At 36.9% G+C, this 144179-nt stretch overlaps 12 protein-coding genes and 2 long non-coding RNA genes across 21 annotated transcripts; 9 read left to right on the forward strand and 5 right to left on the reverse strand.

Annotated features, from left to right (window-relative positions):
* Positions 1-9692: 9692 nt before the first annotated feature.
* On the forward strand, positions 9693-12263 carry LOC109178940 (uncharacterized mitochondrial protein AtMg00810-like). The gene is made up of 4 exons (XM_019328490.1): positions 9693-9701; positions 9875-9982; positions 11802-11853; positions 11905-12263. The coding sequence occupies exons 1-4, from the start codon at positions 9693-9695 to the stop codon at positions 12261-12263; spliced, it is 528 nt and encodes a 175-aa protein (XP_019184035.1).
* A 2937-nt stretch (positions 12264-15200) lies between these two features.
* LOC109178941 (UPF0481 protein At3g47200-like) lies at positions 15201-17732 on the forward strand. Its single transcript, XM_019328491.1, has 3 exons — positions 15201-15219; positions 15547-16812; positions 17677-17732. The coding sequence occupies exons 1-3, from the start codon at positions 15201-15203 to the stop codon at positions 17730-17732; spliced, it is 1341 nt and encodes a 446-aa protein (XP_019184036.1).
* Positions 17733-22929: 5197 nt separating this feature from the next.
* On the forward strand, positions 22930-25500 carry LOC109178964 (UPF0481 protein At3g47200-like). Of its 2 annotated transcripts, none has more exons than XM_019328512.1 (2): positions 22930-23024; positions 24233-25500. In XM_019328512.1, exons 1-2 carry the CDS (start codon positions 23017-23019, stop codon positions 25488-25490), a joined length of 1266 nt encoding a protein of 421 aa, XP_019184057.1. In that variant the 5' UTR covers positions 22930-23016; the 3' UTR covers positions 25491-25500. The 2 variants fall into 2 exon arrangements, with proteins under 2 accessions (XP_019184057.1, XP_019184058.1); XM_019328513.1 differs by having other exon boundaries at positions 22931-23028.
* A 4970-nt stretch (positions 25501-30470) lies between these two features.
* On the forward strand, positions 30471-32727 carry LOC109178916 (protein FAR1-RELATED SEQUENCE 5-like). The gene is made up of 2 exons (XM_019328467.1): positions 30471-30966; positions 31469-32727. The coding sequence occupies exons 1-2, from the start codon at positions 30542-30544 to the stop codon at positions 32574-32576; spliced, it is 1533 nt and encodes a 510-aa protein (XP_019184012.1). The 5' UTR covers positions 30471-30541; the 3' UTR covers positions 32577-32727.
* A 2269-nt stretch (positions 32728-34996) lies between these two features.
* Positions 34997-36982, reverse strand: LOC109178942. The gene is made up of 2 exons (XM_019328492.1): positions 36862-36982; positions 34997-35886 (listed from the first exon to the last, which is right to left on the reverse strand). The coding sequence occupies exon 2, from the start codon at positions 35882-35884 to the stop codon at positions 34997-34999; it is 888 nt and encodes a 295-aa protein (XP_019184037.1). The 5' UTR covers positions 35885-35886; positions 36862-36982.
* A 351-nt stretch (positions 36983-37333) lies between these two features.
* LOC109178917 lies at positions 37334-44518 on the forward strand. Its single transcript, XM_019328468.1, has 12 exons — positions 37334-37573; positions 37660-37765; positions 37920-37983; positions 38071-38172; positions 38279-38343; positions 39211-39300; positions 39523-39602; positions 39689-39905; positions 41124-41179; positions 42559-42687; positions 43419-43602; positions 44199-44518. The coding sequence occupies exons 1-12, from the start codon at positions 37512-37514 to the stop codon at positions 44313-44315; spliced, it is 1272 nt and encodes a 423-aa protein (XP_019184013.1). The 5' UTR covers positions 37334-37511; the 3' UTR covers positions 44316-44518.
* A 171-nt stretch (positions 44519-44689) lies between these two features.
* LOC109179015 lies at positions 44690-59875 on the reverse strand. The gene is made up of 3 exons (XR_002053807.1): positions 59865-59875; positions 57209-57213; positions 44690-44774 (listed from the first exon to the last, which is right to left on the reverse strand). It is a non-coding gene; the product is annotated as an uncharacterized LOC109179015 (long non-coding RNA).
* LOC109179014 (matrix metalloproteinase-2-like) lies at positions 45378-49090 on the reverse strand. 5 transcript variants are annotated; one of them, XM_019328582.1, is made up of 2 exons: positions 47307-49090; positions 45378-45395 (listed from the first exon to the last, which is right to left on the reverse strand). In XM_019328582.1, exon 1 carries the CDS (start codon positions 48627-48629, stop codon positions 47316-47318), a length of 1314 nt encoding a protein of 437 aa, XP_019184127.1. In that variant the 5' UTR covers positions 48630-49090; the 3' UTR covers positions 45378-45395; positions 47307-47315. The 5 variants fall into 5 exon arrangements, with proteins under 5 accessions (XP_019184127.1, XP_019184125.1, XP_019184126.1 ...); XM_019328580.1 differs by lacking the exon at positions 45378-45395 and adding an exon at positions 45439-45678; XM_019328581.1 differs by lacking the exon at positions 45378-45395 and adding an exon at positions 46747-46830.
* Positions 59876-64069: 4194 nt separating the features above from the next.
* Positions 64070-70974, forward strand: LOC109178982. Of its 3 annotated transcripts, none has more exons than XR_002053799.1 (6): positions 64070-64714; positions 66398-66838; positions 67206-67719; positions 68183-69937; positions 70327-70392; positions 70660-70974. XR_002053799.1 is itself a non-coding variant. In XM_019328536.1 (4 exons), exons 1-4 carry the CDS (start codon positions 64162-64164, stop codon positions 69492-69494), a joined length of 2820 nt encoding a protein of 939 aa, XP_019184081.1. In that variant the 5' UTR covers positions 64070-64161; the 3' UTR covers positions 69495-70023. The 3 variants fall into 3 exon arrangements, 1 of the variants encoding a protein (XP_019184081.1); XR_002053800.1 differs by having other exon boundaries at positions 70671-70974; XM_019328536.1 differs by lacking the exons at positions 70327-70392; positions 70660-70974 and having other exon boundaries at positions 68183-70023.
* A 5273-nt stretch (positions 70975-76247) lies between these two features.
* On the forward strand, positions 76248-82871 carry LOC109178972. The gene is made up of 3 exons (XR_002053798.1): positions 76248-76330; positions 82749-82753; positions 82861-82871. It is a non-coding gene; the product is annotated as an uncharacterized LOC109178972 (long non-coding RNA).
* Positions 82872-84555: 1684 nt separating this feature from the next.
* On the forward strand, positions 84556-85990 carry LOC109179013 (chaperone protein dnaJ 20, chloroplastic-like). The gene is made up of 2 exons (XM_019328579.1): positions 84556-85066; positions 85735-85990. Exons 1-2 carry the CDS (start codon positions 84671-84673, stop codon positions 85864-85866), a joined length of 528 nt encoding a protein of 175 aa, XP_019184124.1. The 5' UTR covers positions 84556-84670; the 3' UTR covers positions 85867-85990.
* Positions 85991-99017: 13027 nt separating this feature from the next.
* Positions 99018-100023, reverse strand: LOC109179012 (protein BRI1-5 ENHANCED 1-like). Its single transcript, XM_019328577.1, has 3 exons — positions 99846-100023; positions 99361-99734; positions 99018-99270 (listed from the first exon to the last, which is right to left on the reverse strand). Exons 1-3 carry the CDS (start codon positions 99957-99959, stop codon positions 99129-99131), a joined length of 630 nt encoding a protein of 209 aa, XP_019184122.1. The 5' UTR covers positions 99960-100023; the 3' UTR covers positions 99018-99128.
* A 13861-nt stretch (positions 100024-113884) lies between these two features.
* LOC109179011 (MND1-interacting protein 1-like) lies at positions 113885-119609 on the forward strand. The gene is made up of 3 exons (XM_019328576.1): positions 113885-113987; positions 115117-116187; positions 118684-119609. The coding sequence occupies exons 2-3, from the start codon at positions 115135-115137 to the stop codon at positions 119143-119145; spliced, it is 1515 nt and encodes a 504-aa protein (XP_019184121.1). The 5' UTR covers positions 113885-113987; positions 115117-115134; the 3' UTR covers positions 119146-119609.
* A 1846-nt stretch (positions 119610-121455) lies between these two features.
* On the reverse strand, positions 121456-124967 carry LOC109178913 (protein ECERIFERUM 26-like). The gene is made up of 2 exons (XM_019328465.1): positions 124429-124967; positions 121456-122595 (listed from the first exon to the last, which is right to left on the reverse strand). Exons 1-2 carry the CDS (start codon positions 124867-124869, stop codon positions 121723-121725), a joined length of 1314 nt encoding a protein of 437 aa, XP_019184010.1. The 5' UTR covers positions 124870-124967; the 3' UTR covers positions 121456-121722.
* Between the last annotated feature and the right edge of the window lie 19212 nt (positions 124968-144179).

The following is a 144179-nucleotide window of genomic DNA, read 5'->3' on the forward strand; positions in this document are numbered from 1 at the left end:
CATACGACGTTGCCGGTCATCAACAAGAGGCCATGTTTTAACAAAAAACAACATTAAGCGACGAATCTTCTTCACCTCAATTTTTAAATTCTCGTACACATTTAAAATGGACTTATGGACATAACATAAGACGTTGCCGGCACTCACGTACACATTTATCAATTATCATCATCATCACCATCATCTTAACTGTATATTTCATCATCTAGCTTAGAATTTCTCTCATTATATTCTGTTTAATATGGCTTCCTCTTCAGTAGGTGCGCTCTGATCCCTCTCTCCTTCTCTTGCTATGTTTTCTGTCTGCATACTATATATGTAGCGGTTTTAATTTCTCTTTATTCAATTTTATTTTGCAATTGTTCTAAGGTATATATATGCGTATAGTACGTCGTGATCTTTCGTACTAACAAATTAAAGTGCTAATAAGATGACCAAAAATGATATGATAAATTCGATTTATAAGATTTGATTTGAATAATAAAAATAGATTGTTAGAAGCACTGAAAAAAATTGCTAGCTGTTAGACACTTAAATGGATAACAATATTATGTTTATTACATGTTTCATATATTTGATGCTTACTCCGTAGTCCATATGAGAAGAGATATTCTGGAATTCAAAATTACATTAAGATGAATGTACGTACAAAGCTTATATAGGTAAGCTAACCACCACAATAGGTGGAGAAGATAAAGCTAGCTTAAGACTCTAACTACGTTAACAAACTTATTCAAAATAGCTGACTCAATACCCCCCTCAAGCTGACGGGGGACACGGGACCACGCCAAGCTTGCAACTTAGATCAGCGAAGCGAACACCAGTGAGCGGTTTAGTAAAGATGTCAGCTAACTGATCACGAGTGGAGACAAAATTGACTTTGAGAGCACCATATGCAACCTTGTCTCGGACGAAATGATAGTCCACTTCTATGTGCTTCGTCCTAGCATGGAAGACCGGGTTCGAACACAAGTACGTGGCACCAAGGTTGTCACACCACAACACCGGGGTAGTCGCAGGTAGTAAACCAAGCTCACGTAACAAAGACTGGATCCAAGTGACTTCAGCAGCTACATCAGCCAGCGCCTTGTATTCGGCTTCTGTGGAAGAACAAGCTACGGTGCGTTGCTTCTTGGAGGCCCAGGATAGAAGGTCGGGGCCTAAAAACACTGCAAACCCACCAGTGGACCGTCTATCAATAGAGCAACCAGCCCAGTCCGAGTCTGAAAAAGCATGGATGACCGGTGTGTTGGCTGGAGAAATGCGTAGGCCAACATCTAACGAACCTTTGACGTATCGGAGGACACGTTTCAATGACACCCAGTGAGCCTGTGTTGGAGCGTGCATGAACTGACATAGCCTGTTCACTGAAAAAGCCAGGTCAGGTCGTGTGATCAATAGGTACATTAATGACCCAACCATTCGTCGATAGGGCGTTGGATCGTCTAAAGTTTCTGAATCCCCGGATATAGCCGTGGACGTTAAAGACATCGGAGTTGCCAACGGCTTGCATGAGTCCATACCAGCCTTATGGAGCAGCTCAGTCATGTACCGCTTCTGAGAGAGAACTAAAGACGTGTCCACCTCAACGGCCTCAATACCCAGAAAGAACCGCGGTTTTCCGAGGTCTCGGATACGAAACACCGTAGATAGCCTAGTTAGGATGTCGTGGATGATAGTGGGGTTATTACCCATGAGCAGAATATCGTCCACATACACAAGTAAGTATATACGGACGGTCCCGGTATCATATATGAATAGGGAGACGTCCGTTTTGGAAGGACGGAACCCAACCTGAACCAGGAAATCATGGAGCCTCGTAAACAAGGCCCGAGGAGCCTGTTTGAGACCATACAAAGAGCGCTGCAACTTACACACATGATCGTGATAATTTGGGTTAGTATAACCCGGTGGCTGCCACATATAGATATCCTCACTGACATGTCCATTCAGGAATGCATTATGGACATCTAGTTGGCGCATTGTCCACTTCTGAGAGACAGCATAGGCTAGCAAGAGCCGAATTGTTGTGGGCTTGACTACCGGACTATAAGTGTCTAAATAGTCTTGCCCTGGGATCTGATTGAACCCCTTCGCAACTAAGCGGGCTTTGTAACATTCAACAGTTCCATCAGATTTCCTTTTGATACGAAAACCCACTTGCAGCCGATGATGTTCATCCCAGGTTGTGATGGCACAAGGCGCCAAGTCTGGTTGTGCAATAAGGCATTGAATTCAACATTCATGCGCCAGTGTGGGAGCCGAACTGCTTGTGAATGGCATGTGGGCTCGTCGTCGTCTACAGACGCAACCAGCGCAGTCGGGCGCTTGCGTTGAGCGTCTGTCGTGGTTCGGAGACGCATGACATGCGTGCGGACGGTTGGCCTCTGTCGACGCCGCCTCGTGGTGGTTGTGGTGGACGTCGAAGGTTGGTATGACGATGACGCTGCAGCCGACGTGGATGAGGACGTTGGCAACACTCCATTATGGGATTGACTGACGGTAGGCCGGCTAACACTGTTAGCGGATGCCGTAGTATTCTGCGTACTAATTTGAGCACTCGCCCATGGTTGCACATTCGCCGGAGCAACAGAGGTTACAGACGGCACGCGGCAGAACGGGAACACTTCCTCGTTAAAACGAACATGCCGGGATATGTAAATGCGTCCGGATTGGACATCAAGACACCGGTAGCCGTAAAACGAGTCTGGGTACCCAAGAAAAACACACGCCTTTGTGTGGCAGTCCATCTTGTGCATGTTGTATGGGCGTAGGTGAGGGTAACACTCACACCCAAACACACGCAATAAGGTATAATTAGGATTCTGGCCATAAAGTAAGAAATATGGACTTTTACCATTCGACACGGGAAACGGAAGACGATTGACCAGATGTACCGCCGCCTCAAAGGCATAGAACCAGTATTTGTGAGGAACCTGACCCCGAGCTAACAGAGCCAAACCTGTTTCGACGACATGGCGATTTCGACGCTCCACACGCCCATTCTGTTCGTGTGTATGTGGGCAAGACTTCTTGTGGAGTATTCCTGCGGCTGCAAAAACCGTACCTAACTTCACGTATTCAGCACCCATGTCAGACTGAACACTTTTAATTGGTCGAGAGAATTGTGTTTCCACTAATGCCCGAAACCTATTGAAGATAATGTAAATATCAGACTTTAGGCGCATGGGATAAATCCACATGAACTTGGAGTAGTCGTCGACGAACAAAACAAAATACTTATGACCATCAACTGTGGGTACAGAAGATGGTCCCCAAATGTCAGAAAACACTAAGTCTAAAATCGACTGACTCGACTTTTCAATACGTGACAGTGGGAAGCGTGCAGACTTGCCCATCTGACACGGTGTACATAGATTATTTAACGAACTACAAGACCCTACAACTGGACAAGTTGCCAAGACATGTTTTAATACTCGAGAATTGGGGTGACCGAGACGCTCATGCCATATCTTCGGAGACGCTTTAGCTGATAGGAACGCAACTGGACTGGAAACAGTTAACGTGTACATGCCGCCTGTACTTGGACCTTTAAGCAGAATCTGATGGGTGGTACGATCCTTCACAACAAAAAAACGAGGATGAAATTCAAAGTATACATCATTATCTTGTGTAAACTTTTGAACAGACAGTAGGGCGTAGTTCAGGTACATGTAACACGTGTTTTAGAAACAGTGACCGAGACGAAGAATTTAACATAAAAGAACCTGTATTTTGTATCACCAAACCTGTGCCATCTCCTACTTGCAGCGCTTCTCCGCCAGAATATTGCTCCACCCCAGTCAAGCATCAACATTTGGTGTGGCATGCGCGTTCGCCCCTGTATCTGGCAACCATACATTCGAAAAAGGGGCTGACGCGTGGTCGTTTTGAGGCTGCCTGTGCACCATATGCGCCTGAGGTGGAGGGGCAGCATGACGAGCACCGATGTTGTCGTCGAAGCGCCGGTAACATGTCAAGGCGGTGTGACCAGGGATGTCACAAATTTTACAACGTACACCACCTCTTCCACGCTGACCACGCCCCCTTTGACCTCTGTGATTCCGGCCACGGCCTCTTCCGCCATCGTTGGGGAACCTGTTGTTCGCGGGGGCCTGCTGAGCAACCAATGCCGCCGGAGGGAGACCAACTGGAGCGGAGTCTTCTGGAAACAGATAGCTATGTGTGCTGAGGAGATCCGCCACTTCAGAGATGGTAAGGGGAGCACTCTTGGTCGTAAGAGAGGCTACGAGCGGCCTGTACTCTGGCCTCAACCCCCGGAAGAGGTGCAGGTTCTGTTCATCCAAGTCTATCGGCCTGCCGGCCTGTGCAAGCTGCTCCACCAAAATCTTAGCACGGCCAAGGTACTCAGTTGTCGACGAGTTTCCTTGTTGAAGTCCCTGGAGTTGCGTCAATAGACTGAGAGTACGGGAACGTGATGTCGATCCTAAGGCTGTTTCGACCGAGACCCAGACGGATCTGGCTGTAGTGTGGCCGATTGCGAGGTAAAGCACCTCCTCGGCCATGGATGAGTATAACATACTTAAAATTGACTGGTCCTGCTGGACCCAATCTGTATGCAGCGGATTCACCGTCGGAGACACTGTTGATGACGACGGGGAGGGCAAAAATTTCGGCGGGCAAACACTCGTTCCGTCGACGAAGCCATAAAGGTTTTGACCTCTCAAGAACGGGACCAGCTGCGCTCTCCATAACAAATAGTTCGTGGCAGTCAGCTTTAACGACACGTAATGGTGCGCTTGTTGTAGCACAGTGGCCGGACGGCGGTCAGAATGCGCAACTGCTTGGGTCTGCCGATCAGATGAGTCGACGGGGGTGGGATTGGGTTCGACAGTGGGAGGATTGGCCATGGGATCGAAAATTAGGCTGATACCAAATGAGAAGAGATATTCTGGAATTCAAAATTACATTAAGATGAATGTACGTACAAAGCTTATATAGGTAAGCTAACCACCACAATAGGTGGAGAAGATAAAGCTAGCTTAAGACTCTAACTACGCTAACAAACTTATTCAAAATAGCTGACTCAATAGTCCATACTTTATTAATCCAAGTTTCTAATTTTATTGATTTATATATATAGTTGGTCGACATACTTTGGATCCCGATATCACAGACACAGAATTGGCTGGGTTGGTGGGACGAGGTAAGGGTATTATATATCACGAGTAAAATTTGTAATGACGTGATAATAATATTACACACAATGTATATATAGTAGTCACCACCTATTAAAACACTTTGTAAAAAACATCCCTAACCAATATAGGTAGGGTTTAGGGAATAATTTTATTTTTATTTTTTTAAATACAACTAAAAATAATTAATACAATAACAAAAAATAAGTATATTAACTGCAAGGAAGTAACTACCAGAAACGTTTAAATAATGAGAAGTAACAATTAAAAATAATAGAGTTAAAAGACTTTGATCAAAATTACTTATTGCGAGAACCAATGATGACATTGACAACTTTTCAACAATTAAATGTTGAAAATATTAGTAAAATTGACATTCTTAGTCGTCATTTTGTGATACAAATATTTGTGAGGTTTACTTCTAATTTAAATTGGGTCAAAGTAGATTAGGGCTCTCTTAAGTGTGATGAAGAAATTGATATATTGTATGCTCAAAATTGATAATGAGTAAATAAAAAATTGATTTTCAAAGTGAACTCATTTGAGTTGGAAAAATGGGGATGGAAATGCTTGTAAGAAACCTTTGCCTCAATTGTTATATCGTGAATCAGGGTCCATAGTGCACTGCGGACCCTGGTCTAATACAATAATTTGACTTCATAATGTATAGAATTCATATTCATAATTCACATAATTTATGTTCATAATACATATACGCATAAACATGATATAATGAACATGAATTATGCGCATTATGAAGTCAAATTATGTGTATTATGTTAAGTGTTTGTGTGTCTTCATTACATCGTGTTTATGTGTATGTGTATTATGAACATAAATTTTGTACATTATGAACATGAATTATGTACATTATGAAGTCAAGTTATGTGTATTGGATCGGGGTCCACAATATAAATTGCTCATTTGCCCACATTGGAAAATGGATGTGTATTTGCACTAGTATATATACATTTTCCTTTTTGGAGAAGTTAGAATTGTATAGCATAGAGGTTCTCTCGCACGTAAGAGCATCCACTCATCTCCGATGTGTCATTCATCAATATATCATATTCTCTCAATCGAATTGAATATCTCTTGCATATGTTTGCAAAGCCCTCCCCTTCCTTTTATCGTGTTCCAATTTCATTTTTTGATATTGTCGTTATTTGTTTTTATAACGATGCTTGGATAACATCATCATTGTTGGTGTAGTGTTCTTTAGCTTTTCGTTTCGCTATCTTTTTCCCCATTAGTCAAGGAAAAACTTTTTTGCTACTAACATCTCAACTACCCTCTACACTGGTGCTTGATATTTGATTGGTGGATGATTTACTCATAGACAGTTGACGAGCTACAAATGAGGGTGCCCAGCCTGGAAAGTCTTTGTAAATGGCCTATACATGTTTGTATCTAAATTTGTCTCGGCCATATTTTTGTTTGTACTCTTCCATAGCATGTACAATAATATTTTCATCGCTAGCTCTGTCATTCTCTTCCTTCAAAACTTCTGGTCATCCGTTCTTATAGGAACTCCAGTGTTCTACCCTTGTTCTATTTTGTCGGTGACAATTTAGTTTGGCTGAAGTGTCATCCCGCACCCTAAACCATAAGCGATTCTTCATGCCGCACCCTAACCTTTCATAAATGCTATTTCAATTCATAAACTAAAAAAAAAAATTATCATCTAGAACTTTTTGTAAGTTTCCCAGTAAAATTGATGACATGGAGCCGGTTGTATATGATGTGGCATTAATAATTTTAAATAAAAATGAGAGATGGAAGCCATGTAAGCAATTTTTATTTTTATTTTTTGAAAAAAAAAAAAAAAAAAACTGGGTCGCACTTGCTCAGGCTCAAAGAGCCACACCTCCTTCACCGAATATATTTGCATCTCCGGTCGCGTCTCCGCCGCAAGTGCCGACACCACGTTCTTCCCCAGCGTCCTCTCTGGATCAGAATCCATCTGCCGCCGCTCCTTCTAAGTCACCACTCTCTTATCCACTGGCTCCTCCCACTGGTTTTGCGTGGGATTGGGTTTCTCCTAAGGCCGACGGAGATGACGAGGGCGAAGAATTCTCCGATCAACATTCAGATCTCGGTGACGGAGATCGAGATCCGTCCGGTAGCAATTTCAATCGATTGCCGAACGGCTACGCGCGTTATGTTGAGAACGGAGTGTCGTGTTTGGATCTGAGTGATGAGGATGATGAAGAGGAAGAAGATCCGAACTGCTTCTGATTCAGCTATTCGGAGAGCGTTTAGAGACGATGGTAGCCGCAGCTGTTCTCCGTTAACGCGGAGAACGCGATGAGAGTCATGGAGGCCGTGCGCGGTGTCTTGTTCGGCGGCGTAGTTCCGGATTGGGCGGGTCGGGTCCAGGAGAGCCAATGGGTCCAACAGCTTCGAACAATAAGGCAATGCTCTGCCCATCTTCTTTTCGATGAATTGCATCTTCTTAAATCTTAATCCCCTTCTGTCAAACTTATATCAATATTGATTAAAGATTATCAAAAAAAAATAAAAAAATCTGACAACATACCTAACTCCCCCAAATTTGTCTGGAGATTTTCTGGAATTTCCAGAATCCGGCGACACTCTGGCTGCCGGAAAGCTGCCTACCGCCTACTACGGCGACACCGCCGCGGCACCACCTGATTCAGCCGCACCGGAATGTTCATGTTTAAATTCTTGTATGAATGTATGAATTTTGGACAATTGGGTATTTTAGGAAATTAAGGCTTTTGTTTATTCAAGTGAAATGATGAAATGGCTGCCACACGTATCACAGCTGGGCCCAAATATTCATTGTCAGCATATTATTACCTATAACTTTGAAGGGAACCTAAAAAAAGTTATAGATGACAAAAAAAATTAGTTCATGAATTGAAATAGCATTTATGAAAGGTTAGGGTGTGGCATGAAGAATCGCTTATAGTTTAGGGTGCGGGATGACACTTCAGCCATTTAGTTTGAATATTCAACTATTTGTCATAAATCTATTTTATTATGAAAAACTTAGGCTACAATGTATTACATTTTCCCTTGTAAGTAACAACACTTTATTCCTGATTAGTATTACTAATTTCAATATAATCTAAATATGGAGTATTACATTTCCATATCGACCCACCCGACCCGTATCACAAATAAGGGCATCCCTAAAAGGGATTATTCACAGTTTTTTAGGCAAATTTTGCTTAGTTGGAAGAGAGAAGGTGAGGAGAAAGAAGCCTCTATTAGGCAGTTAGAATTATAGGTTCAGTTAGCCTAGTCTTTAGCTAGTTTTCCTATCTTTGTGTTGTGTTATATGTATATAAACCCACTCTGTAAATGTTCTCAGATCATCAATACATAACTCAGAGATAATTTCCCCAATCTATACTAGTATCAGTTTAAAAGCCCTTCTGATCCAATGGCCTTTGATTCAAATGCCAACACCCGACCTGCCTCCGCTGACGGCAGCCACCACCCAGGCGATCACCGTCGTCCCCATCATGTACACACCCTCTTAAAATATGCTTCACCAAGACCACCACAATGTCTCCATTAAGCTGACCGCCACAAACTACCTGTTCTGGAGAGCGCAGCTTATGTCGTTTTTGCGTGGCCAAAAATTGTATGGTTTTGTTGACGGCACCACCGTTTGCCTACCGGAGTACGTCGTTGCGTCTTCCTCGGATGCGCCCCCGGTGACCAATTCTCTACGCGCTCAATGGATTCAACAGGACCAGTCCATTTTGAGCATGTTTATATCCTCTCTCTTGAAGAGGTTCTGTATCTCGCAATCAGCCATTCTACTTCACGTGCGGTGTGGGTGGCGTTAGAGACAGCGCTTGGCTCCTCCTCTCGTGCGAGATCACTCAGCTTACTGGCGCAGTTCCAGAATCTTCGTCAAGGAGAGTCGACCCCGTCGAAATACCTAGGACGAGCTCGGGATCTCGTCGAGCAACTCACTCAGGTCGGCCGACCGGTTAGTCTTGACGAACAGAACCTTCATGTGTTCAGGGGTCTACGTTCGGAGTACCGCGCTTTGGTTGCCTCCCTAACTTCAAAGAGTACTCCATTGACGCTTCCTGAGGTGGCTGATCTTCTCGCCACTCACCAATACTTGTTCGCGGATGAAGCCTAGCCTTCACTGCCCCAGTTTCCGGTGGCCTTCCTCACGCAGCAGCCGGTCACGTCAAGTCCTCCAAACGGCAACCGTGGCCGAGGGCACCAGGGCCGCATGCAGCGTGGTCGTGGCGGTATTAGATGTCAAATCTACGACATCGATCCCCGGCCACACGTCGTTGACGTGCTACCGGAGGTACAATGACGTCGCTGACGTTCGTCCTCCTCAACAGGCGTGGAATCGGCCTTCAACGCCCCGTGCCAATGTGGCTTATTAGCAGCCACCACATGATGACTTCAACTCAACTCCCTTTAATAACGTCTGGATTCCAAACACGGGGGTGAATGCACATGCCACGCCAAACTTAGGAGTTTTACACGACACCGAACCATACACGGGCAACGAAAATTTAAAAGTCGACGATGGCTCAGGTTTGTCAACATTGCGTACAGGTTTAGTCTCTATCCCTACCCCGTTTCGGTTACTGTCTCTACATAATATACTACACGTTCCGAAATTACGTGCTTCTTTATTATCTGTGCATCAATTCAAACAAGATAACAACATATATTTCAAATTTCATCCCTTTTATTTTCTTGTGAAGGACCGTGTTACCCACCGAACTCTTCTTAGAGGTCCCAGTGTAGGAGGTATGTACTCGCTCAGTGCACCATCTCCGGTTGCTCTATTGTCTGCTAAAACATCAGCTCAGGTCTGGCATCAACGTCTCGGTCACCCACATAATCAAGTTCTTCGTCAGGTTTTGTCTAGATGTCCTGTTAATAATTCATTAAGTTCTATGAACAGAGTCTATACTGCGTGTCAAATGGGAAAGTCTACTCGCTTTCCCTTGTCGCAAATTAAACATTCAACCACGTTTGTTATTGAGTTAGTCTACACGGATATTTGGGGACCTTCATCGATCACGTCGATTGAAGGGTTTAAATATTTTGTGTTGTTTGTAGATGACTATTCAAGATATATTTGGTACACCCAATGAAAAATAAAATAGACATTTATTCAATTTTTGCTCATTTCCGTGCTTTAGTTGAAAAATATTTCTCCACTCCAATTAAAAGTATCCAGTCAGACCTGGGAGGTGAATATCGCAAATTACACTCGGTGTTAGCGTCCGTGAGTAGTTTACATCGACATTCATGTCCCCACACACATGAACAAAATGGACTAGTTGAAGTAGGCATCGTCATGTTGTGGAGACTGGCTTGTCTTTACTAGCCCACAATCATGTTCCCCATAAATATTAGCATTTTGCCTTTGAATCGGCAATCTACCTAATTAATCGGATGCCAACCTTAGTCCTACACAATCAAAGTCCGTACTCAATTCTATTTCATAAGTCCCCAAACTATAGTCTTTTACGTGTCTTCGGTTGCAAATGCTTTCCTTGTTTGCGTCCCTATAATACATATAAAATGGAGTTTCGTTCTGTGTCATGTGTATTCTTGGGTTACCTCGATTCATTCAGTGGTTACAGGTGTCTAGTCAGAACAACGGGGCGGGTTTAAATTGCCCGACATGTTTGATTCAATGAGTATGTGTTCCTATTTCTTCTCAAGTGCCGAACCTACAGAGAGTCACACGACGAATTCCAGGCACTTACCATGGACGTCCGCACAGATCATACAATCAGCAGCCTCCCGTGATGCACCGCTGCCCCCAGTTGAGCCACGACCACCCATGATCTCTCCTACCGGAAGCACTTTTGCACCCATGCAGATATCACCGGCTGCAATGACAGACTCGTCATACTAGCCGCCTACTACCTCGACTGCACCGCCTCGCACCCGGAGAAAAAGGTCCCTGACTCAAACCCATGGTATGCAGCTCCGCACCAAGACAAACCAACAATGACGTCCTCCCCGAGCCTTGATCGCTTCGGTTGACGATGATGAGCCAACGTGTCACTCTCAATCTATTAAGTGCCCACACTGGCGTAGCGCAATGGATGCGGAGTTCAACGTACTTCTGCACAATCAGACGTGGAAATTAGTCCCTTTTCATAATGCAATTAATGTAATAGATAGCAAATGGGTATATCGCATTAAACGTAAATCTGATGGCTCTGTCGAGCGGTATAAAGCTCGCCTGGTTGCCAATGGGTTCAACTAAGTCCCAGGCGTCGACTATTTAGAAACGTATAGCCCAGTTGTCAAATCGGCTACTGTTAGGCTATTGTTAGCCTTTGCCGTCTCGAACAAGTGGGTCATGAAGCAACAAGACGTCCATAATGCGTTCTAAAATGGCCACATTACCGAAGATATCTTTATGCGGCAGTCACCTGGCTATGCTAATCCGAGCTTCCCCGACCATGTCTGCAAACTACAATGGTCATTATACGGCCTCAAGCATGCCCCTCGGGCTTGGTTTACTAGACTCCATGACTTCCTGGTTCATGTTGGTTTTCGACCCTCGAAGATGTGTCCCTCTTCATTTATGAGTCTGGTCGAATCCGCATTTACATCCTCGTGTATGTGGATAACATTCTCATGCTTGGTAATGATATCAAACAGGTGGAGTCTATCTTGGAGCAACTCTCCTCGACATTCAAAATCCAGGACCTAGGTTAGCCACGGTTTTTTCTCGGAATTGAATCTCTCTACACCACTGATGCAGTGTTGTTATCCCAACGGCAGTATATGACTGAACTCCTCCGCAAAGTAGGGATGGAATCTTGCAAACCGTTATCTACTCCGATGACCACGGCAACGACACATAGCGATGCTGACTCGTCACTGTTGGATGATCCCACACTCTATCGCCAACTTGTTGGCTCCCTGATGTATTTACTAATCACTATGCCGGATTTATCATTTGTTGTCAACCGATTGTGCCAGTTCATGCATAATCCTACGCAGGATAATTGGGCTGCCCTAAAGCGCGTTTTGCGGTACATCAAAGGCTCGCTTTCACTGGGGCTTCGCCTAGCGGCTTCGGTGTCTCTTGTGGTTCACGCTTTTTCAGACTCAGATTGAGCTGGCTGCTCACTGGATAGAAAGTATACTACCGGCTATGCAGTCTTTCTTGGACCCAGTTTAATTTCATGGTGCTCTAGGAAACAACAGACCATCGCCCGCTGCTCAACCGTGGCCGAATACAAAGCCGTTGCCGATGTCTCAGCTAAGGTAGTCTGGGTTCAGTCCCTTCTTCGGGATCTTGCCTTAGACTGTTCCACTACTCCGGTACTTTGTTGTGACAATCTAGGTGCAACCTATCTGTGTTCGAATCTAGTTTTTCACGCACGGACTAAACATGTTGTAACACCCCAGATTTTCAGGATATTTAAAACTTACAAAATAAAGGTGAAATCTCATTAAATCCCAAAACATAATACAAGAGTGCGGGGTGCTATGCCACACCTAAGCTAGAGAACTCAGGTGCACAGGCTAACTAACTAATATCCTCAATAATGTAAATGCATAAACATGGCACGCAGGCCGAAAGGGAAACTATCTACTTCTACGTTCCAAGTTCTAGCGCGCTCCAGTGACTTATTCTTCTGTGCCTGAAAGCCAAATATATCTGTTCAGCGAGAGATGCTGGTAACCCACTCCAACGCGTTGAAATACAATACATATAGATATATATATAGATATACGAAAACCATTTTGAGCATGAAGATATATCCTACGAACTCTAGCTTTTAAAACCGGGAATGACTCGACAGATAAGGCTAGACACAAGCAACAGTTATAACAAGCGTATACAATCCACAACAGGCAAGACAGATAACGCTGAGCACAATTAATAATCATAACCCAACATAAACAATCCCCAGCATAAATCCCATAGTCACATCCCCCAAGATACTCGTAGTCACAACTCATCCATATCTCAACACATAGCACACTTTGTTGGCGCCACAGGACCAATCGCATGCCCATACATGAGGGTCAGCGCATATAGCTCTGACATGGCCCCGCAGCACCCTGCCCCGTATCACAACACGGAGGGGTCGATCACAACCGACCGATGAACCGCAGCTCATCATAGTTTGATCGCAACCAAACAGTGGACCGCAGCCCAAGAGTATGTCATCTGACCGCAGCCAGGAAAGTATGAACCGCAGCTCATGTGGAAACGTTTGATCGCAACCAAACGGTGGACCGCAGCCCAAGAGTGTTAATCTGACCGCAGCCAGCTTCTGAACCGCAGCTCAGGAATAACCAATCCGATCGCAACCGAATTGGGGTATCATGCACACATAACACATAGCAAGCACAGGCAACCCACATTAACACATTGGGGAGGGGAGAAAACGTATAACAAAACCTATGCGTGATCCTTCACATACTAAGAATAATCCTAAGGGGTTCATGCTTCTTCCACCTAGGTCAACGGGATACCAATTCAACTAGCATGCAATATAAAAGACTCATACAACCTACGAACGGTACCCGAAATATCCAACTAGACATAGGCACGATAGACGGAGTCCGTTGGGACACCACGGGGATCGGGGAAAACATCAAACGGGGAGGCCGGGGTCCCGAATGGGAATTCCCAGCGGGTAGCCGGTGGGTGGGGGGGGGCCACCCGCCGGTAACACTGTTCCGGGCAGCGGGTCGCCGGCGGGCAGCTGCCCGCCCGCCGGCTGCCCGCTGCCGGGACTGCCCTCTTTGACCGCGGGTAGGTGGCGGGTCTCCTACCCCCCCCCCCCCCCCCACCTACCCCCCACTGACTCTTTATACACAAAACGCCCCAGGAACCGTTGTGGAACCCGAAACCATGCTTAGACACTTTACAACGCAATTAACGATCAACACGTAGACAATTAACGGATCAAATACGAGAAACGTACGGAACATAACCTATCATGCTTTTCTAAACATAATTGTCACCCAAACATGCGATTTCCCACCCGATACTCCAAGAATAATGTCATACGATACAACCTAGGGTTCTAATCACTTTTATACCAACAAGAATACGATTCGTCTTCTAATTACAAGATTCGGTAAGAATATCACATAAGCATCAAGAATGCCATACAATTATCAAGAACGACATATAAACGTCAAGAACTCCACATAATCATCAAGAACACCATAATTATCAAGGATCTCCCAATATCAAGATCACCCATGGAATTATCCCATCAATCATCAATAATAATATCACAAATCATCAATACACAATAATATGGGGAAATCCTACGGGGGAAGTCATAGCTATGAAAATAGGTTTTGTTGAGACATGGGTTACCTCTTAGCCTTAATTAATTCCTTGGCTATGAAGGGTCTCTCTTTAAGCTTTCCTGCTTTCTTGATTTCTTCTAAGGGGATTCTTGGAGCTCTTTTGGGGTGGTGGGCGTTAATCTTGAGGGGAGGGTTCTAGGTGCCTCTTAAGTCCCCTATTTATATATTTAGGTGTCCTAGTTAGGAACTAATATTATGGGCTTGCTAGTTCTATTTCTTTTGGGACTAAGGATTGAGTTTAGGGATAAGGGCTCGTGGACTATGGTGGGCCTTCCTAATTAATTATTGTGATTTAATTCTTTCTTTTGGGTAATTGATTAAATGATTTAATTGATCTTAGGGGTCGTAACACGGGGTGTTACACATGTGGAGGTGGAATACCACTTTGTCTGTGATCAAGTCGCGACTGGTGCTCTCAAGGTGAACTTTGTGTCCACTCATGATCAACTGGCGAATATCTTCACCAAATCTCTCTTTGTCTCTCGGTTTACTGACCTCCGTTTCAAGCTTGGCGTCGTCCCTTGTTAGCCTTCTACTTGAGGGGGGTGTATTAGGCAGTTAGAATTATAGGTTCAGTTAGCCTAGTCTTTAGCTAGTTCTCCTATCTTTGTGTTGTGTTATATGTATATAAACCCACTCTGTAAACGTTCTCAGATCATCAACACATAACTCTGAGATAATTTCCTCAATCGCCTCAAAGTTCTCCCTGCAAAAATGGGGTTCTTATCATATTGTGGGTCCCACTCAAATTAAAGAGCAGTCACGTGCTGCGCAATAGAACGCCAGTCGGGCGCGTGAACTGTACGCGCCAAGCTGGCACGTCAGAAGTTTGTTTTTATTTTTTTTTATTTTATGTTTTGCTGACTTTTCATTTTTTGTTTTTTTTTTAATCTACTCCCATATTTTCTCTTTCCTAATCACACCTACAAAAACTCCTCAAAAACCACACCAAAACCCTCACTATTGAAGATGGTCTAAGGATTTGTAAGACGGTCCCACACAATGTGACATTATTATATATTTAATTTACTTTAATTTCTTAAATTGTTGCCATTTTCAGATAATATCAGTGGCGATATTTTGATTAACATAGACGAAAGAGTGGCTGATTTTTGTAAGCAAAAGCTTAAACATCCTATCCTCAAAGTTCAAGGCCATCTCCAAGAAGTTAGTGAAAGGACTTACGAGCTCTCAGTTCAAATCCGAGGAAACCTTAATATTAACATAGAGCAAGGTCTTGATGACATTTGCAGCCGACAATTTGAGCGTCCTATTCATCGTATTCATGGGCTTCTTCGACAAGTCAATGAAAGGGCCTATGAGCCGGAGATTGTGGCAATCGGTCCTTATCATCGAGCTAAAGAGAGTACAAAGATGATGGAGGAACACAAACATCGCTACTTGAAAAACCTTATTAATTCAAAACCACTCCAAGAATATAGAGCTGCTATGTCGGAACTGGAAAATGAGGCTTGTGAATACTACGTTGAACCTATTGGTCTCAACGACGACAAAGGGAAGTTTGTAGACATGATGATCTTAGATGGGTGCTTCATAATAGAACTGTTGCGCAAGAATAACATGAGTGAATTGAGGGAGAAGGACGATATCATCTTCAAATTTGATTGGATGTTGAGTTCTTTGCAAAGGGATTTGCTTTTGTTAGAAAACCAAATGCCCTTCAAGGTTTTGTGTAAGTTGTTTGACTTGGTTGAAGCCCCAAACCAACATTCTAGGCTTGCTTATCTAGTATGTTGTTTCTTTAAAAACCTCTTTCCAGGAATGACAATAGATGAAGACAAAGTTGATGAAACCAAAGATGATGTTGGACATTTACTTGGGTTAATACATAGTCGATGGCATAATCTAGGGAGCCAACAAAATGATGCAAAAGTGAGAAAGATACAAAGAGATCGGAAGTTTCTTTGTGCATCAACACTTAAAGAGGCTGGTGTGGTGTTTAAGAAGGGTGAGAATCTAAGTTTATTTGCTATTGAGTTTCAAAAGGGGAAGTTAAGAATTCCACAGCTCACCTTCGAAGATAGGACAGAGACTATATTTAGAAATTTCTTAGCATACGAGCAATATTCAAAGAAACCCCAAGAACGTTTTGTGACGGATTACATTAATTTTTTGGGCAGACTTATTGGTTCTGAGGGAGACGTGGACTTACTTTGTGAATATAGCATCATTGATAATTGGATGGGTGACACAAAAGCAATTTCCGATATATTTAGAAAGATAAATGAATGCATTACAGTTGAGAGCCCAGAGTCCAGATATAGTATGGTTTTTGAAAAATTGAACACCCATTGCAACAAAAGAGGTAACAGATGGAAGGCAAAGATGTGGGCCAACTATTGTAATCCTTGGGGGATCACATCTATATGTGCGGCTTCTCTTATAATTTGTTTGTCAATGGCACAACTTGTTTTTAGCATTCTCAAGTACTACAAGAAAAACTATAAAAAAAAAAAAAAAAAAAAACAAAACAAAACAAAGCCGGCACGGGCTTAGCTCAATGGTTCAGTAGGTAGTATTTGGGAGAAGAGATCAATGTTCGAATCTCGGCGGTCGGCGGCGGCAGTGTGGGCAGATACCTTTCAACCTTTTGGAAGAAGAAAAACTAATAAAATAAAAATTGTATATGATTACACATATTTATTTTACCTAAGTTAATTTCACTTTTAGTCTTATAACTATTGGATTATTGTTAATTTTGTTGTAAAATCTAATTATGGACATTATTCTAGCATTAATGATATGATTTGTAACGGCTTGATACTTATGGTATGATTCTATATTAGTTGTTATATATATTGATGTAATACTGTACCGAGATAATGATGTAATGAGAATCCTTTTTCCTCTGTTCTTTCTTTATTATCTTCTTCTTGTTCTTATTGTTTTCGTTCTTCGCCTACAAACAAACTACAATACAACAAATTTCAGTTTCCTATAACTATTGGAGTATTGTTAATTTCAGTTCACGAATTTCAAAATTATCAATTCAATTCTGTAACTATGCAATTATGAACCGATGGTCTGATTTCTGTAAGTTTGTTTCTACAAAAAAGTTGAATGTGCCAATATATGGAAGAATGGCTACGCTTGAACTTTTTCGTCCGCACGTTGGTGCAAAATCAATACTGAACTGGTTTTGAAAATATTAAGATTGTTTTGTTTACAGGGGGCTGTGGATCCAAATTTGGTATCATAAATCACCAGTATACTACTGTTCCTTGAATAAATTGATGATTCCAGAAGAATTCAATTTAAGCTTACATGCATTTTTCAAGATATTAGAGAAAAGATGGGATTGTCTACAATGGATATTTTTTTTGGGATTGTCTATGCTTATCACGGTTGGAAGGTCAGTTTTACATGTTTACATGTTTTAATTTGAGTGTCATTCACTTTAAGTTAGATTATATTTATATCTAACCTGTGATATTAGAGCCATATGTACAATTATATTGTTAGCTATGTGCTTCATATTATTGCCTATAAAAATTATGTCAATGGATTATTATTATTAATGATAGGCAATATAATCGACATGTTGCATAATACTCGTCCATTGTCTCAAATTTGAGAACATTCATTTGCTCAAATTTGTTTTGTGACCATGATAACCATCATAAAAGAGAATTTGTTTAGTTGGCTCTTGATGGTAACAATTATTTGCTATAGGTCATAACTATTGATATTTATCACAGAACTTATAAGTGTAGAAATAGCATGAATATTGAATATAATTTTGCCTAGAATGCGACAAGTCATTGCCCTAATTAGAATATAACAGCACTATAGGACAATCTCCTAATGAAAATTGACTTGGTATTTATTTACAAGTCAATTGATTATTTGTCTAAGTTCAAGCTTATTTATGGTGCTACTCTTTATTTTAGAAATCTTTTACATGAGTCTCAAACATTGAAATAAATCTCAAATCTGAGTATCCAAACAAGATGACAGTGCCTAATTTCAATATAGTTTTGCCTAGAAGGTAAACACTAAGAGCACTAATTTTTATTTGTCACCTTTTGGTCTAAACCCTCGGTTATGATGGATATTTGATTGGAAAAGATTCATAGAGCCTAAGGTAATCCCTGAAGGATCGCTACGAGCCTACAATCAATAAATTATTGCAATCCATTAATGCATAGAATGCATGATCTGAGTAGTTAATTCTCGTGAGTCATCCAGAATTATTTGACAATTCAGAATTTACTTCTTGAGTTTACTTCTCTATGTTCACTTTTCTGGACGAGTTTTACTTCCCGAATGTTACCTTTCGGATGGTACATGAATCCGTTGTACTCCAGTAGAAATACATAAGTAAAATCATTTTAAAATTGTGTGGGTCTCATTGTCATATGTGATAGTCACCTTGTACTGCCGTAGTAGTACATGACCATATTACAATAAGTATTTTGAATGTCATTGATTTTTACGAGATATCAAAAATTTTTGGTTTGTAGGAATGTACTTTATGAGTTCTAAGCCTTTCCTACTTGGTAATTGCCTGGTCATCGAACCGTTTTTTTTTTTTTTTTTTAAGTCTAGAAGACCTCATATGGGATTGATTTTGGATATGGATAATGACTCATGAAAATGTCTTGAATTTCTATCATTAGTGTTTATGCTATTTAGTCCAAAATATTTTATGATCATGTCACAAAGTTATCATGATATAGTTATTTAAAATGCTATGTGTTTGAAAGCTGGAAATAAATTACGTCATGATAATTTGCTTAAAGCAAATTAGTTGTATAATAATATTTGATAATGATTACTCATAAGTTGAGTACGTGATTTTTAGAGATCTTGAATGGTCTCACTATTTACACTTCTTTTTGCTCTTCACCCCCCTAAGATGGTTGTGTAATCGTATAATTTCATTTAATTAATATGTATGCTTTCTCTATTTGGACATATATGATTGCATATACTTTTGTTGCGATTCTTTTAAAAATTTTAAAGATCCAATTTTTTTTTTTTATTATGGCATGAGCGATTGGGTCGCTTTGGGCAAACATAATGAGTTAGATATTAGAATTTCTTATCCACATGAGTATTTTATAGAGCATGTGTGAAGGAGTAATTATTGAATTATCTGTTTTGGGATATACTTTTGTTTTAAATCCAAATCTAACTCACTACATATCACAAATCAATCCCTCAAGGATTGTTATGATTGTTATACCTAGTACATGATTTAAAAATAAACATTTCTCTATCTGCATTAATATTTATAGTGCGCAGTCTATTTCAATATATCACCATGACAGCGTACCTCTAAAAAAGGTTACCAAAGAAGCCTCCGTCTCTTAATTAATTAATGCCAAGGGCACATGATAGGATACTAATATACATATCCTTTGGTACACTGACTGCATACTTAATTAATGAAGATTGTTTCTCGGCATTAGGGGGAGATAAGAGTTCAAATTTAATAGAATGCCAAGAAATTTAATAGAATAAAAATATCTTCATTATTTAATCCATGTACTAGTTAGACTGAACTGAAAGTTCAGAAGATGATATATTTGCAATATTAGCAAATAATCTGCCAAATACATCTATTGATCATACTGATCATAAAAGAGTGACTAGGTCCATATACCATCCCCAATTTGGACCAAATATATCTATCGATGCTCCTTGATGCCAGAAGTGTAGGAGATCTATCGGTGTAAGAGATAAGAATCATTATACTAGATCTAGTAAATAAACATTGTCACTCTTGATATACCTTGAATAATTATGTCTTGGAGACGTTCGTCCAGATGACGAAAAATCCTAGTCAATTTATAGGTGCACCAAACAAACATAATACTAGGGATGCGGGACAACCAGATGTGATCTGAATAAGTTCTGGGAAATGTCTAGAATCTGGTTAACTTAAATATTGCCATAAACAATTATAAATATGGGAGAGATTTATGAAAGTATTATAGTTGTCGACAACACAAAAGCCTGTACAAATTGTTCCATTATATGATAATCTGGATCCAGAGTTATGCATCGGAAGTGTCATGACTATTTAACGTATAAAGGAGCAATTAAGGCATAGCTCGACTCGCTAATTATTAATAATTCTCTTTATAACAATACACCGTTGAGAGTTAACCCTGAAGGTTACAAGTGGGTGTGTACACGAAAGAGAAATAAGAATAATGAGGTGATATGATATAAAGCGAGTTTGTAGTCTTATGGGTTCACGCAGATACCCTTGATTGATTTTAATCAAACATATTTTCCACGATAAAAGGCATTAAGTTCCGCTACATCATTGGCAGAATAATAAATTAGATATGCAACTAATATTAAATTCAAAAGTCCTCGAAGGATTTTAAGTTCTCAAAATGAGGAAAAGTGAAAATCGCACATTAAAATATTAAGGTCTTTATAGGACCTGAAATAGTTAATATTTATTTTGAGAAATCCCTTATGGATTTATAGTTCCCGAAATGAGAATTTAAGTGTCATTATATTTACTCTTTAAAGGGTTGCGAATGGAATTAATATCCGCATTGAAGGAATAATATGTACCATTGTGTGCTCGATAAAGGGTTGATAATAAACTTATTTATTATTTATTATCTAAGTCAATATTGATGGTGGAAAACATCAATGAAATATATAAAGGGTTTGATGATGTCAGCCTATATCTAAAGACGGAGTTTTTGAAACAAAAGCTTGGGAAAGCTAAGTATTATCTCGATTTGAAGATAGAGTTTTTCTTTGAAGAAATTTTATACACCAGTTAGCCAATATATGTTTTTGATTGGATACTTAGACAAACCAATATACAATGGGCTACTTGGGTACTGGCTATTATTTTTGTATCCCCATAATGCCAAAGCCCCAAAACTGATTGTACTATATTTACCCACATTGTCCCATAAAGGGTCAATAAAGATTGTGTTGCACAAATGATAAAAGGATATATAATGAAATCCTTTTGACTAGATATTATGATATCAATATTATATTATACCACTCCAGAAGAGTCACGAGATTATTATAGAGTATATTTATTCAATTGACAGTTGTATATATTTATTTACAAAATTCCTCTATACAGTTTGGAAATTTAATGTATGGGAATTAAAGATCGTTATCTTGAGGGGGAGTATCATTTTACATGAATCAATCCTGAAGATTGGGTCTTAGATGACTAACGGTTGTACTCTTTTCCTTAGTTAAATTTTCCCCACGGGGTTTCTTTAAATCTAAAGTTTTTTAATGAGGCAGTCAATCTAAAACAAGAATAAACATACATCATGCACTCTTTTCCTCAACTAATTTTTTCCCACTGGATTTTCTAGTGAGGTTTTTAACGAGACATGAGTATGATATAGTAACATAAATGGAAAAAAGTTGCTTAAGTAGACAAATCCCAAAATCCTGAAGATTACGCCGATTATGTCTTGAAGGCTTATGATTGTACTCTTTTTCCCTTAAGTAAGTTTTTCCCACAGGGTTTTTTAAGTTAAGATTTTTAATGATACAATCAGTACAATATATGTTCTTACAAATATTATGTACTCTTTTCTTCAACTAGGTTTTTCCCACGTAGTTTTCCTAATGAAATTTTTAACAAGGCATGATTATGGCAAAATAATGTCCAAGAGTGAGTGTTGTAAAATCTAATTATGGACATTATTCTAGCATTAATGATATGATTTATAACGGCTTGATACTTATAGTATGATTCTATATTAGCTGTTATATATATTGATGTAATACTGTACAGAGATAATGATGTAATGAGAATCCATTTTCCTCTGTTCTTTCTTTATTATCTTCTTCTTGTTCTTATTGTTTTCGTTCTTCGCCTACAAACAAACTACAATACAACAAATTTCAGTTTCCTATAACTATTGGAGTATTGTGTTCACGAATTTCAAAATTATCAATTCAATTCTGTAACTATGCAATTTTTCTTAATTTCAGTCACTCCGATCAAATTGTCAACGAAAAATTAACGAAAAATTTTAATTAGTAAAATAATAAAGGCATTTTAGTAATTTGCTTCTTCCCTTCCCTTTCTTATATATCCATAACCATTATTTTCACCTAATCACATTTAATATTTATCTTCTGGAAAACTCTGTTTTTCAACTTATTGAAGAGGCCAGGCGTTCAATTTTGAAATACAGAGTGTGAAACAATTAGCCGTAGGATCACGTAACCTTTGTGCTGAAATTTGTCGTGTAGGGCGACGATTGCCGAGTTTTCCGATTCTCATTCAATCGTCGTATTTAGAATTAAAGCACTATAAACAATAAACAAGTAACGGGGTAGCTTTCATGTACTATTCAAGAAGTTGACTAGGAAATTCGCACTGATTTATTAACTATTTATTATTAATTAATAGTTAATAGCCTAATTATTTTATTACTCCGTATTATATAGGTACTACTAGTTCGTAATGCAATTGTGGAGCTTGCAAGTTGCACCTTTCACCATTTCGCCTAGCTAGTTGCAGAGGGTGGCTGGAGATCCCACTGCACCTTTCATGATCTTGTGAGTTTTATTTCTCCTCTCATCTTCTTTTGTTCTTTGTCCATTTTCATACTTCAATTATATTAGAAAACATAATCAATTGGTGGGTTTATATTTTCATATATAATATAAACTTTATTTACTAAGAACATTGTGGTCTATTGGTGTCACGTTGCTACCTTATGTGGAAGGTGTTGGGTTCAAGCTTTTGGTGGAGGCGTAGCTTGAAAGAAGATGGTTTAAGTATAGATTACTAAACAAATTGGGATATGTATGAACTATAACTAGTGATTGAAAGAAGATGGTTTTAGTATAAATTACAAATTGGGAAATGTATGAACTATAACTTATAGTAAAGATGGAGCCCTTTAAGGGTTGTATTTTAGTCTCTGCTTCACCGCACCAACCAGTCTTAAATGTTATTGTTGGGATCGAATTTGTGACTTGTCTCTAATACCACTTGTTATAATCAAGTGCTTACCATTTACACCAAAAGCTATAACTAGTAGTAAAGGCGTAACTTTATTTCCTTATATGACTACACATTTTCGAGACATTAGGTAGGGTGTTGAACTTGGCCCCTTCAACCCTTTATCAGCCTCAAGCCAACAAGTACAACGAAGACAAGTGGATATGAATATATGATAGCTAGACAAAGAGGTTATCACCAAGTCACCAACTTCAGTCACTTGAATTTGGTTACCACTCGAATATGATAGTTGAAAGACAAATTAAGCGGTAATCACCAAGTACAAGGAGTTTGGTTACTATTTGAATTGTAAATAACTATAGTCAAGTTTTGTTAATCAAATTAGATACATAAAATGTGATAAGAGAAATAATAATATTAGCTATAGTTGTCTTTAAAAATTTAATTACTTTTTTACCCTTTATTAGCTAGCTCCAAATAAAAATATGAATTAGACTAGACCATGCCAAATAATAAAAATATAATTTTGACCCGACCCACAACAAACAAATTTTTTTTAAAATCAATTTATTTATATCAAAGTTAGTAGAGTTATCACTTTCAAATTAAATATGAATGGAACCGGTTGGAGCTAAACCACAAAAATCTTGACATAACATGACCCACGTTCCCAAAAAAAAAGTAAAATTTTGTTCTTTGATTTCTTTAATTCAGAATTAATATATTGATCAATTATGTATTTGTTTTTATTATAATAAGTTACAAAGCTAAAACTTATTTTTATTATTTACAAGCTAAGCAAAGAAGAAACGAACATGCAGTCCAACACAGAAACAGTTTGCAGATACATGAAAGAGAGGCTTAAAGATGTGGCTACAACCCAACATGACCGATGTTGTATATTCAAAGTTCACGACCAATTACGCAACGTAAACGAAAAGAGCTACCAACCAGAGATTATGGCCATTGGACCTTATCATCATGGACACCAAAGCCTGCAATGGATGGAGCCACACAAGCTGCGTTACATGAACTCACTTCTTCAATGGAAGAGGGTCTCCTTAGAAAAACTCGTAAACGCCATAATGGAGCAAGAGAGCCACCTGCGGGAGTACTATGCAGAAACCATAAACCTCGACCAAACAAAGTTTACTGAGATGGTCGTGCTGGATGGTTGCTTTATAATAGAATTGGTTCGCAAATTCAACATGGCCGAGCTGCGAGACAAAGACGACCCAATTTTCAAGATGGATTGGATATTGAGTAGTTTGCAACGTGACTTGATTCTGTTTGAGAATCAGCTCCCATTTCCGGTTTTGTGCAAATTGTTTGACTTGATTGAGGCCCCCAACCAACACCACAGGCTAATATACCTTTTATTTGGCTTTGTAAGTGATTTATTCCCCGGTTTTGGATATGGGCAGAAACCAAACCAAATCTCAGGTGAAAATGTTAAGCATTTACTTGAATTAATCCACAAATGGTGGATGCCAATCATGCCACCAGCCAAGCCAACATGGCCCCAGTCAAAGAAAGGGAGGTTCTATTCTTCTGCTTCACAGCTTACAGAGAATGGAGTGAAGCTCAGAAGAAGCGAAGAAGCAAAACAAATCATCAGCCAATTTAACATAGAATTCAGACGTGGGGTGTTGTGGATTCCAACGTTAACAATCGAGGACAGGACGGAGAGTGTGTTGAGGAATCTCATGGCGTACGAGCAATACTACTCCAGCAAGGATCTTCTTCCCCATCAGTACTTTGTCACAAACTACGTCAAGTTCTTTAGTAGCCTCATTGATTCTCCGAGAGACGTGGAGATTCTCCGGCGTTATGGTGTGATAGAGAATTGGTTGGGAGGCAGTGAAGAGGTGTACAACATGTTTAGAGAGATAAACAAGTCGACCACATATCCTAAGACAGCATGCTCCTCCTGTTACGATGTCGTGAGTGAAAGAGTGAATGCCCACTGCAATACAAGTCTCAAAGGACGGATTGCCCGATTGCGACGAAGTTGTCTTTTTACTACCATCATCACGGAAAGTGTTATATCCATTTGAGCGCTTTTTTCCTTTAAAAGTGACATTTTGTGGTTTATGATATTATGCAATTGTTATACGGTAGATAATGATTTAATCTTCTTTTAATTAAAAGAAACAGTAATTGTTACCGTGAACCAATGGGATATCACGTTATAGATACGTAAACTGTAAAATAAATCTTTACAGGGCTTTTGGGGAAAAAATAGTAATAAGTCAACATTTAAATTGAAATTCCCAGTAATTCTATTCTTGTAAATTCACTGGGAAAAAATAGTAATGAGTCAACATTTAAATTGAAATTCTCAGTAATTCTATCCTTGTAAATCTACTGAGACTCAAACTCACAACCATTAGACCACATAGTCTTGCTCTGTTAATGGATTTAAAATGATAATACTGATAACGTAAATTGCTTCACGCATGTCGTATTTATATCCATTTGAGCGCTTTAAAAAAAAATTAAAAAAATATAATAATATTGTAAATATATAATAAAAATGTAATATTTCCGTTGTAGCCAAGTCTTTCCGGGACCTTCTTCTGTACTAGTCGTGTTATACCATAAACAAGTATAAACCCCTATTCTACCAAACAAAGGACTTCCTAAGCTTATTTTTGCCAAGAATTAAACCAACAACAAATTATACCAATGCATAACGCTAACAGTAAAGGGTATAATCCAACTATCAATTTAGACTTTTAATTTAGATAGAACACATCATTCAATTTGATATTATGTTTGAATCTTAGAGACTACTCTCCACGTAGAAGGATATGTTTGTTGGTGATAATGAATCACAATCGATTTAATATCCGTAAAATAATATTTATATATATACACACGAAATATATATATATAATATTATTGGATATATATCCGAAATATATATATACACACAAATATATATATATATATATATATATATATATATATATATATATATATATATATATATATATATATAACGGATCCAACGGTTATATATACATATATATCTACGAAAAAGATATACCAATATATATCAACCAAAAAGAAAATATAATCCTTAGATTATACTTCCAAAACAAAAACAAAGAACGGATTTTTGCTTAGAGCATAATCCAAACAAGAAAGAAGGAGAAGGAAGAAGGAATCGTACGAGTTAGGCGAGTGCCTTTCTTTCCTTAAAACCTTATTTGCCACCTCCCAAAAGTGCTAGGAGCATTGTGGCCTAGGTTTCCCAGGATAAAACGTACAGCGGTTCGACGTTTGAGCACCCAAACGAACGAACCCGGCGAACTAGAGCACGTGCAAAACACAGTAGCAAGAAAATGAGTAGGAGCAGAGTTTTTGAGAAGAAAAAAGTACTTATCTTTGTGTGATGTGTCACTCTCGTTCTTCCCTCTCTTGTTGTCTCTCACTATACACTTCAAAGACCTCTACTCCCACTACACTCTTATATAAGAGGTTGGTACTTAATAGCATCATCATGACACATTAACCAACATAAATTCAATTTAAAATTGAATTATAACGTTTGAAACGGTCGTACTTATTATTGAAATAATATCAACGGTCACGAACTTAACATCCGATTAATTCGTACCGACCATAACGACCAGTTTCAAAAATATCTGAGTGACCGAGAAGTCTGTACAAACCCAAAAGTTTAACAAATTGAGACCGAAAATCACACCCAAGTAGTCCGCAAGCACCGAAACGGTGCAGCACGAATCAATGCAAATAGCATTATTGGCTCGTGCTAGAAGCACCAAAGTGGTGCTACACGAAAGAACTCACACGAAAGGAGTCCAAAAATCAAAGCATGAATTTGTGCTCAAAAGCACCAAACTTCACTTTGAATCCCAAATCATTATTTTAATCTTTTTCAAAGCTTAATCATGTTTTAAGCTTAAACCTTCGTGATACACATCACAGCTAATTCCTTAATTAGCTATCAAGCTTAAAACCTTGCACATTTCGGCTACAAACGAATCACAACAATTGCTAATTTAATTAGCAACTATCTTAAGATTTTGACTTCTCTCAAATAGGTTCACTTTGAGAATCAATTTCTCATTCACCTATTACTCATTTTGAGCGTACATTATATCAAATTCTCCGTCTCACTACGAAGAACTCGAATCCACCTTGACCCGACCCAAATCGGAGGTGGATCCCACATATATTTATACCACAAAATAATCATTCAAAATATCATTTTAATGCTATTTTTCCAACAATGTTTATTTTTGTTACTATTAGCTAAACACTAAAAAGATGAAAATGTTCTTTAAATATACTAAATTTGTTTAGAAATTATTTTTCATAAAATGTTTTTAAATTTTTCAAATAAAATGATATTTGTAAAATTTAAAAAAAAAATGACATTAATTCCGTTGAAATCTAGCACACAATCAAGGTGGACACGGTTATATGTTCATAACTATAAAATTATATGTTCATAATTTTTTTAACTTTATATTCACAATTATTGAACTCTATATTCACAATTACAGAACTTTATGTTCATAATTATTGAACTCTATGTTCATAATTATAAAACTCTAATTTCATAAATTTTGAACTTCATATTCACAATTATTGAGCTCTATATTCACAATTACAGAACTATATGTGCATAATTATAGAACTTTATGTTCATAATTTTTGAACTCTATATTCATAATTATAACAGTTTTGGAATCATATCCACCTTGCAAGAGCATAATTTGCCCACAATCCAATCGTTATGCTATATATGGACCATGCTGGACACGGTAACGGTGCCGTTAGTGGCACCGTTATCTTCCATTTTTTTTTTAATTATATTTTAGACCGCTTCGTTATAGGAGTATATGTTCATAATTGTAAGTTCATAATGTCAGAGCTCTGTGTTCATAATTCCATAACTGTACATTCATAATACTGTAACTATATATTCATAATTCAATAACTGTAAATTCATAATTTTCGAAGCTCTATGTTCATAATTTTATCACTAAATGTTCATATTGTAAGTTCATAATGTCAGAGCTCTGTGTTCATAATTCTATAACTGTACATTCATAATTCTATAACTGTACATTCATAATTCCCTAACTATACATTCATAATTCCATAACTGTACATTCATAATTTTCGAAGCTCTATGTTCATAATTTTATCACTATATGTTCATAATTGTAAGTTCATAATATCAGAGTTCTGTATTCATAATCCTATAACTTACATTTATAATTTCATAACTATACATTCATAATGTCACAAACGATCAACGCCGTTAATGCCATTAACGGAGAGATAAAATAATTTTTTTTAACTAAAATATCACGTTTTCCCTGAAAACGACATCATTTTGGACTCACACGAGTCCACAGCATAATTTGCCGCAAATTATGCCGTGCAACCGAATGCACCTAGCAAGGTGCATACGGTTGCAAAACGGCGCCGTTTTACTAAAAAAACGACACGGCGCGCACAAAATCAAAAAAAAAAAAAAATTGGATGGCCGTTAGCGGCGTTATTCATATCATATTTGGTAGTTTTGCGATTTTTTGGTAGTTTGGCGTTTTGATTGCAGTATACGTAAAATCGCAATCGCAATAGCGATCGCAGTCGTTTTCCTGATTTATTGTATGGATCTCATGATGGATGATGCAGTAGACCAGAGAGACGAGGCATTAGATCAGAGAGATGAAGCAGGCGATGAATTGCATACGGTTCCAGGTTATTTTGCAGTTTGATTTTTATGGATTTGTGGTCGTTTGCGATTTTTGCAGTGTGATATATTGTGTAGGTGTTTATATTTAGTGTGATGTTTATTGTGTATGTGATGTTTATGTGATTCTAGTCTGAGATCATTCGTAACTCTTGGTGTTTATGTGTTTATGGTTTTCTGAATGAACGAAATATATATCCATAATCTTTGAACTATAAAACCAGAAGTTGTGAGCTATATATCCAGAATTATAGTAGTATATATCAAGGATTTTGTGAATGGATACTCTGTTCTGGATTGTATATCCATAATTATTGAACTTTTATGTCCAGAAACTGTGAGCTTTATATCCAGAATTCTATCACTATACATCCAGAATTATAATACTATACATCCACAAATTTCTAAACTGATACTCTGTTCTGGCTTTTAACACTATGCAGTCAGTGAAGATGTTGTTGTTGATTCACCAAGTTCAGATCCAATAGAGTTAGACATTGATGGTTCTTCTTCTAATCCAGGTCTATATGTAGTTTTATATGATCATAATTCACAGTGTTCAGCATTGTTATATGTTCATTCTTTTTCCATGGAAAATGTTATTCCTTTTGTAGAGCATGGCTGGATTTATTCGGCATTCCCCGCACCCCCTCTACATAGGAATTATATTTTCAATGGAACGTGTATTATTTAGTATACTTGAGGTTATATATTGCATTTGCAGTTGATGAAGATTTGGTTGGTGTTGTTGTAAGTAACGGGGTTGAAGCGTATGAGTTGTATAACAATTATGCATATAGAGTTGGTTTTAGTGTGAGGAAGGGTAATCAACGGTGCAAGGTATATAGCAAAACAGTCCAAATGAAGATGTTTATGTGTTCTAAAGCTGGTTTTAAGGTTAAGGCAAATGCTGGTGTTAGGGCATATTCAAAAATTGACACAAGGTCAGGGTGTGGTGCATGTGTTCAGTTTGACGGTGAGGATGGGTTGTGGACGGTTACAAAACATGTAAAAGTGCACAATCACGAGTTATGTGCTGTAGACAAGAGTCATCTTCTGCGTTCACATAGAAATGTGGGTGATAATCAACTGTTATATTTAAAAGATTTGAAGAAGAGTGGTGTTGCAATGGCAGATGGTATTAGGTTCTTGAAACATCAAGCAGGGGGGTCTCCATTAGTTGGCTTCACTAATTGAGATGCTTATAATTCAATTGCTTCTGATACATCAAAGCGTTTGGATGGAACCGATTCGAACTCATTAATTGAAATATTTAGGAAGAGGCAGTCAACTGAGTCTGATTTTTTCTTTGATTTTGAAGTTGATTGTGATTCAAGACTATGCAGTTTTTTTTGGAGGGATGGTCGGATGAGACAAGACTATGAGTTGTTTGGGGATTTATTAGTGCACGATACAACTTATCGCACTAATAAATATGATATGATTTGTGGCCCTTTTGTAGGGATGAACCACCATTGCATGAATGTAATGTTTGGATGTGGTTTTCTGATGAATGAGAGGATAGAATCATTTGTGTGGCTGTTTAGAGCATTTTTAAGGTCTATGAATGGGAAATGTCCACAGACTATCATGACAGATCAATGTGCATCCATGGCTGCTGCTATTTGTCAGGTGTTTCCAACATCACGTCACCGTCTTTGCATATGGCATATTGGCGAGAATTCGAAGAAGCATATCAAGGCGTTAAGGAATAACAAGGATTTCTTAGATATGTTTAACTGTGTGTTGAAATACACAGAGACTGAAGCTGAGTTTGAATTTTATTGGACAAGGTATGTCCACTACTTTTTTTTTTTCCTTTTTCGATTCCAGTAATTGAATTATGGATGTTTAGTATTAGAATTATGGTCATATAGTATTAGAATTATGAATATATAGTATTAGAATTATGTGAACATGTTGTAGTATAGAATGGAACTTCTTGATTGTTCCTGAGTTACATGCATTTAATTTATGGATTTATAGTTTTGGAATTGTGAATATACAGTGTTAAAATTATGGACATATAGTATTAGTTGTATGAACATGTATTAGTGAAGCAGTGAGCTTCCTGTTTGTCTCTAAATTATATGCATGCAATTTATGGATTTATAGTATTGGAATTGTGGATATATAATATTACAATTATGGATATATAGTATTAGTTGTCTGAACGTGTAGTAGTGAAGCAGTGAGCTTTCTGTTTGTATTATATGCATTCAATTTGTGGTTTTATTATATTGGAACTGTGGATATATAGCATTAGAGTTCTGAACATATGTCTTATCATTTCAGGTTGGTGACTGACTACAAGTGCCACAAGAATAGTTGGATACAAAAGCTGTATGACTGTAGGGAGAAGTGGTGTCCAGCATTCAATAAGGACTATTTTTCAGGGGGCATTTTATCATCGCAAAGGAGTGAAACTACTAACCATTCGATTTCAAGAAGGCTGTCCAAGACTGCAGGTCTATGTGATTTTTATTCATCGTTTGTTAGTGTAACTTCTGAATGGAGGAGCAAAGAGAATGGTGAAGACTTTCGTTGTACTCAAGGGGTACCCAACATGATGATGGAGCACGTGAAACTTCTGTTACACGCTAGAGAGGTATATACGATTGAGATATATTTTTTGTTTGAGGAACAATTCATGAAAGGCAATGCCTGTCATCAAGAAATGGTGTTGAATGAAGGTTGTCAGTTCAAGTATCACGTATGGCGTCCAGATATAGATATTATAAGGCATGAAGTCAGTTTTAAGTTGTCAACCTTAGACATTTCGTGTAGTTGCAAGTTGATTTCGGAGTTAGGAATTTTATGCTGCCATTGTTTACGCATTCTTCATATACACTGTGTTTCAAGTATTCCTAACAAATATATCATGAAAAGGTGGACTAAAAAGGTTGCTGATGGTAGGGATGTGAATACTGGTTCAATGTTTTGTAGAGCTGGTGTCCCTCCTTCAATTTGGGTTGTGGAGATTTGCAGAAAGTTTCAAAGACTGATTTCATCTAGTCAAGATAACAGTGTAACTAGGCAGTTCTGTGATGAAGCAGTTGAGGAAGCAAAGAAAAAGGTTGAAGCTGAGATTGGCTATGTGCATATTGAAGAGTGCGGTGTTTCATCTTCAAGTGGTGTCATTCAAAATCCTTCAAACCGGAGATCAAAAGGTGAGCGTAACGTAAGGAGGAGTAGTGTTATTGAAAAGAAGTACAGTGCTGCAAGGGGGAGGAGGAGTGCTGCAAATAAAGTTGCTTCGAGTACAAAGGGTGCTGTTCAGTCGTTGGTTTTGGAAAGTCTATCTGAGATTGCCGGGGATGGGTACCTTGTACATCCAAGTTCTGGGAGTTCGGAGTTTTGTCAGTATAGTAATGATGTAGATGATAATGCAGTTGTAGATTGAGAGTGGGGTTAATACCAGTTGGTAGCTAGCTGTTTTGAGGATATCAATTTACAAGTTGTTTGATCTGTGTATTCAAAATTTTAGTACTTGTTGATTTGCAGGTTTGAAGCTATATATCCATAATATTAAAGCTACATATCCATAATACTAAAGCTATATATCCATAATATTAGAGCTATACATACATATTCTGAGAACTATATGACCACAAAATATTGGAATTGTGGATATAATGTTATATCATTATATCCACAATATTAAAGCTATATATCAATATGTAAACTGGTGAACTTGATGTTTACACTTATGTAAAATGTAAGTTCACAGTTGAACGAATATTCATAACTTTATATCAATATGTCCACAATCTTAAACCTATATGTCCATAATTCTGAGAACTATATGACCACAAAATATTGGAATTGTGTGTCAAATTAGTAAAAGTGTTCATAATGTTATATCATTATATCCACAATATTAAAGCTATATATCAATATGTAAACTGGTGAACTTGATGTTTACACTTATGTAAAATGTAAGTTCACAGTTGAACGAATATTCATAACTTTATATCAATATGTCCACAATCTTAAACCTATATGTCCATAATTCTTGAAATATGAATATATGAATATTTGAACAGTATGTTTATACTTATGTAAGATGTTCATAATTTTATATCCATACATCCACAATCTTAAACCTACATGTCCATAATATGAGAACTATATATTCAGTGAATTTCATAGATCGAATTTCAAAAATTGTGATAGAGTTGTTACAAAACGACCAAAGAACAGAAAATATTAAAATATTCATCCACAAAAACATTCATTGATCTTTCCAGTTTTACTTCTTCTTGTCTTCAATCTTTGCAGCTTTCATGACCTCGCCTTTGACGCTGTTCAGCTTTGACGTGATGATACAAGCAGCATACTTTGCCCTCAACTCAAAAATGAAGCTAGCCTGTAAAATAAGAAAAATAAATAACTAGTTCATTGTAATTTTTTCATCACTTTCTGATGTAGTTGGAATGTAATATATTTATGTTACTCTTACATTCGTGCGCATATGTTTCTTGAACCCAGGATTCCAGTTCTCGAAAGCTCCACCCATGTAAGTCTCCATATGCCGCATTACATATATGCCACAGTCGGTGACATTCTCTGCATTTTTCCAGTGCATGGCAAGGAACTCTACTGGCATGCTGTTCAGTTTGTGAGTCAAGGTGGATTGTCCTGCTGCCAGGTACGCCTTGAATGCTTCAATCTGGTAAAAAATTAGTTCAATGTTCATAATGTTTTAAATTCAATATATAGGTGACAATAAGGAGATTTTTTAATATAATATAAGCTACCAGTTTGTATGGACAGTCCCCATATTTATCAAGCTCTGAAACACCAGCAGGCAATTCCTTGTTGTCTATCACCTGAACCTTGGATTCCTTGACATTTATGCACACAACAAAGTAGTGTGCATGGCGATGCACTGGGAAAAATATCTAATTCCAAAACAAAAGGTTATTATTTGAAACAACTACATACCCAGGTACTGTTAACTGCATGGGTATACATTCATATTTGACAGAGTACTATATATACATAATTATAAAACTATATATCCACAATCTTAAAACTATATATCCACAAAATTCAGAAATTTATAAAGATCCTAATAAGCCGAGTATATTCCAAGCTTCAAGCATATAAATCCACAAATTAATAACTATACATCCAAAAACTACATTACCATATATCCAGAATTCTTAACAGTCTGTCCACAGAGTAATACATTCATATATTATCAGAGTACTACATATCCATAATCACATAACTATATATCCACAATTTTAAGACTATATATCCACAAATTCAGAACTTTATAAAGGATCTTATTAAACTGAGTGTATTCCAAGTGTCATGCATATATATCCATAAACCCATAACTATACATCCAAAAACACATTAGTATATATCCAGAATTATTAACAGTATGTCCACAGAGTAATACATTCATATATTCACAGAGTACTATATATCCATAATCACATAACTATATATCCACAATTTTAAAACTATATATCCACAAATTAAACTGCATAAAGGACCTCATTAAACTGAGTGTATTCCAAGTGTCATGCATATATATCCATAAACCCATAACTATACATCCAAAAACACATTAGTATATATCCAGAATTATTAACAGTATGTCCACAGAGTAATACATTCATATATTCACAGAGTACTATATATCCATAATCACATAACTATATATCCACAATTTTAAAACTATATATCCACAAATTAAACTACATAAAGGATCTTATTAAACTGAGTATATTCCAAGTTTCATGCATATATATCCATAATAAATTGTTAGTTATACACCTACAACTACATAAAATTCATGCAACTAGATTAAAGACAATAAGAACTGACCAATATCAATGTCATTGGCCCCCAAAAGCTTCTCTTTCTATCTTCGTTGTAACTATCTATCGAGTCAATGAGAGATTGGTATGTGTAGGCGCACCAATTGTACTCTTTAATCATATCAACATCAATCAATGAGTTTAAGATCCTGTACTTGGAGTAGCGTGTTGTGTTTCCTCGAAGCATGGAGGAAACGGCAAAGACTACGAAATCCCTCTTGAACTCATCACCATGATCAGCTCTCCTAACAATCTCATCTGGCATCTGTGTAGTTATTGGCGAGCCTGCTGTAATACCCCACCTCCTTCTCCATGAAGTCAGCAGCAGTTTGTATTCACGGGTTGAGGTGTCTTCCATCTTTGTCCCCTCATTGACCTTCAGAGGCCCTCGCGGGATTCCCAACGTGTATTCGACATCTTCCTCTTCAATGTGGAGACTATCATCCTCTAATACAAAATCACACCTGCAAACATTAAAGTTGTCCAGCAGGTATTGCACCAACTTTGATTCATTGGTGCAGAGTTGGAGATGAAGAAGTCCACCAAATCCAGTTTCTACGACAGCTTGTTTCTGTCGTGGTGAGAGCCTCTGGACAAGATCAAACATCAGCTTTGGCCCCATCCTCGTATTGAAGTAATCTCTCCTGTGTTCTCTAGTTCGTCGGCGCCGTCTCGTTGAAGTCTCTGCAACAGTTGTTTCCTTAGCAGGGCGTGAGCGCTGAGCTGCTTGTGAATTTAGGGCTGCTGCTGGTTGTTCACTAGTTGGATTAGAGCTCTGAGCTGCTTGTGAATCTAGAATTGCTGCTGTCCGGTACTCTCTTCTTCTTCTTTTTGTTTCTCTAAGATCCTCAGCCAGTGTAGGTTCACGAGCCATTTCTGTAAATAAGAATTATTAAACTATACATCCATAATATCACAACTATTTGTCCACAAACATTTCAGAAACACACTAATTGAAGACAGGAATGATATTTTCATACATGCATAAGTATTAAACTATAAAACCACAATTATAAAGATATATATCCACAATATCACAACTATTTGTCCACAAACATTTCAGAAAACACACTAATTGAAGACAGGAATGATATTTTCATACATGCATAAGTATTAAACTATAAAACCACAATTATAAAGCTATATATCCACAATATCACAACTATTTGTCCACAAACATTTCAGAAAACACACTAATTGAAGACAGGAATGATATTTTCATACATGCATAAGTATTAAACTATAAAACCACAATTATAAAGCTATATATCCACAATATCACAACTATTTGTCCACAAACATTTCAGAAAACACACTAATTGAAGACAGGAATGATATTTTCATACATGCATAAGTATTAAACTATAAAACCACAATTATAAAGTTATATATCCACAATATCACAATTATTTGTCCACAAACATTTCAGAAACACACTAATTGAAGACAGGAATGATATTTTCGAACATGCATAAGTATTAAACTATAAAACCACAAGTATAAAGCTATATATCCACAATATCACAACTATTTGTCCACAAACATTTCAGAAAACACACTAATTGAAGAGAGGAATGATATTTTCAGACATGCATAAGTATTAAACTATAAAACCACAAGTATAAAGCTATATATCCACAATATCACAACTATTTGTCCAAAAACATTTCAGAAAACACCAAAAAACAATCAAAGAAACAGAAAAAAAACAGAGTATTGATCTGTTTGAGAAAAATGCAAAATCGTGTTGCAAAACCCTAGTAAAAAATAACAAGAATATACAGCGAATATGAATGTTAACAGTCAAAAAACACAACGTTAACAGTAAAAAATCACAAAAATACATTATACCTGATGGAGAATGCGATGATAACGGGCGACAATGCTAGAATGAAAATGGCGAAAATGGCGACAATGGTGAACAAAACACGCTCCGGCGACAATGAGATGAAGACGGCGAAAATCGCGACTCCGAGTAGACAGAGAGAGAGATGAAGACTGCTACAGTGCGAAGGAAGTGTGTAGCTTGTTGGAGACGAAATGTTGGAAATGGCGGAAAAAGGAGTGTAGTGGCGTTTTATGGCAATAATAATAATATTTTTTTTTTTAAATATCGGGATAAGTGAAACGGTGCCACTAACGGCACCGTTACTTCCCTGGCACTTTACGGTGCCGTTTTCAACCGTGTGTACCAAGAACGGTACACACGGTTGCACGGCATAACAACTGATAATTTGCGCCCACAATCTGACCCAATCACTACACTTTTGGGCCGCACTGAATAAGCTTGGGCCGTACATCTTTCGGATCTGTCAGACTGTCACGCTGTCTTCTTCACTTTACCAATACGAAATATCAATGGCGGGAGTTCGAAAAACAAAAGCATGTACTGCGTACTCATATACAACACTACTGTAGTCGCCACCGGCAGAGAGGAATTAACAAAATTTTACAAGAAAATGGCGAGAATATAAGGGAAAAACTTGAGAAATCGAAGAACAATGGCCGACCAAACCCTTGTTACCACTTCTTCCCCACCTCTCGAACTCGATTCTCTTCGCAGGTTTGTCTCTCAACACATATATGAACTTATGCGAAAATCATTTTTAATTATTTCTTTGTTAACATTGAATCTTCAAACCATTACAGTCGAATCGGGGAGCTTAGAAATGTTCTAAAAAAGTCCGAGGATGCTCCTGAAATTTCCTCTACAGATTCGGAGAAATTACTAAATGATTGTGCTGTTCAGCTTGAGGTCTGTTATTCACTTATTCAGTATAGTATAAGTTCCACGCTCAAAACTCTTATATAGTATATTGTCTATATATGTGTACATTGGTAGATAAATATTTTTGTCTTCCCATTTTCAACTGTTTTTGTTTCTTTTCTTTCCTGAATTTATTTCACAGAGCAAAATAAATCAAATGTTATCCGATGCATCAGATTTAAACTTCTTAGCAGATCAAGATTTAGGTAAATGGTAGCCTTTTCAGCCTCTTATACAAGTCTGTCTGGGAAATTGTGCTTATTCATATTAATGTGGTGATTTGGTAATTCCAGATGAATTTGTCGGACATTTGAAAAAGGAGCTAAGCTCTGTGGAAGGTGAAAATGAAAAAATATCTGATGAAATAGAGGAACTTTCAAGAAGATATTTGGAAGGTGCTGCAGACAGTTTATGATTCAAACTTTATAATGCATATGTTATCATGAGTTCCTTACTCCAATAGCTTCTAATACTTCTGATATGATTTTATCATGCTTGCAGAATCTGGAATATTGGACAGTGAGATAGAAGGTTTATGTTGTTCACTAGACCTTTTGGAATCACAGGTTTTTTTTTGCTAATAAGCTAATTGTCTCTGTATATCTAAATATCTAACTGCCATTTTGGAAGTGAAGACATTTCATGTATCCAAAATAAATGGGTGTATGAGAAACTTCAATCTGTACAAATTTTACAGTGCATGGAGGTGACAAATTTAAAGGCAAAAGGAAGAAAGTCCAATGTTGTTTAATCCAATATGCTCTATAAGGAATTAGGAAAATTGCCATATAGGGGCATATACTCCCTTATTCACGCTATCACAAGTATGTCTCTTAGTCATGTAATGCAAACATTTAGGTACCTGAAGTATTTTCTTGTGGAACATAAATGTTTTATTGTTTTAAGGAAGAGCTTTTGCAATGCGTCAGATTAAGGAGGCTATTCCTAGCAGTTGATAGATGTAAGATCTGGATGCAATATTGGAGTGCCTTTCTCAGATATAGGGACTGCTAATCATTTGTTTGGGTAATTTGGGATTCCATTAGGGCCTCCGCAGCAGAAACCTTAGACAAGATGAAGTATTTCATGATTTTCATCAAAATCTAAAATCTATTTTGACAAGTGGTGGCATTTCTAACCATCATATTATTTTGAGTTAATTCTACTTTCTGTATTTTAACTATTGCATTTTTCTGCTTTTGGTTCTCAAGTTTAAAATCATCCAAATTTTATCCTTGAATATTGAAAATATGCCAAAAGTGGCACATTTTATTAGGTACAAAAATGTAATTGTCAAGGGACTGAAATTGGGATTAACTCTATTATTTTTTAATTATCCATCTGTTGCTTGTTTTATATTTATTATCTAATGATAGTTTCTGTCACATTGACACATTGAATGCTTATTTTCTTTTCTAAATTTCTTGTCTTAGAGTATGAAGCTTAGGAATGGCCAAGCATGTTGCTCCAGAGTTGAAGATCAAGAGAACTTAATAAGTGCACCTGAAGAATCTAATTTTAAGGTTCACTTGACATCCGAGTTTGTGTTGCACATTGTGCTTTTTTGTTACTATTAATATAGGTGAACAGGAATAAGTGTTATCCATAAGAAATTTTTTGAACTTTAGAAAAATGCCAAGAGAGAACCTTAATTGGTTGGAGTGCACATGACATAAGAGCGATAGAATCAGCTCCATTGTAATAAGAATGCTCCAGCCTAATGAATTTGTGATTTTGTCTTGAAGATTTTAAACCTTAGCAATCAGCTTGAGAAGAGCAAAACAACTTTGAAGACATTGCAAGATCTTGAAGGTACTTTCAAGAGGTAATTGTTTAACAGTATATAAATGCTCTTATTGGATGTTCTTGCTTTTGCATGGTATTGCTTGTTCTAATTTGCCTTCTATTCAGGTTTGATGCTATTGAAAAAGTTGAGGATGTGCTGAGTGGTCTAAGAGTAATTGAATTTGATGGGAATCACATTAGGTTATCTCTAAGAACATACATCCCAGACTCTGAGAGCTTCGCATGCCAGGAAAAAGTTGATGATTCTTCTGGGTTATTAGAGCAAGACCATGAATTGTTAATAGAATTCATGGATGGTACAATGGAGCTCAAGCGTGCTGAGGTATGGATTTATCAAATGATGGAGAAATATAATAAACACTAGAATGATGTTTATCCTGGCTGATATGCTTTTTGGGTACATCTGATTGGGGATGAACTTGAAACCTGGATTCATGCAGAGAGCCCAGAAAGAGGGTTAACTTCCCCATTATCAATAACAACATAATGCTGGGAAAAGGTTCTAAAAAATTGTTAATATCTAAGAATTTCAGTTGCTGTTGCTTAAATTCTACTCTGTAGAAGAAACCAGTTCCAATTTAATTATTTAAATAACTACTTTAATGACTAGTGACTATGGGCAGTCATATACACTACAGGTATCTCAGAAGAGCTCACTTATTTCCTTCTGGAAATCCATTGCTGGTGTATTGGTTTTTGATGGCATATTAAGATGTAGTATAGCTAAGACTGTCATTCAGCTAGTAAAGTAGTGAATGAAAATGTAAATAATTTGGAGGTTTGTAATTGAAGATTTTTATGGGGCACATCCTTAATAGCACTTGGGGCCCACTTTTAATAGCAATTGTTTGCTTTTCTAATGGTGCCTTCATAGTTTTATTATCCTGATAACTAAACCTTTGCTACTCTACATGTGAGGAAGTATAGTCTCCATGTTGAGAAAAGAAACTCAAAATAGCAATATGCTTATAACCTCACATCAATGGTAAATTTGTGTTTTCTGTTAACCCAAATTGAGATAAAATGAATCTGGATTGAAACAGTTTTGAAACTTTTGTTCTCGTAGTTGGAACTTTTTTCTTCCCCAAACCTCACTAAGTACCTCTGTAACAACTTCCTTCACTTGAAGGCCAAAGGACAGTTCTTCACTTCTTCTCAATCCTCTTTATCTCCTGCACTTAAATGGATAGAATTAACAATTAAAAGGATATAAATGAGCTGAAAAGTAATGGGAATCTAAACTATGAGTTGAGTGTGCTTAAATGCACCATAGTTTCCTTATATATATATATATATATATATATATATTTGTTGTTCTAAATGCACATAAGAGTACAGCTGCACCAGGTTTCTCTAATTGTGAATTTGTGATGAATGCCTGGACTAATGTTCTTGAATTGCTAACATAATTGCAGTTTCCTTTGTCCGGTGCACTGGTTTAGATTCTTATTCTCATTTTTCTAAAAATTATTTGTAAGTGGAATTTTTTATTCTCAATTATAACATGTAACTTCATTCTCATTGTTTGCAATCTGCTCAGATATTCCCCAATGATGTGTACATAAGTGAAATTATTGATGCTGCAAAATCCCTCAGGTCTGTCTCCCTTTCAATTATCATTCCACCATATTCCATTAAAAAAAAAATTGTGTAGTATACAATTTATTGTTTGTATATGTAGTTGCTGTTTATAGCTTTTGGTATTTGCTGACAAGACCCTGTCAGTTCCTGTACAGTTTGAATGAACAAGTTGCACATGATTCTGGTTTGATTGTATTGAAATCAAACAGTGTATGGTTGGCATATTTTATTTTATGAGATACTAATTTGGAGAAAAATACTAATGAGGTTCTCAGTATTTTTACCAAAATAATGGGAAACTTGACACTGAAGCTCAAGCTCCAATTTGAAACTTTTGAGATAAAGATGGGGCAGATTAGGAGCTGGAATAATTCTTCTGATGTTTTTGTTATGCGTTTTTTATGTTAAGTTTAGATTAGACTCCTTTTTTACTTATCAAATTTTCAGTCAGACTGTTCTTGAACCACTGTTTATCTGGAGTCGGTAAACATGCTGTTTATAATGTTTTGATGAGCATTGCTGCTGAAATATATGCTTGTGAGATGTGTGCAGATGAAATATTATTTTACAGGTGAATGTAAAATAGGTCAAAAAGACAGTTCAAAAACTAAGAGGGATAGAGTCAGACCAAAATAAGAGAATGCAGGAGCTCATTATACCATTAAGCATGGTTGAAAAATTCACTAGGCGCTCAGGGGGCGCCTAGCGCCTAGGGCGCCCGTGTATTTTTTATTTTTTAAAAATTTGTTTAAATTTTTTAAGACTTGATAATTATAAAATATTTAATACTTTAATCGTTAATACTAAAATATTAAATATTAACCTAAAAAACATCTAGAGTTTGAACAATTTAGGGTTATTTCGCTCAAACCAATGTCGTTTTGTGTGAAATAACCCATTTAAAAAAGAAGGGAACAATAGCTAATCGGTCGACTAGGCGACATAGTCGGTGCCTAGGAGGCCTAGGTGGCGCTTAGGCGGCCTAGTCGGCAGCCTAGACCACCGATTATGGTGATACGCTAGGCGGTCGGCCAGCGCCTATTGCCTAGGCGCCGATTAATCGGTGCCTAGGCAGAATTTTTGCAACACTGCCATTAAGAATACCATTTTATTATTATTATTATTGTTGTTGTTGTTGTTGTTATCATTTTGGTCTAAGGAAGCACTTTGGTTATTTTGAAGTTCTGTTTTCTGAAAGTAGGTCCATTCTTATTGGTTTGAATGACTGGAATTAAGAAGTCTAGGACATATGTATGTGTTTGTGCAACATAGGACTGCAGTTGGAACATACAGCATGCAACTCATGCATTCTCCTTGTTTGCTACTTGTGCTATCTAGTTCATTATCCATGATTACTACTTTTACCCTTGTGATAGTAGTAACTGTTCTTCCAGGCAGCTTTATTCACCAATGCCAGTGCATGAGATCAGAGCTTATCTGGAATGGTTTGTTAGAAGAGTACAAGATCGAATTGTTGTATGCAAATTAAGGCAGATTCTGGTGAAAAGCGCCAACAAGTCAAGGTCACTCATTTCTTGATACTCAATTTTGTTGGTCAATGTTAATAGTCTTTTTCCATAGTTGTATAGATCCTTGATACGCATGGGCATTTTACAGTTTTGAGGTGTATGGGGACCGTGGCAGAGATCTAAGTTTAGCATGCACCAGAGTAGGTCTTACTTTGCAAGAGAACCTTTATTCTAAAAATAAGGGTGGGCCTGCTACTTGCAGGAACATTTACTGTTGAACAATATGGGACAACAATGTCCTTGTATAGGCAGCAGCAACCTATAATTGAATGGTGATTGTGGACTGGTTTCTAGAATGAATTAATGCATTGCAAATGACATAGTTGTAATGTTTATAGACACTTGAAAAAAATTATTAGAAAGATGACAATCTTGGTTAGTTTTTGGTGTGGGCTGTTGCCTTTAGATAAAGACATCAACTTCAGTTTTGGTTGTACAGAGCATTAATCTTTATGAAGAAGGAATGAGATTACAAGTTCACAGAACTAGGAGTTACGAAGACAGCAACTTCGTATTCCAATTTAATAGCTCTTAGGCATATTAAACTGGAATAAGCCTAATAATACTTTTCCTCTTCTTTATGTTGGATCAATATCGATACCTAGATAAATCGTATTGACTACTTTTGAGTTTTGAATACTTGACAACTTGTTGTCTTTGAAGGATATGTGTTAGTGCTCCTTGTACTTAAGTAATCTCTATGTCTTTGTTCTTTGTAAATGCAGGCACTCATTTGAATACTTGGACAGAGACGAGATAATTGTAGCTCACTTGGTTGGCGGAATAGATGCTTTCATAAAGGTTCCTCAAGGATGGCCAATATACATAGCTGCATTAAACCTTATATCACTAAAGAGCTCAAGCCAGTACTCAAAAGAAATCTCCTTGAGCCTTCTCTGCAAAGTTGTGGTGAGTTGTTTCCTTATATAGACTATAGTTCTGGTTTTCATTATGATTGCACTGGTTTAGTAGTTTTAGGCACAAAAATGCACATGGATCTTGTATTTAATAGGTGACTTCACTCTCAAATTTTATAGCTACCTTCCAAAAGAATTACGCTGTATATCATTTCTTTTTCCCCTTTTAAGTTGCAGCGGTTAACTTTATGGTCGGTGTTATTCTTTGCTGTCTTCTATGCTATGTATGTACCTTTGGCATCTAATCGAACTTAGTTGGCATTTTACAGTTGCTTGGCTAATTTGAGCAATATTAGAAAATCGAGGTTGTGTGGAAAATAAAAAGAGAAAAATACCATCTAAACTATATGGTAACTGGAGCTGCTCCCTTTCAATTTCTACAATATGCTGGCATAATAGAGAAAGCTTTTCCTTTAGATTTGTGGAATTAGATTTTTGTTGCTATGTTATGTGAACAACTTCACTGGTATTGAGAATATCTTGCAACATGTCGACGTGCAGTACTTGTTGGATACACTGTAATAATCATTTCAAGAAAAATTAAAAGTATCAATGTTGCTCATATAAACTTGTATGCTCTTGTTTCAGGACATGGCGAACTCGTTGGATACACAGTCACGACAGTCTATCTCCGGCTTTATGGATAGAGTCGAAGAAATACTTATGCAACAGATTAGTGCAGATCAGCGACATGGAAAAAACTAGCACTGCCCCCCTCGTCTTCAATCGTTGGTCATAACCACAATATAATGTGTTATACATGAATTTCACCATTTCAACATTAACATAGTCATGTGAATTTGACTTAACCACAATATTAAGGTCAAGGGTGGCAGAACATGTATTATAAGTATGTGTGTAATTCAACTAGAGAAATATTATAACTATGGCATGCAGTTATATTAGTACTAGTTTAATAAATCCTAACTCATTAATAAGTCTTGGATCTATTATACATCACTTAGTAAAGGTTGAATCCTTCATTGCGAGTAAAAGGTAGATCACCTTTGCAAGAACATCCTAGTTGAATTGAAACCTCAGTTTCAGAATTGGAGCTCTTGAAGTTGAAAAGACAAATCCTATAATCTCTTTCAATTTTCTCCAAATGCACCTTGGTTTCACCAACCCCTTTCTCCAAATCCACCGAGCAATCGGACTCCATCGCTGACGACTTGCCAGGAGTCCACAATCTCCGCTATCTCAAACTCCGATGCATAGGTAAAGCTGCAACCATCATCGGTAGAGTCATTACCCGTGGAATAGAATTGGGAATAACACGACCCTTTGTCGACGTCAGATGCCCTCCACCTCTGACTCCTCACTGGTGGCGCTGCCAGAGGAGCGCCGGCAATGTTCGCCACATTCCTAGTGCCCTTATTTCAAATACTATGTTGGACTTGAAAGTTGAAAGGACGAGTATACCCCTAATTTGGATAGAGAGTTAACGTAAAATGTAACAGATGACTACTTTAGATAAAATTTTAATTGTTTAGGGACTAAATCGATAAAAAATTAAACATGAACTTTTACGTGTAAATTGCAATAGTCAAGGGACCCTAGCTACTTTGTATAATTTTAAAATATATTTATTATATTGTGTGAGCTCTAAAGTTTCTAATATTTCTTTCGTAAGCTTATTCCTTTAATCCTTTCGAGCAAAATAATTTCTTAATTCTAGCATTGAAATGATTTTCGAAACTGTAACCAACTAAAAGAATTCTTATTAAAAAAAAGTATATGTACATGGAGGGTCATTTCACAGATCAAATAAGCTGGATCCATTTCCTGTACAAGTAACAAATGGAAGTTTGGAGATTACAAGTATATGTATACGAGGGCACATAATATTTCCTTGTGAAAAAAGATCAGTTGCAAATATTAGCAAGTCTCTCTCATCTTTGGAGCATCAAATACCAAAGCATTAGCAATTCAAAAGAATGAAAAACATATTACAAAATCATTAATTTACTTCAAATTAACAAACACATCTCCTTTCTGCTTTCACTCATTTTGAATCTCTCGTCATCGGTGCATAGCGTTCCGTAAACTGCCAAGGCTATATGAAATTCTGCAGAATCAGTCAAAGAAACCCAGAAAGCAAACTCGTTTTCAGGTTATAGAAAATCACTATACAAGGTAAATAGGTAAAAAGAAATGAACTCTAAGCTTTAGTTACCGTTCTATGGCTCACTCCAAACATACACATTAGTACAATCAAATTCAAAGAAAGCATAAATTCAAGATACACAGTTGTTCTTTTCTAGGCTTTTAGCGTGTCTTTGTTTTGGGGCATTTTACATCATCTGCTTACCAGATTTATGTGTTAATCTTAACAACATTTTATAATTTTGAAAATGGATCTATTTTCAGCCTTAGTAGAAGGTTTTAAGTTATTATAGCTGCCCAAACATAAAACATATCCAAAATAGAACACCAAGGTCAGGTGCGGACAGTGCTTCCCGTGCAGCATCACTCACCATTAGGTATGCATAAATGCACCACAAAGTGTTCGGAAATGCACCATTAGGTGTGGTGCATTTTTGTGTGTGTGTGGTGCATTTTGTGTTGCATTGGTACATTTCATTGAGGCGCATTTCCGAACACTGTGTGGTGCATTTATGCATACTTGATGGTGAATCCGCACCGGCCGCATGTGAAGCACTGTCCGCATTTGAACTAGTATCTAAAACACCAACACACCAAGCGGTGGATTTAAGGACGGTTAAGTCATGAACACATCAATCAAACTAACTGCAGCTAAAACATGGCATCATCATTACAAAGAAATAGTTATGAGGACATGAAGTAATAATAAGACTACACACATTACATGACATAATCATCGGAGTATTTTACAAGAAAAAATAAAAAATAAATAAATCACATTCAACAAGGTGAATCAAGATAATGCCAATTGATTTGACTTAGCTAGCAAATCATGATGAAAAGGTTTTCCAAGGGATTGTTGAGCATATACGGAGTAATAATATATAAACAAACATAAATGTGCAGTCCAACTATCAGTTTAGAGACGGAGACACAGAGCACATCCTTTCATTTAGTATTAGAGCCAACCCCATGCAAGAGGACGGCCCACATAATATATAAACATAAATGTGTAGTCCAACTATCACCTTAAACTTTTAGTTGAGATGGAGCACATGCTTCAATTGGGATAAAAAGGAACTTACCCGAGCCACCCATATCAGAATTGAAATTGCTGTTGAATGGATTAGAAAATTAATTAAATAGTTGGCAATGTTAAAGATACACTGCATAATACACAAAGTATCTACTCCTCATAAAGCAAAAATAAATAAATCTCTCAAAATGTATAGGTCAGTTTAGACAATCAATATTTGATTTGTGTCTGCATAATCCAATTCCTTAATCAAGATGGTCTTAATTGCTCATAATTTACTTAGTACTTAAGGTATACTTTCTATAAACAATGGCAATGGAGGAAGAGCATAGAAGATATATAAAAAAAAAAAAAAAAAAAAAAAAAAAATCTATAAACAAGGAATATGACATTATGTTGATAAACATTGCCAATTTCATTTCGCAGATTGAATCCCTATGTACTGTGAGTACTCAATAAAAAGCAGGAAGGACTTACAGAAAAGAGCAGGTAAGTACATTAAATAGATTTTCACGTAATACATAGTGACAAGAATCTTGTGAGAAATAAATGACCTTTGCTTTTCATCCATCGACGATGAAGTGATCTTCTTGATTGTCTCCCTCGACCCTTGCATCACCGTGCACCATAGTGTTAACGTGGTGCAAATTCTGCATCATTTGTGAAAGATAGTGACTGCTAGCTCCAGTATGATCAGAAAGCGTAGTTGGATGCCCGGTCCATTGGGAAAGAATACCGAGCAGCTGACTAGTAAGATTCTGCTGTTCATGAAGAATCCTGGTCTGAATCTGGGTCATTTCTGCTCTGTGGTGATTTATCATTTCGTCGATCCTCTTCTTCGAGTCCGATCTCCTCCTATTCGTTCTTTCCTCCCGTTCTCTCTCGAATATCAACTCTTCCTCTCTTCTTCGTCTTTCTCGTTCCTCGCTCTCTTTCTCCATCGCTTCCCATTCTTGAAGCCTCTGTCTCCGCAGCTTCTCGATCGCTCTCTCCCTCTCCTGCCTCTCTCGTTCCTTTTCTTCCCATTTCCGTTCACGTTCTTGCTCCATTTCCATACGAAGATGCTCTCTTCTCTGCCTCTCCCGCTCTCTCTCAACCTCACGCTGCTCAAATCGAGTCTCCATATCCCTTAACTGAGATAACTGGCTGGCAAGAAAACCCCATGCCTTCTTCTCTAGCCCCTTCAATACCTTCCTTTTCTTCCGGATATCGAACCCCGTTGGCTCGATATCTTCATAAACAAAACCATCCTCCCCATCCTCTTTCAAAGGGTTGTTACTCTTATTACTACCATTATAGTTCTCCTCGCCTTCTTCTCCATCGTAATCAAACCCTAATCCCATAGCCCCATTCTCAACCCCATCAATACCCCCTCCTCCAAAATCACCATCCCCGGAATGACTCAAATGCCCAAATTGCACGAGCTCTATCCCGTGACCACTCCCATCAAACCCCCCACTATTCTCATTCCTATCCCCCACAACCGCCATCGATTCACCGCCGTTATACACAAGCACCACATCCCCAAACACCTCCTTGTACCTAAGGAAATTTGACCAATGCGTGAGCCCCTCCACCCAATCAAACTCCTCCACACCACCATCCCCTTCTTTCTTAATCTTCTGCTTTACGAGCGAATACTGGTGCCTCATGTTCTGCACTTTAGTCGACACATCCTTCCAAGTCCACTGCCATGGAAATGCAATGGGATCACTCAAATTGTGCACATTGTTCACATGTAAGGCAATGGGTTTATACTTCTTCTCCCTAGTTTTCATTTTAGCTAAAGTCCCATCACAGACCATCTCACCATACTTGTCAATCAGCGTTTTCTCCTCGGCCTCAGTCCATTTCTTTCTTCTTGGCTGCGGCATCATCAACTATACCCACCGCCCAACCCCCAAATGTCCAACCACTAAATCAGCAACTTCTCCACTTGATTAAAAGCCCAAATTTCACATAAACACCTCAATTTCAACAAAACCCAAAATTCCAATTCTTTATATAACACATAAATTCAGAATCTTGACCTCCATGAGATAGTATTAACAGGTAATAAGCAACTATATGTTCTGTACTTGCATGGGTATGGATACAGAAATCAAGAAAAAATAGGAAGAACTGACCTTTGAAGCAAGGAATTCGGATGACTAGGTTTGATTATGGTGTTGCGATGGGGACGAAGAGATCCGGGGAAGATTTTCTAGGGAAAATGGTGGAAAGTAGAGAGAAATTCGAGGAGAAAGTTTAGGGACTTGAAGGAGATTTTCTTGATTCTCTCGGGACAGAGATGGAAAATGTTAGACAAAACTCAGAGGTCAGCAATAATGGGGTTGTTTTACACTGATAAGTTTTTTTTTTTTTTTTTTTTTTTCTTCTACAATTCTATAAGAGTTAATAATATTAAGCCCCGGAACAAAAAAAAATGTAGGTAGTATTATTTTTTAAAATGAATGGTTCATATTATTGTAATTTTATATATTTTTTTAATAATTTTTCTTATTTACCCTCTATTATATTATTTTCTTCCCTTAAATAACCTAAACTCCGTTAGTATAAACTTTAGTAACGGAATATTCTGTTAACTATTTATTATTTTTAACTTACTCATTAATTTCTATAAGAAAGGTCTTAGGTGGTGTATTCAATCTACAAAAGTTTGGAGGTATTCAATTCAAACTTTTAGAGAGTCTTTAAAAGCCAGCCGGTATTCAATCAAGATTTTTAAAGAGTCTTTAAAATTCGTATGGTATTCGATTACGATTTTTAAAGAGTCTTTAAAAGTCATGTTGTATTCAAAAAGTTATGAACTTTTGTAGACTTTTTATTTTTAAGACTTTTGTAGATTTTTCCTTCTCAACTATAAATAGTTAAAAGAGTTAATACCCAAAATAGTCCCTCGACTATGTCGTAATTACCAATTTGGTCCTCGACTATCATTCTTACCCAATTAAGTCCTCAACTATATAATTTTTACCCAATTTAGTCCTTTGTCAATTTGACTGTTTGTTGACTGTCAAAAGTGAAAATAAAGTTGTAATTTTACAAGTTTTCTCCTTCCTCCTCATTTAGCAACGCCAACCCATGTAGCAATAAGCTCCGGTTGGGTTCTAAACCTGTCAGTATCGAAGTAGTGGTTATGTATCGGATAGCCCATGAATTTGATTTCCAACGATTTTTTGACGATCGAAATATGATCGGAGTGTATTGCTGCATGGTTTGGCGCTGCTAAATGGAGAGGAAGGAGAAATCTTGTAAAATTATAATTTTATCCCGACTTTTGACAGTCAACAAACAGTCAAATTAATACAGAGGACTAAATTGGGTAAGAATTGTATAGTTGAGGACTTAATTGAGTAAAAGTTACATAGTTGAGGACTTAATTAGGTAAGAATGGTAGTTGAGGACCAAATTGATAATTATGACATAGTCGATGGACCATTTTGGGTATTAACTCTAGTTAAAATCCAACCATAAACTCCAAGATTTTAAAATTTTCTTTCTAACAACTTTGAATGTTTTTCTCTCCCTATTTAGGGAGGTGTAGTCAATCATGACTTTTGTAGAGTTTTAAAGACTTTTAAAATGATAGATTTTAATAAACTTTGATTAACTTTCATAGAGTCGTTCAAAACTTTTTAAAACTTTATAAAACTCTATAAAAGTCTATATAAAAAACATTCATAGACTTTTATCAACTTTTTATTTTAAAAAGTATACAAAAGTCATTGAAATTCTAAATTGAATACATCCTTACAAACTTTCAATGATTTTGATTCTTATCATTTACAATTTTCTTACAAAATTCTCCATGACAAATTACTTGGCAATAATCTTAATATTTGGCTCACCGCATAAACATAGGTAACAAAAAAAAAATGAAAAATCATATTTTAAAATAAGCCCTAATTTCACTTCACCCATTTTCTCTATTGTTCTTTACATGTTTCTTCTGCCCTAATCTTCTTATTCTTATTTTTTCAGTTCATCGATGATGTTGTTGCTTCTTCTTCTTATTTTGCATTCTTTGGAGATGACATATTCTTGTTGGAGTGGTTCACCATTATCATCTCCCTCAAAACCGAGACCAAATTTACAGTATGAGTCATCATTATATTGTCGTTGTGGATTAAAAATTTAAAATCACCACTATGTGTATCACGAGATAATGGACAATAATTTTCTGAGTGTCAACGGTGGAATTTACATGTATTGTATACATTTTTAGATTTTAAAATGTTATGGTTTGAATTATTGTTTTAAATTTATTTTTCGGTTTTCAACAACAATTTGTGTTTAAAAATTTATGATTTTTTTTTTTTGTATGCTTGTATTGTCTTGAAAGGTGGATGTGAATTTTTTTTATCTGGAAAAGTATGTTATGGAATGAGGACAACGTTGAATCTGATTCAAGTGAGATTGAATTAGAGTTGAAAAATATGAAGTCAAAAATTATAGAAGAAATTCGACAATTGCGATGTGATGTTGAGAAGGGTTTTCAAGCTGAAGTTGAAAGGGAAAAAAAAAACATTTTTGTAATTGTTGGAGGAATAGTTGTGTTTGTAAGTTTGCAACAAAGGGCAAAACCATATGGATCTATGATAACTTTGTTGTAATTTAATAATATATTGATTTACCAAGACTATGTGGTCTAATGGTACCCGGGTTGGACTTTCATTTGGAATGTTGTGAGTTCAAGCCTCAATGTGTTTCAGTAGGAGCTAGTAACATTCAAAAAGAAAAAAGAAAAAAAATAATATATTGATTTAGTTTATGTTTGTTCCCATATGTGTATGTATCTAGTTAAGCTATCTATTGAGTTTTGAATAAAATTTGTTTTTGTTACCACATGGATCTTGTAGTTTAAACTTATCTTAGTTCATTATCTAAAAAGTAATGTACACAAAGAAAGTGTCATCAAGTTCATTATTTGTCTTAGTTCATTATCCAACAAGTAACATACATTGATTGGAGTAATATACAATTAGTAAACTTGAAGTAGATTTGAGTTTGCAAATAGCATGAAAAATCATATACAATCCACCAAAATATATTACAATCCATTGTCAGAGTCATCAAAACATAAGATTACAAAACACCAAGTTATAGGCTTGCCAAACAACAACTCAACGACAAAAATATGCCAAAATCATAATTCAACATATAAGTTCAATTCCAAAAACTCAACAAGTCAACAACAAAAATATGCCAAAACCATAATTCAACATATAACTAAGTTTCTAATAGTAAAATGCGCCATAAACAAACTACAAGTTCCTGCTTTCAAAGAAAAAAAAAAACTACAAGTTCCTACATCTAAATGTTATCATTTGCTTTATTAGTTCAATGATGCTTGATTATTTGAGTTTGATCAAGGGTGAATGACCGGTTCTCGTGATTGACCAATCTACAACAAAACAAAGTAGCATAAGCAATTAATATAATAACAATTTCAACTACAATGAGAACAACGTAGTAGTTGTACCACTTGCATTCTTATTAGGACATCTTGTTTTATAATGACTTAGGTTCTTACGAAGAGAACAACTTAACACGTCTATTTCCCCTTCTTTAATACCCTTGTCTTTTCAGAGGTAGAGGTAGTGGTACACGTAGTTGAAGTGCACTTGTTACGACGAGATGGACCTTCACTTGCCTCACATGTTTTTTTTCTCTTTAGTCTCCTAGTCTTTTTTTTTTTTTTGGGTATTGGGACAAGTATCTCCTAACATTATGTCTTTGGCCATAATAGCTCTCCATTCATTGGTTGAAGTGCATGTGTGTAGGTTCATAGATAAGCCTCTTTTTAATAACATGAGTCAATGTACTCTTTGAGGTTCCCTTCCAATATCGAAGATGACACATATTACATGTAGTGATGTAGACATGGTATACTAGAAATATCTCATGCCCAGCATGTACCGCTTCTACTTGCAAGTTTGACTTTGAATTGTTACCCCTCTTTATTGATTTCATAATCATCATCTCCATTGAAATCAACCTATTATGTATTTCAACACAAATTTCAGCATATATACTATAGAATATGCAGTACGGATTATATTTCAACACAAATTGCAGAATATATATTACATATTATATTCAACATAAATCTTAGCATATATACTACATAATATACACTACAGATCATAATTCAACGCAAATTTCATCATATATACTACATATTATATTCAACGCAGATTATATGCATCACATATTATATTCAGCACAGATTAATTTTAGTCCATACTGCTAATCTGACACACAAACTGTTAAATTGAAATTCAACTTACCTTCCACCCCTTTATAACAGTTATTATTGTAAATACATAAATTCACTAATCTAAGTACATAGATTTATTACGCTTGGTATCATTTGTATGTATCTAACTTTTTGTATATAATTTCAATAATATTTTTATATACAACATGGTGGACATGGTATGATATAATTTGCTAATGTTTGATCAAATAATAATAATAACAACAACAACAATAATAATTAGCAATGTTAGAGCATCTCCAACCTAATTTACACCAAAACATAAAAAATCTTCACCAAATGTCACATCAAAAAAAAAAAATATTTTCAGCATATTTTCACACCAAATTTTATTCATTTCCAACGCGTTACACCAAATGTTATTTTACACTAAATAATTTGGTTTCTCATAATTTAAAACTTTATTAATTTGAATTTAATTAGTTTAATATAAAATATAATTTGTGATGCAAGTAATAATTACCATTAATATCATCATGTCAATACCACATATCACCATACTCAGTGCTAACAATGTTTTTGAAAATTAATTTAGCATCTTTGTCATCAAACATGGTCCAAATCAGTGTAGTTTTCCATCCTTGGGTACTAGAATCCATTAAATCAACTACTAACATATTATCCAGACCTGGGCACAGGCAGGGTTGGGACCATAGGGTATTCATCATCTAGAAGCCATGTGTGTCTCCAAATATAGGTGGAAGAACCATTGCCAATTCTACGCTTACAACCATTATATTCTTAATGATGTCCTGACTAGCCATAATATTCCTCCAGACGTAACTTGGGTTGGGGCCAAGCTTGGCATCCATATAGGTATCCTTAGGAAAATATCTTGCCCGAAATACTCGTGTCACCAAAGAGTCTGGCCTAGTAAGCAACCTCCAGCCTTGTTTTGCCAATAAAGCTAAATTAAAATCATGCAAGCTCTTGAAACCCATACTTACACACTTCTTGGGGTGACACATTTTGTCCCAGGATAGCCAATGAACTCTCATGTTATTACCTCTACTGCTCCACCAAAACTTATTCATTAGGCACTCCAGAGATTCACAAAAAAAGTAGTGGGAAGCAGAAAAGTACTCATAGAATAAGTTGGCATAGTTTGAGCCACAGTTTTAAGGAGGATCTCCTTACTTGCTCTAGAAAGCAAATTCTTACACCAGGAACCAAATCTTAGTCTCAGCTTGTGCTCAATATAGGCAAAAGCCTGCTTCCTATTTCGACCAATGACAAATGGGAGACCCAAGTACTTACCAAAATCCTCATTTCAGTAACATTCAGTGCATCCGCCACCTCTGCTCTCTCCTCCCCTCTCGTGTTCCGACCGAAGGAAATTCCATATTTGTGAAAATTCACCTCCTGTCCAGAAAATGTCTCATAAACTTTCAGGCACCTCTTGATTTATGTGGCCTCTTGTAAATTTGCTTTAAAAAACAAAAGACTATCACCAGCAAACAAATAAATGGGAGACAATAGGAGTCCCCTACCACCCTACATCCATGAATATATCCCTTAGTTTAAGCCTCTTGGAGCAAAAGTGGGAGCCTTTCAGCACAAATGATAAATAAGTAAGGCGAGAGGGGATCCCCCTGCCTCGCGTAGGAGAAATAACCTCAGTAGGACAACCATTAACCAAAACCTAAAACTTATACTTAACTGTGGTCACACACAACATAATCAGTTCCACCCACCTAACATCAAAGCCAAGTCAAAGCAACATAGTTTTCATGAATAACCATTCCATACAATCATAAGCCTTAACCATATCCAATTTTAGTGCAACCCACCCAGCCTTACCAATCTGTTTCCTTCTCAGATAGTGCCCTACCTCAGAGGCAATTAGGAAATTATTAGTAATTAATCTCCCTGGAGGAAGGCACTCTGGGATTTAGAGATTATGTTTTCAAAGAGTGGTTTCATACGATTAGCAATCATCTTAGCTATAACTTTGTAAACAACATTACACATAGCAATTGGCCTTAAATTAGAAACAACCTCAAGGGACTATTTCTTAGGGACGATATTAGCATCATTTAGATTTTTAGGAAAAGAAGTCTTACCAATATATTCCAGCACAAAGGAAGTAACATCTCCTCCTACTAGGTCCCAAAAATATTGATAAAAGTCTGGGTTCATACCATATGGGCCCGGGGACTTATATGCACCCATGGAGAAGAGGGTTGCCTTAACTTCACCAAGTTTAAAGGGGTGTAGTAACTCCGCATTTCGTTCCTGAGTAACACAAGCCTGCAAAGACTCAATACAAAAAGTACCTGGGTTACCAGCAGAAGTGAAGATCCTCTCAAAATACTCAGTCACCAAAGGACGTAGTCCACTCCCTCCACCCATTCCCCATTATCACACTTCAGTCTCAAGATCACGTTTTTCTTCCTACGACCAGAAGCATACTTGTGGAAATACTTAGTGTTGCGATCCGCACCTCTCAACTAATGATGTTTGGCACATTATTTCCAAAAAGCCTCTTCATTGGAAAGCGGGTGACCTACTTGGCATTCCAAATCACGGAACTTGGATAGTGATCCTGCATCAAATCTACCTTTGAGTGTGCCCATCTCTCGATTCAGTGTCTCTATTCTTCTCCCAAAATCATGGAATAAGTGCCCTCCCCACCGTTTCAACTGCCTACCACAATGTCTCAATCTATCTTGCAAGGCATAGCCAGAGGATTGTTGTTTTATGCATTGATAACATCTTTCAAATGGTATAATTTGTTTTTTTTTTTAAACCAACATAACACTTGATTAATTAAAGAATAAGATGGAAATACAATCAGGGGAATAGACTCCCAGAAACTAGGACCTAACTAACTACATGCTAGCTTTGCAAGAATGTGTGCAGATTGGTCCGCTGACTTTCTAATGAAAATATAGAACAAGAATCAATGGGATTAACCAGTTCTCTGCATATGCTTAACACAACACCCAAATATGATTGTGATACAACCTTTCCAATTGTAGGGCATCGGCCGGGTTAGCCGAGTTCAACGCCTGCTCGATTCGAGACGTGGCGCTATGACTTATTATGGAGAGATGTGGTTAAAGGGTTAATGTCCACCTACTTATCACCAATTGGTTTTAAGTAGAATATGACAACCAGGTACCATAGAATTCTGTGGTTAAGCGTGCTTGACTTTAAGCTATCCAATCCCAGGAGGGGGGTGATGGGCGCGTAGGCTAAGAACTGATCGAATTGATGGCGATGCGAAAGCTATCCAATCCCAAGAGGGGGGTGATGGGCGCGTAGGCTAAGGACCGAGTCAGGCATGCTGTGCAACTAGGCTTGGTGTTCAAACGTTGCGGCAGGTGCTGGGAGGAGGATTGTCTCGATTCGAGACGTGGCGCTATGACTTACTATAGAGAGATGTGGTTAAATGGTTAATGTCCACCTACTTATCACCAATTGGTTTTAAGTATAATATGGAAACCAGGTACCATAGAACTCTATGGTTAAGCATGCTTGACTTCCGGCAATCCCGGGACCCCCTAGAAAGTAAGCATAGTGCAGTGCTGAGATCCAACACCAACCAATTGAACTACCGTTGGCAGTCATATTCGATTTGGATGTTGCACATGGCCTTGCTTTTGATCCAGGATAGAGCCACGCAACAAGCCATTGCTTCAGTTAGTCGGGCATTGGTGATGCAATCTAACTAACCATTTTTTGTTTCAAGAAATACTCATTCATCGTTAACAACGCAAATCCCAAACGCTACTTTTCTGATCGTGGGATCAGCCGCTGCATCCACCTTACATTTAAACTTAATGTCGTCATCTTGGTCTATCGATGCAGGTAATGTAAACGTCATTCTCCTTTTGCGTTCTACTCTTGTTCACCAAGCATCTAAATCTCTTCTAGCTTTCACTACAATCGCATGAGGAGTTGGCAAAATTTGTTCAAACACACATTTGTTTCTGGCCATCCAAATCATGTGCAGTACCTTTACCAACTCACGCAAATCACAAGTATTCCATTCCCATCCTACAACAGTTTTTGCACCTAAATGATGAAAAAGATATGGGGACAATATGTCTCTCTGTCTAAGGCCCCTTGTAAGAGACACAGTTCCAACCACTTCCTCATTAACCATCACATTATACCTGACCGTGGTCACGCACATCATAATTAGTTTTACCCACCCTAAGCCAAAACCCAACCTCTCCAACATTCCCTTAAGAAACTGTCATTCCATCATATCATAAGCTTTAGCCATGTCGAGTTTCAAAGCAACACATCACATAACACCTAACTGTTTCCTCCTCAAATAATGCCCTACCTCAGCCGCCACCAAATTAAAATATTGTTTGTGATAAGTCTATTAGGCACAAAAGCACTTTGCGTTTCTAAGGTTATTTCACCCAGGAATTTCTACGAGTTGCTAACATTTTTGCCATGATCTTGCAAAAGACATTACAATGGGTTATTGGTATTAAATCGGACACCCTTTCCGGGGTTTGCTTTTTAGGAATCAATACGATATTGACATTTATCACTGTAAAAAATAATAGTAAACTATTACGTGTTTAGAATGTCGTTCCGCTGAGGATTGGGGTTTATGACACGTATTTTCATGACAATCAACTCACTATAGCCAGGACTTAAGATCATTGAGAATCAAAGCAATCAACTCATAGTAAATCATAATGATAACAAGGATAAAATAACTAAAGCAAAGAGTTAATCATCATGAATATAAATAGAGAAATTGATCAAGGATAACCACCTCCTAAGTGCACAAACAATCCAATAAGATTGGGGAGAAACACATATTTCAAGAGGTCACCAACAATGCGCGTTAGAGTTCTAGATCTTTCGATCTTAGAACTAGAGCAAAGAATTGTCCCACTTTTGTGACATTACCAATTCCAAACTGTAAGCTCATAGGCATTCTTGGGTCCCAAATCCCCAACCCTTGAAGGTGAGATTGGGTTGTGAAGGAGGCTCGAGTTCCTCACCCAACTGTCATTGGTGTGATTTACTCTCCAAAAACAAGTCAATCCTTGTGCACATCAAGAATCAGCTAGATTCAAACACAAACTTATTCACAAGATTGAACCCTATACTTGGGTATTTCTCTCCTTTATGCAAGATCTACATATTAGCACTTATGAATGGGATAAATCCCTAATCCAACCCCAACTCAGACTACTCACATTCATAAACAATAACAAGTAAAAAACACATGAATATTAAGAACATTACAGAGGAAATAAAAGAAAGAGTAAATAAAAGCTTTTATATGAATATGCAAGGTTGAGGTTAAATTCGAATTCAATCAGTGATTAAAAGCTTGGAAATGTGTGTTGACATGTAATCTAAGCTAATCTAGCCCTAAAAGATGAAAGGAAATAAAGGAAGATCCGCTGAAACTATCTAGGGTTCGCCTCATTACAAAATACAGTAGAAAACGCGTTTAAATAGTGTTTAGGATACGCATAGTAGCACGATTGTGCCTAATTCGGCCCCAAAAAAAAGTGCTCACTACCTCAAATTGGCACAACCATACATTAGGTTGTGCCAAATTCCTTCAGAAATGGCTTTGCCTTGGCACCACCAGGGGCATGGTCGTGCCTCTGGCCATGGCTGTTCTCCTGGCGTGCTCCCTGTTCTTTGTTTGATGCTCTAATACTCCAATCCTTCTTGAACAGGTTCTTTTTACTCCAAAATTGACCAAAAATGCCTCTAAATGCTTCCTTCTTTATTATTATTTTTTTGTGTGTGAATAAATGTGCCTAAGAACATAAATCACACAAATAAGTCTCAGACTCTCAGTACACACATGATTTTGGATATTTTATGCTCATAATGGGTCAAAGTATGGGGTAAAATATAGTATAAAATAAACGTCATCATGCATCATTCAAACCTATAGGGAATTTTTTATCATCAAGACATTTCATGATAAACACTGTAACGTCCTACCCAATCCCCCCCCCCCCCCCCCAACTTTAGTAAAACCCTGGAGTCATCTCATCATGTCCTAGCGACTTATCTCTACACATAGAGAACAATGCCTCCATCACTTTACCTCCTATGAGCGGTCGCCTTAGTTCCTCATTGTTATTGTTTGAGACCCGAGAGTTGATCAGGTCAAACATAGTCCCCCTAATTGCTAGCTCAATTCGTCATAAAAATTTTCTCAAAATATACAATCACTACCAGTTTCATACTATTCCCCTCAACCAGTTTCATGTCTCATCTCTCAGCCTACTTAGCAAATCTTTCATCTTCATTCCAGACGTGTACTGATGGAAGAAACACGTATTGGAATCCCCTTCCCTAAGCCAATGTTACTTGGCTCTTTGTCTCCAGTATGTATCTTCCTAGTTATCTATGGCCTGCAACTCCCATCTAGCCAATTAGGGGGTGTTTGGTTGGGAGGAAGGAGTTAGGAAGGAAATGAATTGCAATTCGGTGGAAAAATAATAAGGTAGGAATAATGTAGGAATTGAAATTACATTGTTTTGTAGAGAGAAATAGAATTATTGGGAATGAGAAGGAAAAAGCGGTATAAAGACTAAAATATCCTTGTGTAATAATAATAATAATAATAATAATAATAATAATAATAATAATAATAATAATAATAATAATAACAATCAACAAGGATATTTTTGTCATTTCTCCCATTTTTTTCTTTCGCACAAGCATTGAATTGCAATTCAACAAGCGGGAATTGTACCAACCAAATATTGTAATTGAGGTCTTCATTGAATTACAATTCAATTACAACTAAATTACATCCAACCAAACGCCTTGTTAAAGATTATCCCCAAAGAAGCCTCATCAGTTCGGCCCCTAATTTTACGAAGCTCCCCGTTGATATCTCTCCTCCTCCCAAACTTATGAAATCTATCATCCACTGACCTAGCCAACCTCAAGCCACAGTGCTCAAGCCTACGCTGCAACTCCAACCCACTTATTTCCTCTCACACCTCTCACACATTTCCTCTACACCCATCATTCAACAACCAAGCATTCTCAAATATGAACGATTGTCTTCTCCCCTCTCATTACAGGCTCATAAATGTCTAGAAACAGAGTCAAGTGATCTGAATTGCGGGTCTCAATGTTGAAAACCCTAGCCACCTAATGTTGTTACACCACTCCTCATCGGCCAAGACCATATCAAGTCGTTCCTCAACCCAATTCAATGTCCTTCCCCTTTCCCACGTAAATAGATAGCCCACCGTAGGTAAATGCTCAAGCCCACACTCCTCTACCGCTTCCCTGAACCCCGTAGCAAAGCTTTAGGATGATCTCGGGACCCCCTATTATTATACTGATATGCTTGGTCACTAAAGTATTAAAAAATATAGAAATATAGAAACATATAAAAACAAAATAAAGATACAAGTCAAGCACCTTGTGTTCAGATGTCATGTAGTGACTCTCCCAAACGGAAGGTTATGAGATTGCGATGTTGACTCTTTGGACTTCAATAGGTTGAGAAAGTTCATCAGCACTGTTTACTTTTTGGGCTGCTTCAATAGGTTAAGAAAGTTCATCCCCATTTTTTCATTGATGAATAGTACTACCCTATATTTGACCCAACAGTATTCATCAATGCTAAAATATATGCTTATTTACAGTTGGTTGGAGCTCTTTTGCGCCAAAATCTTACTATATAAAATAGCCACAGGCCTAGGGAACAACAATGGCAAAATCTCCCGCTCAATCAAAACGCAGACGTTTAGCAAGGTACAAATACATAGTAGTACTGATGATATATGGAAGGTTGGATACGCAATACATAGTACCACTTATTACACATCTAGGAAGCTGTACACTTTATTTGTCATTTCCAATGCAAAATTCATAGCTACCTGCAAAGTGATCAAATAAATCAAATAAAAAAAAAGGTCCTGAACAGCAATATTAAATACAAATATATTGAAACCAAGCATAATACCACTTATTACTCGTCTGTCATTTCCAATAAAAAAGTGGTTGACTGATAGCAACCTGCAATATAAATAGCCTCACATAGAATATCACTTATTACTCATCCACATAGAATACCATCACATAGAATACCAGCATATTAATCGGGAAGTAAGCAAGTTAAGAGATAATGAAGAAGTTAACGAGTTCTACCGTAATTGGCAAAAAAAGGAAACAACAATCACAGGACACATGTATGTTCACAGTTTCGATTTCTATACAGTTCAAGTATATTATGAGCATTTTTCCAAAAAATAAAAAAGTATATTATGAGCATGTTTGGTTAGTAAATTTTCAAAACAATTAAAATTTTACTTACACTGACATTACTAATGTGAAAACCACCGAGAACAGACCTATTGTAGAGTATTCACCAAAACTAAAGTTGAAGAACAAGCAGTATGTGAAACTATAATAGACAAAATCATGTAGGACATGTAAGTTTATACAACTGTAATCTCACTATTATGAATCTAGAATGAAGAACGGGCCTCAATTTGATTACAATTTGCAAAGCATCATAATAAATAATATGAATTGAAGAACATATCAGATGATAACCTAGATATAGATCTAGGAGGTAATCTGAATTAAACCTGTGCATTGACTTATCTGGCCGAGGTAGTTCATTTGTCGTTGTTTGAAACTATGAAATTTTTGCATCGCCTTCGCCGATCTGTTCCAAAGAAAGAAGTGGGTTCGTTCGTACTGAAGAATCTGGCGAAAAGCTTAAGAATCTACCTCATCTTGATTATAAATTCAAAGATATTGTTCCCAAAAACCAATCGTAGACAACAGATTGCCCATGCACTGAGGTTGAAGTTTCTAAAACTTCAGCCTGAGAACTATGATTTGAGAACCAAGAACCTGCCACCATCAATTTGAGTGGAGCTTGCAAAGTACAATACTCAGATTGAAAGTGAGAGGAAGAAATTTTAAGCTTAGATGTTCTTCTCTCGCATGGAGTGAAATGGAGATTTCTACATAACATTAGCCCAGAATTAGGAAAGTATAATATACGTCAATGCAAGAACATATCTAGAATTAGTTCTAAATATCTCCTTGCTTTTATATATATATATATATATATATATATATATATATATATATATATATATATATATATATATATATATATATGTATGTATGTATGTATGTATATAATATAAAGTAAAATTAGTTCTGTAATTTATGCTTATTGGGGCCACAACTATGTCGCTTGATCACAAGACCTTTGACAATATTATTATTATTATTATTAAGTTATCTATTGTTTAATGCCATGAATGAGATTTGTTATTAGTAAATTAGGAGATAATCTTATTGAAGCATAAATTATATCAGGAAATAATGTGGGTACTTAAGTTTTGATCCGAGATAGATGAAAGGGAATAAATAGTATAGAAATGGAATAAGTAGTATAAAGTCCAAAATGTCTATTTTATTGTCAGACATTAATTTTAGGTTAAAAAAGGAATGGATAATCCCAAGAATTAAAATCTGAGGGGGGACATGAGATTTTAATTCCATGAAAATGGGGAATTGCAATTCCTTTCAACCAAACAAGAAAAATTTGTCGCCTTTGAAATTTGGTGGGAATTGAGTGGGAAGGAAATTTAAATTCCCTTAAACTAAACGCCTTGAGGGTCTTAAAGTTATTATTTTAGTATTTACATAATTTATTTATATTTAAAATTTAATAAGACTAAGAATTTTTAATATCATAACATAACAACAAATTTATAATTTTTAATCCGTGTATCGCACGGGTACAATATATTAATGTATATTAATATATGTACATGTATATATGGAACGGACATTAGCAGGAGAATGACACATTTTTATTTTTTTTAATACATCCCGAGTATATTAATGTATATATGGAAAAGAAAATTTTATTTAATGTAAGTTATATTGGTTATGCATTGTACATTATTATTGTAACACTGAATGATGTATATTATTCTCTTTGGTTACGCAGAGGTTGTTTTTCAAAATGATTTGTTACTTCCATGTATTGGTGACCTGATTCAGACAATTGTTGATAACATTTTCCCGGATTTTATGAATGCTAGGTGTGACCCCAACTATATGCAAAGTCGTGCGATTCTAACACCAACTCTAGAGGTTGTGAAGAACTCAATAAATGAGTATATGAGTGCCTTGCATACAGCTGAGAGTAAAACATATTTCAGTTGTGACACTGTGTGTAAGGTAGATTCAGACAACGGTATACTTGGAGATGTGCACACTCCAGAATTTCTTAATGGGTTGCGATGTTCGGGGATTCCAAATCATGCATTAACATTGAAAGTTGGATCACCTGTAATGTTGTTGCGAAATATAGATCACTCTTTGGGCTTATGCAATGGTACAACGTTGGTCATCACAAGATTGTCCGAGCATGTGATTGAAGCCAAAATAATGACTGGTGACAATGCTGGTAGTTCGGTTTTGATACCTATAATGTCTATGGCTCCATCAGAAACAAGATTGTCTTTCAAATTCCAACGGAAACAATTTCCATTGATGTTGTCATATGCAATGACAATAAATAAAAGTCAAGGTCAAACACTCACTCATGTTGGGTTGCTACTAAAGAAACCAGTGTTTGTACATGGCCAATTGTATGTTACTGCGTCTAGGGTTAGCAATCCTATGAGTTTAAAAATTATAATTTGTAATGATCTTAATAATAGTTGTACTTCTACTACTAATGTCGTTTATCATGAAGTTTTTAACAATTTGTAAACATAATTACAATTTTCGAACTTATTACTATTATTATGTCATGTATATTTTATTATTATCATATATACAATCCATTTTTGTTTATTACAATAACACTGTAAATTAAAATTTTATTTGTAGACCGTGCATCGCACGGGTACAATACTAGTTTTACATCATAATAATATTTTGGCGTGTGATTGGAGATGACCTTATATTCAAATTTTTGATATGGGTCAAATGTATTTCTTCACGTGTTTCCAACAATCAACATGACAATAGCGTTATTACGAAATTGCCCTTAGATTAAACTTTGCTAGCTATCCATTCATTAACTTCGCTCATTCACTCCTCGTTCCCCCGTTTTGGGTAAAATCTAAGTGATTCTCAACATTAGGGTTTGGGCAACGGCGAATTGCTTGTCCTTCATGGCGGATCGCAACAGCAATTCGACGGCGGCGACGGCGGCGGCGAAGCCGATATGGGTAAAACATGCCGAGGAGGCCAAGTTGAAGAGTGAAGCCGAGAAAGCTGCCGCCGCGAAGGCTGCCTTCGAGGCTACTTTCAAAAACGTTGACCCCTCAACCGTAGCTGCTACCGCAGCTTCGGATAGTGATGACGAGGAAGAGGAGGACGAAGAGAGGCTGGCCAAGAAGCCGATCGGCCCCTTGGACCCCAACAAGTGCACGGCGGCCGGCCCTGGCATCGCTGGCGGGACGGCCTGCGCACCCTCCACGTTCACGGTTGTTACGAAGGACGCAGACGGTCGCAAATTGCTCCACGGTGGGGCGCAGGTTAAGGTTAAGGTTGCTCCTGGAGTGGGAGTTGGCGGCTCCGAGCAGGAGGGGATTGTTAAGGATATGAATGATGGGACGTATAGTGTGACCTATGTGGTTCCCAGCCGAGGAAATTATATGGTTTATGTGGAGTGCAATGGGAAGCCAATTATGGGTAGCCCATTCCCTGTTTTCTTCAGCACTGGTACTTTTCTCATCATTAGCTTTAGATGCAAATATGTTTAAGTACTTCTGAGCATATTGATGATGGTTATTTCTGAATCATGGATTTGTTAATGGTAAATTGTGTAGTACTGACAATGGGGGGTTTGAGCTTGAGTACTACTATACAACATTTAGAGAGCATTTTCAACTGGTTTCTATTTTTAAAAATGTAAAATATAAGTTAGAGGTTAGTTTAATTTTACTTATGGGATGGAATGCAGTTGAAACCTTGGTTTAATTTTTTTTTTTTTCTTGATGAATAGTGCTAGATTGCTAAATCTAAGTGCTCCTTAATTGGCTTTATTGTTATGACATCATAGCAGTTTGGGTCTCTCATGTGTGGCTACTGCACTGTAATATATCTATAGGTTTCCATCTGTTTATACTTATGGTTTCTAATTTTTCTATTCTTTTAATAAGTACAAGTTTTATTGGGCACTGCTGGGTAAAGTTGGGGTGATTTTTTAGGGTTTAGGGACTTTTTAAAGCTTCTCTATGACTCTATTCTTGGTATGTCTGGGCTGCACACTTAGACTTGCACCAAGCCGCTGTAGTGAACTCTGCAAAAGAGTTGCAGTTACAGAGAACTTCAGCAGTTTGAAGTTCCTCTATGTTACTTATAGTTTCTAATTTTAAGTTTTGGTGTTGAGAGTTGGATCCCGAATAATAGCAGAGTAGGAAAGCCAAACCATTTTACACCATAGGTGACTACAAGAATCCTTAGCAAACATCCATATCCAAATTTCATCAGTCAGCCAATCCACAAATATTATGTGCCAGTATTATGCTGAAGATTTTGCTCAGTGTTAGGATTTAGTAATGTGTCTATAGGGAATACACTGGTCTGTGTGACGCCTTGTCTTTTTTAATTGCTGCATTGATTGATTATTCCCACTTTTCACTTGCAGTGTTTTTTTTTTTTTTTTTTTTTTTTTTTTTTTTTTTTTTTTTTTTTTTTGGGTGTACCCAGGTTTCCACCGTCGGAAACAGTGACTAATCCCCTCTCTGAATTGTAGGCACCTCTTTTTGGGTGGGACACTTGCAGTGGTGTTTTTATATGAAAATGAAATTGAATTTCAATTAATGTTATTCCTTCTGTCCAAAAATAATTGTCATCTAGGAAAAAATGCCTGATTTAGTTGAGTATATTTAGTGTAGTTTGAATAATAAATTAAGTGGGTAGAATTCCAATTTTGCCCATTATAACTGATGGATAGCATAGTTATTTTTTATTGCAATTTCAATTTAATAGGATATTTTTGGTAATGAGGATTTACATATTATTAAATTTATTATAAAAGGTGACAGCTTTTGTTGGACACCCATAGCAAGGAGAACTGTTATTAGTGAGAAGAGGGAGTAGATTTTATAAATTGGAAAATAATTGCATTTGGAAATGTTCTCTAGTTTTCCTATTGAAAACATATTCTTGAAAATTTTTAGAGAACTAGAGATGTAGATTGGAGAATGAAAAATATTTTCTGTAACTCAATAGGTCCTCGGTAATTCCATTAGTACTCTGGCATGTTTATATGGCTTCACCTTCAACTCATAATGATTTTGGACTTCTATAACTTACTGTAAAATGTTTGATAGTAAATTATTCACTAGTCATCATGTATTGCTTGAGGAATTTTATTTTATTTTATTTTCATTATATCAGGTACATCTACAGGAGGGCTATTGGGTGTAGCTCCATCAACTACATTTCCAAATATGGTTAATCAGACAATGCCAAATATGCCAAATTACTCTGGTTCTGTGTCTGGGGCAGTTCCTGGATTGCTTGGGATGATTCCAGGTATTACTCAAGGAGCATCAGGCGGGGTCATTTTACCTGGAGTTGGCTTGTCGCTTGGGGAAGTTTGTCGTGAATATCTTTATGGTCAATGTGCAAAAACTGATTGTAAATTCAATCACCCCCCTCACAATCTTCTAATGACTGCTTTAGCTGCCACTACCAGCATGGGAACACTTAGTCAGGTTCCTATGGCACCTTCTGCTGCTGCAATGGCTGCCGCTCAGGCAATTGTTGCTGCACAAGCACTTCAAGCCCATGCTGCTCAGGCGCAGGCCCAAACTCACTCTGCAAAAGACTCTTCAGGTATTGCCTACTCTGTTTATTCTTATTTGTTCAGGGACTTTGCACCTACACAATGTTTCAACTCAATGAAAATATTCTATGACACCTATCAATAAGAAGTAAAGAGGAGAGAGAATGCTATTTTTAATTATTTATTTTCGCTTTAAGTGCTGTAATATCTTACATTTTTCCTTTACTAGATTCACACTCATGTTGTTGTACCTAGCTGTAGATTCCAACACTTCCCCTTTGTTTTTCTACAGTGCCATATTTTTTTGCTACTAAAAAATGTCTTTCTATCTTGATTCTTTTACTTATTAAGTATTTGTTGTTGCATGTTATGGTTCAATTATGACTGCATACTTACTATTGGTTTCCTGTTGATCAGCTGAGAAAGAGACAAAGGCCAATTCCCTTAAGAAAACTGTGCAAGTTAGCAACCTCAGCCCACTGCTAACAGTGGATCAGTTAAAGCAACTGTTTGGTTTTTCAGGAACAATTGTTGAATGTAGCATTACTGACTCAAAGCACTTTGCTTACATAGAATACTCAAAACCAGAAGAAGCAACTGCTGCTTTGGCATTGAACAATATGGAAGTCGGTGGTCGCCCATTGAATGTTGAAATGGCCAAACAACTTCCTCCAAAACCAGCCATTTTAAATTCATCTACCACTTCTTCTTCTTTGCCTTTGATGATGCAGCAAGCTGTTGCCATGCAACAGATGCAATTCCAGCAGGCTCTGCTAATGCAGCAAGCATATACTGCTCAACAGGCAGCTAGTCGAGCTGCAAGCATGAAGACTGCTACTGAACTCGCAGCTGCTAGAGCTGCAGAAATTAGTAAAAAACTAAAGGCTGATGGACTTATCACTGAAATCAAGGAAGAAGATGAGAAATCCAAGTATGTCATGCTTGTTTTCTCCAAAGCATCAAGTCTACATAAATCAACTTTCATTTTTATGCCTGAATATTATACTTCTCTTTTATACATCCTCATATCTAATTGAAACGAAGTCATGTTTTTGTTGATAAGAATAGTTTGAGTTATGTAGATCTTTAAATTTGTGATTTCTCATGTGTACTAAATATATTCACTCTTTTTATACACTGAAAAATTCACATTTAAATGGGATGGGGGCCTTCGACAGTTCGACTTGAATCCTGATGTTTATGCAATTAATCAATTATGGGGGGCAGGAGCATGTCTTTAAAGAATCAATTTATGGAAGTGATACATTTTTGCAGAAGTGATTAATATACCTGTAGTGTGATTGTTAATTATCTACTATGATTCTGTTCCATGGATTTCTTAAGGTATTTTCTTAATTTACTCTATTTTTCTGTGGTGACTGCTAATTCCATAGGTCACAATCTGATACTCAAGCCAGGTCCAGGTCAAGGTCAAGATCCAGATCCAAATCCAAATCCAAATCCAAGTCAAGATCTCCCATTAGTTATAGGCGAAGGCGAAGATCTCGCTCTTTCTCGCCCCTGCCACGACGGTTAAGAGGGTATAGATCCAGGTCACCACTAAGATCCCGCCATTATTCAAGCTATGAGGATGAGCGCCTATCATATAGGGATAGTAGGCATGCCAATGACAGAAGTAGAAGGAGGGATTCTGGTAGATCATATGATCGCCGTTCACCCGTTTCAAGGAGAAATAAGAGCAGGAGTTTAACCCCTCGAGCTAGAAAGTCATATCGGGATGATTCGAACTCACCAAAACGCCATCAGGAAAGTCCATCGCAGAGAAGACGGTCTTCTCGTGCTGAATCTAGGTCTCCAGAACGTCGAAGGAATAAATCATCCCTCAAGAGTGATGGAAATAAATCAAGACATAGACGGCGATCAAGGTCAAACTCTGTGGAAGTCAATCATCCCTCCAGTGATAAAGTTGATGATGAAAAACAAGGAAAATCCAAGAACAAGAATGAGAGACACTCGAGGTCAGTGTCACCACAAGTTGAGCCGGATGGACAAAATAGATTGTCCCCTAAAATCTACAATGAAAACAAACCAAAGAAAAGGAGAGACTCAAGGTCCAGATCACCAGAAGGAAAACACCCTTCTAATAGAAACAGAGAAGAGAAAGCTAGAGCTAGATATAATGATGATAGAAGGTTCTCTAGGTCACGGTCTAGATCCCCTGAAGGAAAACATTATACAAGTGAGAAATTTGATAGAAACAAAGAAGAGAAACCTAAGCATCATTCTAGAAAGCATTCCAGATCAAGGTCTAGATCTCCCACTGAGAAACACCACTCAAGTAGTAAGCTGGAGAGGAGTAGGGAAGAGAAGTCAAAGCGCCATGATAGAAGGAGGTCCAGATCAAGGTCAACTGAAGCTAAGCGGCAAAGAAGTAGCAGGGTATCTCCAAGGCATTCAGATGAACGCAGATCAAGGCATCGAAAACGGTCAAGATCTAAATCTCTGGAAAGCAAGCATGGATCTGAAAATAATGATCTAAATGGAGGAAAAGATGAACTCACAAGGCATGCCAATGAGAAGCCTGGAAAGTTAGATGACATCTTGGAAGAAAATCTGCATAATTCTGATTCAATGAACTCTAATGATGATAATCTTCATCATGGGGATCATAAAAAAAGTGTGAAACCAGAGGGCAGTGACAGTGAAGGATCTGAGTTCACCAATAGGGAACAATGTCATTCTTAAATACTGTAATTTGAATATAGAGATACCGGTGATTAGAGGAGTTTCTTCCATTGGAGTATTGGACACTGATTCAAAGCTTTCTGATTCCATTTGTGTGAGGGCCAATTTTGTGAACAATGTGACAGCAGATTGTGTTGAAGCTTAGGTTTTGAGGAACCAGATCCTAATTTGTACAAGAGAGGGCTCCCATAGGAGATGTAGTGGTCACTTTTGATTACTCGCTGTTCGTGTGACACTTTCGCTGTGTTTGCTTTGTATTGCAGGTGGTGGAGGCAATTGGAACCTGATGAAGCAATGATTGTTGGTATTATATTCAACAATTGTCTTTGAACCCTTGTGGATCAACTGTGCAATGTTTTTTTAGCAAACTACTTTATGAGTTTGCTGTATGGTGGACTATTACCTCTGTCAAGAGGTAGTGAATTTCTTAATTGTATGCCCATGTAAGGATTCTGACTGCTTATCTTATTATGTGATCTACTGATCTCTATAATTTGCTAAGAATGTTATTTTCATTTTCATCTTTTTATTTCACTGCCTTTTGAGAACCCATTATCTTCAGTTGGGTTCTGAGTTTTTGAGTTAATCACATATATCCTTTCACATATTACTGCCATTGTAAACATATATATGTATGTTAGCATATTGCATTTTTTCATAAATGTCATTTGTGTTGGATGGGCCTTTTGTTTTATTTCTTTGGTCTGCATGCATTTGAAAATAGATACTGGAAGACTTGTGTGGGTGTTAAGTAGAATATCGTAGGCTTCAGTTTTATTTCTGCTTAGTAGCTTCTAGCTTGGCTGGCCTGTTACATTCCAAAAAAATGCAGGTTCATGCTGGTTTATGTGGGCGCTTTGTCAAATGAGTCAAACAGTTTATCTGATTGTATATGAAGGTATGCTGTTGCAGTCGTCGGCTCTTCAGGGCTTTTTGCTATGCCTTGCACTATTATTGATATTGGAAGCATGAGCTGAAAGTTTTTATCACAAGCATTAATTTTAAGCTTCTGATTATTTTTAATAATAATGGGCCTTGGTCTTCTCCTAATCTTTTACTTTTTTTTTTGGTCCCTTTTTTCTCTTTTGTTTTTTTTTTTTTTTTCTCTTTTGTTTTTTTTTTTTTTTTTTTTTTGTTTTTTTTTTTGGTTTTGTTTATCTACAAGTGTTTGGTTAGGTAGTGAATGCAACCAGATATTGCTGAGACGGGTAGCATCACCATGCTCCTTGAATCCAAGTATGTCGCGAGTTGCTAGGTTTCTGTTCTTAAATTTATGGTGAAAGTGAATTGCTATTTTCTAACAGGTAATTCTCATTAATGCATTGGATTTAATCATTTAGTTGTATTGATGTAAAAAGAATGACACATAGTGTATAGCTTGCCAGATGCTTAAGCTATTATGGAGCATTATGTTAAGGCAACTGGCTTACCCTGTAATAATGCAACTAAATAGGATTTACTCAAATAGTCCCTTCTTGCACTGTGGTCTAACCTTTACGGCTTTACTCCTTTCAGTCTTAACATTTTTAGTATTTTTTTTTGAAAGGAAACATTTTTAGTATATATGTATATCATTATAAATTTTAGTTGCTTAGTAGTTGTAGTCCTCAGCCATCAAATTTCAGTTAAAGTAGTCCAGTTATTGATAAGTTGACTCATTCTATACTGTTATTTGTCATCCTTCAGTTTGTAATTTTTGTTAGATTCAATACTTAAACTAGTACCAATTCAAACTGATTTCTTCTTCAACTCAAGTCATCAGTTCATGTTTTCTCATTTGGTTTCTGGGTATTCCTGGGTAAATGGATCGGGACTTCTATCCTGGTTCTTGATTTAAAAAGTGGTTGGACTGGTTGTTGTACATTGTTTCATTTGCCTTTGTAGTCTTTTGTTTATATATATGTATGTATAGGTCTACCCTACCTCCCCCCCCACTCTTTTATGTCCCTTACCCCCATTCTATTGTTTTGTTTCTTTAAGTTATTTCTTGATTTAAAAAGTGGTTGACTGGTTGTTGTACATTGTTTCATTTGCCTTTGTAGTCTTCTGTTTATATATATGTATGTATAGGTCTACCCTACCTCTCCCCCACTCTTTTATGTCCCTTTCCCCCATTCTATTGTTTTGTTTCTTTAAGTTATTTCTTTCTTGTTATTTTAGAACTAAATACATGGGGCAAATTAAATGCCATATGCCTTCATTGTATGTTAGACATTCACCTTCATGTAACACTCATTCTCTAGTTAGATAACTTGAATATGTTATCAAAGTTATGCAAAATTTGTTAATGTTATCATAAATATTACTCAAATTAGTTAATATTGACCATACTACGTACTAATAAATTTATTTGAAATTCTAAGGGAGTGAATTATTAGTTGTCACTTGTTTAACTATTTAAGTCATAGCCACTTGTTATAAACTATGGAGAATTGCACTTTTTGTCTCTAAATTAGAGGGTAATTATAGAATTTGTTCCCTGAGTGTTAGTCATGTTCACTTTTTGTCCCAAGTTATTATTAGCATTGCACTTTTCGTCTTTTCATAGAATTTGTTCCTTGAGTGTAATTTTTTTTATAAACTATTAAGTGTTAAAATTACAGCCTTTTAAATTTTACGCCTAGAAACTTCACCATTTTTCTTTACTATTTTTTTTTTTAGGGAGGACCCATGAAAAAGAAAACTCCATCCGTTATTAAAGAAGAGATTAGCTAATAGAAGAAAATTTAAATAAAAAAATACCATAACCTTTCAAGAGGTGTAAAGTCAAATTAGGGTGAAGATCTAGGAACATTATTTGCACATAGAAGAATATATTTAATAATAATAATAATAATAATAATAATAATAATAATAATAATAATTATTATTATTATTATTATTATTATTATTATTATTATTATAAAAAAATAAAAATAATGATTATCTTTCAAGAGAAATAGAGCGGTGGGTATTAAGGTGAAGGTCTACGATCATTAGACAAATATCCTATACAATTATAATTTGAAACGTATGATATACAATAAAGGCTTTTAGGCGGTAGCCAAATTGGTGAAAGGGACACATACCTATGCAAATGGCAATCAACAATTTCTAGGCTAGAATTTGGGGGACAAAATGGCTCAAAGAAGATGGTTTCTCCAATATAATTGAGTAGGGCATCAATTGCAATCATATACGGAATCTTCTCAATGCAGTTCTTTAAATAATAAATTTCTTTTTTTATATTTTCATAGAGAATCTGTGTATTTTTGTTTATTTATTTCACATTATCTACACATTCATTATTTTTTAGAATGAAAAAACTAATTCATTTAAAAAAAGACGTTACAAATGATAGGAGGAGGATTGGATAACCTCTCAGAACAATCAGACATAGAAACGGATAGCACCTACACATTCATAATCACATCTATTTGACAATTCATTACTATTATTTTTAACTCCGACTGACTATATGCTAATTGGAGAACCCTTATTCTTCTCTATTGGAGAACCCTTATTCCAATTTACTAAATATATGCCACTTTCGAATGATGTAATAACGTATCGCTTTTTGAATAAATATTTGTATAATTTAAACTAGTTATTGTTTTAGAAGATATGTTAGTTTGTTAGAAAAATTAAAGATATGATGTTAGATTGTTAGAAGATTATTATAAATATGAGTCATGTATTGATATTTGATATAAAATTATTTAAAAGAGGATTGTTGTTAAAATGTTAAATGTGTTTTGTGGTTTAATTATGAAAAAAAAAAAAAACAAATGAAAAGCTACTTTTGATGAATCTGTTGGAAAAATAACATGAAAATGGTATGTGAACCGTCATTTTAAAGGCAATGTTTTGAGTAGGATTCACTTAGGTAAGGCAATGGTATGTGAACCGTCATTAATTAAGTAGATAAATTTTGTATATTTATACATTCAAAATAGATAATAGATGAATGGTAAATTGATTTTAAAGTATTCCCATAAAATTAAGAAAATGAAACTTTAGAAACACTTGGAATCATTGGGGGTATTTGGTAAATAACTATTAGCTTATTGAGTTAGTGGATTTGATTAGTTGATAGTATTAGTTGATTGTAGAAAAGCGTTTGGTAAATTAGATGTTACCTAATAGTTGATTATATGCAAAATGATTTTTTCAAAAAACTGATCGAAAAAAAAAAACTGTTTTGAGCAGCTTTTTGAATTTTAGCATTTTAGAACAAATAAACTGTTACGAAAAGCTAATTAATAAAACACTCATATCGATTGTTTAACTAAGTTAAACAACTAATAGTGGTTAAATAAGCTAAAATTAGCTGATAAGCTAACTATGTTACCAAACAGTGCCTTTGTTGCACATTGAAAATAAATGTAGGTTTGACCTATATCCACTGCTGGAAATTATGGAATTTCCAACCACCTGAAAGTGATCTTAAATAAAGTTGAAAGCAAAAAGTAGTTGGAAATAGCAATAAAGGTTTTTTCGGATACCAAAAGTGGTTGGAACAAGGCTTTCAACTTGATTTAAGATCACTTTCAGGTGGTCGAAAATTTCATAATTTCTAGTAGTGATCTACATCTACATACAGATACAATACATACAAATACAAATCTAATAAGAGCCAATAATGTTAGGCCCTTAACTGGAACAACAAAATGTCGGTATAATTGTTTCTTAAAATGAATGGTTCATGATATTTTGATTTTAGTAATTTTGTAATGATTTTCCTTATTTACCCTCTGTTATATTATTTTCTTCCCTTAAATAATCCTAAATTCCGTTAGTATAAACTTTAGTTACGGAATATTCCGTTAACTATTTATTATTCTTAACTTACTCATTAATTTATATAAAAAAAAAAGGTCTTAGGTTCTAACCACATCCTAATTAGAGTTGAAATAATTGTTAAACATATACTACGAATATGTTAAAATGTATTAAAAATATATTATATAAAATTTAACATAACTTTGGTCAAATAATTAGCCCGACTAAATACATAGCATATAAAGTTGAGCATCAAAGATTTTAAATCATGAACTTTAAAAATCATTTGATTTTTTTGCATTTAAAAAAACACATTTAGGATAAGTTTTTTTTTTTTTTTTTTTTTTTTTTTTTTTTTCGTTTAATTAATTTTCTTTTGATTATTTAGAACAAAACTTAATATTTCAATTATGCTTTTGCATTATTTGAATGATTTAGGTCATTATGATATTAATATTTTTTGTATATATTTTTATAATGGTACAATTGTACATTACTTTACAAATAGTTTACTATTATTTTTTTATCGGACAAAATTGTTCTTACATCATTGTTAGAACTGCACGACCTAACTACAAAGTTATTGATCATAAATATAATTACACTTGGACTCTAAAACGGTACGACTATTTTTCAAAGAATTGACAATGTTGAAATCCCACTGGCTTCAATTGAACAAGTTTATACATCATAATATTATCAATGCATGAAAACTTCAAAATAAATTTGTAAGTTAATTTAATTTTTACTATATCATTATAACAATATCTATTGTAACCATATATTTTGAATTATTTATTATCACCATCTTTTGACAACAATTGTAGCAATTGTCATTTACAAACTCTCACAATTTGTCTAAACAACGAATGGAAATTTAAAAAATCAATGATTTTATTATTGTTGATGAAAAGTATGTATGTCATTTTATTACTCTTATTAAATTAAATAAATAAATTAGTAGCTACAACAAAAAATAATACATATATATTTAATTAATTTAGAATTGAATGTCTATAATGCCTTTATTTTTTTTTTTTAAAATTATTCATTATAAAAAAAAAAATTAAAAAGAGATAATTTAAATAGTTATATTATCTTTATTTTCTACAATTCAAAGATTCATTACCTTCAAATTTATTAATTTATTATATTCACTACATTGTTCATTGTCTTCTTTTTACATTATCTTGTAATTAAATATCAAACTTATAATACAAAATATGTTATATATATATTTATTTACCAAGTATTTTATACAAATATAAAAAATATTAATATTTTGTTCAATACTTTCACATAATAACCTACGACACACATCTCACAACACATGAAACATGTATGGAAAAAACTACCACTACCAAATATCAATAGGTGCTTGTAAGATAAAGAGTTCATAGTATCCCAGTTATATACACAACAATGCAAATCTAAAGCTTCCTACATTATAATCACATTGCACGTTGTATCCCTCTATGCTACCATCAGTAACCTAATTGCACATGACACATTACCAATATTAAAAAAAAATATATATATTGAAGATGAAGATAATGACAATGCTACCCAAAAGAGAATTAATAAGAATTAGAGAAAATTAAATCAAAAGTAGTATTTATTTAGACTATCGCTTTTAGACTAATTAAATATTTTGACTAGCGTTATTATAAAGTTGTAAAAATTTATTTTAGTGACAATTATAATCAATCTCTCATATACGATCTTACATTTATATACTTTAAATTACCGATTTAAATAAACAAATTCAACATTATTTACCTATGCGTGAACATCTCCTATTTAATATTGCATTGATATACTTTAAAATACTGATTTTAAAATAATTATTGGGCATTACGCATTATCCCATTCGCGCAAGGCGCATAAAAAAACTAGTAAATAGGAATAAGGGCCAAATTGGTCACTGAAAATAATGGGAAAGTGCAATTACACCGATTCCTGGCCCTTGCTACTGATTTTATTACAGCACAAAGAGTCAACAACGCCTCCACCAAGGTTCGATCTCATAACCTCCCATATGGGAGAGGTTACTACATGTCATCTAAGCACAATGTGTTTGCCATTTTGTTAACTATTTATTATTCTTAACTTACTCATTAATTTCTATAAAAGAAAGGTCTTAAGTTTGAACCCCGTCCCAATTAGAGTTGGCATAAATGTTAAACATATATTACGAATATGTTAAAATGTATTAAAAAATATATAATATAAAATTTAACATAAAATTTGGTCAAGTAATTAGTCCGACTAAATACATAGCATTCAATGATTATAAATCATGAATTTTTAAAATCATTTGATTTTCTTTCATTAAAAAAAAAATTTTAAGTTAAGTTTTTTTATTTTTATTTTTGTTTAATTAATCTTCTTTTGATTATTGAAAACAAAACTTAATATTTCAATTATTTTTTTTATCAATGCATGAAAACTTCTAAATAAATTTGTAAGTTAATTTTTACTATATTATTATAACAATATCCATTGTAACCTTATATTTTGAATTATTTATTATCATCCTCTAATGACAACAATTATCATTGACAAACTCTCAAAACAATTTGGCTCAACAACGAATAGAAATTAAAAAAAAAAAAAATCAATGATTTTATTATTGTGAATGAAAAGTATGTACTCCAAAAAAGTTAGAATTGGGTGAATATGCTTTCTGATTCTCTCTCGGATAACCCAACGGCGGCGACTGACCGGTCGCCGGAGGATCAAGATCTGTTGGAGAGGAGTACCAAGAAGGCTAAAAGAGGAAGAGAGGAAGGAGACCCATCTGCGTATCCCTTGCAAGAACAGACCTATGAAACCCCCTTTGGTTCTGGAGCAAATACCCCTGTTTCGGCAAATCGAAGAACTCCGGCAGAAACTCCGAGCCAAGCCTGGAACCGCAAATCTACATCACAACCGGCTAAGGAATCTCTAGAATCTGATGACGACACTATGGAGGAGGCTGCTAACCCCTTCGAGTTTCCCGTCATCCATGTGACCAAGGAGGAAAAAGAGAGACTCCGTCGACCATGGCGCAGGTCGCTCATTTTGAAATTGGTGGGCAGAACGGTAGGCTATTCCTATTTGCTTCAACGGTTGCAGCGCATGTGGAGGACAGAAGCAGGCTTTGAGTTGATTGCACTAACTCACGACTTCTTCATAGCAAAGTTCGAATCCCTCGCTGATTATGATGCAGTAAAATTCGGAGGGCCATGGATGGTTCTTGATCACTATTTGGTCACTCAAGATTGGAGACCTAATTTTGATCCAAGAGTTAGCAAGATTGACAAGCTCCTAGCATGGGTACGCTTTCCATCTCTTCCCATTGAGTATTTTGACGATGATTTCTTGAAAAAAATCGGAAAGTCGATAGGGCGTCCAATCAAGATCGATCTCACCACCGGCTTGGCCTCAAAAGGGAAGTTTGCACGAGCATGTGTAGAAATCGACATGAGCAAGCCTTTGCTGTCCAATTTTGTGATTAATATGACGGAATGGCCAGTAGAATATGAGGGAATCCACCAGATTTGCTTCAAATGCGGTGTTTACAGCCACCGTATGGAGTCCTGTGGAAAAGACGCCTCTATTCAGACAACTTCGAGTGAGAATGTTGATGGTGCTAACACTAATCCTCCATCCGAACAGCCGGCTCAAAAGCCCAGAGAGAAATATGGGGCATGGATGTTAGTAACACGCAGGAATAGGAGATCTCAGAATAAAGCTGTGCAGCAGCCTGGTTCGGCAAGAAGGAATGCGAGACAGACCAATACTCCACAGAATGTTCTTCCTCAACCAATCGAGATTGCTTCTCCTTCTCGTTTTGCGCCTCTTGCTGATCCTGAAGAACCAGAGGAGGGTGGCCATCCAGCTGCTCCGGCCAGACCCCCTGAGCTTCACCAACATTTGGATAACCTCCCCAGAATCAGGACGGCCTATCGAGGAGGCCACCAACGGGTTGAACCAAGAGGCCCGGAGCCCGCCACAAGACCACCTGAACCCCCACCGGTAGCTGTTCGCACTCACTCACCCACACGGGGTGCTCTTAGGGGACGGGGTGGCAGAGGCTTTGTTCCAAACAGAGCTGCAGCCGTGCAAGAGCACACAGTGGTCAGAGGCTCGAACAGAGGAGGTTCCATTGAAACCTACACTATACGCCACACAGAATCACACTGTGACTCCCCGGATCTTGCAGCCTTCGAGAACACGTACAAGGAAGTTCCACCTGATGTGGACAATGATCAGGAACCTTTGGCGCATCAAGCTGTAGCTATGCAAGAAGACGATGATCATATTGATCCTGGTGTTAACGTGGCAGTTACTCGCCTGCGTCAATAGACGCTTGTCCCGCTTCCCTTTCTTTTGTTATGATTATGTTGTCTTGGAATTGTCAGGGTGCTGCCTCGCCTTCGTTTAGGCGCATCCTAAATCAATTATTGCGTTTACATAAACCTTCTTTGATCTGCCTCCTTGAACCTAAGGTCTCAGGGGCGCAGGCCAATGATATTTGCTCTTCCTTCGCTTTTGATCAATGGATTAGGGTCGAATCGGTTGGCTATTCGGGTGGAATTTGGCTATTTTGGAATGACACACTCTCAGTTGAGATTTTATACACTCACCCTCAATTTATTTCCTTTCAGGTATCCGAGAACGGTTCTCCACCTTGGCTCATGTCGGCTGTTTATGGCAGCCCCAATTTGGGTCTAAGAAGACGACTTTTTTCGGACCTGTCAGGGCAGTTTTTTGAACCTCACGGGCCTTGGTTAACGATGGGCGACTTCAACTCAGTCATTGATCGAACTGAAGTCAGTAGCCCAGAAACCTTTGTGTCATCCAGAAGCTCGGCTTTTAATAACTGGATTTTTAGGGAGGCCCTGATTGATCTAGGCTACTTAGGGTCAACTTATACTTGGACGCGAGGGATGGACACACCGTCCTTTAAAGGATCCCGATTGGATCGTGCTCTGTGTAACATTGAATGGTTCAATCGCTTCCCAGCAGCAACTGTTTCCCATCTCCCAAGAGTTGGTTCTGACCATTTGCCACTTCTTGTTTCAACGACCGGAGCTTCCCGACAACAGTGTCCCAACAGATTCAAGTTTAATTTGGCATGGACAACACACATTACATTTCAGGCTTGTATTCGTTCTTCTTGGAACAATGACTTGGACCAAATCTCGAACCTAGCAACGACGGCTCAAAACCTGACTGTGTGGAATAGGACAACCTTTGGTAACATTCTCTTGCGCAAACAAATTCTGCTAAAAAGATTGGATGGAGTTCAGAGGAGTCTTTCCGCAAGGGCAAGGTCGGACTTAATTAGACTGGAGCGTAGGCTACGTAAGGAGCTTGAGGAAACACTCCATCAAGAGGAACTTATGTGGTTCCAAAAATCAAGAGAAGAGTGGATAAAGTCCGGGGATCGGAATACCCACTTTTATCATGTGGCATCATCTGTTCGTAGGAATCAAGACAAAGTCAGCTGCTTGAAAAACGAAGATGGAAGAATAATTTCAGAAGAAGTTGCAATCAGAGAACATGTCCGAGAATACTTTGTTGCTTTATTTTTAGAAGATTCCAGGACCATCACACAAAATCTACACCATGGTCTATTTCCCACCATTTCTGCCTCGGACTGGCAGTCTCTATACACTCCTGTTACCTTAGATGAAATTAAATCAGCCCTCTTTGAGATGGCACCTTGCAAGGCACCGGGTCCCGATGGCTTTACGACAGCTTTCTTCCAAAAGGCCTGGCCTATTATAAGTGACTCTCTCTTCACCCTGGTTAGGGACTTCTTTGAGTATGGCACTCTGCCTCCTGGATGTAACGACACTCTAATATCCCTCATCCCGAAGGTCCATCACCCAGAGCAAGTCAAGCAATTTCGCCCCATAGGATTGTGTAGTGTGGCTTACAAACTGGTTACTAAAATCATGACAATACGCTTAAAGGATATCTCTAGCAAGCTCGTGGGATCCCATCAGTCAAGCTTCATCCAAGGCCGGCAGATCGTGGATAACACTCTTGCTTACCAGGAAATTTTACACTCCCTAGGGAACAAAAAAGGAAGGTTAGGTTGGATGATCCTAAAGGTTGATCTTGAAAAAGCATATGACAAATTATCCTGGAGCTTCATCAAGGATACACTACAGGATATTGGGCTTAGTCAATCTTGGATCAGAAACATCATGCGATGCATCTCGACCTCTCGGCTTGCAGTTTTATGGAATGGACATCAAACAGACTGGTTCACCCCGGAACGGGGAATTAGACAGGGAGATCCTATTTCCCCTCTTTTATTTGTACTATGCATTGAGAGACTAAGCCATATCATTGAAAAATCTGTTAATGATGGACACTGGAAGGGCATAAAACTTTCTCGCGAAGCTCCTAACCTGACTCACTTGTTTTTTGCAGACGACTTAGTTCTATTTGGAGAGGCCACTGTTAACCAGGCGACAGTAATGCAAGGTTGCCTTGACATGTTCTGCTCCAGCTCAGGCCAAAGTGTAAGCCTTCAAAAATCCTCGATTTTCTTCTCAAGGATTACTGAACCAGTGACACAGCAGCTCATCACGGAAGCACTTAGGATCCCGAGTGTCTCAGCCTTGGGCAATCACTTAGGAATACCTTCTATACATGGCAGACTTAATAAAGACTCGTTCAAGGGTATCTTGGATAGGATTCACTCACGCCTCGACGGATGGAAAACCAAGACCCTTTCACTAGCTGGTCGTCATATATTGGCCCAATCTGTCCTCTCAGCCATCCCGTATTATAGCATGCAATCCACTCTGCTTTCGTCTGGAGTAATTGAGGCCATAGAAAGGCGTATTCGGAACTTCCTTTGGGGCAGCAAGGGAGGTGAAAGGAAGTGTCATTTAGTGAGATGGGATGTTGTCACCAACGATAAAGGAAATGGGGGTTTAGGCATCAAGAATCTTAAACTAATGAACTTGGCTTTTTTAGCTAAGCTAGCTTGGAGATCTTTTCAAGAAGAAGATTGCCTTTGGATTAAGATTCTAAAGGCAAAGTACGGGGCTGAACCGACTGTCTTATGCTCTTGGAAGTTGAAGAATAGTAACTCCAATGCATGGAGAGGTATCCTCCAAGCTGCACCCATCATTCAGAATGGTATCAAATGGCGCGTAAGCAATGGTAAATCAACACGATTTTGGTTGGATATCTGGCTTGAGCCAGCTCCCCTACTCGGATCTGCCCTGGAGCAAATTGCCCCCTCTACATTGAACAACACCGTGGCAGCTTACTGGATTGCGGGAGAAGGTTGGAAGTGGGATCTGTTGGACCGTCTCCTCCCTGCAAGAATCTTGAGTAGACTGTCCACCGTAGTTCTTCAAGAGGACTCTCAATTAGGAGATCGAGCCATATGGAGCGTGGAGGCCGACAGACGTTTCTCTGTTAGTTCAGCATATACGGCAGCTTTAAATACTCCAACAGCTATCGACTCTACGAAATGGATTAATCTCTGGAAAGTGAAAGTCCCAAACAGAATATGTACATTCCTTTGGCTGGTAAGACATGACAGGATCATGACAAACCGGAATCGAAGAAGACGCGGCTTTACTGATAACGAGAATTGTTGGTTTTGTGTCACGATAGTTGAAGATTCAGACCACATCCTCCGCTTTTGCCCACTAGCAGAAGAGATTTGGAAAGTTATCTTACCGCAATTGCATGAAAACACCCGCAGCATGCCTTTGGTTGCCTGGCTTGATGAGGGTCTTTCTAAGAAAGGTGGTGGAAGAAGGCCATGTAATGATAACATCACTTTTGCTATCACCCTTTGATGGCTATGGAAATGGCGCAATGAGGCTATATTCAAGAATACATTCAGACCCTTAAAGTCTAAAATCTCCCTAATCCTATCCCAAGCCGAGGAATCCAGCTCTGCCTTCTCAAGCTTGAAATCCCCGCTGGTGAACAATAGCCCAATGGCTTGGAAGCTGCTTCGCTGGCTAAGACCCCCTGAAAACACGATAAAATTAAATGTAGATGGAGCTGCTGCCTCCCTTTCAAATCTGGCTGCCTGTGGCGGCGTGATAAGGGACTCCTTAGGCGACTGGAAGATGGGCTTTATGGCCAAATTAGGCACATGCACCCCTTTGGAGGCTGAAGCCTGGGCGTTATTGAAGGGAATTCAGTTTACCACAGCCAAAGGCTTCAAGTATGTATATATTGAAAGCGACTCTCATGAAGCAGTGGACTACTTGATCAAGACCAGGCCTCCCAGTATTGCTGCTCACAATATCCTTGAAGCATGCAAAAAGGAACTTCATCATCTTGATTTCTGGGCACTTAATTCCATATTTCGGGAACAGAATTATGTTGCTGACGCATTAGCAAAGATGGCCTTGGATCACGACTTTGGACTCCTTTCACTAACAGATCCACCTGATGAGATTAGTATTCTTCTAGATGACGATAGGTCTGGCCTCCCTGTTTGGCGTAATATTCTAGACTCAGTATAAACCTGTGATTCACTTTTGGGTTTCCCCCTTCTTTGTTATATAAAAAAAAAAGTATGTACTCCACTTTATTGTTCTTATTAAATTAAAAAATAAATTAGTAGTTACAATAAAAAATAATATATATGCATTTAATAAATAGAATTAGATGTCTACAATGCATCTATTTAAAAAGAATTATTCATTATAAAAAAAAATTAAAAGAGATATAATTTTATTAGTTATATTATCTTTATTTTCTACAATTCAAAGATTCCGTACCTTGAAATTTATTAATTTATTATATTCACTACATTGTCTATTGTCTTCTTTTTACATTATCTTGTAATTAAATATCAAAGTTATAATACAAAATATGTTATATATATTTATTTACCAAGTATTTTACACAAATATAATAAATATTAATATTTTGTTCAATATTTTCACATGATAACCTAGTACGTCAAACATCTCACAACACATGAAACACGTAGGGAAAAACTACCACTACCAAATATCAACATGTGCTTGTAAGATAAAGAGCTCATAGCACAACTAAGATCCCAGTCGTATACACAACAAAGCAAATCTAAAGCTTCCTACATCATAATCGCGTTGCATGATGAATCACTCTATGCTACCACCAATAACCCAATTGCATATAGCACACTATCAAAAAACAAAAAAGACATGTACTAAAGATGAAGACAATGACAATGCTATCCAAAAGAGAATTAGAGAAATTTAAACCAAAAGTAGTATTTATTTAGACTATTGCTTTTAGACTAAGTAGTTAGACTAGCGTTATTACAAAGTTGTAAATATTTATTTTTGTGACAGTTATATATTATCAATCTCTCATATATTATCTTGCATTTATATACTTTAAATTACCGATTTAAATAAACAAATTCAACATTAATTTACATGTCAATAGTTGCACTTATAGTTAGTACCTATGCGATGCATATTCAGAGTTCTCGTGGAAAGCATTATTTATTTATTTTTTTTAATGCTACTGACTCTATTACAATGCAGTATCTGTTAATAACTACCTTGCCAACCAATTGAAGCACAAAGAGTAGCACAAACCCACTTAAGGGAGTAAACTTGGTGTCATTGGACCACACGGACTTTGGCGCATTATTTATTAATTTGAAATAAGCTTAATAATTAAAAATGGTTAAAATAATAAGGAATAAGGTTCAAATTGGCCACTGAAAGTAACCTGAAAATACAATTAGGTCACTGAACGAAAAAAAGTGCAATTAGGTCACTGAACGAAAAAAAAAGTGCAATTAGGTTACTGAACACTCTAAAAACGTGCAATTATGTCACTGAACACTCCAAATGTATGCAATTTCACAGGATAGCAGGCTACTGAAATCACTCCAAATGTTGATATTTTTAATAATTTTTAATAATAAATTTAAAAAAATTGAAAAAAATTAAATAAAAGAACTAAAAAAAAAAACGGCCACCCGTCATTTTTTTTTAAAAAAAATTTATTATTAAAATTTATTAAAAATTATTAAAAATGTTAACTCAGCTGGTTGTTAAAATTAATAGTAACCTGCTAAAATTAATGATAATCTGCTATCAGGTAAAATTGCATACATTTAAAGTGTTCAGTAGTCTAATTGTACTTTTGTTTCTGTTCAGTGACCTAATTACACTTTCGGGTTACGTTTGGTGGCCAATTGAAACTTTATTCTAAATAATAATGATCTAGAAGCATTTCGGTACAAATTATGGATAATGATAGAGTCCTTACCAAAAAAAAAAAGGATAATGATAGAGTAGGAGTCTAGGACGGAGGGAAAAATATCTTAAAACTATAAATACAGCGGATGCCCAACTCGCAATTTAGCGTTCCACTTCAAAACATTATTACTGGAAACAGAACAGAGATTAGAAGAAGAAGAAGAAGAGATGTTGTGCTGCAACTCCTTTGGTCTTACGCTATCAAGAACCGACCCGCCACGCTTCTCCTCCCTCACATGCCGCCGCGTCTTCTTCCCCGTCCATCCCCTTCCCCGCTTCCGTATCCAATCCAAACTCAAGGATGCCCAACCGGGTTCCTTGTACGACCTCCTGGGGATACCGGAGACGGGGTCGTTGCCCGAGATCAAACGGGCGTACAAGCAGTTGGCCCGGAAGTACCATCCGGACGTTTGGCCGCCGGAGCGGGTCGAGGAGTACACCCAGAGATTCATTCGGGTTCAGCACGCGTATCAGACACTCTCGGATCCTAAAACCAGAGCTCTGTACGATACAGATAGGGCTAAAGGCCTCCGCTCCTCACGTAGGCGTTACTGTAGAGACCAGGTTTGTTAGTTCTTCATTTTTCTTCATTTTTTTTTTTTTTTTGTGATTATTATTACTTGGGTAGTTCTGAATTGCCGAGAAAAGATATGGGTTTTTCGCTTTTTGTACATACAATTTTGATATGGATGTGTAAAATTATATAATTTTTTTTAAAAAAATAATAGAAACTCTTAGTTTAGGTAGAACTTTGAAGTTGTTCATAGTTTGGAGTTGAGTGTTTGAAGATCAGATTCTATCATGGTTTGGTGCCATTTTATGGGAAAGCCCTTTTCTTCTTGGGCATTAAATTGAAAAGTATGTGTTGGAGTGATCAAGATTTGTTTTACTATAGTATTGGGACTAGAGAGGATTATCCATTTGACATTATTTGTGTCATCTTCTTCTCCCAAAAAAGAATTGAATCCCTAACCTTAAAGGCCTTATACTCTGACCCGACACAATATTTAGAAGGAAAAAAAGTAGCAGACAGAGTCAAATTCAGTGCGCACAAAGAATCAACCCACTTTAGATATAATCTCTACAATGTTGCTGTTAAGGTTCAAACCTCGTAATTACATAAAATTCAAAATTTTATGGTTAGCAAGTTAATTATTTGACTAACTGGATTAAAACTGTTCCCGTTATTTTTTTAAAACTCAATCAATTGATTTTATTATTTCTTAATACAGCCTATGGAAGATAAAAGTGAATGGAAAAGCAGATGGCAGTCTCAGCTTTCAGAGTTAAAGAGAAGGAGCATGTCTAAGAATGCATCTTGGGGAGCAAGAATGCGCACACAAACCCATCAAACATCATCTTAACCAAACTTATGTTCTTGTATATCAACTATGTATACATAATATAATAATATATAGGCGCCTTTGGTTCAAATATTAGAATCTGAATCGTAATTGAATCAAATAATGATAATTGTAATGGGTTTAAAGGAAAGTGTTTCTTTATTTGGTAATAAATAAGAATTGAAATCGAAATAAATAAGGTGGGATGTATTTGATAAATTTTAATACAACATAAAAATGAATACAGAGTTTAGTTTGGGTCATTATCAATTTATCATCGTGTTGTCTAACGGATATGGGTCAAACTCATTAATACTCTATGTTTATATGATACGAAAATGTACATGAATTGCCAAATTTACATCTAGATTAATTTTGTTACTTTCTATTTCCCATTTTTAAATTAGTATTGTTGGGTAAGAGCATCTCCAACGGTATGCCAATTTCCATCCCCAAAACACCATTCCCTCAAATTTCTCTCTCCAAGGTGTCTCGCCAAAACGCCAAAGGAAATGGCGTTAATGAACAGTGTAGCGCTATATTTGGCGCTGCACTGTTAATTTGCACTATAATCCCAAATTGTCTTTTTTGTCCTTATTTTATTTTATAATTCCAAGTATATCCTTAATCGTTTTATATGTAATTTTTTATTTTGTTAAATACTTATATTTAAACTTTATATTATTAAATAAAAATTATACCATTTTAAAGATCTCATTGAGACGATCGAAACAAGACTAATATTGAATATATATTAATTAAAATTCCAAATACATTAAACATAACTTGAACATAATAAAAGTTAAAATACATACGACATACATCAAACATGACTAGAACATAATAAAAATTAAAATACATACGACATAATAATAATATTAGAAAATACAACACAATTTTGAACAAATATAATAAAATTAATAATTTCCTAGTCCACTCCCACTTCCTCCCAAATTATCAAAGAATTGATCAAATTCACGATTTGATTCAACTCCTCCTCCATGCTCTTGATTTCTCTCTGCAACAATTTGTAGTTGTTGGCGTCTAATCGACTCACGCACAGTTGGATCTTCTATCAAATTTAAATTCATCCTTAAGATTTTGTTATCTTCTTTTCGTTTTGCTAATGCCATTTTTTCTTTTCTCAATGTTATTTTGTTCGCTACATTTTGAGCTATAAGCAAATCAAGCTCATATTGTTTTTGGAGTAGCTCATGATTGTTTTCGAACATTCCTTTGAATTGTGGAGTTTGTTGTTCTATTGCGGCAATAAATTGATTGCGCTCATCCGAGAGTTTATGCTTCATCTTTTCCTTTTTCCTCCCCATAGGACGTTCACCTACATTGTTCATTTCATTACAATGTTCATCAGTTTCAAAATCATCATTCAAATCAACAGCAAATGAGGAAGAGCCTATTGACTTCTCGGTTCTGAAAGATTGTGATTGTGATCCTTCGGAAGTTCTTTTTCGACCTCCAACATTTAGCAAGCTCCCAGTTCTGCAAAACTTAAATCCGCCTTTGAATTTGGGATCTTTCTTTACTAACTCCTTTGCTCTATCAAGCTGTTATAAATAAAATATAATTCTAATTAAACAACGCAATTAAAATAAAAAAACAAGAGAAAACTAAATAACACAAATTTACAAGATACTCACAATATCTTGTTCAGATGCACCACTTGGGTTCATGTTCTCTATTTGTTGAATGCACCCTCTTAGTTTGCTAACCGCTGTTGATATATTTGCCCAACGACTATGCAGCGATCTTGAAGTTCGATCAGTACAAATGTGTGCCGGTAGCATTTGTTTATATTCTTGTGCAATGTGTTCCCATAAATCTGGTGCAGAGCGATCATTGCCCTTTTCAGGATCTTGGGCAATATCCATAAATATAGTACAAAGGAGTTTATCTTCTTCATTAGAGTATGAGGAAGTTCGGATTGAACGTGAGGGATTTGACATATTTCAATGATTGTAAAACTAGAAAGAGATATTGATATTCAAAAGATAGGTGGTATTACTTCTAAAATTGAATTGTAGTATTTATAGAGATAGAAGCATACCAATGAACGGATGTGATCTTCGCGATCAACCTAACGGTTCTAAACAATTCAGATAAAAGCTGATTCAAAGATGCATGTGGTATCTTTTATTGGAGTATGTGTGGAAAAGGACAAGCATACCAATGAACGGATGTGATCTTCACGATCTAATCTAACGGTTCTAAACAATTCAGATAAAAGCTTATTCTTCAAAGATGCGTGTGATATCTTTTATTGGAGTATGTGTGGAAAAAGGACAAGCATACCAATGAACAGATGTGATCTTCACGATCTAATCTAACGGTTCTAAACAATTCAGATAAAAGTTGATTCAAAGATGCATGTGGTATCTTTTATTGGAGTATGTGTGGAAAAAGGACAAGCATACCAATGAATGGATGTGATCTTCACGATCTAATCTAACGGTTCTAAACAATTCAGATAAAAGTTGATTCTTCAAAGATGCATGTGATATCTTTTATTGGAGTATGTGTGGAAAAAGGACAAGCATACCAATGAACGGATGTGATCTTCACGATCTAATCTAACGGTTCTAAACAATTCAGATAAAAACTGATTCTTCAAAGATGCATGTGATATCTTTTATTGGAGTATGTGTGGAAAAAGGACAAGCATACCAATGAACGGATGTGATCTTCACGATCTAATCTAACGGTTCTAAACAATTCAGATAAAAGTTGATTCTTCAAAGATGCATGTGATATCTTTTATTGGAGTATGTGTGGAAAAAGGACAAGCATACCAATGAACGGATGTGATCTTCACGATCTAATCTAACGGTTCTAAACAATTCAGATAAAAACTGATTCTTCAAAGATGCATGTGATATCTTTTATTGGAGTATGTGTGGAAAAAGGACAAGCATACCAATGAACGGATGTGATCTTCACGATCTAATCTAACGGTTCTAAACAATTCAGATAAAAGCTGATTCAAAGATGCATGTGATATCTTTTATTGGAGTATGTGTGGAAAAAGGACAAGCATACCAATGAACGGATGTGATCTTCACGATCTAATCTAACGGTTCTAAACAATTCAGATAAAAGCTGATTCTTCAAAGATGCATGTGATATCTTTTATTGGAGTATGTGTGGAAAAGGACAATCATACCAATGAACGAATGTGATCTTCACGATCTAATCTAACGTTTCTAGACAATTCAGATAAAAGTTGATTCTTCAAAGATGCATGTGATATCTTTTATTGGAGTATGTGTGGAAAAGGACAAGCATACCAATGAACGAATGTGATCTTCACGATCTAATCTAACGGTTCTAAACAATTCAGATAAAAGCTGATTCAAAGATGCATGTGATATCTTTTATTGGAGTATGTGTGGAAAAGGACAAGCATACCAATGAACGGATGTGATTTTCACGATCTAATCTAACGGTTCTAAACAATTCTGATCATGCCTATAAAAACGTTCTTCATCACCAACAAATTGAGCATTCAACCATTATCATCTATCTCTAAACATACGAATTCAAATATGAATTCCAACACTAGAAAACGTCCTATGCCATTTTCTTCATCATCATCCTCATCTTCTTCATCCTCATCATCATCATCACCAGAGTCTAAGCACAATCTCGCAAGTGCAATATGAGCACACAGTTATTAACCCATGCATATACTAGCCACACCCTTGCCATAGCTTCCTACATGGAAAATATGGATAATCAACCCCCTAGGCATGGAGGTTTGACTTTTGGTCATAGAGTGATTCATCGTGATCGTGAAGAAGCAGATCGAAGATTATGGAATGATTATTTTTCAGAGTATCCAAAATATTCTGAAGCAATGTTTCGTAGACGATTTCGAATGAGTCGAAATTTGTTCCTACGAATTGCCAATGCTGTTAAAGGCCATGACAACTATTTTGTGCAACGGAAGGATAGAATCAGTAGACTGGGCTTATCTACTTTACAAAAAGTTACAGCGGCGTTTCGAGTTTTGGCGTATGGAATACCAGCAGATGCAGCAGATGAATATATCCAGATTGGAGAATCAACTACAATTGAAAGTTTGAAGAGATTCTGTCGAGCAATTGTAGAGGTCTTTGGGGAGCGATATCTAAGAGCACCTGATGCTAATGATGTTGCACGGTTGCTTCAAATTGGCGAAAAACGTGGTTTTCCAGGGATGTTTTGGAGTTTAGATTGCATGCACTGGACATGGAAAAATTGTCCAACTGCTTGGGCTGGACAATATGCTGGGAGGAGTAGAGAATCAACTATTATTCTTGAAGCTGTAGCCGATTATGATTTGTGGATTTGGAATGCACATTTTGGTATGCCGGGGTCGAATAACAACATTAATGTGTTGGAGGGATCTTATTTATTTTCCAATCTTGCAAACGGTATAGCACCTCCTTGTCATTATGTTATTCAAGGACAACAGTACCACACTGGATATTATTTAGCAGATGGTATATATCCAAAATGGTCCACATTGGTACAAACAATTCATGAACCTCGAGGGCCCAAAAAGAAGTTATTTGCGATGATGCAGGAAGCGTGTAGAAAAGACGTAGAACGTGCATTTGGAGTTCTCCAATCACAATTTGCAATAGTCAAGGGACCGGCACGTTTTTGGGATAAATGTGTATTGCATGATATAATGTCATCTTGCATTATAATGCACAATATGATCATTGAGGACGAACGTGATAAGCAAGCAGATATACAAGGTTGGAAGGAGCACCGACTCCTGAAGTTGATATAGCTAGAGATGAGAATATTATATTTCAAGAATTTCTTGCTCGGCATAGACAAATTAAAGATAAAGAAGCTCATTATGCACTCCGTAATGCATTGATTGAGCATTTGTGGGAACGATTTAGTAATTTCGATAATTAAATGTACTAGATGTTGTATGTTGTATTATTATTGTGAAATAAATTAAATTTTCAAAAATATTGTTAAATTCGATTTTTAAAAATAATTAATGTTATAAAAAAAATTAATGTTAATAAAAATTATTATTTACATTACAAATTATATTTTATATTAAACTAATTAAGTTCGAACTAAATTATATTAAACTAACTAAATTCGAACTAATAATTAAAAAATTAAATTATTTTAGTGCAAAAGTTTGGTGTTTTGGTGTTTTGGTTTAAATGGGTTGGAGATGAATAAAATTTGGTGTGAGAATATGCTGAGAATATTCCTTCTGATGTGACATTTGCTGAAAAAATTTGGTGTTTTGGAGATGGAGTGGTTGGAGATGCTCTAACGGCAAGCTTATCTTGCCCACAAAAGCAAAATTTATCTAGTTGCAGGTACAACAGTTTCTTTTAAGGATAAATGGATAATTAATGTGCGTGTACTTATCTAGTTGCTGTGAGAGAAAATCAAATGGCTGGGAAAGAACTGAGAACAAATCGCAGCTCTGTGTGTCGATGTGCCTCGATCTAACGTATCATGAACATTATTTTTTTTAAAAAAAAATGCGGTGACATTTTTGTAAATAATTAAACTTTGAAGCGCAAATAAATTATGTTACAAATGCAAGTAACAGTTTTATATAGTGCACCTAAGTATAAGTAAAATGTATTAAAAGTGCAACAAATAATATACACTGAGCACCAATATTAAGTGCACCTAACATTATCATTAGTTGTATCAAACGTTATCATTAAGTGCACCAATGTGAAAGACGTTATCATTAGGTGCACCAATGTTAAAAAGGTAAACGACTTGCACTATTAAGTAAATATTGATTACACTTTTAAGTGTTAAGTGATTTTACGTGTACATTTGTATCAGTTACTTGCACTTTTAACACATATTACTTGCACCAAGCTTCGAGTTATTTACGAAAATATCACCGTTTTTTTTTTTAAATTACATCTGATCCGTTAAATCTGGACATGTGAACGACTACAATTGATTCTCAGTTCTTTCCTAGGCATCCATTCTCACCTAAACGCACCCATATATATATATATATATATATATATATATATATATATATATATATATATATATATATATATATAAGTTTCCTATTAAATGCATGGACAATGATTTTTTTTTCTTCATATTATTTATTATGTTATTCAATAGTAGGAGAAAGAAATGGTAATGAGTGTCTGCATGGGCAGCTCAACTGGTCATAAGGATCGAGTCTCACCAGCGGCAGTGTGGGAGCAACCTCTCAAAGTGAGGGGGGCTCCTTGTGCGTTGTAAGCAAAAGTTTAGCCTCTGTGGTTCATGTTCAGTTGAGTTATCATGATTTACATCTTCCTAGATGCTCTGTCGGGCCTGAATGGGGTTCAATGTTTTGGAAAGAAGAAATGGTAATGAGCTTTATAATTAGTACATTATGGACTATGCGCATAGTGGACTCTGTCTAGATTATGTACTTGCAATTAACATATTATGATCTTTAATTAATAAATTTATATCTATTACAATTAACATATTATATGTACTTACAGTTACCATATTATGTACCTTCATTTTATTTACATATACATAACCCGCTAACTAAATGTGCATAATATATTAAAGGGAAAATGGCACTTTTTCCCCCTGAGTTATATACCTATAGCATTTTTCCCCCTAAATGATTGAAGTGGTTGTTTTTCCCCCTGAAATGTTAATTGGACATATTTACCCTTAAACTAAATATTTAATTTATTTTTTTTTCTCCAACAAATTATGACCATAATTTGGTTCAAACTAAACAAACACTATAGCAACCAAACCGAAATATTCCAATTACAATTTAGAATCGAAATTCGATATTTAGAGTTTGTTAAAATCGTGAACCGGAACGGACGGTTCATGTTCCGAACTGAAGAAATAAAATACATTTATTGTTGAATTTAGACTATTTTAAAATAAAAAATATAATTTTAAAATAAAGACGGTTCAAAATCGCGAATCAGATCCGGAACCGCCGGTTCACGGTTCAAGATTCAATTTTTTTGATACATAATTTTAATAAATTGACATTTAAATATTGGGTTCTAGATCTGAATTATAACCGTAAACTATTAATTCGATTGCTTTAGTATCCGGTTCAATTCAAACCGAACCGTGGTCATCCCTACGTATACGCAATAATTTGTTGGAGTAGTAAAATAAATAAAATATTTACTTTAAGGGTATAAATGTCAATTTAATATATCAGGGGTGAAAAAGCACCACTTTTAGAATAATTGAGGGGGCTAATGTGCTTACCTAAATAATTGAGGGGGAAAAAGTGTTATAACTATATAACTCAGGGTTAAAAAGTGTCATTTTCCCTATATTAAATTTAGGTACATAATCTGAATGTTATTTTTACTAAGATTCATGATTGAATTCAATAATAAATAGTAAAAATAAGCTAACAAACATGATAATGAATATAAAATTTAATAGTATGATACAAAAGTTACCAACCAATCCAAATGACACCATAATTTTTTTTTTTCTTGATGATATTTTTGGTTTTTGAAAGTGTTTAGAGTGTCATTAAAGTAATTAATATCATATCGTATTTAGAATTATAGTTCAGTCACATGAAGTGCTTTTTCCAAATAAAAGATCATAAGTTTGAACCTGAAGTGATATTGACTTGTTAAGCTTTAATAAACAACTAGTAATTCACCCGCGCGATGCACGGAAAAAAATTATGTTATTATAAATATAAATAAAAATTAGAAAAACTAAAATATTTTAAATTATTTAATATAATAATATTTTTGAACTTCCATTGGTCAAGTATTTATTATTTTTATAGAATACAAAATTACAATTAAACTTTCAAAAAAAAAATTACAATTAAAATTAAAATAAAAATTAAAATTAAAATTAAAAGTATAATTTTGTATGGTTAATATAATCTCCAATTATGTGCATATTCAAATAAACTTATAAATAGAATTTTACATAATTACATTGATTTATTCTTAATTGTATTTCATCTATATTATAACTTTCACAATACGAATAATAACTAAGATAATTACATTTGGAAAGCAAATTTTAAATTTTGTATGTGTAAATTTAAACTCTAATTGAACACATTTTTTATATGATTATATAATATATAGCTATTTTATTTTTCAAAAGTATATTTTTTATATGATTATATAATATATAGTTATTTTATTTTTTAAATGTTGTGTGTGTTTTTTTTTAATCTTTATAATAAAGGATGTTGTGGCATTAATTGTAACATTAATTATTTCCCAAACCATATAGCTTTATTATATAAAGGATAAATTAAGAAAATATATATGAACACATCTTACATGTAACGGGGAATATCATATCTAGGATTATGAATTCCGAGATTTTGCATCATTGTGTGTTTCGATGAATTGACTTTCTTTTTTTACTCCGTGGAATGATGGTTTGTTATTTCTGACACTGGATGACGTGTTATTCACAAATTAAATAACTAATATGAGTCATTTTTTTAAAGGGATAAATGTGATGTAAATGCCAAAAAAAATAGTGGAGTAAAAATGTGATTTTCTTATAAATAAATATCTACTTTCAGTGTGTTGAAGTCGTATATTTGGTGTACTACATGTCACATATGGCCATATGGGCCGCTTGATATTTTTATTTTCATCTTTTTGCCTTATTGAATATATTAAAAATTACTCCGTATGTAATACATCATACTTGTCACATTAATCCTTCGAATATTTTGGACTTTAAGGTGTACTTTCAGACATATTTAAATTCCTTATCTTTTTATCCCAAAAAGCTGAATCATGACTCAATGTGTTAGTAGACAGGACCGATGCGCACAAGGAATCTGCCCACTTTGGACATATATAATTCCCACATTACCACCGCCAAAGTTCAAACATTGGTCTCTTACCTCAAATACTGTCCACTAAACCATTAAGCTAAGTCCATGCGAGTAATTCCTTATCTTCTAGTAGACCAATCCATTGGCTTGATGGTGAGTGGAAATTCATGCATATACAAGAACATAGTAAAATTGCTTTTTCTTTTTCCTTTATTGGTGGAATGTATTTGGCAAATTTTAACACCACATAAAAATGAATACAAAATTTAGTATTGGGTCATTAGCAAACACGTTTAACACATTAAAATTTAATATTTTAATATTTTTTATTTAGGGGTGTATTCAATCATGATTTTTATAGAGTTTTAAAGACTTATGAACTTTAAAAGTTGTTTTCTAAAAGAACAAGTATGTGGAATACTCTACGAAATATGGAAGGCCCGGAACATGGCGGTATGGGACCTTGCTTTGCCTACCCCGACGCAGCTATGTGCTTCTTTTCATCGTGCCTGGGCCGTTTGGAGCAGTTCCAAAGGCCACGGCAGTGTCACGCCGGGACCAAGCAGTGTGGCTGCTTTGCCGCAACCGGCGCATGGAGTACTGCATTTCGTACCGCTCCAAGCTGCCGCATCCCTCCCCCAAGACGCTGTGTTATGTAGTACGGACGCGGGGTTTTATGGACCCCAACACGCCCCAACATTCGGTTTCTACGTACGCAACCCGGAAGGTGTTTTTATAGCAGCGGTAAATGGTCCTCTCTCTTGTCCATATGATCCTCTTCTAGCTGAAGCGATGGCAATACGTGAGGCTCTCTCATGGCTTCAGGACCACAATTATCACAATATTGTTATCTTGACGGACTGCGCAGTTCTCGTGGATAACTTTCGGGACGTCAGTTCTTATCATTCGTACCTTGGCATTATTTTAGATTCATGTTTACGTTTGTTTAATTCGTTCCCAGTTCATTCAATTCAGTTTGTACGCAGAGGCACCAATCTGGTGGCTCATGCCTTAGCTAAACATGTAAGGGCGGTTCATGAACGTTCAGTCTGGACCGAGTCCCTCCCATCTTTTATTCCTTTGGAGTTGAGTTAATGCAATATATGAAGTTTTTGGTTTTCAAAAAAAAAAAAATGAACTTTAAAAGTTTGGAGGTATTAATTCAAACTTTTAGTGAGTCTTTAAAAGTCAGACGGTATTCAATCAAGATTTTTAAAGAGTCTTTAAAAGTTGTGTGGTATTCGATTAAGACTTTTAAAGAGTCTTTAAAAGTCATGTGGTATTAAAAAAGTTATAAACTTTTGTAGACTTTTTATTTTTAAGACTTTTGTATACTTTTCCTCCTCAAATATAAATAGGTGAAATCCAACCATCAACCCCAAGATTTCAAATTTTTTTCTAACAACTTTGAATGTTTTCTCTCTCTATTTAAACTCTATTTCTCTCCCTATTTAAACTCTATAAACCTATCTAAATTTAATAAAATTATTTTTTCTTCATTACCCTATATTTTCCTCATACCTAAACTCTACCCTATATTTTCTCTCTCTCTCTCTCCTAAACTTTAGAATCTTCATCTAAAAATTCGTAATAATATTATTTTTACTTCATTATTGCTTGTTTATATTGATTTTTATTTTTATTTTTCTATGAATTTTTTATCCCTAACTTTCTCTAATTCTCCCTAAATGCATGAACACAGCAAATTTTTCATCGTCAAATTTTTATATGTTTCATAATATTCATATAAATACTTATATATTTTTTATTTTTATTCTTTTTATGTTTATATTTGTAATATATATTTTTCCTTTTTTTTTTAACATGTTACTACGAATAACGAATTACTGTTTGCAACAACAATTTGGGGTTGCAAACAGTAGCACTTTGTTGTTATTTGCAGTCTTAAATTGCTATTGCAAATAATAGTTCTTTGTGTGATGCCTAGCAATATATCAAGTATAATTTATATATATATTATTAATATTAGATTTTTATTTTTTTTATTTTATGGAACTTGTAATTATATTTTTAAATATTTTATTTTGATCAAGTCTTTTATTATAAATTTTATTGTTCAATATTGTTATGAATTTCTAATGAAATAGTTTTTTTTTTGTTGATGTTTATTAATAATATATTGGTAGGATATATCCCGACCGACATGGCTCGGTTATCTTGTTCTTTGTGCAAGTTTAACAGGTCGGATATTCTTATAGAAGACGGTCGGACCCGACCGCGCATAGAATAACCTATAATGGAGTTGAAGTTTTAAGGTTATCATGTCATGGAAGTGGTTAGTACATGATGGCAATAATGCACAACTTTTGACCCACCAATTCCAGCAATCATACTTCCCTAATTCACAAAGAGGATAAAAAGTAGACATAGGCCCTGTTTGGTAAAAAATTGGTCTATAGATCAATTTTGACTTATTTGACCACTATTAATTGTTTGATTTAGTTAAAATATTAATATAAATGTTTGGTTAATTAATTTTTTGCAACTCCAAAAGGCTAAAATTCAAAAAGCTACTCCAAACAACTTTTTCAATTAGCTTTTTGAGAAAAAAAAATTATACCAAACAGCTATCAGCTAACAGCTAATTTACCAAACAGTTTTCTACACTCAACTAATGCTATTAACTATTTATACTCTCTAATTAACACAATCAGCTAACAGCTAACAACCATTTTCCCAAACAAGGCCATATACTTTTCAAGTTGGGCCAATGATAAATAAAAACACCATTTCAATAATGATGATATGATAATACATTTTTTTTATAGATCTATTTGGTTTGTGTGACACGCACTACTATTCCCTATATATATTATATGTTTAACGTTATATTACTTGTGTTATGTAAACTTTATTGAGTTAATAATTCTTTAATTTTCATTAAGCTTTTTTCTTAGTCTTCTTTTGTTTCCAATTATAATAATAATAATAATAATAATAATAATAATAATAATAATAATAATAATAATAATAATAATAATAATAACAACAACGTTAACTTAGTTTTCTACCCTTATTTTAGAGAGTGAAATTAAATATTTAAATCTTAAAAAAAAAAAAAAAAAAAAAAAAGGAGGAGCACGCATATAGCACCAATATCATAAGATTATTGGAAGTTTATTTACAGTTTTTTAGGATTGATTGCTTACATGACGGAGAGAGAGGCAAGGGAGAGAGGGACAGCTCTACCTGCAAGGTTAAGTTATTTTTCTTCCCAAGGAAAGAGAAATAAATGGAGGCCATGGGCTGATGTGCGTATTTCACGCACAGCAGAAGCCACACGGGCGCATGCAGTGCACGCGTCCGATGGTGTGTCAGGCGCGCCAGATAGTCCCTTTTTTATATATATATTTTTTTTTAAAAAAAGTTTTTTTTTTTTCTTTTTTCTTTTTTCATTACCCTCCATTATTCTCTTGCCTAATCACACTTTAAAAGACTCCTCAAAAATCACAAAATATCTCTACTATATATATATATATATATATATATATATATATATATATTCTTCGGGGACAGGTAGGGGTGGGGAATGCCTTCCGGGGATGGGAAAATTCTCCCCGCCCCCGTTCTCCGAAAAAATTTCCCGAACCCGCCCTCGTCGGGACGGGGATCGGTTTTCTCCGTTAGGGGCGGGTTGAATTGCCATCTCTAAATCAAAGAAAGTAAGAGAATTAATCAAGCGATTCTCCCAAATCTTCCTAGCTTTTCTTCTTTCTTCCCGAGGCAATTTGTAGCTCTTGATCTCCTCTTTCTTGTCTCCAAAACACATATTTATCCCCTAGGGTTGAGAGAAGATGAGTTTTTTTTTATAGAGGGAGCCAAGCGGGGGCAAAATAGAAAATTTTCGCACAAAACATTCCAAAATCTCGCCCAGCCAATTCGACATCTCAACGCGTCGAGTTAGACGTCTTTTTTCCGGAACGCTCTCTGGAAACTTTCAATGCGTCGAGTCCTCTACTATTCTTCGGAATCGGGCTGTGGAACTTCTCGATGCGTCGAGTCTTCGACGGTTACCACCATTCGGCTACTGGATTATTTCGACGCTGATTCTCGACGTGTCGAATCTTCTGTAACAACACCATTCAGTCCATTTGACTCCAAACTTGTCTTAGAACTTTCATTGCTTTTGTATTTGATCTACAATAGTTTCAAAACACTAACAAACACCGTAAAACATTCAAAATAAGTGTAAAATCATATCTTAATAAGAAAACAAGTGAATATGCATTTAAATTATCAATTTAATGAACTTAATCCCACAAATAGATTCAAACAAACAAGAGAAACATGGCTCACATCATACTTGTAGGAAACCATGTTTCAGCTGCAAATTGTTATCTTCATTTCAACTTCAGACCAAATTATTCTTAAAACATACATAAATAGTATTTGAACATGCTGTTTGGAACAGGAAACTAATAACTGTAGTTTAGTTAAGGAGATTGCAGAACTTCTTGGCGCATTCTACACTTCCACTAAGTATCATCTTATAGTCATATTTGTACTCAAATCCTGCTTCTTCCAACTTTCTTGAACCCCACTTTGTCTCCCTCATTGAATCCTCAATGAACCTGGCACAAAAACACACATTCAAATCATCAAATTCAAACCTTTTAATCTCCAACTTGGCACCTATAACAGTACGGTAACATAGTACTTACTCTTGAGGGATGGTAATGAGGGGGGAATGATTCTGATAGTAAGAGGCAATCTCGACGGATTTTAGGTACCAGTTAGCACATAGAAACCTGCCATTGATGTCCGAATTCTCGATGCAGAAAATATGTGCTGCAGTTACATCTTGTATATGTACAAGTGGAACTTTTGACATCAATTCCTCTAAAAACCTCAGCATTTCATACCTATTCTTGTCCCTTGCAACCTGTGAGACGATCAACCCCACGCTTTCAGGTATCACAGATTGAAGTGTCTCGCGGCCTCCAACTAGGCCACAAGCAAGAGACACCACTTGTATCCCTTTCCCATTGTAACTCAGCACTTCTTTCTCTGCTGCTGCCTTTGAATGCACGTAGTTCTGCAAATAGAGCATCAACAGAATTACTGCACCCAGAAATATAATCAAGAAAACTATTTTTTTTTTTTTTTTAAAAAGCTGCAGATGCATACAACATCCATACATACATACCACAAGCAAATCAATGGGGTAAGGGATTGGGAAATTGGAAGGAGTCCAACAAGTTTCGTCCATGGAGTCCTTGAAACTGGTAGCGTCTTCGTGGCTCAGTGGAGCTGCAGCCATGACACTGGCAGTGTAGATGAGCTTCTTCACAGTTCTTGCTCTTATACATGCATCCACAATACTCCTCACCCCATCCACTGCTGCCTCCGATGTGTTCTTGTACTACAGACATGAGACAACATATAGTATGTCATATGTTGAACTAACATTTCTCTAAAATTAAAATATTTTGATCCATGAAATTGCAAATATAATTTGTAGACAGCTCCAAAATCTGTTGGAAAAAATAGCTTAAAATTGTATAAAATGGCATATTAAGTGGCTATTTTGTGATACAATTATCAGTGGGGTCTACTTTCGATTTGGGTCGGGTCAAAGTAGATTCGGATTCTTCGTAGTGATACAAAGAGATTGATATATTGTACACTCAAAAAGGATAATGAGTGAATGAGATATTGATTCTCAAAGTAGACCCATTGAGTTAGAAAAATGAGAGGAAAGGTGAGCTTTTGTCCCACGTTGGTTTGGGAAGAGGATTTGCCCCACTATTTATACAAGAATCTTTTAGAAACCTAATGAATGTATAGTATAGAGGCTCTCTCTCGCGCGCAGAGGGTGTAAATCAAATTCCAAACTAAGATCGAAAAGGCGTCGTCATTCGTTACAGAATTAATTTCTACTTAAATTGGTGACATAAAATGTGGTACAAAGTGAGCTTTTGTCCCACGTTGGTTTGGAAAGAGGATTTGCCTCACTATTTATACAAAAGTCTTTTAGAGACTTATTGAATGTATAGCATAGATGCTCTCTTTCTTGCGCAAGGTTGAAAGTTGGCTGTGGATCTTTCCTTCCCTATCTGCCTCAAACAGTTTCAGATTTGTTTCTGCACCAGGAAGTCCTTTGAGAAGCCCTACCTTGGTGGAATCACCTATACATTTTACTCCCAAAAAAATCAGATTTTTAGACCACATTAAAGAAGCAAGATAGCCATTAATGGAGGGTATTTCTTTCACCTAAATTCCTGAGAGTGGCATGCACTGTATAGCCTCTGCTCAACAAGGTTTTGATGAGAAAAGAGGCCAGGTAACCTGCACCTCCAGTCACACAAACATGCATCATCTTCTTCTTCTTATCCCTCTCGAGTGTGGAGAAATGTATGGGTGACTGTAAGGTTAGATATTCATCATTTCATCGTGTTAAAGAGTAGTGATCCTAGTGGACTAGGAATATAATAAGCAGACTTTTCCACCATTAAAAAAATCAACTTTGTGGGCTAGGTTGGGGTGGAATTTAAATCAATTGTGACTTTTCCACCGTTAAAAAAATCAACTTTGTGGGCTAGGTTTGGGTGGAACTTAAATCAAGTGTCAATATATATATATATATATATATATATATATATATATATAAAAGTAAGTTCCTACAGTGCGCTTAAGTGTCTTCCGTGCAGTTGTGCAGTGAGTAATGTTCGTGAGTTTTGTGCTTAATGTGAGTAGTTGTTGAAACTTAAGTGCCTATGTTTTGTGCTTAATTAACGTGCATGAGGTTTGTACTTAAGTTGCGTGGGTTTGTGTTATTAAGGTGTTTTGTTTATGTGCTTAATGTGCGTGTGTTGTGTATTTAAAGTGCGTCAGTTTAATGCTTAATGTGCGTCCACCCGCACAACCGCACGAGAAGCCCTTCTCACACCTGATCCCTTCCATATATATATATATATATATATATATATATATATATATATATATATATATATATATATACACTAATAAGAGAGTTAGGCCTATAATGGGTAGAAAAAATGGCGGTCACAGATTTTAATCAAACGAATGTCTTAGATTGATTAAAAGATTGATCAGATTTGAATTTTACACTAAAATTTCCTAAAATACCCACACACCGTTACTAATTCCGTTAAAATTTTAAGAATTGCCGTTAGTTCACCGTTAACTTACTCATTGATTTCAATAAAAAAAGGTCTTAGGTTCGAACCTCATCCCAATCAAAGTTGGCATAATTAGTACTCTATTTTACTCTTATTAAATTATATAAATAATAATTTAGTAGTTACAACAAAAAATAATACATATGCATTTCTTTAATTTAGAATTATGTGTCCACAATATCTTTATTCAAAAAAAAAATTATTCATTATCAATAAATTAAATAAGATAAATAATTTTATTAGTTATATTGTCTTTATTTTTTTCAATATAAAAATTCTTTATATTCAAATTTATTAATTGATTATATTCGCTACATTATCCTTACAATGTCTTTATTCAGTGAAAAACAAATTATTAATTATCAATAAATTAATTAAAAGAAATATTTTCATTAGTTATATTGTCGTTATTTTTCTCAAATGTAAAAATTTTTACATTCAAATTCATCAATTGATTATATTCACTACATTATCTATTATCTTTTTTGTGCACTATTTTTCTAATTAAATATCAAAGTTATAACATAAAATAATGCTATGTATTTATTTACCAAGTATTTTATTAATACCATGAAAAAATTTAAAAAATATAATTAATAAAGCCAACCATATTAACTACTTTGAGAGATTTTGTGACAAAGAGAGTATTCAAATCACACAACAAATTGAAGTGAGAACTACCTCGCAATGTCCTTGTTTGACAATCAGCAGTTAGCGGTTAGCGTTAGCGGATTTGACCAGCGAATTTATTTAATTATTAACATTGGGTAGAAAAAATGACCGCCAAATTATTAAATCAAATGAATGGTTCATATTGTTCAGGTTTTAATTTTTTTCTTTTAAGATTTTCTAATTTATCCTTAATTATATGATTATCCATTTAACTTTTCCGTTAATTCACCGTTAGTCTAATTCTAATATTAAAGTCTAATATAGAATTATAACTACACATTTATCTAATTCTAATATTAAAGTCTTAATAGAACTTAACCACAAATCCTAATGTCAGAATCTCCTCAAACAATATTAGTATATATTTAATATTTTATGTCCTAATTTTTATTTGTTCTCCCTTATGTCCCTATTTGGTTTCAACCATACATATACAATTATTTTATTGCATTTGTAAACTTAGAATTACCTATTTAACCCGCACGGGCTTAGCTCAATGGTTTAGTGGGTAGTATTTGGGAGAAGAGACCAAGGTTTGAACCTCGGCGGCGGCAATGCGGGAATTATGTCCAAAGTTGGCAGATCCCTTGTGTGTATCAGCATTTGGCCCTGTCTGCTGAACTATTGAGTCACCGTGATTTACAACTTCCCACAATGCTCTGTCAGGTCGGAGTGTGGGGGGCCCTTGGGGTTGGGGACTCAAGCTTTGGGAGAAGAATTACCTATTTAAATATGTAAATTCAACCTTCAATTACTTTACAAAGAGCTAATAACGCCTCCACTGAGGCTCGAACTCACAACCTTCTAAATGGAAGTCCAACCCGGATACCATTGGACCACATAGTCCTGGTCAACCTTCAATTATCTATGCATGAACAATTTCAATATTATCTTGCCTTAATATATTTTAAAGTACTTATTTTTTAAAAAAAACATTGGGCATTATCTCAATCGCGCAATGCGCGTAAAAAACTAGTATATATAGGGTTGTATTCAAATACAAACCCCCTTAAAATACAAATTCCTCTTAAAATACAAACTTGAGCTCGTGCACACATTAACATACTTACATGCACACAGCGCGTAGGACGAAAAAATCACAACCATCCATCAAAGCTCGTGCACACATTAACATACTTACATGCACACAGTTTGTACTTTAAGGGGGGGGGGGGGGGGGGGTTGTATTTGAAAATAATCCTATATATATATTAAGGATCAGATGAGGACTCATTCTTAGGTGAGGACGTGAGGACTAATCTTGTGCGTTCGTTTTTTTTTTTTTTTTTTCGATGGCCTAGATTTGATTTCCAACTATGACATGGATTGATGTTTTTTGTTAAAGTTGGGTAGTTTTGTTTTTTTGTTTTTTTGTTTTTTTTTTTTTTTGTTTTTGTTTTTTTTTTTTTTTTTTTTTAAGTGTGAAGGCATGTGTAATCCTTGCCTTAATTGATTTTTTTTTTTTTTTTGGATCACCACCGTTGCGATTTAGAGCCGCGATTTTTTCATCATTGATTGAGTGTTCGCCCTTGCAATGTAATCGGTATTTTTTATTTTTTTCGCTCGTTCTTTTGAATATAATATTGTCTATATTTGGATGGTCGTGTATATGTACAAATGCCTGAATAGTACGATTGTGCATTTGTGTGTGCTGGTTGTGCAACCTAGTGTTGTAAGTTGTGCACCGTAGACTGGTGAGTTGTGCATTAGTGCACATAGTTCAGTGCATCGTAGGATATTGAGATGTCAACTGTAGGATTTTTAGGTGGTGTTTGAATGCACAACTATAGACTTATCGATGCATAATACTCTGTATAGGGATGCACAATACTCTGTATAGTAATGCATAGATTCTAATAAGACTAATTTTCCCATAAATTTATATTTTTTAATATTTTAAAGAGGTTTGTTTCCTCAATCTGTGTGATTTGTTCGTTTTAATCTCAGCTATTATTACACGTTCATACATCTGTAATAGCGTTACACGTTCAATTAATACAATATCAGTCCCCGTAGCTATATTCGTACCGATATTCATACCCCTATTATCGTTTTAATCACATATTCGTTACATTTATTTATCTATTCAGGTTAATTAATCCGGACCCCCGATTTAATTAATTCCATCATTGGCTCTCTTGTTGAGAGCGGCTGTACAAGCTCGAGCGTGCTCTCTACTTTTGGTCTAACATTACTACCACGATCAACTATTTTCCAATCGCAAAACATGGATCAAATCACCTTGTCCAAGAAATTGATCTTGTCATTGTCGGTCCGTTTCTCGCACTCCAGCGCAATGCGCACAATCCATGCCTATATTCTTCCGTAGCGTTTGAGTTGCATGGCCATTTTCCACTACCAGCTGTTGTTAGATTTTCCACCATGCAAGATATTTCAATTCAAACTTGATGAGGCATCACCACGGTGATCAACGGCTTGCAAGACTCACAGAATTATGAGGGGCAATATTTAATTTGCACTTGTATTATCAATTCTTATCGTATCATGCATTACCATGGGAAATGGCTGCTGAGTTATGAATTTGCAGTGGGATTCATTCTTGGGGCATGCTTATTATTTGCAGCAACCACATGCTTTTCTTTGGTTTGATTTTTTTTTTTTTAATTAATACTCAATCGTTCTCAGCCAGATATGTGCATAATCTTCCAATTGGACCTAGGTTGTTTCACATTCTTCCAAAGCCATCGGCCAGTGACCGTTCAGGAAGTGATCGATGCCCCATATATACATCAAAATGGTGCGCGCCCATCATGGGATACAAGGAAGCTGCAGGCCAAGTCAGTTACAATGTTACATCTATCATATCAATGCTGAGACAAGTGTAGTGGGATCTCGATTTCAAGCGTTTGATAGGTCGGATTGAAAAAATGTTAGCCGATTCCAGAGGACCGCGATAAGTGAATCTCCGCCGCCAACTTCCCAGGCCTGTTGTCGGATTGTCATTACGATCACTCCACCGCGTGCACACGTACTCCACCTGCCAGAAATGCCGATCTCCCATGGCTTGATCATCCAAGCTCTTCGCGCGGTCGCACGGAGACTATTCCATCACACAAAATGACGCCGCCGGATTCGGATCCGAGTAAGGTGCATCGGAAGCTGGATTAACGAACTGCGTCGAAGGGCTATCACCCTAAAGGGGCACGAGGTCTGACCTCGCGTACCAACCCCAACGGAAGAGTTTTTGAACCAAGAGTACCCTTGGCCAAATAACTACATACTACGTAAAAAATAAAAAAATAAAAAATAAAAAACAAAGCAAAATCACGCGAGCAAGAATCTAATAAACAACCCTGCGTCGTCCAGACAGCCCGCTCTCGAACGGAGAGGACTCTCACGGATTAAAGTGCAAGGCTAAAGGTTTTAAAGGTGTTGCAAAATATTTTCATTCAAGTTGACGCTGAAGCATTCATCCAAGCATAGAGCCTCGAAGCGGCTTCGATTGGGCCAAATGTTTACTCTCTCTCGTTGCCGACTTCTCGCAACTTAGAGAGTGGGGGACTGGGATGGACTGATGATGGATATATTGGAAATGACCCAATAATGATAGAGACCCGGGTCCGGGAATGTATAACCCGAGCAGCCCAAGAAGAGTCTCAAGCCCGGAGCTTACCTCCGGGCCCAGAGTGATGGGCCTTGACTTAGTCTCACGGCCAGCACATGGGCTTGGATTTAGTCCCGTGACCCTCCACGAATTTAGCCGTAATTGGTTGGAATTTCCTTTGCATAAATAGCCTAGTAATTGTCTTGTTAAGGGCATGTTCTATCTTATGTCCTAAAAACTTGCTTATCTTGTTATTACACGTCCATACCTCTGTAATAGTGTTACACGTTCAATTAATACAATATCAGTCCCCGTGACTATATTCGTACCGATATTCATACTCCTATTATCGTTTTAATCACATATTCGTTACATTTATTTATCTATTCAGATTAATTAATCCGGACCCCCGATTTAATCAATTCCATCATTATCGTTTAGCAGGATATTGATTGCATGCCCCAAAATCCATATGAGAACATGCCTACCTTACTCACCTGCAGGCACATTGATGCCTTGGACTTATCATTTGAGAACACCCCTAAGCACAAAGTGAAAGCTCAATCAAATGAGAGTATGAAATTCTCATCAGAAGTTCTTGAGAATGGTGAATGATGGTTTCCTTAATTTATCTCCAATGAAATTTTCCCATTAACACAGACATAGGTCAGCATTATTCGTCTTCCTTTTTCTTCTTTAGTAACTCATATCACAAGGATATCTTGGTGTCCATAAACTTGAATGTGATAAATGACGAAAAAGATTTCTAAATTATTTTTAAAAGATTTCTAGATTTAAGGAAAGCGTGTGGTATTCATAACGAATAAAACTACACTATAGGAACTCTAAATTCATTAACCTTCCCTTGTAACTTAAACCCAAACTTGGTGGTAAAACCAAACCAATCCCCTGTCCACTGACGGAGCAAGAGCTAACGCTGATTTTTCATAGATGCTTTGAATATCATTATATCATAATTTGCTGAAATCTTAAAAAGAATCGGAATTATATAATCACAATGCAGGTTTCGGTTATATCATTAATATTGAGCATGTTATCTATCATAAAGAAACCACTGGTTGTTAAAATAGCACAATGGTATCTCAATGTAGTAAGAAGTCAGATTCATTTTCCACTGTACTTAATATTGATCCGGGCGCAAATTATCAAGTCATTTAAAAAAAAAAAAAACTGTATATATTTTTTGAGAATTTCTAAGGTGTCGTTCAGTATCATACTGATTTGTATTGTTACAACCATTCATGGTATGCATGGTTGGACTAGATACTGTGAGAACAAGTGTTGACAGTACTTGATACACTCAAAATAACAATACAAAATTGTACTCAGTATAGATCGATGTCTTATATAGGGATGTTGGAGTGATGGCATTCAACATGGCCATTGAATTGGTGTTAAAACCAATTGTGTAACACCTGTAACAGCCACCACTAAGAAGGATTAAACTCAGATTTAAAAAATTGGAATTAAAAGAGTATTAACTGATTTAACTCCGTAACAGTTGAGTTTAATCCGCACAACAGGCTGATGCAGGTTGACCCGAGAGCATAGTACTAGCAACACGAGAGTGCATCTCTCGTGCTGTGGTGCAACCCGAGAGTGCAACTCTCGTGTTCATCGCTGCACGAGAGTTGTGTTGTCGGTGCACCACAACCTCTCGTGCTCTCTGTAGCACGAGAGTGGTGCTCTCAGTTTTGGCCGAACCAAGTGACTATATCTGGTACTCTCAGTTTTGGCCGAACCAAGTGACTATATCTGTTGGAAAATGTGCATCTCTCGTGCTGTGGTGCAACCCGAGAGTGCAACTCTCGTGTTCATCGTTGCACGAGAGTTGTGCTGTCGGTGCACCACAACCTCTCGTGCTCTCTGTAGCACGAGAGTGGTGCTCTCGGTTTTGGACGAACCAAGTGACTATATCTGGTGCTCTCGGTTTTGGCCGAACGAAGTGACTATATATGTTGGAAAATGTGCATCTCTCGTGCTGTGGTGCAACCCGAGAGTGCAACTCTCGTGTTCATCGTTGCACGAGAGTTGTGTTGTCGGTGCACCACAACCTCTCGTGCTCTCTATAGCACGAGAGTGGTGCAATCGGTTTTGGCCGAACCAAGTGACTATATCTGTTGGAAAATGACACCGAAGGGCAAATTTTTCGATCTCTTCTATTAAATCATACACATATAACTCCAATCTTCCATTCCTAAATTACAGTAATTTAGGAATGGAATAACATAAAAGTTATTAATTACATGATTATTTATAACACAAAAGTTATTTATAAAAATATAATCTAAAAACATAATATGTGCCAATACAAGTTATGTCCTTGATTTTTGTCCCTTTTTTATATGCTAATAAATATATACATTTTGCTTTAATTGTTGTACATTTCATTTGTATTGGACAAAATCACCCTTACACCGTTATAACACCGTTAATATTTAATATATCCACCAATCTTACCATACACCTACATCTATCATATCTTTTTCCTATTTTTAATTATCATTTTATTAAAATTATCATATAACAATTAATTTAATTATAAATTATATTATATTTTAATTAAATATTTATATGAATGTTAAATTATATATGTGTGTTTATTTCTAGATTAGACAATTATTTAGCTCATACTTTAGCTACTACGGCTTACCAGCAATCTGCTGCTATGTACTGGGATCTTCTCCCGCCTGACATTATTTTGGCCTATTTCTAATGAATATATATATATATATATATATATATATATATATATATATATATATATATATATATAATTTTTGTATACATATATTAGTTTAGTATTATTTGTAAATCATTATTATATAAAAATATAACTTTTTTTTTTGTTTTGATCACTATAATATTCAAATATATGATAATTCAAAAGTATCATCACTTTAAGAAATTGCGAAACATAATTTTAACTAAATTTTTAAATTTTGTTACTTAACAATATTTTAATATTGGGCATAGATTTTCGCGCATCGCGCGTACAAAATGCTAGTTTTAAAATAAGCATGATAATGTAAAACATGCATATACTGGGATAATGCTTGAATGAATGTATATACTGGATGAAAAGATTGATTACAAATTTATTGTTTGACCGTGATCATTATATTACAATCAAATAATGATTTTATAATTTTTTGAATACATGTACTCAATGTAAAATACGATTAAAAATGTTAAAAATTCAATAAATGGAGAAAAAAAGTTAAATTAAACATTGAACACTAAATATTCTAAATAATACCATGACAAATTTTTAAATCTTCTAAATATTCTAAATATTCTGAATGAATGTATAATACCGTGTAAATTTTTAAATTTTGTTACTTAACAATATTTTAATATTGGGCATAGGTTTTCGCGCATCGCGCGTACAAAATGCTAGTTTTAAAATAAGCATGATTATGTAAAACATGCATATACTGGGATAATGCTTGAATGAATGTATATACTGGATGAAAAGATTGATTACAAATTTATTGTTTGACCGTGATCATTATATTACAATCAAATAATGATTTTATAATTTTTTGAATACATGTACTCAATGTAAAATACGATTAAAAATGTTAAAAATACAATAAATGGAGAAAAAAAGTTAAATTAAACATTGAACACTAAATATTCTAAATAATACCATGACAAATTTTTTTTAATCCCTGTTAAAAAATTGAGCATGATAATGTTAGAATGCATGTATGAGATGCAAAATGCCATTACAAATTTATTATTTGACCGTAATCATTATTATCAACGATTGTATAATTTCGTGAATGATGCAAAATAGCATTCAAAATTTTAAAAATACAATATCTGGAAAAAAAAAAGTAAATTAAACATTTAACAGTAAATAAGAATAAATAATACCTCCACATCTTCTATAACAGATTCTAAAATTGTTGTGGTATAAGCTCCTTGATTGTTCTTGACCTCGTAGAGTCGAATCAACCGTATCCTTATTGCTCACGCACTGCAGACGCTTATGGCATTGAGTTGAACAAAAGTTGGGGCCATTACGTGCAGCTTATTTGACTATGGCTAAAACAATAACAGATACAATAGCGGAGGCACGATGAATAATTGTGGTGGTAGAGGCACGGTAAATATTTATAGAAATAATTGTCTTATATAGTAGTAACGAAAGTAAAGTAAATAAGGTAATAACATCATTGTTATTATTATTATTATTTCCGCCATCATGGATTTGGTGTAATATATTAAGAATATTTGGATGCATATATAATTATTTTAATTAGAACATCAAATACTCTATATTATATAATGCAATTGAAAATGTAGTTTGGATCATTTGTGTGTTTTGATGTTATCATTGCTTGAATTTGAGCAAATAATTGCTCAAATTAATAGGTAATGTGTAGATGTATGCATGCGGTGCTCTAACTTTGGAGATTTTATTTGTCATTGTTTAGTATTTTTTATAAATCATGCAAATGTGCTCGTTCTCTAATAACTCAGTTATAGGAATGAATTGCTATCTTAATTCATTTATATGTAAGATATATATTTTTTTTGTCTAGATATATAGTAATTTTGTCATTTAAAAAAATATAATATCAACGATTGTATTTACACATTATTGAAATCTCTTTGTAGACGACATTAGTAGTAGCAACACAATCTCGTCCATTAGTAATATCGTATTTATTTTCAGTCAATTATTATTTTTTTATTTTCAGTCAATTAGTTAATTAGCCAATTAGAATATCAGATGCAGTGAAATTTTTACCCAATTTTTGTTCCATTTTTAATTGACGATGTAGAATATTATTAACATTTATGTTCCATTTTTAAGTATCACTGCATTTTTAATTTACCTTTACTATTGTTTAAAATATGCATTTACTATTGATGATGTAGAATATTATTATTGAAATATTTCTGTTCCATTTTTAATTTTCATTTCATTGTTTAAAATTGTGAAAGATTTATGATATAATTGTGATTTGATGTATTAGGCTATGTAATATTATTGTGAAAAATTAAAATTCAATGACCTGATCATTTCCTTTTACATTTTAGTCAATTATCGATCATTTTTTTCAATTAATTATTAATATTCATTTTCTTTTTTAAATTAACCTAATTTACGCGTTTATAATATATATTGATTATTATTAAGATAAGCAATTAAGGCGTTTGATTGTTAGCTTATTATTATTATTATTATTATTATTATTATTTTATTATTATTATTATTATTATTATTATTATTATTATTATTATTATTATTATTATTATTATTATTATAGTAGTAGTAACGTAATAATGTAATAGGATTGCCGGCAAATTGGAGAGGATTTAATAATATTATTATTATTAAGGTAAGTAATTATGGAGATGATTGGTGTCAATAACGCCCTATTTTGTAAGTAAGACGGATCATCAAGTAAATGTTTGAATGCATTTACTGGATGCAAAGATTTTAAAAATACAATAATTGGAACAAATTAAATTAAACATTGTACACTAAATATTGTAAATAATACCAGTACAAAATTTTTAAATCACAGGTAAAAAATTGAGCATGATAGTGAAAGAATATATGTACTGGATACAAAATACCATTACAAGTTTATTAGTTGACCATAATCATTATTATCAATGATTGTATAATTTCATGAATGATGCAAAATATCATAAAAATAAGCATATTGTTACACTGAGTCTATTATATATTTTTAAAATAGAATAAGGGTGTGTTTGGAAACCTGGAAAATGAGTTCTGGAAATCATTTTCCAAGTTTTCAGTGTTTGGATGTGCCTGGAAAATCAAGTCAACGGAAATCATTTTCCGTTGACTTTGGAAAATAGGCTTGTTTTGGAGGAAAATGACTTCCCCTTTTTTTGGGGGGAAGTCATTTTCCAACTTTTACACCAACATCACACCACCACCAACATCATCAACACCATACCACCATCACCACCACTATTGCCGCTGCCACCACCACTATACCCCCGCCACCATCACACCCCCACCACAACCACCACCACACCACCACCTTCACACCACCGCCGCCGCCACCACCACCACCATACCACCGCAACCACCGCCGCCGCCACCACCACCACCATACCACCGCAACCGCCATCACCACCATACCACCGCAACCACCGCCACCATACCACCGCAACCACCGTCGCCGCCACCACCACCACCACCACCATACCACTACAACCATTGTCGCCGCTACCACCGCCACCACCACCATACCACCACAACCACCATCGCCACCACCACTACCACCATACCACCGCCACCGCCATCACCACCATACCACCGCCACCACCACCACACCACCGTCACCGCCGCCGCCGCCACCACCACCACCATACCACCGCAACCACCGCCGCCACCACCACCACCATACCACCGCAACCACCGTCGCCGCCACCACCACCGCAACAACACGACCACTGCCACCACCGTCATACTACTACCACCATCACACAAACACCACTACCGCTGTCACCGCCACCACCAGCATACTACCGCAACCACCGTCGCCGCTGCCACCACCATACCACAGCAACCACCGCCACCACCATCACACCGCCGCCGCCGCCGCCGCCACCTCCACGACCATACCACCGCAACCACCACCGTCGCCACCACCACCATACCACCGCCACCACACCACCACCGTCATACCACCACCAATTATTATTATTATTATTATTATTATTATTATTATTATTATTATTATATAATGAATAACACCACTACCACTACACCACCACCACCACCACCATAATATTTTTGATATATTATTAGTTTTTTTTTTTTTTTTGAAAAACTTAGCTATTTTTTATTATATTTAAAATTAATATTATATTATTATATATTATTATACATGTTGTAATATTCTAAATAAAATAATTAAAATGTTTAATTATACAATTCTACTCATTTTTCAGAAAATGAACCAAACACAGAAAAACAGTTTTCCATAATGCAACCAAACACTGAAAAGGAAAATGTTTTCCGGAAAATGACTCATTTTCCAGAAAACATTTTCCAGAAGTCATTTTCCTGCTTTCCAAACGGACCCTAAATTACATTAATATTGATTACGGTAATAAGAAAAAGTAAAAAAAAATCAAACACATATAACTCCAATCTGGAAATGATTGTCTTATATAGTAGTAATGAAAGTAAACAAAATAAGATAATAACATTACCATTATTATTATTATTATTATCATCATCATCATCATCATCATTATTATTATTATTAAGAAGGTAAGCAATTAACACGTTTGACTGTTAGCTTATTATCATAATAGTAACGTAATAATGTAATAAGATTGCCAGCATACTAGACAAGATTTAATAATAATAATAATAATAATAATAATAATAATAATAATTATTATTATTATTATTATTATTATTATTATTATTATTAAGGTAAGTAATTATGGAGAGGATTGGCAACATATTTTATTCTAAAATAATATTTCCGTAATTAATAGGTAAGTAATTATGGAGAGGATTTTCAGCATATTTTCTTTGTCAAAATAATTTTGAAGTATTGAATTATCATTTTTAATTATATATTTATGTTATTTCTAATTTTGAAGTATTGAATTATCATTTTTAATTATATATTTATGTTACTTAGAAATAGCAAAGCAAAATAATATCAACAAGTACAATATGAACACAGGCCCATATGACCCAACTATCCTTCCGTAAAACACATAACACACGCTATGATTAACGTGTTATTGTAATCAGTAATCTCGTAATCATTTTTCATTTTACTCTCTCTCGCACGCGCTCTCTCTCTCTCTCTTTCTGTCTCTTCTCAGTAGCTATCTTCTGCTCAAAAGACGATCACCGGCGATATATGTAAGTCAATCTCCTTTAGTTCTTTGCGAATTGTGACTGTGTGAAACCCATCTTCACTCATCTTCATCGCCATTTTTATTTATTTTCAATCTTCGACCTTAGTTCGTGACTTGCTCCTAGGCTCATTTGTGGTTACGCACTGCTATAGCCACGCCTCACAACTCATCTTCTCTGTTCGTCCAGATTCCCAGCGACTCAGGCATCTCAGATTCTGAACGGCTTACCGTCCGACCGTCGTCCAGACGTCCAGTCATCCGGCACTCCGGCAAGTAGATAACAACTTCCAAATACTCAGGTTTGAACCAATTTTCAACCATATTCTCTTAATATTAATTAGTTAAGTAGTTAACCCTAATTCCATAAATGACACATCCTTAATTCCCTAAATCTTCAATCTTCAACATTTTTTTTTTTTTTTTTTTTATGTATTCTTTGTATATTGTTCATATATGTGATGTATATTTCCCCAATTTTTGTCAATTTCTGTATAATCTTTGTATTGATGCTATGCTTCTCCATATCAAAGGAGTCTGTGAAATAGTGTGAATTGAATTTTTTGATTTGTGAATTTATTGGTTTGTCAATTATGCTGTGCAGTTGATTTGCTGCTTGCGTGGACAGTGGAAATTTTGGTTTACTTTGCCTAGTTAGTTTTAGTTATCATTTACGAAATTGTGATGAATTTTTATTCTAAATTTGTAGCTATTGCTGTGATTTTTGTTTTGTTTTGGCTTTTTTTGCGGATTGTTGTTTCACTATTTGTTGGTGAACATTTTTTACTCTTTTAAAGCCCATTTTCTGGTTTATTTTCAATAGCTTTTGATGATTATGGTTTTGTGATCATGTGATTGAATGTATTGTGTGAACAAGGAAACTAGAAAGTAAAAACAAATACTCTGTATAATATCTACGGCATGTCTGCATCAAATGAAAATCTTTTCTAACTCAGTAACTCTATAGAAATTCTATATGATTATCTCATTTCTGAAATTCTATATGATTATCTCATTTCTGAATACTTATATGCGATTCATTCGAAGATTGGATAGAAAACATATAAATTCGTGTAAATTTAGTTTTTATTTTTGGTTAGTTTTGTGTTTGTTGAGTTTTTGCTTTGAATTTTCAGTCTGTATCTAGAATTGAAATGAGTTGTAACATAAGAGAGAAGCATATCTGTGCCAATCAGAGTAACCAATCGGCGAAACCCGACCCGGAGCAGGGCAGCAGCAATAACAACACTGGCAATGCTGTAGAAAGGACTCTGTTATCTAAGTCCATCATGGAATCCGGGATCAAGCCTTTGAATTGTTTTGTGGGAGGTCATGATTCTGCCCAGAACACAAACCCTAGCCCGACTCCCGGCGCTGAGCTTGATAGCAGTGAGTGGGTTTACTGTGCCGAGGAGCAGGTGAAGGTTGAATGCCCGAAGAGGTTCAATTTTAGTCCTTTAATGAAGTCATTGCTGAAGAGGAATGTTGCGACTTTTGATGCTTGGATTAGGTCAAACTACAAAAATATACAAAATCAGTCACAGGCAGCATCAAGCCTTTTGCCATCTGGGTATTCTGAATCCCAGAATTCAAAAAATCAAGATGTTGTCAACTATGTGTTAAGTAGATTTGATTATTTAAATCTTGACGAGAGTAGAGAGCATGGGCATCCCCAGATGGATAAAGATGATGAGAATATTGTGAGTTTGATCCATCAAATCAAGGATCTTGAGAGGCAGAGAAAGGAGCGGGAGGAATGGGCTCATCAGAAAGTAATTCAAGTTGCAAGAAAATTAATGGATGACTTAACTGAGCTTGAGATGTTGAGGATGGAAAGGGAGGAGGCCCAAAGTGTGAAGAAGGGTAAGCAGACCATTGAGGACAATTTCACGAAGAAGCTCACAGAATTGGAGAATGCTCTCTGTAAAGCAAGTGGTGAAGTGAACCGTGTCAAATCTACTGTGAGAAAGCTTGAGACTGAGAATGCAGAAATTAGAGCAGAAATCGAGGCATATAAACTGTGTGCATCAGAATCTGCAACAACTTCTATGGAGGTTGCGAAGATGGAGAAGAAATTCCTGAAAAGGCTTTCAGCTTTGAAGAAACAGGTATCTAAACTTCAGGAGTATATTGCAGCTGAGAAACAGAAGTGTTCAGACTTGGCAGCACAGCTGGCTCAGGGTGAGGCAGATCAAAAGAAAGCTGAGGTTTGTTTTTAACTATATGTTTTTACTGGTGGCTGCATACCAGCTCTAAAAATTTCATGTTCCATTTATCCCAAGTGCTTTAAAATGTAAAATACATCTAAATATTTTAATCAACTGGGTGATTAGCATCAGCTATCCGAATTCCTTGACAAGACCAATTGCTTATTTTAGGCTCTATTCAGATTGGAATTCTTTGCAACAATGCAACCTAACCAATTTACATTTGCTTGAACAATTACGTTTGGTAATGTGTGTTTATCATAGAATGCTTGCTACTAGTTCATCTTATTGCATTATTTGATATTCAGAGATGCTAATTCATTATAGTCATTACTCTTCTTTGAACAACATCTTACGAAGATTCAAGCAAAGGGGAAACAGAGTAGGATTTAGAAGTCAAGCCACCTTGCTTTTCTTTTGAAAAATTCCAAAAATATTAATCTTTTCAAATTGTTTATTCAAAAGTATTCTGAAATATAAATGTAAGAAAACATGACAACCACATTCTTCAAATGAAAACATGAAACAGAGTAGGATTTAGAAGTCAAGCCACCTTGCTTTTCTTTTGAAGAATTCCAAAAATATTTTAATCTTTTCAAATTGTTTATTTAAAAGTATTCTTCTAAAATGTAAATGTAAGAAAACATGACAACCACATTCTGAATTAAATTTAAAATGACAACCACACCCAATGCACATTCTATGTCAATGTGTTACATTTTCAAAATGCTAGCGTATACAGTAAATTTTTGTGTCAATCTGTCATGTTTTCAAAATGCTAGCATAGACAATTAATTTTTGTGTCAATATGTTGCGTTTTCAAATTTCTAGCATCATAAAATAAGTTTTTGTGTCAATATGTCGGGTTTTCAAAGCTAGCATATACAATAAATTATTGTGTCAATATGTCACGTTTTGAAATGCTAGCATAGACCGTAAAATTTTGTGTCAATATGTTGCATCTTCAAAACTCTTGATATATATTTAATTCTAAAATTAGAGAATGTGACATAAGCGTCGCTCTATGTGAATGCGGTGTTAATGTTGCACTTTTTAGAATGAGGTTGTTATACTTTGGTGCGACGTGCTTTTTTTTTTTTTTTTTTAAAATACCATTTCACTAAATTCTTTAGAAGCATATACAATATGTTTTTGTGTTATATGTTGAGTTTTTTGAGCTACCGTATACAATAAATTTTTTTGTCAATATGTCGTGTTCTCAAAACGCTAGCATAGGCAATAAATTTTTGTGTTTATATGTTTTGTCTTCAAAATGCTATATATATATATATATATATATATATATATATATATATATATATATATATATATATATAATTCTAAAATTAGAGAATGTGACATTAATGTCGCCCGTTGTGAATGCGATGTTAATGTTGCAAATTTTGAGAATTCGGTTGTTATACTTTGGTGTGAGTTTTGTTTGTTTGTTTGTTTTTTTTTTTTTTTTAAAAACCATTTCACTAAATTGTTTATGTAGCATATACAATAAGTTTTCGTGTCAATATGTTGTGTTTTCAAATCTAGTGTATAAAATAATTTTTTGTGTCAATCTGTCGCATTTTAAAAATGCTATAGCATAGACAATAAATTTTTGTGTCAATATGCCATGTCTTCAAAACTCTAGATATATATTTAATTTTAAAGTTAGAGAATGTGATATTGTCGCCCGTTGTGAATGCGACGTTAAAGTTGCACTTTTGAGAATGAGGTTTTATACTTTGGTATGAGTTCTTTTATACCATTTCACTAAATTGTTTATGAAAATTTAATTTTTGAAGATTTATTTCTATTCTTCTTCTAGGTTTGCTAAAGATGTATCAAATTTTCTATTTCTTGTAGTCTTTAATATACTACCATTCTTATGCAGTAACTTTCCACCATTTCTGGAAAATAAGTCTCTCCATACTTGGTTGTTGACTGAGCCAAATTGCTTCTTTATCTGCTTGATTATTTATTATGTTTCTGCTTTAATTTTTGATTTGAATTGGGCTCACATTCTTGTTCAACTACTTCACCGTATTGAATTCAATTCCTGTAGCCAACTTGCTTTATATACTCTTTAACCTTTGTAGTTTTTTGATAGTTGCTGTGACCTGCCTGTTTGGGTGATTTTAAGTTGATTTTGTTATACATTTTCTCATCTAGTGATGCTCTTGATGTTCTATTATTGCTTGTGATGAATGACTGTGATATTCAATGAACTAAACTCAACTGAGTTTACTTTGGGATTTGTTTGCTGTTTGGAATCAATTATTCTATTATCTTTGTTTAGTGCTTTCCTTAGTCCTAAGTTCTTGATCTATCATCTGTGTCTGGAGTCTTAACAACATCTGCCCAACTAAGCTTTGATCTGCCCCGTCCCTGTTTGCCTATTTACTACTTGAAGTACTATATTATCACTTCTACCTGTGCCAATTCTGTGCGGCCTAAGTTGATAAATGTCTCAGTAAATTTTGTACTGTTTCTGTTTGATAGGAAAAGTGGTGCAAGGAACAGGCAGCCAAGGAGGTAGCCCGGACCCAAATAGAGGAAGAACAGAAGTTCAAAGAGGCTGCCGAGGCTGGTAACAAAAGGAAACTCGAGGCTCTGCGCCTCAAGGTAGAAATAGACTTCCAGAGGCAGAAAGATGACCTCCAACGCCTTGAACAAGATCTTTCAATGCTGAAATCATCCGAGCTAAGCACAGGGAACTCAGATGGGGTGAATGCCCCCAGGTTGCTGCATGAATTAGACAACGTTGAGAATTCTGCAGAGAAGGAAGTTGGGTCTGATAGGGAATGCATTCTCTGCTTGAAGGATGAGGTGTCTGTTGTCTTTCTCCCCTGTGCTCACCTAGTTGTGTGTGCCAACTGTAACAAGAGCTACGGGAAGAAGGGCAGAGCTGCATTATGTCCATGTTGTTGCGTCCCTATTGAACAGAGAATTCGTGTCTTTTAACTCAAGAACAGTCAAAAACTTGAAAACTCTAAATTGTTATCACTGTCTATAGAGCAGCGAAGCCCGGCAGATGATTCCCATACAACAGCTTCTTCCGACCAGTGTGCTGGGAGTGCCAGCTTTCTAAGCATGTAATTCGCAGGAAGGGTGCTTACTATTTTTTTGCAAAAGTAATACGAAAACAGGAAAGAAAATAAAGGTAATTGTAGAGCAGGGAAGAGACTCTTGCCTGGTTACGAGGAAGAAATATGAGGAGAAGCTGCATAGCATAGTGTATTAGTGTTAGTACATAATTAATATGAAAATATTAATTTTGTTTTTATTGGCATATGTTAGTGTTTTTATTGGCATAGCGTAGTCTTAGTGTATGCAATATTGAATCAGCCTAATTATATGGGATGAAGAAAGTGGTGGTTGGAATGAAGATAAAGTTCAAGATGAGCTGGTAACAAATTCCTTGGTTATACATGTGGTTGAGAATCTATCTCCACTATTCTTGCGTGAAATTGTTGTTCGATCATGGGATTAATTTCTCTAATTAACATTATAAATAGGAAATTCTGTAATGAAGACATTGAGGTTTTCAGGAGATAAAATTAGAAATATTATTTGGGATAAGAAACTTCAAAGTAGGGACATACTGGAGTACTATTGAAGCTGCTCCACTTTATATTTGTACAAATTGTGTTAAAATTCGGGTTAGTTACAGTTTGTGTAATGAGTAGAATTAGTTATTTGTAAATTTTTCAAGTTTGTAAGGTTAAAGTTTAAATATGTGGTAGACCTACATAATTTCACATCGTGGTGATGTGGTGCCGTGAGCCTAAGAGCCGAAGACATTAACCCCAATTCAAAGAAAAAAAGAACACATTTTTACAGATAAATTAAATCAATACAAATTTCTAGTCTTTATTTCTACTTTCATGATTTCATCGATATCCTTACTATTCTTGTATTCTCTCACAAGATTTGTTACGTATAATTTTTTAGTATACCAAACATTGTCATCTTGTCCCGAAATGAACGGCGAACATGAGTTCGTGAATTCAATTATTGTCATTGCCCTTCTCAGTTAAGCTTGTCACGAATAATTTTTTTAGTGTGATTTTATAGATTTATTTAGAATGTCAAGGTGACGATGTGATAAGTTTTGTGCAAGAATAAATTATATTTGACTGGTTGGAGGTCAAATGAGTATATTGACACACCAACCACCCGATCAAATTTATGCGTCTACTTTCTGCGGCACGTTCTGGAATAATGTGTCACGAAAAGTAACCGCATTTTTTTGAGAAACAAAAATGTAGCGTTTTTATGTATTTATTTATTATTTTTTCACTATATTTTTTTTTTCAACTATACACTACACTTTTATAAAGAAGTGTGGTGAAAAGTTATATTCCTATATAGTTAACATTTCTTTCGTCTGTAATTAACATATTATGTACTTATATTTAACAAATTATTTACCTTCAATTTATTTTTAGACACAATTTATTAACTAAATACATAATATATTAACTATAGGCACATACTTTTTAGATAAGAATCCGCAATGCAAAGTAACCTGATCTATTGTATAACAATTGAAGATAATTAACACCAATACAAACTATGAATCAATACACATGAAACTCACCTCAATTTAAAATGTATGATGTGCCTGAAACTTACATTGGTTTAAAATGTATGCTATTAAACTATTAAAGTAATAAATTTATACTAAAATGCATTGGCTCTTGTGAAAAGCTCAACTAAATTGACTTATTTAGTATAATGAAAAAATCAATTTAATATGCCAAAAAAAAAAAGATTCGTACATATTTTCTTAATTTTTATTATGTTTTTTTTTTAAAAAAAATAATAAGAAAAGTTTACAGTAACTATTTAAATGTGTGCATTAAATAAATTTCGTTTAGAATTTTTGTCAACAAACATTCTTACTATGTTTATATTATTGTTTGATGTATCAATATTTCAAAAATATAATTACATGGTCAAAAATATTTACAATTTACAAGTTATCTATTTTTCTTATTTTATCTATTTATTAATTATTAATCAAATTAAGTCCTAACTAATTTGTTTAAACCTTTTTTTTTAAAAAAATATTTTTAAAATTGATTGTTTTTGTATTCAATAAGTCTTTTAATGTAAAAATTTTAAAATATAGAAATGGTATAGACTAATATTAAATTAAATATTATAAAAAATTATACGATAAATAAGTAGAGCTAAATTTCTTTAATCAAATTTCGTGACATAAAATGCCAATATTGAAGCATACTTTTTGCATATCTTAGAATACTATGTAAAACAAATTCAAAATTTTATATCATCTATAACAAAACCATTGTAGAAGGCAAGTAGGCAACATAGCATGAATACAAACAGTGTTCAAAGAAAACAACACACTAGTACAACTTTTAAGATCAGCAATACACCATATCACTTCTATGAGATAAGTTTGGTAAAACGGTAAAGCTCGCTTACCTAAGGATTAACTCTGCATAACAATGGCGGCCTTTGGTGTTCAGTTTTTCTGCAGCGCCATGAAATAAGCTTCAATTCCTTCGATCAAGCAATGGACCATTCCTTTTTGAGGTCCGATTTCAGCTCCTTCACCTCATTCTCCGGCAAAATCACGGTCACAAGCCTTCCTCCCGCACCGTCTTCTCCGACATGTCTCGGCGCCGGAAGCACCAAAACGCAGCCATCGTCGCCGACTCCATCGATTTGGTAGCTTACCTTCACCGGCTTCTGTCCTCTCCATTCGAATCCGTAGAAATCGGCGTCTTCCATATCGACGAACGTTAAATTCGCTCCGTAGAAGATGACGTCTGCGTCGCCGCGCTCTTTCTCCATCGCCTCATCGATTTTCCGGCGCTCGTCGGCGGCTTCATGCTTCAGCAACCTCGCAAGCTCCGCGAGATTGGATTCTCCGATGGAGTCGCCGCCGCGAAGTTTCACTGTACTAACCGCTTGGCTGTTGCCGACACTGCCGTCTTTGATGTGGGCCTGTGGGCCTTTCCTGCAAACCGTCACCACTTTGGGCTCAGGCCCATTACGATGCCGGGCTACGGCCTGCCAAATGATCGCGGAGAGTAACTCAAATGGGCCGTAGTCTCCTATTGTGGACCTCATTTGGCCCAATTGTGACGGCGCCACGAAGAAAGAGAAACGCTCCATTGTGCAATTGTTGGTGACCGTCCAATGATCTCCAACTGGGCCAACTTTCTTGATGGAAAGTGGATCTTCTAGAACTTTCGGTAGTTCTTGATGGGCCGTTGCCTTAGTCAGTGATTGGGCCAAGTTCATGGGCTGGGCCGGTTTGGTACCGGCAACAACTTTTCCCAACATGTTCATGAACTCCGCAGCTGAGAATACGTCACCAAGAACATGGGCCCAGGTCAGGCCCAATGCTACTCCACCGCACTTAAATTTATTATACTGCATAAAAAGTTTACATGGCTGAAATTTTTTAAAATAGGAAATTTCGACATCAAATGTTATTGTACACTAAAATAATATGGTTTCTCTAATTTTAAAATTCTATTAATTTGAATTTAATTAGTTTAATATAAAATATAATTTGTGATGTAAATAATAATTTTTTAGTAACATTATTTTTATGTTGTTGTTATGTTTGATATATTTTAATTTTTAATTAATCCATATACAATATTAGTTTTGTTTTAATCGTCTTGATGAGATCTTCCAAATGATATAATTTATTTATAATAATGTAACATTTATGTTTAAGTATTTAACAAAATATATAAATACATAAAAACAAATAAAGGATAAAAAAGAATTAATAAATACAAGTAGGGGCAAAACAGAAATAAAAATTTATCCAAAAAAATGTCGTGAATGAATGGTGTTGCGCCATATTTAGCACATCACTGTTTACGAACGGCAAAAAAATTACCAATTTGGTGTTATGTTGGAATTGAAAAACGGCAATTTTTTTGGCGATGTGGCGCTAGATTGGAGATTGCCTTAAATGTTATATCAAACTTTGTACTCACACATTTTATTATTTATTTGAGTCATTCATATTTGAAATTAATGATAAAGTTGATTTGTCGGGTCAATTTCTAAATATTCTAATCCAACCATGATTTTTATCTTTATTTAAATTTTACTTATGCTGTTATTTTATCTCACGATTCTTGATTTTGGGCTTCAATTATTAATTATTAATTATTAATTAACACCAAAGTAATTAATTATTGCATCTATCTTGTCAAAATTTGTCACTTAGGAACCAGCTACTCATGCGAGTATTATTTCATCTATCATATTTTAACTATTACACTTACTTTGATTTACGAAAAAATTCGTAACTACTATCCAAATGTGTATTTTGAGTGAAGTCAATCTTAGCCCACAAATGACCACAATGATGTAAACCAATCTAAATTGTTCATAGTTTATTAAAAAAAAAAAAACTAATAAACATTTCTCACCAAGAGTCAAATTTGTAATTATTATACTTATTTTGATTTATGAGAAAACTCATAGTTACTCATGGATGAAGCCGATCTTAATTGATAAAGAACTACAAGCTAAGTTGTCTATAGTTGATCGGCTCATACCAAGACAAATAGACAGATCTCACTACGATGACAATATACCCCGTTCCTGTCGGGAACGGGAAAAAATTTCGGAAATCAGGGGCGAGGATGAGAATTTTTGAAATTCCCCGGCGGGGACGGGGATACCCCTCCCCACCCCGCCCCGTCCCGTCCCCGAATAAATAAATAAATAAAATATATATATTACTTATTTATTTATTTTAGTTAATATATATATATATATATATATATATATATATATATATATATATATATATATATATATATATATATATATATATATATATATATATATATATATATATATAAATTTTTTAAATTAAGACTTAAGTTTTTATTTTTTAAAATTAAAAATTACACTTATTTTAAATTTTGATTAAGAGTTGATCGGGGACTGGGAATTCCCTTCCCCGCCAAATTCTCTGCGGGAACAGGAATGGGGACGGGGACGGGGAGTATACTCCCAGCCCCCGCCCTACCCTGTTGCCATTCGTAGATCTCACAAACAATCACACTTAAAACTTTGTAATTACCTAGTCAAATGTACTTTTTCTTATTTATTTAACACTCATAATTCTTTATAATGAAGTAATATATGTTTTATTAGACTAGATTTGGAAGTAAAAAAATAGTAAAATGAAATTGGTGAGACACAAAAGGGGAGGTCGGAGTAAAGAAAAACCTGAAAAAGAAGAGGCGGGGAGAAGAAAAGCTCGGGTCCGATGACCTGATTGGGAGTGAGGAGAGTCTCAAGGGCGGCGCCGGCGTCTCTCATCTGAAGCCACTCCTCCAAGCTCTTATCGCAGTAGGCCTCGACGAATCTGACGCCGCAGTCGTTGCACTTGATGTAGGGGCGGGCGGAGGCGTCGGCGCGGCGGAAGCGGCCGCAGGTCATGTAGTAGAGGTTGAAGAGCGTGAAGAGCGGCTCTTTGATGCTAATGACGGTGAGGCCTTCGAAGGCTTGGGCGTCGAAGTAGTACACTCCTTTCAGGTAGTGAAGCTTCATCGCCAAGTCCAGGTTGCTCGGCTCGTAAACCACGTCTTGCCCCGTCACACTGCCCGGCCCTACCGACGACAGTTTCACGTTGTAGATTAGCGCCTCCGCCGACTCCGATGACACCATTTTCTTTGCTTTCTGTTCTGCTTTGGGGGTTTAAGGTTTGTGAGTGCTCGGCTCCTGCTTTTATGGAGAACGAGTAAAAGGGGTTGGGCTGGGGGGGGGGGGGGGGGGTGGTTGAACTTTGAAGAAAAATGATATTAGAGATTTATTCTTATTATGATTATGATATAATAATGGTTTAAGTGTTTAACGCTAGTGAAGTGACAACTAAAAAGGGAAAAAGATCAAAGAATGTGAATTTTAATCTTTATAGCAATCGGTCACATCAATTAGATTTAAAAAACAAAGAATTTGCCAATGACCTTATTGTCCAAATGGCACCAAGTTGCCCCCTTATAAAGGAGGTTGAAGGATTGAGCCTCAGTAGAGGTGATATTGACTGTTTGATGAATAAATACTGCAATTGTAATAGAGTCAGTAGTACAAGAAATTAGAATGGTAAGAAATAATAAGCATTATAAAAATCAATATATTCCTATATAATAATAATAATAAGGATAATTAAGAAAACTTCGAGTGTTTCAACTAAAAAAGAAAAAAATAATAATGAGGGTAAGATTGTCCTGAGAGTAAAGAAAACTTTTCCATGAAAAATAAAATATCTGTAATTTAATAAAGAAAACTTTTTATTCAAATGTGAAGAATATTACTTTCTTTGAAAAATGAACTCCATAAACCAAAGAAAGGAAATTAACATTTACTTCAAAGTTTAGGAAATTGACTTCCTTTAAATATATTTCCTCTCCAACCAAACATGCTCTGATCTTAGTGATGGAATATAGTGTACAAGTTTAGCTCGGTCAATCAAGCCCAAGTAGCGGCGGAGTGAAAAGAGTTCATCCATTCTTAATCAAATATATATCAAGTGTTTGATACTTCGCTTTAAATAGATAAATAATACCAACAAAACATCATATCAACTTACTAGTTTTTTTATTTCCCTTTTCATCAGCATAATTTTTTTTTTGTGACACTATATATCTCAGGTATTACTTCCCGATCCCAATACCCTAGGTTGATAAAATTTGTAAATTAAAGATTTGTTGATACTATTTATAGTCTCATTCAATACTCTTTTAACTCCAATAGAGTGAACAACCAAAAAAGTAAAGGAAAACAAGGTGAACCTTAATTGTATGTAGTACGACTTGTGAGTCTGAGGTTTGCCAACTTAATTGGGATGGGTGGTGAGTTTTTCCAATTGAATTTATGTGGACATACAAATTAGCCCTCCAACTAACGTTATTGATATTATTTATTTTATGAGAGCTACTACTCCTACTGGTAAAAGTACGAGGAGTCCTAAAGCATTACTCTACTGGTAAAAGTACTGGTAAAATGGGGTGGTCGAATAATGAACAAAATATTACTCTTGTATATGAAAATACCAAATTTGATTATTATCAATCGAATTCATTGCATATGGTATTCTTAATGTGATTTACCTCTCTCGTATGAGTAGATCACATCTCGTAATAAGGCAGAAGTAGGAGCGATGATAATTTCAACGTTGGTTTGCAATCTATTACTACAAAAAAAAAAAAAAGAAAAAAAAAAAGATATTCTACCTACCAAAGTGGTAAACGTTTAAAAATGGCGAGTTTACAAACCAAAAAACAAGTCATTTCTCTTCATATTAGTCAATTTTGATTTATTTGATCATTATTAGCTGTTTGACTTGATTAAATAATCAATATAAATATTTAATTAATTAGCTTTTTGTAGCAGTTTATTACTCCAAAACACTAAAATTCAAAAAGCTGTTCAAAGTAGCTTTTTTTTATAAGCTTTTTGAGAAAGTCATTTCGCATGTAATCAGCTATCAGCTTACAGCTAATTTACCAAACATCTTTCTATACTCAGCTAATGTTATCAACTAGTCAAACCCACTAACCCGATCAGCTAGCTAACAACTATTTACCAAACAATCCCATAATATAATCTCGTGGGTATCATTCATTAGGAGTTAGGACCGTAACTATTATGAATATTAATTAACTTTAGGGTTTGTTTGGTTGATGGGTTTTGCCCATATGAATGAGTATGAAAGTGATTGTTATTGTTTGGTTGATAGGTTTTTAGAACACTACTATGGGTTTCGAATACCCCATCAATTGAAAAGCTCATATTCAAATAAAATAAGAGTTTCATGCCCTTATTCATTCTCAAGCACTACTATTAGTTACCATCCCTATTCCACCGTACTACCAAACATGTTAAATACTTTCACCAAAACCCATTACCATTACCAAGTATTTGATACCCATTCCAATTCCAATTCTCATGTGCGAACCAATCACACTCTTAATTTGCTCCAATCTACAAACTGCAGAGGCGGTGAGATCCTTAAAACCCTAACTCAGTCATATGCTAAATAAATTGGGGCTATTTAAAAATGGTACTGTCTGCAATGAATGTGGGTCGTTGTCTGTCCTTATTTTAGTTGGGGCAGTGCTTGTTAGAAGCCGGTGACATTGTTTTATTTGTGTTTGGAGCATTAACGATGAGTTGGTGATGACCAATAATTTCTATGTTTGGGTGACGAGGAAACTTGTAGTTACTATTTTATAGTGTGTACTGAATAAATTTTGTTTTGTAATCTTAATCGATAAAAGATAACGATGAGTTGGTGATGACCAATAATTTCTATGTTTGGGTGACGAGGAAACTTGTAGTTACTATTTTATAGTGTGTACTGAATAAATTTTGTTTTGTAATCTTAATCGATAAAAGATAATAAAAAAGTAAACCAGTCTAGGTTGCTCACTGGTTCAAATCAAGAAAATTTGTATTCTTAATCACTTTGGGCTTGAGTGTTACTCATGAACAATATTTATGATTTAAGTGGAAGGGGCTTGGTTTTCTTTAAATAAAATTTTAAAATCGAATTTTGTAAATGGAGTACTTCATCTGTCTCATTTTACCTATCTTACTTTCTTTTTTAGTTTGTCCTAAAATATTGTCATCTTTTCAAAATTGAATATAACTATTGCTCTATATTTCTCAATTTATCTTTTTTACTTTCCAAAATTTTAAAGGTAAGTACAATTGTACTTTGTACAAATAACACCTATTTTTGAGGGACAAAATTAAAAAGTTAGTACTCCGTAACTTTTATTACGTTGTAATAAAAAATGTGCAAAAAGTAAATAAGATAATCAATTAGGGACGAAAGGAGTATTAAGGCCTTCTCCAAGGGAGCGACATTTGTGACACCAAACGCCAAAATGGCGCTGCAATCCTCCAATGAAGCGCCAAAAGAGGCGCCATTTTGGCGATGATCTACAGTGCAGCTCCATATTTGGCGCTGCACTGTAGCTTGACGCCAAAATGGTGTTAATCTTTTTAATTTCCACTTTGACCCTTGTCTTTTTTATTAATTCCTTTTGTATCCTTATTTTGTTTTTATAGATTTACATATTTTATTAAATACATAAACATAAAATTTGAATAATTAAAAATAAATATACCATTTGAAAGATCTCATCAATATATACCATTAAAACAAGCACAATATTATATATAAATTAATTAAAAATTAAAATACATAAAACATAATTTTCATAATATTAAACTGAATACATCCGAAATTAAATAAAATATACTTAGAATTAATAGAGAAGCACATTATGCACTTCGTAATGTATTGACAGGGCATTTGTGGGAACGATATGGTAATTTTGAAAATTAAATGTAATAGTTGTTATATGTTATATTATTGTGGAATAAAAATATTATTTGCATTACAATTAAATTTTATATTAAAAATTAAAGTAAAAAAATTAAAGTTTTAATTTATAAGAAAACAAATTATTTTAGTGTAGAAATAGAATTTGGTGTAATGGATTGGAGATGAATAAAATTTGGTGTAAGAATATTTTGGGAATATTTTTTTGTGTGTAAAATTTAGTGTAGAATTTGGTGTAATGTGTTGGAGATGGTCTAAGTATTGGGAGAAGGGTGTCACTTTTCAGATCGATGTGACTGAAATATGAAACTCAGCTTGAGTACAGTTTTGAAAGGTATTATTGTATTTAAGAAATGATAGGCAAGCCATGGATATTGATCCATATGTCATATAGGTTTAAGACACCACATGTAAGTTGTTCTGGTTTAATTTGTTCTGATAGTGACTTCACTGCAACACAAACCATTGTAATGCAATGGCATAATGACGTGCATGACTTGCTGGCGTTTGATGTTATAGTAGAAGGGGATCGGAGGTTTAGGGGTGTTGGGTAAATAGCTGATTGGGTTAGTGGGTTTCAATAGTTGATAGTATTAGATGATAGCTGATTACATGCAAAATGACTTTCTCAAAAGGTTTATCGAAAAAATTGTTTTGAATAGTTTTTGAATTTTAGCATTTTGGAGCAATAAGCTATTACAAAAGTTAATTAATCAAACACTTATTAAGGCTCTGATAGAGTTTATAACTTATTTTAAGCTACTACTATAAGCTCTGTTTGGTAATGTTCTCAAAATAAGGTAGTAGCTTAAAATAAGAGCTTATTTTGAAATATGTAGCGTTTCAAAAATAAGCTATTAGATAAATTCGAATTTTAGTTCTAGATTATTGTGACATTGCCACATTTAGTCATATTCTTTTAATTTTGTCGTATTACCATGACTTTGAACAACTTTCACTTTTAGTCATCGACTATTGTGACATTGTCACATCTAGTTCTATTCTTTTAATTTTGTCATATTACATCCATGACTTTGAGCAACTTCCATTTTTAGTTCTGACTATTGTGGCATTGTCATATTTAGTCATATTCTTTTAATTTTAATTTGTCATATTACATCCATGACTTTTATTTGATTGCCACCATTAATCTTCTGTTAAAAATTTCATTAATTTACCGTTAGAACTGACAAATAACAAAAGAAAAATCATTACACATATTGTAATTTATATTTTGAACACATTAAAAAAGCTAACAATGGTATTAAGTGGATTGGTCTAATAGATGAAAAGTCTCATTTAAGATTTGCTTTTAGCAATTGGGCTCCTTATTTTATTTTACCAATATATATTTAATCTAGAGTTAATTCCATTTTTTGTCCTAGATTTATAGGTGACAATCCACTTTTAGTCTTTTTTGTTTTTTAATTATTATCAAAATATCCTATTTTGGTCCTAGTATTATTGTGACATGACCAATTTTAGTCCTCTATCAACAAAAATGTTGAAATTTCGTTAAATATAAGGACATTTTGATCTTTTTAATAAAAAGTGCATTGACCCGTTATATATTTTATGTTTATTTTTCGAAAAAATTCATAATTGAAGAGCGATATGCTCTTGTATTTAACGCAATTTCAATAATTTTTTATAGAGGGCCAAAATTGGTCATGTCACAATAATACTAGGACCGAAAAGGGATGTTTTGATAAAAAAAAAGGACTAAAAATGGACTGCCACCTATAAATCTAGGACCAAAAATGAAGTTAACTCATTTAATCTAAAAACATAATATGTGTCAATCCATATTATATCCTTATTTTTGTTCATTTTGTATGCTAATAAATGTATATATTTTACTTTAAATATTGCACATTTCATTTTTATTTAACAAAAATTATTCTTATTCTGACTATCTTTACACTATTATAACTCCATTAATTACTATTTAATAACTCTATCAATCTTACCATACACCTACACCTATCATATCTTTTTTCATATCCTTTAAATTAAAAATTTGTATGAGACCGTGTCACGGATTCTTAACTTATCCGTGAGATGAGTCGGGTCAATATGCAAATGTAATACTTATACTAACAAATGTAATACTAATTAGGAATAAAGTATTTGCTATTTATAAGGAAAAATTTAAAACTTTTGAGAACAAATATAATTTTTTTACATTTTAATGTAAAAGTATTATTATTTTTCATGATAAGTATTATATTTTTCCTGAAAAAGAATTAGGTGGTGGCATGTGTTTTGTGCTAAGAGGATTCCAACGCCGTGGTCAACTTCAACATTGGGAGCTATCATGAAGTGTGAATCTCACTTGTTGTTGGGTCAAAGTTTCAAAGTGATTTTAGATTATTTGTTGAAATGTATAAATCATTTACTAACGTGACGTTTTGTTCCTAATATATTGAGAGTGGAATATTATGAAATTTTCCTTCCAACTAAACTATGAAATTTTCACCAAACAATAAAGTATTGTACTTGTGCAGTTATTGAGTCACTAGGAACACTTAGTAGTAGTTCCAAACTTCCTAGCTGGCCTACTCAAGAATACACTGTATGTGGCAGTGTGGCCTGTGAAAACTAGCTAGCTCAGCAAGTAGCCAACTTAATTAAAAGAGCTCATTCTCCAAAATTAGAGTAGAGGTGACAATTAGAACACACAATAACTATTTCAGCTTAAAAAAAAATTACAATAATAACTATAAAGTTTTACTCTTGTACGGGAGAAAACGTGATCCAGAATCCTTTAATATGTCATTATAGTCAAACCTCCAATATTTGTTTTTTAGAATCACAAGGGTTTCTTGTAAGTAGTGGATTCATAATTTTTTGGTAGATTTGCCTAGTGTTAGGGATGAGAATTATCGTTCAACTGTAACAATAGAATAGGAATCAGCATTTCGCTTTGTGCGGAACACCCATTTGCAACCAATTATGTTCATATGCGGCTCCGGTGCCACTAGACGCCAAGTGTGATTATGCAACAACGCATTGAACTCCTGATCCATGGCTTCACGCCAATGCGGGTGTCCCACAGCTTGGGAATAACACGTTGGATCAGTAGTTGCATTTAACGCAAAGAATGTCTCAGGAGTGTCTCTAGTCATATGACGGAGACGCATAACATGGTCCCGACTCTGCGGCTGTGCTCGAGCCTTACGACGCCGAACCGGAGCAGTATGAGCTATAGCCAGCTGGGGTGGGGCACTATCCAGTGGTATAGGCTCGGGCCTGGATTCGGGTACCGGTACACAAGTGGGCCCGGATTGAGCTACAACTGGCCCATGGTAGGGCTGGTGGCGGTACTTCTTGATTTAGAGCCTCTGTTGCAAACGGGAAAATATTTTCGTCGAAACGAACATGGCGGCATATGTAGGTTTTCCCACTTATCAAGTCAATACATCTGTATCCCCTAAAGGACGGTGGGTAACCTAGGAAGACGCATGGGGCCGATCGATACTCAATCTTTTGCCTATTATATGGGCGTAGATATGGGTAATTAACATCGGCACCCGAAGACACGGAGGAAGGTGTATATATGGCGGTGATGTTTTAAACAGACGCGTGTATGGACTTTCAAAGTTTATAGATGATGACGGAAGAAAGTTGATTAAACAAGTGGCTGTTTCGAAAGCATAGTCCCCGTGTTGTTGCGGGACCTTGCCTACAGCGAGTAAAGCGAGACCGATTTCGACAATGTGTCTGTTCCGGCGCTCAACACGCCCGTTTTGTTCGTGCGTATAAGCACAGGACTGGCGGTGATTTATACCGAGGGATTGGAATGTAGTGTGTAGTTTTCGGTACTCACCCCCTATATTCGACTGAATAGACTTGATAGAGCGGGAAAACTGCCGCTCTACCAAAACACGAAACGACTCGAACACTTTATATATATCCGATTTCACCCGTAATGGGTAAAACCAGCAGAACCTAGAATAATCGTCTACAAACAGTGCAAAATAACGAAAACCATTTGTGGACATTACAGGAGAAGGGCCCCAAATATCAGTAAATAACAAATCTAGTACATTTTCACTAGAGTTGGGAACCCTATCTAATTGAAATCTTGAGGACTTGCCGAGATGGCAAGCGGTGCACGACTCCAACGACTCCAATTTATTTGATGTGACCGGGCACTGCTGTAAAACCTTATTTAGCACTTGCTTATGAGGGTGACCAAGTCTACGGTGCCACACAGTGGGTGTGGCCCGGGAACTAACGAACGCATGATGTGACCGGAACATAGGGAGCTTGTACAATCCGTCTGACGTGGGTCCCTTAAGTAGAACTGCTTTGGTTGTGGTGTCCTTCACAAAAAAACAGTCACTGTGAAATTCAAAAAATACTTTGTTCTCATAAGTAAATTTTTGTATGGATAAAAGTGGAACAGATAGACTCGGAACATGCATTATATTGGACAATTTTAATGGTTTAGATACAGATGGGAGAGATGTATGACCGACTCGGGAGATAACCAAACCTGCTCCGTTTCCAACCCGTAGCACGTCTGGACCAACGTACTCATCCGACATCTGCATCACACCTGCGTCGGGCGTTGCGTGCGCCGTGGCCCCTGTGTCCGGGTACCAACCATCCGCCGAAGGGGTCGAGGACGTCGCCGGCGCTTCCCCAGAGATAGCAACGTGAGCTTGCGGTGGTTGAGTGCTGTATCTTTTAAAACAATAGACAGCCGTGTGGCCGTGGGATCTGCATATTTGACATCTCGGATTCCCACGACCACCCGGCCACCACGAGCCTGCCCACCGCGATTGCCTCGCCCACGATGATGCTGTGACTGCCGGCCGCCATTGCCGCCCTGTGATCCGCGGCCTGGAGCAGCATACATGGCTGCCGGAGGTACTCCTGCTTCAATGGCGGATGGATAATCATCCACGAGTATAAACTCGTGGGCTTGTAAAAAATCGGACAAGTGCGACAGAGATACGGGAGCCCCCGTGGCAGTGAGGGAAGCTGCGATGGCCTTGAGCTCCGGGCGCAACTCGCGAAGGATGTACAGGTTCTGTTCCATCAGAGACAAGGGCCGGCCAACTTGCGCAAGAGACTCCACCAAGATCTGTGCTCGCCCGAGGTAGTCGGAGGTGGTAGCGTTGCCTTGTCTGAGCGTTTGAAACTGCCCCAATAGACTCAGACACCAGGCGTGACTGGATGAGCCGAGCGCTTGGGTGATAGACGCCCAGACCTCCGCGGCGGTGCTCCTGCCAACGGCTAAATGTAAGACCTCATCCGACATTGACGACACGAGCATCGATAAAATTGATTGTTCCTGCTTCTCCCATGCGCGAAACGCCGGATTGGGAATGCACGTCGCGGTCGCCGGTGCAGAGGACAAGTTACCGGAGGTGGGTGCGTCGATAGTCTCTGGAGGACACGGATGAGACCCATCGACATATCCGAGTAGTTCCTGGCCGCGGATGAACGGAATAATCTGGGTACGCCAGAACAAAAAATTCCTGGTCGTTAGTTTCATGGAGACAAAGTGATGTGCTCCAGTCAGTGAGCCACCTCCAGTCGCCGGTGGAGTGCCGGTGGCAGACACGGTGCGCTCAGATGATCCAGACGACATGGTCGGAGAAGGTACGGGAAAAGGGGGGTAAATTTTGCGGAAGAGATAGCGTGAGAGAATCGAACCTGACTGATACCAGATGAGAATTATCGATTCATTCAACTGTAACAATAGAATAGGAATACAAAGTATATCTAAAACAGAACTCTAACAAACCCTGAGTAATAGACTATACTAATTCAACTACTCTAAAGCCACACAATTACAATCATATAATATAAAGACACTGTGACAAATAATAATAATAATAATAATACTAACATTAGGTAAGTAATGAATTTTTATTTATTTATTTTTAGTACTATACATTGACTCTGTTACAATGTACCATCTGTCCATGTATACTTTCTTAACCTATTGAAGCACAAAGAGTCAATACTCCTACTGGGTAAGTAATGGATTTCATTAGTCAGTTGGGGCCAAAATGCTAAAAATAGTAATTTATTTTTGTTAGTGGGATACATGACAAGGCTTCCACACGCATGTCATTAAAGATTTGAGATGAACCCCGAGTTTTATCGTTCTCTAGAGATGACAAATTGAAAGAGTCGAAATACATTGAGTTGAAAGAAACCTATTGCCAATTATGTACCCCGTCACGAATATGTACATGATTAAATCGAATTGTCGCATGTAAAGATTGAATTCAAACACTTAATGAAATCAAATACAAATCAAATGTAAAGAAGCTAGGATAGGATTGCTCATCTTCTTCATGTTGCACATATGATCGTTAACATAGGTTAGGATATTGCAAGAGTAGAGTTATGTGAAGATATGCTAAATCCGTTCACTTCTCAGTCTACTAGCTAGGATTCCTCTAGGCTTAGAGCACTTTTAGGTGTCTAAGTACCTAAGAGTCATTTCTTCAAACACCTTGCCTACACTTCATTCCTAGTTTCATCCTCCTGGATTTTAAAGCTAGGAAATGCCAAAGATTTGGAGCTTCTATTCAAGTGATCTAGCAATCTCTTGTCTAGATCACTTGCTTAGATCAACTCAAGGAGTTGGCCGGACTCCACAAGAAGCATACAAGGCATTCAATGGCAACACAACTCACAAACAATTACAATATCTAAACATAATTAAGAATTGTATCTCACATTAGCATCATCATTAAGATTCACAATCCTAATCCTATCTAAAGCCTAGCCACGCATGGCTAGATGTAACAACATTGAAAATGTACCAAACTAGAATGTAAATTGATGTCTTCTTCTACAATGGATCTTGAATGGAAGGTTGTCAATCTTCTTCTCCAAGATCTTCAAGCTATGAGAGTCTAGGTTCCTAAATTCTAGAGAGAGAAAGTATTTTTCATCTAAAACTTATCTAATCTTCTCCTCTTTTCTCCAATTGCGTTTGAAGTCGTTGTGCTGCCTTCCCACGCCATGATCCACGCACGTGGAAGAGGTGCGTGGAAGTTTCTGTCTTCCTTCCATGCACGCTCCCACACGCATGGATGGTCCAGCACGGCTCCGGTTTTACCCTTTTCTTGTGATGCTCCGTTTCATGCTCATATACCTCCTTTTCAAGCTTAAAATCTTCATGAATCATAAAAACACAAAATAGAGTGGTATTTCGGGGCTCATTAGCAATTATAAGCATAAGCAACCATAAATCACGCACGAAGGATATCTGGTAGGGAATATCCCGACCGACATAGCTTCACCACGACCGAGATGCCTTTGTCCTTTTCTCTTTGTCTTTGCAGGTAAACAGGTCGGGCTCCTTGTGAAGAACCCGGTCGGGGTCCGACCGGGAGTTGCCCGAACGATGATGTCAACCACCGAGCGGTAGCCCTTTGGCGAGAGAGCTGACGAAGGACACGTGGCGGCTCTCTACATCGACAGGCAGGGTACCCGGGAGGATGACACGTGGTGGCTACGTGGAGGACATGCCGAACGGCTGGAATCCTGTCCCCGGCATAGCGGCTATAAATACCCACAGTAGCTACAGTGTAAAGGACTTTTGGACGATCGATAGGTTGTTGTTAGAGAATCCCGACCGCACTCAGTCGGTACTCAGAGCAACCAAGTAGATTGTACTTAGGGCCTTTACCGTGATCAATAAAGTCTTTTATTTGCTTTAAACGGTCTCGGGTATTTTATATTGCTTGCGTGTAATTAGCAGTACCATTTTGGCGTCGTCCGTGAGGACCTGTGCAACAAAGCTACGTCTTGACGAGCACTCGGCCTCTTTACAACGATGTATCCGTGGGCATACAACAATTTCGCCGATGACCAGGCGGATGCGGCGAGCTCCTCCGACCACTATGCTACCCAACAGCAGGGTCAGACGATGGACCTCAACCTCAACCTCTCGCCACCGCATCCATCAAACACATACCCGGCCGCCCAACAGCCGGTGAATTACATACAACCGGGATATCAGACGCCCGGTCAGCAATACCCGCAACCAATGATGTATCCCGGTCAGTATCCGTACCCGATCCCACCTCAACCGTATGGGTATTGGCCAGGCCAACCGATGTATTATACTCCTCCGGTTGGTTACCCACCGTTCACGCCTGCGTACACGGCTCTAGCCGCCGCCCCTCCAGTATACTCGGCCGTTCAAGCAGAGCCGCAGCATCCGCCCACTTCCCGGGCTCGACGCTCGGCTCGTTCGCGGTTGGGGTCGGGGGGTGCTGTTGCGATGGAGGCACCACGGCAGGCTCAGCAAGCAGAAGAGATTCTCGCCCGAGCGGAGGATCCTGAGGAAGTCGCCCGAGCGGTAGCTTTTGACCGTCTTCGACCAGAAATGCGGCAAAGATTGGGACCTCAAGATCCGAATCGCCAACCGGAAGACGTGCACATGCAGGATGCTAGTCAGGAGGCTTCATCCGGGCATAGCGGGTCGAGATCACACCGACGGCGACGTGCTCGGGAAACAGCCTAAGCCGTCCAAACCGCCGAGCTCAGCGAAACCCGAGGATTGCTCTACAACCTCCAGGCTGAAGTTGCGCAACTCAGGAATGCGTACCCTGCAACGCCCCCGGTCAACCAATCGACCCTGCACCAGACGCCTTTCACAGCAGCAGTAATGGCCCAGCCTTACCCGCTCGACTTAAAGGTCTCTGGAGAGAAGAGTTATGACGGACGGGCAGATCCTGAGGCCCACGTGAATGATTTTTTCAGCAACATGATGCTGAAGGGCGTTTCGGACGCCGTAATGTGCAGGGCCTTCTACTCGACCCTCACCGGTCGGGCAGCAGAGTGGTTCCGAACCCTGCAACCGGGGTCGATCGATAAATTTGAGACCCTGGCGATCAAATTTGTGAGGAAGTTCATCACTTCCAAAGTGGTGAGAAAGTCCTACATGTATCTTGAGAAGGCCAAGCAGCTAGAAGGAGAAAGCTTGACCGATTTCCTCATCAAATGGAAAGCAGCGGTCGGGGAGGTCGAGCCCATGGACGATGCGACCGCTACCCACATGCTTCACATCTCCCTCCGGGCGGGACATTTGTATCAAGACTTCATCCTACACCCCCCGACCACTTATGAGGAGGCCCTTCGGAGGGTCACTGATTATGCCAACGCTGGCGAGGCGAATGCCGTCAAGCGCTTGCAGGAGGTCGGTTCTTCGTCCCGTAAACCGGCCGGCCGGGCGGAACATCGATCGGGAGACGACAATCCCCGACCCCGCACCAGGCCCGGCGAGTTTACGGCTTTGAACCGATCCGCAGCGGAGGCCATGCAGTACACCCAGTCCTGCAATCTCATCAAACTCCCCCATCCCGATCGAGACGGTCATGACAAGAGTAAGCACTGTGCTTATCATCGATGTGCTGGCCATGACACAGAGGAGTGTACCCACTTGCGCCAATTGTTGGAAGATCTGCTCAACCTGGGAAAATTGGACAAGTGTGTGGGGAAGAGAGAGGACAACAAGAAGAATACCGATCGGAGGGATCACAGGCGTTCTCATCACCGCTCCGATCGGTCAGGTCAGGACCGAAGAGATGATCGAAGGGACGATCGTCATGATGACCGACGGGACCCTGACCCTCCGTCTGGTAGCCGCCCGTCCGGAAAGCCTACCATCCATGTCATTTTTGGTGGACTGGAAGACGCATCCCGGCCGAGGACTAATTGCCCGGTCGCAATAGTGGATTCCCGAGAGACCGGCAAAAGGCAGAAAATGGAACCCATAACCTTCACCCTCGAGGACCAACCTATCAGCAGTGACCACGACATGGAGGCGCTCGTGGTCACGATTGACGTTAAGGGGACGGACGTCCAGAGGGTTATGGTCGATACGGGCAGCAGCGTGAACGTCCTATACTTGGACGTCTTTGAGAAGCTTGGCCTTGACAGGAAGGAGCTGACTCCGGTCGGTGTACCACTATCGGGGTTTACCGGGGCCCTTATTTACCCCGAGGGAAAGATAACGCTCCCGGTTGAGATCGGCGCACCTCCAAAGTCGATCACAACGGAGCTGGAATTTGTTGTGGTCAACCTTCATTGCGTCCACAACATAATCTTGGGCCGACCCGCCATTATGAAGATCGGTGGGATAATTTCTATGCCCCACCTGTGCATGAAATTTCCCACCCCTAATGGGGTCGGCGTGGTCCGTGGCGATGTCCAATCCGCCCGGAAGTGTTACACTCGAGCGGTTAATAGACGTGACTCCGGTACATCTTCCCGGGTGAACACCATAGCCAAAGAGGAGGCTAAGGAACGGAAGGAGCAGCCTGAGCCTTCCGAAGAAATAGAAGAAGTTCCCCTATCCGAGGACCGCCCGGATAGGAAGATTAAGATTGGCCGAGCCCTCACCCCCGAGCTTCGAGCAGAAGTTTTGGCCATACTCCGGGAGTATGCTGATATCTTTGCGTGGGGGCCCGAAGACATGCCCGGGATCGATCGGTCGGTCATCTGTCACAAGTTAGCCGTCGACCCCGCAGCAAAGCCAGTCGTGCAGAAGACACGACACCTTTCCTCCGATCGCCGCGAATTTGTCAGAGAAGAAGTCAAAAAGATGGCGGCGATCGAGCACATCCGTCCGGTGGTCTATCCCGAGTGGGTAGCAAATATCGTTCTTGTTCTTAAGCCCCCAGCATGGAGGATGTGCATCGATTTTACGGACCTCAACAAGGCCTGTCCGCTCGACCCGTATCCTCTACCGAGCATTCACCAGATGGTCGACGAGACGGCCGGGGCCGAATTAATGAGCTTCATGGATGCCTTCAAGGGGTACCATCAGATCATGATGCACCATGAAGACGAGAGCAAGACAGCCTTCGTGACCCCGGACGGGCTGTATTGTTACCGAGTGATGCCGTTCGGCCTGCGGAACGCAGGAGCGACCTATCAGAGGATGGTCAACATGCTCTTTGCCGATCTATTGGGCCGAACGATGGAAGCTTACATCGATGATATGCTGGTCAAGAGTCAGGACCGATCCGACCACACTCGAGACCTCCAGGAGTGCTTCCAGATCATGAGGAAGTACCAGTTACGGTTAAACCCGACCAAGTGCACATTCGCGGTTCAAACCGGCAAGTTCCTCGGCTATATGATGACCAAGAGAGGAATTGAGCCCAACCCGGCCAAAGTAAAAGCGATTCTGGACATGCAACCACCTTCCACCGTTCAGGAAGTCCAGCAATTGACCGGTCGGTTGGCAGCCCTCAGCCGGTTCCTCTCCAAGCTCGCCGAGTGCGCTTTACCTTTTTTCAAGGTATTGCGGAAGGTTAATGGATTCGTCTGGGACGAAGAATGTCGAGCGGCTTTTGATGAGCTGAAGGAATATCTCATGTCACCGATCGTGCTCTCAAAGCCCGAGCTCGGAGAGGAGCTAGACGTGTACCTCGCCGTCTCCGATCGTGCAGTAAGCGCAGTGTTGTGCCGGACCGATCTGGAAGGGGTCCAGCGACCGGTGTATTATGTAAGCCACGCGCTACATGGTCCCGAGCTCCGGTACTCCTGGCTGGAGAAGGTCGTCTACGCTTTATACATTGCCGCGAAGAAGTTGGCTCCCTATTTCCAAGGTCGAGTAATTCACGTGTTGACCGATCAACCGATCGGCCCAGTCCTCCGAACTGCCTCATCATCAGGTCGTCTAGTCAAGTGGGCGTTAATGCTGACCCAATATGCGATCGAATACCGACCAAGACCAGCTATCAAAGGTCAGGCCCTTGCTGATTTCTTGGTCGAGTGCACCGCCCAGGATACCCCACCTCCCGAGGTTGCGGATCCCGAGGCCGAGTGGTGGTCGTTGGCTACTGATGGGTCAAGTAGCAAGAAGGGAGTAGGAGGAGGAGTGGTGGTCACGAGCCCAGAAGGATTCAAAGTCTATTTTGCTCTAATGTACCAGTTCCACCCGACCAATAACGAAGCCGAGTACGAAGCATTTGTTAATGGCTTACAGTGCGCTCGGGACTTGGGGGCTGAATACATCCGAGCTCAGACAGATTCTGCACTCGTGGTCGGGCAAGTTCTCGGGGATTATGAAGTCAATGGAGAGCATCTGCAGCTTTACCGAGATCTTGCCATGGAGAAGCTCGCTCAGTTCCGGGGGTATACCGTCCGACACATACCCCGATTGGATAATGCCGACGCAGATATCTTATCTAAATTGGCTCAAGACGCCCCGGAACACATGTCGAAAATAGCTCGGATTTTGGTGATCCCGAGACACAGCATCCATCGCCTACCGGTCAATCCGATCCAACCGGTAGAAGATAATTGGATCACCGATCTGAAGGAGTTCCTTGAGCACGGTCGACTTCCAGACGACCCCCAGCGTGCTCGAAAAGCCAAGTTGAGAGCCCCGAGGTTCCAAGTTTTGAACGGCCGTCTCTATAGGTGATCATATGGAGGCCCTCTCATGCGTTGCTTGACCGCATTTGAGGCCGATTTAGTCATGAAGGAACTCCACTCGGGAATTTGCTCCTCACATCAAGGAAGCCGATCCCTGGCCCGTCGTATCATGCTGATCGGGTACTATTGGCCGTCCCTCCAGCTAGACTGTGAAAAGTTAGCTCGGGAATGTGAGACGTGCCAACTGTTCGCCCGGATGCCTGGACGACCGGCAACCTTCTACCAGCCAGTCACGACCGCCATTCCTTTCGCTAGATGGGGGGTGGACATCTTGGGCCCTTTCCCTCAGCTCTTTGGTCGGAGAAGGTTCGTGATTGTCGCCATTGATTATTTCTCCAAGTGGATAGAAGCCGAGCCCTTAGCCACGATCACCTCTCAGCAATGTGCTCGTTTTCTTTGGCGAAATGTGATTTCCCGCTTTGGTGTGCCCGTGCATCTCATCAGCGACAACGGCCGCCAATTCGTAAGCCAGTATTTCCAGAACTTTTTGGCCACGATCGGGACAACTCACGTCCGGTCATCGATGGCTTACCCGCAGGGAAACAGTCAAGTGGAGAACGCGAACCGGACGATTTTGGAAGGTCTGAAAAAGAAGTTACACTCGGCCGGTCGTAGTTGGGCCGATGAGTTGCCATATGTCTTATGGACTTATCGGACGACCCCGAGGGAAGCTACTTTGGAGACCCCTTTCGCCCTGGTTTATGGAGCTGAAGCCCGACTCCCGATCGAGAGAGAACCTACAATGCGGAGGAAAACGAGCATGCGATGGCCGTGGATCTTGATGGGGTCGAGGAAAAACGAGAGCTAGCAGCCCGGCGGATGGCTGAATACCAGAAGCGTGTCAAAAGTTCGAAGGACGTTCGGGTCAATCCTCGCTATTTTCAAGTGGGGGATTACGTTTTACGACGAAGGGAGGCTAGTCAACCTTTAGAGGGCGGAAAACTAGCTCAGAACTAGGAAGGGCCGTATATCATTAGCGCGGTCATACGGCCGGGCACGTACCGACTGGAGACGACAACCGGTCGGGTAATCGAGGGGACTTGGAATTCCGAGCACCTCGTTATGTTTAGGCATTAAGCCTATTTTTTGTAACTTTTGACGAAGTGGGGGCTTGACCTGCGAGTAGGTCCCGGTCGTCGGTTGTAATTAAGCTTTATGATTGTAAATATTTGTTTGACCGCCTGCGAGCGGAAAGGTTTTAATGTATATACGATCGGTGATTGCTCGACCGCTTGCATGCGGCGGCCCGGTCGGTTATTTCCTCTACCTTCGGTGCACGCAGATCAATTCATCTCCAAGTTACATCGACCGGGCGAATCTATCGACCGGTCAAATGCGCTCCACATCGGCGGACATGCGAGTCACGCCACTGATCGGGGAAGCCAGGAGCACACAGCATAATTCCCCGATCTGATCACCTCTTGTCCACTATTGCACTCACTCGTGCCATGAGAGCACAATAGTGTGGGGGCTGGGATAAGGGAGTGTCCGTAGGCCCATCGCTCGGGAAAACTCGGCTATCGGGGGCTTACCTATTTTCAAAATTTCGGGAGAACTCGGCTATCGGGGGCTTACCTATTTTCAAAATTTCGTCAAGGCCTGAAGATCGGGTAAACCTGATCGGGTTGGCCAATTTGACGTTGACTTAAGTCCGTTGTTCGGAGATATCCCGGACGTAGAGGCTTGGGTAAACCCAATCAGGTTGGCCAGTTGGACGTCGAAATCTCGAGCGTCGAGCGGGTCGAGTAATGCAGGACCGGGCCAAAAGGCCATGAGGTCGAGCATTAAGGGTCGGCCTGTGCACGAACAAAAATAAAGATACAGAAAGAGGGACGAGCGACGCAAGTTTAACAAAAGATGAATTTCATTGATTTAAAGGGGTGCCCGGTACAAATTCGGGACCGGGCTCCCGATTGATGTCACTTGCAAAAGAAGCAGAATTAAAAACTACTCTACTTCTTCGCCTCGGCATCGCCCTTCCTCGGCGTTTCCTCCTCGCTCGGGCCGGCTTCAGCCCCACTCGCCACGGCCCGATCCTTTGGATCAAAAGGTGCTGGCCCCGGGTCGGCTACTTCGTCGGGGAAGGTGGTCAAGACCAACTGCAGATCATCCCCTTCAAGGGCTTGCTCCATGATCTTCTTGGTCTGATCACGCATTTTCCGCTGACCGGTTTTGTAAGCCCACCGGCCAAACGTCCATATCAGCTTTTCCCCGACCTCTGTGCCTCGAACGGACTGGAGAAAGCGAGCGCCCGATTTGGTGTCTTGGAAAAGATGCTGGGCGAGCTTATCCGGGTCGTTCTGGCGAGCCTTGAGCTCGGCTGCCTCCCCGATCGCCTGTTGGGCGACCTGCTCGGAGAGGTCCCGCTCAGCTTTGACCTTCTTTAGCTGAGCCTCCAGATCCCGGATCTCCTGTAGCCGTCGGTTGGCGACCTTCTTCAAGGCCTCAGCTTCGTTGGCCTGAAGGGCCCGTTGTTGAAGAAACTGGGCCGCTCGGGAGATCTGCATATATGAACGACCGTGTTAGCCGGACAGCGGTACTTCGAGAAAATTCAGAAGAAGGAAAGTACGCTTACCTCAGCCAAGTCGTAGCCGATCTTCTCGGCTACCTGGCTCGGGGTCAGCTTGGAGAAGTCCTCTTTGGCCGACCCGGCGTTCCCGATCCGAGCAAGGATCGAAGATCCGCCTCTGCTGCCCCCGCCCGAGGGGGTCGGGCTGTGTTGTTCCCGACGCCGCTTCAAGGCCCCGGTCTCTGAGGTGGTCTTTTCTGCCACCTTCTCTTTCCCCTTCCCGACCGCCACTCGGGAGACCAGGACCTCTGTGGCGTCCACCACGAAGCCTTCGGTCGTGGTGATGGTCGACGCCCCAATGGGTCGGGCAACCGGGATCTCCTTTTCCCCGGCCGGCTTGGCTTGGCCCTTCTTTTTGCCAAGGGAAATCTTGGCCACCGGGCGCACCGGAACATCCTCATCTCCGAAACCGGCCATTCCTGCAAAACAAAACAAAGTAGGTTAGGTCGAACTAAAGGCCTAGTCGGGCTTTCGAATTTGGAGAAAAGGGCTAATGTCACACCTTTGCCCTTTCGTTTGCCCCGAGCAGGCATCTTTGCTATCGTAACGCCCCGGGGCTCGGGCTTGTACTTATAACGTATATTATATACGGGCTCGGGCAAGTCAGCCGCTTCGAGGGACTCG

This window comes from Ipomoea nil, unplaced genomic scaffold, assembly GCF_001879475.1.
Source record: "Ipomoea nil cultivar Tokyo-kokei standard unplaced genomic scaffold, Asagao_1.1 scaffold0875, whole genome shotgun sequence".
Classification (NCBI taxonomy): Eukaryota; Viridiplantae; Streptophyta; class Magnoliopsida; order Solanales; family Convolvulaceae; genus Ipomoea; species Ipomoea nil.

What these genes read in the sequence shown, in the direction of transcription:
- LOC109178940 (XM_019328490.1), top strand. An exon ending in CTGCTAAAACATCAGCTCAG is followed by an intron (nt 9,983 to 11,801) that starts GTCTGGCATCAA and finishes GATATCAAACAG; the next exon opens with GTGGAGTCTATCTTGGAGCA. An exon ending in ATTCAAAATCCAGGACCTAG is followed by an intron (nt 11,854 to 11,904) that starts GTTAGCCACGGT and finishes CCACTGATGCAG; the next exon opens with TGTTGTTATCCCAACGGCAG.
- LOC109178941 (XM_019328491.1), top strand. An exon ending in CACCCATTGCAACAAAAGAG is followed by an intron (nt 16,813 to 17,676) that starts GTAACAGATGGA and finishes TTTTGTTTACAG; the next exon opens with GGGGCTGTGGATCCAAATTT.
- LOC109178916 (XM_019328467.1), top strand. Translation starts at nt 30,542, where the DNA reads ATGAGACAAGACTATGAGTTGTTTGGGGATTTATTAGTGCACGATACA. An exon ending in TTTGAATTTTATTGGACAAG is followed by an intron (nt 30,967 to 31,468) that starts GTATGTCCACTA and finishes TTATCATTTCAG; the next exon opens with GTTGGTGACTGACTACAAGT.
- LOC109178942 (XM_019328492.1), bottom strand. Translation starts at nt 35,884, where the DNA reads ATGGCTCGTGAACCTACACTGGCTGAGGATCTTAGAGAAACAAAAAGA.
- LOC109178917 (XM_019328468.1), top strand. Translation starts at nt 37,512, where the DNA reads ATGGCCGACCAAACCCTTGTTACCACTTCTTCCCCACCTCTCGAACTC. An exon ending in CTTGAAGGTACTTTCAAGAG is followed by an intron (nt 39,603 to 39,688) that starts GTAATTGTTTAA and finishes CCTTCTATTCAG; the next exon opens with GTTTGATGCTATTGAAAAAG. An exon ending in GATGCTGCAAAATCCCTCAG is followed by an intron (nt 41,180 to 42,558) that starts GTCTGTCTCCCT and finishes CTGTTCTTCCAG; the next exon opens with GCAGCTTTATTCACCAATGC.
- LOC109179014 (XM_019328582.1), bottom strand. Translation starts at nt 48,629, where the DNA reads ATGATGCCGCAGCCAAGAAGAAAGAAATGGACTGAGGCCGAGGAGAAA.
- LOC109178982 (XM_019328536.1), top strand. Translation starts at nt 64,162, where the DNA reads ATGGCGGATCGCAACAGCAATTCGACGGCGGCGACGGCGGCGGCGAAG. An exon ending in CCCTGTTTTCTTCAGCACTG is followed by an intron (nt 64,715 to 66,397) that starts GTACTTTTCTCA and finishes TCATTATATCAG; the next exon opens with GTACATCTACAGGAGGGCTA. An exon ending in CTCTGCAAAAGACTCTTCAG is followed by an intron (nt 66,839 to 67,205) that starts GTATTGCCTACT and finishes CCTGTTGATCAG; the next exon opens with CTGAGAAAGAGACAAAGGCC.
- LOC109179013 (XM_019328579.1), top strand. Translation starts at nt 84,671, where the DNA reads ATGTTGTGCTGCAACTCCTTTGGTCTTACGCTATCAAGAACCGACCCG. An exon ending in GGCGTTACTGTAGAGACCAG is followed by an intron (nt 85,067 to 85,734) that starts GTTTGTTAGTTC and finishes TTCTTAATACAG; the next exon opens with CCTATGGAAGATAAAAGTGA.
- LOC109179012 (XM_019328577.1), bottom strand. Translation starts at nt 99,959, where the DNA reads ATGGCTGCAGCTCCACTGAGCCACGAAGACGCTACCAGTTTCAAGGAC. An exon ending in ACCCCATTGATTTGCTTGTG is followed by an intron (nt 99,735 to 99,845) that starts GTATGTATGTAT and finishes CTCTATTTGCAG; the next exon opens with AACTACGTGCATTCAAAGGC. An exon ending in CTCATTACCATCCCTCAAGA is followed by an intron (nt 99,271 to 99,360) that starts GTAAGTACTATG and finishes TTTTTGTGCCAG; the next exon opens with GTTCATTGAGGATTCAATGA.
- LOC109179011 (XM_019328576.1), top strand. Translation starts at nt 115,135, where the DNA reads ATGAGTTGTAACATAAGAGAGAAGCATATCTGTGCCAATCAGAGTAAC. An exon ending in CAGATCAAAAGAAAGCTGAG is followed by an intron (nt 116,188 to 118,683) that starts GTTTGTTTTTAA and finishes TCTGTTTGATAG; the next exon opens with GAAAAGTGGTGCAAGGAACA.
- LOC109178913 (XM_019328465.1), bottom strand. Translation starts at nt 124,869, where the DNA reads ATGGTGTCATCGGAGTCGGCGGAGGCGCTAATCTACAACGTGAAACTG. An exon ending in CCCCGCCTCTTCTTTTTCAG is followed by an intron (nt 122,596 to 124,428) that starts GTTTTTCTTTAC and finishes CTTTTTATGCAG; the next exon opens with TATAATAAATTTAAGTGCGG.